General features: G+C 36.1%; 4 protein-coding genes across 14 annotated transcripts; 1 reads left to right on the top strand and 3 right to left on the bottom strand.

Annotated features, from left to right (window-relative positions):
- Positions 1–1,335: 1,335 nt before the first annotated feature.
- Positions 1,336–39,003, bottom strand: epb41l5 (erythrocyte membrane protein band 4.1 like 5). 7 transcript variants are annotated; one of them, XM_051904828.1, is made up of 26 exons: positions 38,859–39,003; positions 37,001–37,205; positions 30,010–30,114; positions 26,249–26,291; positions 25,675–25,753; positions 25,543–25,587; positions 25,191–25,243; positions 24,027–24,147; positions 23,633–23,720; positions 23,431–23,519; positions 21,475–21,565; positions 20,269–20,438; positions 19,170–19,276; positions 18,780–18,798; positions 17,579–17,618; positions 16,254–16,378; positions 11,776–11,921; positions 10,686–10,777; positions 10,207–10,335; positions 9,917–9,981; positions 9,489–9,611; positions 6,614–6,695; positions 4,799–4,900; positions 4,566–4,625; positions 3,933–4,057; positions 1,336–2,931 (listed from the first exon to the last, which is right to left on the bottom strand). In XM_051904828.1, exons 2-26 carry the CDS (start codon positions 37,178–37,180, stop codon positions 2,865–2,867), a joined length of 2,346 nt encoding a protein of 781 aa, XP_051760788.1. In that variant the 5' UTR covers positions 37,181–37,205; positions 38,859–39,003; the 3' UTR covers positions 1,336–2,864. The 7 variants fall into 7 exon arrangements, with proteins under 7 accessions (XP_051760788.1, XP_051760794.1, XP_051760793.1 ...); XM_051904834.1 differs by having other exon boundaries at positions 4,799–4,876; XM_051904833.1 differs by having other exon boundaries at positions 21,496–21,565.
- A 2-nt stretch (positions 39,004–39,005) lies between these two features.
- ptpn4a (protein tyrosine phosphatase non-receptor type 4a) lies at positions 39,006–98,392 on the bottom strand. Of its 4 annotated transcripts, XR_007931535.1 has the most exons (28): positions 85,873–85,890; positions 80,977–81,131; positions 71,142–71,249; positions 70,328–70,370; positions 70,137–70,215; positions 68,790–68,834; positions 68,437–68,489; positions 66,303–66,423; positions 65,784–65,883; positions 65,314–65,402; positions 61,928–61,991; positions 60,584–60,756; positions 59,919–59,987; positions 57,184–57,318; positions 54,933–55,094; positions 50,623–50,776; positions 48,217–48,300; positions 48,060–48,116; positions 47,587–47,743; positions 46,614–46,780; positions 44,696–44,786; positions 44,547–44,608; positions 44,295–44,441; positions 44,076–44,204; positions 43,455–43,603; positions 43,213–43,348; positions 39,345–41,914; positions 39,006–39,241 (listed from the first exon to the last, which is right to left on the bottom strand). XR_007931535.1 is itself a non-coding variant. In XM_051904827.1 (27 exons), exons 2-27 carry the CDS (start codon positions 81,112–81,114, stop codon positions 41,822–41,824), a joined length of 2,805 nt encoding a protein of 934 aa, XP_051760787.1. In that variant the 5' UTR covers positions 81,115–81,131; positions 98,001–98,392; the 3' UTR covers positions 39,006–41,821. The 4 variants fall into 4 exon arrangements, 3 of the variants coding, with proteins under 3 accessions (XP_051760787.1, XP_051760785.1, XP_051760786.1); XM_051904827.1 differs by lacking the exon at positions 85,873–85,890 and adding an exon at positions 98,001–98,392 and having other exon boundaries at positions 39,006–41,914; XM_051904825.1 differs by having other exon boundaries at positions 39,006–41,914.
- A 1,487-nt stretch (positions 98,393–99,879) lies between these two features.
- On the bottom strand, positions 99,880–101,418 carry tmem177 (transmembrane protein 177). Its single transcript, XM_051906108.1, has 2 exons — positions 101,285–101,418; positions 99,880–100,986 (listed from the first exon to the last, which is right to left on the bottom strand). Exon 2 carries the CDS (start codon positions 100,959–100,961, stop codon positions 100,029–100,031), a length of 933 nt encoding a protein of 310 aa, XP_051762068.1. The 5' UTR covers positions 100,962–100,986; positions 101,285–101,418; the 3' UTR covers positions 99,880–100,028.
- Positions 101,419–102,000: 582 nt separating this feature from the next.
- On the top strand, positions 102,001–110,663 carry mrasa (muscle RAS oncogene homolog a). Of its 2 annotated transcripts, XM_051906109.1 has the most exons (7): positions 102,001–102,217; positions 102,299–102,357; positions 105,060–105,266; positions 106,656–106,809; positions 106,913–107,012; positions 107,765–107,844; positions 108,052–110,663. In XM_051906109.1, exons 3-7 carry the CDS (start codon positions 105,074–105,076, stop codon positions 108,149–108,151), a joined length of 627 nt encoding a protein of 208 aa, XP_051762069.1. In that variant the 5' UTR covers positions 102,001–102,217; positions 102,299–102,357; positions 105,060–105,073; the 3' UTR covers positions 108,152–110,663. The 2 variants fall into 2 exon arrangements, with proteins under 2 accessions (XP_051762069.1, XP_051762070.1); XM_051906110.1 differs by lacking the exons at positions 102,001–102,217; positions 102,299–102,357 and adding an exon at positions 104,035–104,249.
- The last annotated feature ends 6,437 nt before the right edge of the window (positions 110,664–117,100 follow it).

Genomic DNA, 117,100 nt, shown 5'->3' with positions numbered 1-117,100 from the left:
CATGTCCAGATGAAATGTCATAATTTAGAAGAGCAGTCCCATTAAAAGTGAGATTTTGCGCCATCATAACGTGAATAGGGGGATTTGCCAAAACAATGATTAAAGGGATAGTTCACCCAAAAATGAAAATTCTGTCATCATTTACTCACCCTCAAGTTGTTCCAAATCTGTATAAATTTCTTTGTTCTGTTGAACATAAAGAAAGATATTTTGAAGAATGTGGGAAACTGAACAGTTCTGGGGCACCATTGACTTCCATAGTATTTTTTTCCCTACTATGGAAGTCAGTGGTGCCCCAAAGTGGCCTGGTTACAAACTTTCATCAAAATATCTTTGTTTGTGTTCAGCAGAACAAAGAAATTTATACAGGTTTGGAACAACTTGAGGGTGAGTAAATGATGACAGAATTTTCATTTTTGGGTGAACTATCCCTTTAACTGGACTGAGAAATTAAGCACCAGCAGCAGTTCTGCTTAAGAGAACAAATAGGTTATTTTTAGTTGGACTTCGTGTAGTATTTTACAAAAATAAAACCGGGCAGTTAAATTGATTTCCTCCTATTTTACATGGTTTTAAAGAAGTTCTTGATATATTTTATATGGTTGTCAACTATAATTAACTATAAATAAGCGCAGACTGCTTTGATTTCATGTGAACAACTTTACTTGGCTGCTGTAAGTAATCATGTGACATTTATTTGGTAGACTACTAAATGTTAAAATGATTTATTAATAATAATGTTTTAAGATTTCAATTTGGTCTTTCAGCTACTTTACGACTCTGTAGTTTTAAATTATGACCAGGAATCATTTCATTTTTTCTGTTTGAGCTAATGAACTGAGTAAAATAAATGTGCTGTAAATGTTATTTGGTTAGAAATCGCACGATGCATACGTTTTAAGTAGTAAGCTAATCTGCATTTGTTTCTGATGCTGTTTTGAGACAAATTTCCTTAAATATGAGGCGAAAAAAAAGTGCCTTGTATGGTCTGTTTCAGAGCTTGTATTGAAGCTAGAGGACTCAAATCCGAGCCTCACTCATGTAGGTGAGGAGCTCTGGCTCCACCTGCTGGTCCGCTGGAGACTTCAGCCCAACCGTGCAGTCTTTGTCCATCAAGTGTACAAGGGGGAAGTTCAGTGAATTTCCTACAAATATTAGTCTTCTTTTATTATGCCTAAAAAAGTTACAGTATAGTTTTACCCATAAGTACTGGATAAATATCAGCAACATGTATGAGACGAAATGATTAAATTAAAAAATATATATATTCTAGAAAATCATGGTTTGAATATGAGCTACTGTATGACACTGCATGCACATGAAAGCACTGGCCAATAACCGTTAAAATACTTTTACTTATGGAAAGTCTCACATCATACAAAATTTGACAAGGCTTACAGTCAGTGTATTCATATAAACAGATCATTTCTGTGACATCTATAGATCATTAATATATGTAAATAAGCCTACAGTGTGAGACTTAGAGAACAAAGGTAATTAGCATATCAATGGAATCCAGCTACAACTGACTTCTGTGATTGAGCACTTCCACTAAAGCAGGGAGTACAAAGCAAATCAGAAGATGTAGACCATATAAACAACCTTTGAGAAGTCTGACTTACAATTATTAACAAGAATTGATTTTATAAAAAGTTGATATTTGACCTCCAAACAATTCATCCCAGTGATTTCAGATCCAGTGATTATACCAATTATGTACTTTTCAGTGTGCTGAAAAATAGCAGCAAATGCTTGTGGAACGTACAGTGGAAGAAGAAAGGCCTCTCATTTGTGGCAACTGGTGGCACAGACAGCGAGCGGTAATTTTTTCCTCCCATTATCACATATTACAATCACAATAAAAATATTTTAGTTTGTTTACATTGTCCAAGTCTTCCGCAGTTTTGATACTGTATGAGCCATAGGCTGACAGAGGTCTCAGCTGCTCCTGTGTCTCACATAACATCTAATGCAGCATTTATAACCACAGTGAAGCACACTTAAAACTACACAGTGAAATACGTCAACTAAATACAGTAGATGACAAACTACATTGTAATACGTTATGCTGTAATATGTTCATGTACATTTAAAAATCTTATATGAACTATTAAAATAAGGCAGGTCATAACTACAGTGTTTGGATAAAAACAGCATTGATAAAAGTTTCAAACAGCAAATCTTGGCTCAATGACTTCATGACTGCATGTTTCCCAATGCTACACAATAGTGCGCTAACAACCTTGCAGTTTAGAGTACAGTACTTAAAAGCGTAAAAATGAATGCAGCTACTTCTCATAAGAACATAGAAAGCAGAGCAAAAGAAAGGCAAACATAAAAAATATAATTTCTGTAGGAAGAACTACTCCAGTTATAAAAATAACGAGTGTCCAAGTGTGTTCACAACTCTTTCGCCGTTATCCAATCAGTGAAGATCTCAACAGGAAGTGGAGAGCAGCTGGATCAAACTTTCTACATCGAACATCCAATCACAACAGGACTCGGTCTAACATGTGCTGCTGCTACGACAAAGGGCTGTATACTCAAAAGTCACTCAAAAGAGGTATAAAAGTTATCAAAGGAATGGTGGTCCCCAAACACTGGACTCTGCTGCTAACCCTTTGTGCAATCGAGTTGAATTGTTTTAATCTTAGTCATCAGCATTGAGATCTGGGCTTCTGGATGCCATCTGTCCAAGCCAGCGTTCTTGAAGATGGAACTGCAACACAATGCATGCCCAGAGACCAACTGTCTGTGCCTGCACTGTAAGGGCACTGGAATGTGTTTGACTGGAATGTAGTAATCAAGGGAAACCTTTTGATGGTCCAGTGACAGGTGTTGGGCATGTGCTCAAGGCGTCGCTCTCAGAGTTCAGTGGTCAGCAGACCTTTGGGCTTGTGGCTGTCGTCCTTGGTTGGGTGAGCCACAATACTGTCAAAGATCAATTCAGCAATTGGAGGTTACAATCAGAAGCTGAGTTAAAGGGATAGTTCACCCAAAAATGAAAATTCTGTCATCATTTAATCACCTTGAAGTTGTTCCAAACCTGTATGAATTTCTTTCTTCTGCTGAACTCAAAAGCAGATATTTTGAAGAAAGTCAGTAACCAAAAAGTTGATGGACCCCATTGACTTCCATAGTATTTTTTTTTTTTTCTACTGTGGAAGTCAATGGTGTCCACCAATATTCTTCAAAATATCTTCTTTTGTGTTCAGCAGGAGAAAGAAATTCATACAGGTTTGCATCATTTACTCAACTTCAGGGTGAGTACATGATGACAGAATTTTCATTTTTGGGTGAACTATCCCTTTAAGTACATACTTCAAACACTAAAGAATTCAATTAGATTAAGTTAAAGCAATTTCATTGTATAATGTTACAGAAAATGTCTATTCCAAATAAATGCTGTTCATTTGAACTATTCACCTAAAAATCCTGAAAATCATTTCCACAGAAATATTAGGCAGCACAACTCTTCTCAACATTGATAATAAGAAATGAGCACCAAATCAGTAAATTAGAATGATTTCTAAAGGATCATGTGACACTGAAGACTAGAGTAATGGCTGCTGATAATTCAGCTTTGCCATCACAAGAATAAATTACATTTTAAAATATGTTCAAATATGTTAAGTTGTAATATTTCACATAAATGCAGCCTTGGTGAGAAAAAGTGATTTCTTTGAAAAACATTTTTAAAAATTTACCGACCCCAAACTTTTGAACAGTTGTGTATTTAATGGAATACACAACTACTTTTGAATGGTTGTCAGTGAAAAAACACACCCACATAATGGTGTAGTTACAGCATGACTCCTCTTGTATTTATCATCCACCAAGTTGAAAATGGCAAATCTGATTGCTAAGGAAAATAATAGGACAACTGTCCTTAATAGAGCAGAGAAAGGTTATGGAGCAAGGATGAAACAAACCTGGTGGCAATCACATTATGAGTGTGAGAGAGATGGGGGAGTGGAGAAATAGCAGCTCCCTCAGGATGTTGAGATGACATCTTTGCTGTACAGTCAAGGAGGCCGTTAGTAAAGGTACCAGACAGCTAGAGGAGAAAGAGGAAGCAGGGGACAGTCAGTCACTAAATTAACTACTAGAAATGTGAGAAGTGAGAAAAAATGAAATGCACACTCCACTGAACATGTGGCTTGATAGGGAGTCATCTGAATCAACATCATCAGATGCAATATGAAAGCTTTTTGCTAAAATTCTAAATCTACAGAGTGCATATACAGAACTGCAGAGAAATAGGAAGAGACAAGTGCTTCGATAAAGTTGCTGCTCTTCTACAATAATGCACGGATCAGTGTCTGGAGTCCTCACCGGGAAAAAAAAAGAGACCGCTAAAACTCTGATTTCTGCATGTAGTGTTAAGGCTCACCAATGTTTCATATTCTGAGTATTCATCCTATTCATCAATCTGAGATTTCAATTTCATTCATGTAATATCTTTTAGTCAGGATTATTCAAAATGACACTAAACCTTTAGATAAAAGCTTTCATATAAAAGAAAATGGTCTTGATTTTAGAGTTTATTTTAGCAGTAAACTCACTGTAGGTGCTGAAGCTGGAATGATCCATCGAGGAGTGATTGTGGGTTTGGGGGCTGGAACCTGTGTCAATTCAAATATTTCCATAAAATATTAACACTTTAGCAAAGTGTAAAAATTTATAACAGGCATTATTGTGCCATACAGTCAATTACATAGTCAAACGATAAATGCTGGCTTACTATAAGCAGTACAAGCTTAATGTTTCAGTCTTAGAGTTGCAGTGCTGAACTTACTACAGGGATGGGGTCTGTGAAGTCTATCAGGTTATCAGTCAGAGGGGCTGTCAGCGGCTCAGGATCCTGAACTTTGACCTGCATTGTAAAAAGCCACATGCTCTAAAGGGAATGCCAAACAAAAGCACATTCAATGTCTAGATTTGCAATTCCTGCAGGAAAAAGACTGAAAGTTTTACAGATTTTGTAATCAGAAAACAAAACTTTAACCGATGCAGACAGACAGAGATTGATAGTAATATTCAATATAGATGGGTAAACAAAGGAGTAAATAGTAAATATAGCATTGCTAGGTGGTTTCTTAGCGGCACAAGTCCAAAACACCCTCCCCATGTGGTATTCTGGTCCCTAGATATGGCGCAGGTCCCCCCTGTAATAAGTCTTAAATTATTAATAAATGTATTTATTTTATTTTTTTGCAATGGATTCGTTAAGTTAATATTACAGTCACAATAGTTTTGTGTTGCATAGAGGAATATGTCAGAAATGAGTTTACTTCTGGTTCCATCGTCCTGAAGTCAATAGGTTTTTGGTTAAATGCCTGAAGGTCTGTGGTTAACACAAGCTCAAGATATATTCACATTTGAATCTACTACAACATTATATACACATCAGTAATACACACCACTCGTGATTTTTTTTTAAGCTTTTACATATCTTAAAAGGGTGTCAGCGACACCCTAGGGGAACTATTATGCCCCTTTTTACAAGTTGTAAATCAGGTGTCCCTAGAATATGTCTGTTTCAGCTCAAAATACCTCACAGATCATTTATTATGCCATGATGTAAAAACCCATTTTTGAGTACTAGCAAAAACATGCTCTTTTCGTGCATGTGTCTTTGAATGAAAATGAGCTGCTGCTCGCCACCATCAATCCAGAATAGCACTTCATTCACAGCTCCTGCATGCATCAGATATTCTGCCAAATACTAACAAGACATCTGCTTGGTTTTGATTATCATCTATATCACGGTCACGCTCAGGTTTATTATCTACATGCGTTCATATCAGATAATAGCAGTTTAAACTTGAAATTTATTGTTTTCTGAGCGCACACATTCGATTCAATTCAATTCACATTTATTTGTATAGCGCTTTTCACGATACATATCATAAAGTGCTTTGACAAGCACACATCTGAAGCACACGCACAGAAAGCTGGCTGTCAGATGGCACGTCTCATGAGTATTAAACTAACATCTACTCACTAGTCTGCTTTTACAGACTTGTTGTGTTTATACTCGTGATCTTACATATTCTAACTCAGAATTTCCAACATGAATACTTTAAATAAAGACTGAAAGAGTTCTCAAAAGCTGGTGACAGTAGTGACGTTGAAGTTGTGTGACCATAGCGGAGTTTGTTTATAGCCTAACTTTTGCTTTTTTACTTCTGGCAATTTTATTTAGGCATCAAAATTCATAAACTTTGTGATACTGGAATTTGTGAAGATTCATTTGTGTAAGTATCATAAACTTTTGTTGGTTGCAGAGATTTTCTGCAATAATCCAAAAGCCAACCTATTGGTTTTCCGCTGAGGGAAACAGGGTGATGTGAATTTCTGTGCTGGCCTACAATATGTAATCCCTGCAGCACTATTACCTGCTGAACCTGCTAAAACTTCAACAAGAATGTTTGACAGTCAAAGAAAAGGAAAATAAAAGTTTTTTTTTTTGTTGGCTGGATTCAATTTCCCTGTAAAGGAGAGCATGTGTTAGCCGGGAGTGAGTACATGATGGGGTATGATGACAGCTGCTGGGGACTCTCATTACAGCGTACCAGCAGCTGGAATGACATTAAGCCACTTTTGTTACCTTGGATGACTGGGTTTCATTCAGTGGATCTGATGAAAGAGGCGGCACAGAAGAAATGAAGTCATCTGCATTCTCTTCCAGGCTAAGGACAGACAATGAATAGATTTGTTTATGAAAATACCCAGTGATTGGTCTTTGTGAGAGAATCTAGAAGATGCTATATATGATAAAACAATGACAGTTGTTGATGAAGTTGTTCTTGTCCATTTTGTGACAATAAAACAAACAAAACAAACAAATAAACATTATAACAACAATATTTAGGTCTTTTCAATAGTGATGAAGCATGTCTGAGAAGAGCTCTGGACACAAAACCTTTTGAATTGAGCACTGGTAATGTGAACAAAAGACATAGAAAACCTTTGAGCATTTCAAAGCACTTCCCAAGCTATTCATTAGTGTTCATTCAAAAGACACAGGAAATCACAATGCTCACCCTTGAATGAAATGTATGAACACCTCTTATGAAGTGTTTGAGGAAATGACTCAGAGGTCACTTGTGATTACTCTTGATTATGGGTTTGTGTGTGCGCACATTTGGACAGCTTCCTACCAGAGCAGAGCAGCCTTGATAAAGTGGGTACTATTGTAAAGGTACAAATTATTTACATATTTGGCATACGATTCTGGCAGTGTGTGTGTTCCCTGAGAATCAAACCAATAATTTTGGTGTCTACAAACTGAGCATCTGATGTAGGCATCACTAGTGAATTGTAATTTAATCTCTTGTTCCTTTCCATAATAGCTGATTTTCATATGGTATATAATTTCAACAATTAGTCACATTTGATTAATTTGATATTTGTTTCTACAAATATCTAACTGTAAATAAAATCTGCAGCTGATGTGTACAGTGATGTTGAACAGAGAAAAAAAATCTTCCACATTAAGACACTTATTTTAAATATGTAGTGTATATTGGGTATATACATTTATATATTTGAATTAATCATCTCATTTATATAAAAGATTTAGAAAATATCCTTTTTAATATCTAAAGGCTTTTATGACAAAGAACTACTTGCTTTATATTTTACTTGGTTTTTATTTTGATTATTTTAACAGACCTGTATTTATATTCTGTACAGTTATGGCGATGTCACACTCTGCCTTTCCATTGTGTGAACCGATTAACCCAAGAGTGAATATGTTTTAATCCCCACACATGCAGATATGTTTCCATCTGTCTATCTGACCTCTCATTGTTTAGTGATGCTCACTGAATTCAGCACTGATTCAGAGCTGAATGGCTCCAAGTCAGTGTACACAGATAATTGTGCAGTCAATCTGTGGCACGAGTACATGTGTTTACATAAGAACATGTTTCCAGGCAGACCACGGCCATATGACCCATCGGTAACGACATATCAACAGTTGCCACTAGATGGCAACACCAAGCTACATTAAGGATATGTTAAGGCTAGATTAAGGAATGTTCTGGGTTCACTACAGGTCTTAGGACATCATCTGTAAAATTCTGTCAATTAGAAAAGAAAATAAGTTGTATTTTATTTTAAATAATCATAAATCAGTTATAGTACAATTGGTAAAAAGGAAGTATAACTTTCACTCTTCCTTTTCTTTTTCAATTGACAGTATTTTACAGATGATGTCCATTTTTCTGTGCAAACAGACAGCATGTCACAGACGTCCATAACTTTGTAATGAACATTTCATCAGCAAACTGCAGCATTTCAGTTTAGCTTTTAGGACACAGAATCACACAAATTTGTCCAAATCTGAACTACATCCTTACATACATTCTTGTCAGTTCTAGTTAACATATACAAAAGTTGGGGGTTGTTAAGATTATTACAAATTTTTGAAAAGAAGTCTCTTATGCTCACTAAGGCTGCATTTATTTGATCAAAAATACAATAAACAGTAATACTGTGAAATATTACCATTTTGGTAGCACTTTAAAATAAGGTTCATTAATTAACATTAGTTAACTACATTAGTTAACATGAACTAATAATGAACTGCACTTATTAATCTTTGTTAATGTTAATTTCAACATTTACTAATACATTATTAAAATCTTGCTAAAATTAGTTAATGCACTGTGAACTAACAAACAACGAACAACTGTATTTTCATTAACTAACGTTAACAAAGATTAGTAAATACAGTAACAAATGTATTGCTAATGGTTAGTTCATGTTAATTAATACATTAACGAATGTTTAACTAATGAACCTTATTGTAAAGTATTACCACAATTTTGAATACCTGTTATCTATTTTAATATATTTTAAAGTGTAATTTAATCCTGTGAAGGAAAGCTGAATTTTCAGCATCATTACTCCAGTTTTCACTCTTCAGTGTCACGTGATCCTTCAGAAATCATTCTAATATGTTGATTTGCTGCTCAAGAAACATTTCTTATCATTATCAGTGTTGAAACAGTTGGGCAGCTTAATATTTTTGTGGAAATTATGATCTATTTTTTCAAGATTCTTTTATAAATAGAAAGTTTAGATTAATTGAAATATAAATTTTTGTAACATCATAAATGTCTTTACTGTCACTTTTGGCCAATTTTATGAATTGGGAAAAAAAAAAAAAAAAAAAAAAAAAAAAACTTACTGACCCCAACCTCTAAATGGTAGTGTATGATCATATACAGTACAGAAGTAATAAAACAAGCCATGGCTTGCTGATGGGAGGACCAGGTGGCCCCTTTAATCTGGGTGTGCCCCAGTTTCTGCCTGCCTGCTTGTGCTCCACTGTCCCAGGAGGATTACAGTCCCACAGGCTCACTCACATGGCCCTACTATATCTTAATCCACACACTCAAACAACAAAGCAATGCTTCTTTGTAGTACAATCTTCTCACTGTACTTGGACTAGGTTTTGTGTGCTGTGATCTCACCTGCTAGTAGAGCAGGGCAGCAGGCTGGGCTGTTTGAACAGGTCCCAGGACTCTTGTCGCTCCGCTCTCCCACTCACTGGCAGAGAAGTCGTGCTTCCCAAACGCCCCCCTCGACATGTCAGTCTGACAAAGAGACACAGGCATCCACCATTCACATCTTTTATTTTAAAAAATGATTATTTTTAATAACAATCATGTAACAATTTAAATGTTTTTGTTCATGTTTGTCAACAGTTACAAAAAGAGATTATTACAAATGTATCAAAACCTTGAATTTCAGCTGCTACATTGTCAATTATAATGGTAGTGCATGAAGTAAATAATTCATGGCAACTGTCATTGAACCCAAAAACAGTCTAGCTATAAAGGCATTCTACACCTTTAGCACAGATGCACAACAGCGTTCTCTCCCCCAAAATACATCATACCTGGCTGCTGCCTCCTGTAGGTTACAGTTCTTGTCTGGAGTCAGTCCAAGTTCATCTCTAGAATCCTGAACAGAGATGAACATTTCTAAACATATACATGCACAAGACTTTATGCAACAGTATACCTGAAATTAACATATATAGTATCATGCCGATGTTGTAACCATGTATTTACACGTAAAATCAAAGACCCCCTCCCACCCACTTGAGAAAGACGAACAGCCAACTTTCCTAGAATAGGCTAATATGTTAATACTGCACATAAACACTAATACTTCCTGTGAGAATACCTTGAGTGCTGCCTCTGCCTGAGCTTTCAGGATGTTGCTCTTGAGTTCATCAGGAGCTTTGAGCTGGTTCAGCACAGGACTGTTGCCCTTACTATTTAAACTTTTCTCTGTCAGTTTCACCACTTCCTCCTGCACACAAATAAAAGATTGAATGTGTGATGATGACATTGTATCCACTGTGTATTTGTGTTCTGTTAATGTTCTCTTTGCTTAAATATACAGACCAGGCTTAAATAAATATTAAGTTGAAAAAAAACTTAAAATGGCATTGAGCTGGAAAAAATATAGATATTACTGATTGCAGTAACAACATGAGTAATCATCTTCCCTGATACATTTAATGTACATAGTACAATAAGTACATCCTTAGGTTAGAGTGTCCAACACAGTGTCTACTCCTTGTATTTAAAGTCTGTCAAGCTTTAATTAGAAAGCTTTGATCTCAGTGTGTGTGGGGACTTCTGGATGGCTGAACTGACCTGGTTGTTCATGTTGAGGTTGACGTTAGTTCTGGCAGGAGCAGACACTGGAGTGTTTTCGATCTCTAGTTGCTTGAGCCGAGCTGCAGCCTCTGTGGATGAGAACAGATTCAGTGAGCATCACTAAACAATGAGAGATCAGATAGACAGATGGAAACACATCTGCATGTGTGGGGATTAAAACATATTCACTCTTGGGTTAATCGGTTCACACAATGGAAAGGCAGAGTGCACATCACCATAACTGTACAGAATATAAATACAGGTCTGTTAAAATAATCAAAATAAAAACCAAGTAAAATATAAAGCAAGTAGTTCTTTGTCATAAATCAAACTAAATTAAAGTTTCAAACTAAATTAAAAAGGTTATTTTCTAAATCTTTTATATAAATGAGATGATTAATTCAAATATATAAATGTATATACCCAATATACACTACAGTTCAAAAGTTTACGGTTGGTACAATTTTGTTTACATCTCTTATGCATCAAAGCTGCATTTTTAAATCAAAATACAGAAAAAAAAAAAACAAGCTAGCTAGAACGCAAAATGCGCATGACAGAAGCGAACGTTTGGTCTTTACTTAAAGACTTAAGATTCCAACATCTATATTTGACCAATGTTTTACAATAAAAAAAAAGTTACAGTGACAGTAATTTGTTAATTAGTGTCAGGAGTGAACCTCAATCATGCTGAATCAAACTGGTATTTACCATTTCACATAAAAAGAGAACACATACAGTACCTATTCAGTTGCACCATAAATCTTTATTGTCACCTTTGATCTGTTTAATTTATCCTTGCAGAATAAATGTATTAATTTCTTTAAGAACGGTAATGTATGTGTAATTGGTACTGGTCAATATTACTGTTTTATTCATTATTCTGGTAGGTTACAAAAGCACTAAACATTTCTAATGTACATTATAAAACTGTTTTGATGTCTGATTTTGCTTTTGAAGCATTTAAAATGGTTAATTGTAAATGCACTGAACATTTTAAATGCATAAAAACATTATGTAAAAAATAAAAACATTGTCCAGAATTTCTGTCAGTGCATCCCACTGTATTTGTGATGTATTAACTGACCGGTCAGAGAGAGGGTCTCCTCAGTGACTGTGCTAGCTGTGGTATAAGCTGCACTTGGTCCCACTTCTTCTGCTGTCACCATGGAAACGGTGGCCCGAAGAACCTCATCTACACATGTCTCCAAGAGGTCAGTCACCAAGGGCATGCTGTGAAGGATGAAAGGGTTAATTACCTTTTGTCAGTTATAGGATGTAACCCCCTATGTGCTGCTCGTACATGGTTCACATCAATAGATATGACAAATGTCACTCACCTGGACAAAAGTCCTTGAAGCTGAGTCAACCTCAAGTTACAGCTATGTATGCAATAGCACAGTATCACATCCCAAATATGTGTCAAAATTAAAATTATATATATATATATTTTACACCCAGTGAAAGATGGTGTACTCACAACTACATGTGTTAGGGTTGGGCGCCAGATTTACGTATATATGCGATGTATTGCACAATCCTAATGGTATAATCAAACCTTTACAATCAAATTTCAGAACACACACACACACACACACACACACACACACATTTCTTAAGAGCCTCACACAAAAGGAATGGAACTGTTATCTAACAGAGTCATATGCCAACTGACCACGCACATTCCTGTAGATCTAGATTAAAAGACCACACACGCATACACACACACTTTGCACTATACAGTATTCAGTGCCTGTACGGACCAAGTAATTAACACTTCATATAAATAAATCATTCCAGATGGAGACATGAGAAGTTTGTCATTTACAGAAATGTCACATCACATGAGTTCTAACACAAAACGTATATAAATCTCCCACAGACCTAAAGAGAAACTGAAACAAACAATGGGGAGTTGCTTTTGTTTGTTAGTTTTAATCAAATGTCTTACAGCCATGTAAGATACAGCTGTCCTTTGGTAATAACTGTACTGCTGACAATCTAAAAACCATGTATACTGCCTTACACATTGTCAATTGGTTAAAATGTTTAATCACCCTAACAAGAACTTACGGCAAAGTTCAATAATCAGATCATTCTGATTACACAGAGATGTACTGAAATTAAACATATAATCTTAATGGCACTTTTTAACAAACAAGCTACAAATAGGTTTCCCTATTCCCTAAAAGGCACAAAACCAATGTTCTTAAGAGGAAAAAAATCATGAATTTCTCTTTAATTTAAAGGAAATATTTTTCCTATAAAATGATTTTCCTTTCAAAATAAACAGGTTGTAATTTAGGCAGCACTGTTACCCACTTTGGTGTTTTAATTTTATTTTATACATTTTTACATTTATTTAATCAAAAACTAAAAGGTTTTCAAAAATTGCAAACCTCAAATAAATATAACCATCTTGAGGTGGACAAAAACATTCTCATAAAGGTAAAGTACTTCCTTTAAGTGAAATTTTAATGCCCTATTTTGTACCCTATTTGTAAAAAAGCACCTAATAATGGTTTTAAATGTACAGTAGGTCTAAACAATCAATTATAACTAAGTATGTTGATCAAGGTATAACTTTTATGTCAAATAAATAGCTAAAATAAATGTCAACAAGATATTTCCCTGTGTGACAAAGCTGGTTGAATAATGACAAAGTCATTGTCATTACAAGCACAGCCACAGTAAGAATTTCAGGCTTCTCCCATGAAGGTTATCTCATCACTCTGGCTGGTTTCAGTCTAAGAGGAGAAGGGCATAGAACGCTTTCTGTGGTTAAAATGAGCGGAAGAGTCCAGGTAGTTTCGCTTGATCTCAGTCAGAGAATATGCCTTTCATCCTGGCGTTTCCTGGCGCACAGTTTGTATCCCAAGGAATGCGGGGGTGGAGGAGCTGTGACAGCATCCGTGCCTGAGAGGAGGTGCAGGTCGGTCACGCTGGAGTCAATGGTGGGATTGAGTGGGGGGGAGTGAAGCCTGGATGGGTCAGTGGAGGAGGGGGGAGTGTTAGCATGAGGGGACAGGAATACTGTAGAGTTTGATATGCAGAAATCAGAAAAGGGTAGGCAACATGAGAGAGGTAAAACAAAGACAACAAAACAAGGTAAAAATTTGAAGGAGCTAAGGCAGAGGATGATTTACAGAAGATATATTAAGAGCTATATAGTTCATAGATGAATTCACTAGTTCGAACGCACTATAGAGGCGATATTTCCTGGTAATGATATTTCACTCTTTCAAGATGCATTAACACACAATGTGTTCTACTAATTTAATGTAATTTAATATCATGCATTAAACATATCCCATTCATAGCCTGTTCTGATGCAATGATATTTGAATACCCTAATTTCTGAGTGGAAGGGAGTAAAATATCTTCATGTTTTAAATCCATTCTTAAATAATGGTACTGTTAAGCACTGGACTACTACCTTTTGCACCTTGAATAATAGAGTATGTAGTAGACTTCTCACTAGCCAACTGCCTGAGAGGATAGATTCAGACTACAAAAACAAATTGTCACAAAATACAAGATAATATAAATACATTTTTATATAAATAATATTATCTAGCAAAAAGGCACAAGTTAATTGCATCTTTTGAGTGCATGCAAATGCTTCCTGAATCACTATTCAACATATATCTTCTGTCCTTGTTGCATTCAACAAGGAACATCTGAGATGTCTGATTTTCAAATTATGTTCCTTTAAATGAATCAGGGTGCATCTCAATCAACTCCCTAGCTTCCTAGGTCGCGAACCTGTATATCGTGTACTGTACAACATCACTACTGGTATTTATGAACCACAGCAGAACTGATATATTTATTATATATTTCTTTAATGTTATCTAAAGTACATTATTATAAATACCTTGCTTGGTAATTTTTGTGCAACATTTCAGCCGTAAAAAAAAATTAAAAATGTTAGCTTATGTTCATCACCTGTCTAGCGATGTATGTTTATGCTGACACAAATAATGGTTTGATTTTAAAAAACATCTATCGCATGTCATTGTGTGTAGTGAATTGGCTCACATGATTTATGTTTTGTGCTTGAGACAGCCCTTAAAATGGCCGAGTCCCTGAAACAGGGAGCTGATTGATTTGAACAGATTCACAAATCAATCTTTAAACTCCTGAGTAAGTTATTAGTTTGAATCCATCTCACTCGTTCAGTGAATCTGATTCATTGTTTGAATAATTTAAACATTCATGAATTAATCACTGTGTTGAGAAGCAAAATGAGTATTTTTACTATTAAGTATTATTGAGACTAAATAATTAATAAATATTGAAAAAAATAATTGTTACTAATATTAATACTACAATATTATACTTTATTAAATATAATTTTATTATTGCACGAAGATGTGGCAATGAAAATGGATCAGTGGGAAAGCAGATGGTAAGACAGATGTAATGCGACAAAAGAGGGATGAATAACTTCAAAACATACTTGACTGAACAAAATCAAAGGCAAGAAAATATTTTTAGTCTATTTACTAGGTTAGGTAGAAGGGGGTTGTGTTTGGTTAGTGAGGAGTATTAATAGGACTTAAGAACCAATTCAGATAAGAAGAACAGAAGTGAGAAATTGTCATCAGAAAGGAATGGAGAAGGGATGTCCACTTGTCTGTGTTGATTCCATCTTTGACAAGCAAAGTTACTAGCAGTAGTTTCAGGTTTGACGAAGGAGAGGACAGGACAGTCACAAAGCCAAAAACAGAGAGCCCGCTGCTCATCTGGCAGTTACACCACACCATTCTATTGGCCCAGCTGAGATCAGAGGTACCCTACTGATTAGGTTGGTTGGTTTGGACAAGAATCAAGCAATAGCAGAACTGATGTAGATACTGATTTTCCCAGCCAGAGGAAAAAAAAACAACTGATACAAAGCCAATCACAAGGACTCCTTCAGAAATGCACTGATTGGTTGAAGTGAGCCTATGAAGGGTTAAAAACAGGAGTATACATACCTTGCCTTATGAAAAGGCCACTGGGGTTTCAGAACATCAGACTAGAACAAAGTTTAACAAAAAAAGAAAAAGAAAAAAAACTAGAACATTAAGGAACGAGGATCAAATTTTCATAAAACAGGACAACATATCCAACACTCACAATAATCCCACTGTCTGATTTAATTTATTTTCCATATTTCAATTTTAAAGCAAAGCTCTGCACAGCACAATAACCCTAAAGACAGCCTCGGGAGATAGAGCAAGATTGGGGGGGGGGGACAGGCCTTTCACGTCAAGAGAGAGTTTGTTGTTGTCAGCCCAGCAGGCGTTTTCTCCTGTGCTGAAGCAGCCATCTGCTCAACATCAAAGCTAATCAGCATGAAGCACCTTCAGCACCAGTCACCAACCAGCACTACAACCTCACACCAGCTCACCATCACACTACCAGCAGCAGCACCAAACAGCCCAAATGTATCATTTATACAAGTGTTGCACTCTGCCAAAATGATGTTAACTGGCTGTGCGGGAGCCTGGAGTAACAGCAGGGAATCAGATTAACCTGCTTAGAGTTCTTATTGCATTAAAATTGTGAGAAGCTCACCTCCTCTTGTCCGATTGGCTGCCACCGGGGCTTCTGGGGAGGGTTTCGATTTCCATAGGACCTGGTGCAGAGGGTGGGCTGTTGACCACAGGCATACCGGACCAGGGAGGCCGTGTTTGGGTGGGCTGAGGAAAGATGTGTGTGGGCTGCATTTAGGTACAAAAAAAACTCAAAGCAAAAAAGCCTTGCCGAACATGTGACATGTGAATGCATTATTAAAAAAAAAAAAAATCAAGTTCAAATCAAACTAGTTAGAGATATGCAGTATAAACTTGTTGACTCATTCATTGTTATAATTAATGGGTCAAGTTTCTTTTAATGGGTCGAATTTATATTTAACATTTATTTATATTACTCAAATTGTGATTGTCATTTTTTTTTTTCCCCAAATGTTTGGGGTTGGTAAGATATTTTAATATTTTTGGAAGAAGTCTCTTATGCTCACCAAAGCTGCATTTATTTGATCAAAAATACAGTAAAAACATTGCAATTTAAAATAACTTTTTGATTTTAATATATTTTAAAATGTAATTTATTCCTGTGATGGCAATGCTGAATTTTCAGCAGCCATTACGCCATTATTAAGCCAGCCATTATTGGTGCACGCTTTGTGCAGTAACATTTCTTATTATCAATGGTGAAAACAGTTCTGCTGCTTAATATTTTTGTAGAAACTGACAACTTTTTTCAGGATTCTTTGATGAAAAGAAAGTTTAAAAGAATAGCATTTATTTGAAATAGGAATCTTTTGTAAAATTATAAGTATGTTTACGGTGACACTATTGTATGGGGAACAATTCTCACTTTTAACTAGTTGTTTATTAGATATTGGCTGTTTATTAGTACTTATAGAGCACATATTAATGCCTTATTCTTCAAGACCATATTCTACATCCCTAATTCCTAAATTTAAATGCTACAACAACCACCTTACTAAATATTAATAAGCAGTAAATTAAGAGTTTATTGAGGCAAAAGTCGTAGTTAATAATGAATGTGTTCCCCATACCAAAGTGTTACTGTTCACTGTCACATTTTTAAAGCATCCTTGCTGAATAAAAGTATTAATTAAAAAAATCTTACTGACCCCAAACATTTGAAAAGTAGTGTATTTTACACAATTCGTTACTCTGAGATTTTTGAGATTTCTTTGGTTTACTCATATGCAATAATTTAAGTTTGGAGTGAAATGCGACTACATTTCTTTGTAAGATTAAACCAAACAATAACAAAAAACAACAACAACAAAAAAACATCTTAACTGTAACAACATAAACATTGGTTAGCAAGTATATTTTTGTACAAGAACTGCAAGGATGTACTACCTTTGTTTCTGAGCTTGGGCTCACTCCGTTATTGTGGTTACTGTGGAAAGAGAAGAGAAAATGTGAGGAAATGTTTATGAGCTACTGTTGACTGACTACAGTAGGCAGCACAAAGATGGTCCCTTTATAGAGGTGACCAGAAAACATGGCCATGTCAAACCAACACTGGATCAGCATGAGCTAAGACAATTTAGTTTAAAGAGGAACTGTCATGCACCTAGCACTCCTTACTGAATGAAAACATTAAAATGTATAGTGTGCCACAGCAAAGGTGTTCAAAAGCAGCGCATTCACTACAAATATTTCTAAATCTTTCTAAATTCATACAATTTTGTTTAACTTCTGGATAATGACTTTATATAATTTGAGTATTTAACTCCATTAATAAGACTAGAATATTTAATCCAAATGTGTTTATCAAAATGAAAACGGAGTTTAAAATCATTCTGTGTACTTCATTACTTTGCTCACTCCAGTAAAAGTGTGTGTACACAGTCTAGAGTGCACGGACAATGTGCACATATATATGCTGTTTATTTTTTTTTATAAATCCTGATTTGTGTGTGAAAAATTTTAATGCCCTTTTTGTGTATAAGCAATGTTTATACATCAGGCCCCAGATCTTTATAATACAATGAGTCAAACAAGCATATATAAGAAGCATTATTGTATTAGTCACAGCACCAGTCTTGAAAAGTCCCTACTAATGATCACGACAAAAGTGCCAGTACATGATGTTGCCCACATTTGCATCTTTAAATCCAGCTGAATCATAGTCTAAGTAGGGGTACTTATAAGACTTTCAGCCTGACAGCATGCCCTTAAGCTGACAGACTAGTGATGCATTTTTCCCCTGGAAAAAGAACGTAGTAGTACTTCATATCCTATATTACATTCAAATCATGTTTAATAAAAATAACTCAAAATACCCTAGTTATGGTTTGACAGCATCTTGGTATATCTGGACATTAAATCATTCATAGTTTTTAAACAGTTACTATACACACACACATAGTAAAAACTACATATTAGTATAGAAACATGATCGAGTCCACAGAAGCAGTGAACAGCTCTGAACAGTGTGTTGATGTGCTTTCAAATGACATACTTTATGACTGATGTTGAAACTTGAAGCCACCTCATCACTATACGAGAGAAATTTAAAATTCCATTACACAATGCAGCAATGTAAAATACTTACTCTAAGGATCTGTTAGGACCTGCAGGGAAACAAACAAAAGAATGAGCATGGTATTATGCAAGATCACACAAATCTGAAGTCACAACAGAATTATGTACATGTAGCTGAAACAGTGTTGGGGATGAGTCAACTATTTGAAAAAGAAGCTGCTAAAGAACAAAAGATGAGTACATAACTATTTATAGGAGGCAAAAATGGACATAAAATGCTGTACAAGGACATTTGGGGAAAAAAAACAAAACAAATGAATGGGGCTATTACTTGTTGGGACCAATAAATAAATAAATCAAGTACATCTTAAACTGAGAATGTCATGTTACCGAAAAGGTTTGCAGTGTTATTACATTTAGCCAGTTTTAATCCCCAACACTAAGCAGGTCATTTTCTCACCTCTGTTCTGCATGGTCCTTCTAGAATAACGGCGACTTGGTCGTCTTTCAAAGGATGCAGATCGTCTAGCTTTGTTGGCCTTAGTTGTCTGATATTCTGTCTTCCCACTTCCCACAAATAAAAGAAATATACACCAGTTACACACATCTGTAAAACCTTCATGATAAATCCCCGCTGACTTGATAAGACTGTAGACATTTACTTTTACTAGCTTAGAGTAATGAAAGTCTAATGGCATTGGAAAGAATAACTCCACTGTTCCTTGGAGGATAAGCAGACCAACCAGCATTAGTAAACAACTTAACAAAAAAACTAATTAAGACAATCAGACACACACAGGTAAAATCAAAGATAAGTGAACTCATTGACGTAAAAAATAGATTAATTCTGGAGCCAGGATAAGTGCAAAAATAAATGCAGGCAAAAAAAGCCTGGCCAATAAGGCGGCGAACTGGACAACGTCAAAGCTCCAGGCTGGCAGCTGGAGATAAGATGCAATTCCATAGTAAGTACAACTAACACACACACACACACACACACACACACACGTTTAGAGCAGACTATGCTACGATTTACAACTTAGCAGCAGATATTGTAAAGTGGACCTATAAAAAACAGGAAGTCTTGTCTAAATACAGGGAAAAAGACAATAACATTCAACTGACCATGATTATAATGGGTTTATACTAAATTCAAAAATAAAACCACAGGCATTACACGTTACCCAAAATGCACTACTTTAAAACGTGCCTCCTACTGAAGTCATTGTAATGGTTTTAAGAGCTTCAAATAAATTCAATCCCTTCACCAAATTTAAATTACACAAAATTAGTGGCTGCTTTCAACAAAACCATGTAACCAAGTAGTCTAAAATATATTTCGGTCGTGCTCGCCCATACAAAACTCATTGCTAAAATGCATATTGTGGGTCAGCACCAAGGCATTGCTATGCAGTTGATAAAGTTTGGTGTAAGAGATTTTAGTGTGTGCTAAGTGTCTAAGTAATTGTCATAAGTCTGTAGGATTTCTTTTCCCTGTTTTATTATCTCCCAGACACAAAAAAGAAAAAAAAAACAAAAAAACAAAAACAAATCATCACCTGTATCTGAAACGTGAGCCCATTCGGATAAACCCGGAGCGAGCTGAGCTCTTCTGGACGGGACCACGTAGGCGGAAAAAGGCATGGTGTTCTACGGCACACTTCCACAGATGCTTGCAGGCCTTTGGGTGGTCCATGCGGAAGACGAATGTGTGCTCCTGCTCTTTCCCCTATGGCAGAGTACACAATGTAAGAGCAATGTACTATTAATTTATCTATTGGTGTGACAAAATAAGCACAGAATGAATGGTTTAAGAATGAAGAAGGCATAAACAAATATAAACTCAAGAACATGCTGAGAATGACGTTGAGAACATATAACAAATACATTTTAAGTGGTCTACTGCAAAACGATATTTAATTAATTTGCTTCCTTTGCGAGTGGTAGCAAAGACAGAGGGGAAAAAAAACAATACATTCAGCAAAAACAAGATGCTCAATCTAATTTCGATCTGCTATATTTAGGCAAATAAAATTCTGTCTGAGGCTTTTATCAGTTGAACTGCTAAGGTGTAACTTCAAAGACCTGGGGAGTCTGGGGGCTCAGTGTACAATAATCAATGTTGAATCAACTTCCAGACTCAACAGAAACTGCAATGCACCAAATCCCAGCCCCCCTCAAAATACATCTTTGGTTTCTGTCTGACACCATCATGTGTCATGACTGACGTTGTTATTGTATATGTTCAAACTTAAGCGAGTGATGGGCAGTTCTGTCCTCACATTCACAGCTCGAGTGCTTTATAAAGTGTGAAGTGCTTCAGATGCCAGGCATGCCTGAAGGGAGTCCGTTGTTTATTAACTCATACTGGAGAGATGCCAACGGTCTCAGCAAGAACACAAATTTTCTCACACACAACAAACTGGTTTGTTTCTGGATGCACAAAGATACATGCTTCACATTGTATTATTGCATTTATTAAACATAAATAAACATAAATGGGTCCTAATATGCAACTTCAAAGAACCAACTACGCACCTACCAATTGGTTTTGCTTGCTTGCTAATTATGTATGAACAAAACAACCGTCTGATCACAAACAGTCAGAAGTGGTCATAGGAGATTTAAGATACATGTTAATACCATAAACCACACTCAGGTCAGGAGTGTGGAGAGTGTGCATACTATTTTCAATCACCCATCACAAGCAGATGTTGTGTCAGCTGTATGTGTTGCGTGTATGTGTGTGCGAGATGTTTCTTTACCTCTTCTGTCTCCTGCATTACCTGTTCATCATCCTCCACTACCACCAGGGTGAGTTTGCTCTTCTTAAAGTCCAAACGTGTGATCTTGGGCCTGTGCAGACAACCGGTTTGCTTTAGATAAAATGGCCTTTGTCACTACATTTACTGAAGTATGACAGAACAGCCAGAGGACATATATTTAAAGTGTTACTAAGCTTGTGGTTAAAGGTGAAGTGTGTGTTTTTCTTCAGGTTTTTAAATTCAGAATTAAGGCTTTTTATAACATTTTTTTAAGACCTGCACAAATAAAACACTGTAACCAATCAGCATTAGGGGGCGTATGACGGTCAAGGAGAGAACGAGCAAGTGGGAGATTTGAAAATAGGAAAAAAACAAAACAAAACAAAACAAAAAAAAAAAACTGCAGAAAGAGAGATGGGACACAATACAAACGAGCTCAAAAAAATATCACTGGAATGAAGGTTTATGACTGGGCAAGCGCTTTAGGACCGCATTTATATTAGAAAAGCTTTCCAGCGCTGGAGAGAGCTAAGCGGGAAGACCTGAAAACAGACGCGGAGGCTGCTTTGATTCCGCTTCTCATGTTAGTAACACTGGGTTTGATTGTCTAGAGCTGCTGTGCTGTTTGCGACTAACAACGGACACTTTGTATTTACTCGTGTACTGTACGTTCATTTTTTGTGCTTCCTTGTCGTTCGTTCATCAACTGCGCTTCATTTTTCGTGAAGCTTTTTTTTGCACGTCAGCTGTGATAAACAGACATCCACTCGCATTGCGTGTGTGACAGTGGCCAGAAAGTGAGAGTTTTGCAGGTAAACCACTGCACACAATGCGTCATTGTTAGTGCACTCGCCTCGCCTGCCAGTAGCGGACGGGCCGGGGTTCGAGACCGACTTAGAGCAGGGTAGTTAGGATTGGATTGTGAGTTTTGGAGGCGGAGAAATGAAGAGAGGGGTGGGTTTGTTTGGGTTGATTTCAAATAACAACAATGTCCAACAGCTTTTTTCAAAATCTACTGATCCCACCTTTAATTTAAAGCTGCAGTCTGTAAGACTGTAAGTTTCAAACAGATCTCTGTTTGAAACCTGCAATTGCAGTTATTTGCGAAATTATCATCTTTGCGTAGGTTGTAAATAAATTGCGCTGCCAATGGTGATTAAATCTAATGATCGCTTAGCTTGGATCACATCAAACCGTGCAAATTATTATTAATGTTATACTTTGTTCTCAAATTGTTAATGTTAACGACATCCACATTGCGTGACTGTATTTAGTGTGTATTAGCATTACCTTTAGATTTCAATTTCTGTAGCCACTCCGCAGTCCAAAGTCTTTTGCTTTTGACTACAGGTGAATCTTCAGTTGTCACTGATGATTGTCATTTGGACCTTTCTGGATTACAATCCGCCATCAAAATTATAAGTTTAATTATTCCAGCTGCTGTGAGAAAAGGCCATAAATGATCAGCCATCCTCACATGTGATTTAGCCTACTAGCTGGGAATCATTCTTTATGTAAACAGCCGTGACTTAATGACTCAAAGACGAACGGCCGCATGCTCGAATTTCCCACGGAAACCCACCAGTACCACCCGAATTACAAAGCATTATTACAAGCTTAACGTTGTGAATCGGGCTAAGGTAAGGAGATAGTTTTGAACACTGGCTGGTTATGTACTTGCTCAAAAATTGATTTTGGATCATTTTTTAACTAAAAAAAGTTACAGACTGCAGCTTTAAGACCTTTCTTATATCATGTAAGATATTTAAGATGTTTTATGGCATTAAATTTTATAAAACTGAATTTAAGACCCACAGGAATCCTGTTTTTTTTAATTGTTAAAACTACTCAACTATTACTGTTTTTTTGTGGGGGTTTATTAAATACCCTTTGGTGCTGCTAGTGGTGAAGAAATTACACACTGCAGCTATAAAGAGCTGGTGAGGGAGTGCTTACCAGAAGAAGAGGCCAATCTTAGTTTCCCCCTCAAACACGAGCACTCCAGTGGGGGTCAAACCCAGGCTGTATTCATTTCCGTCCCGTGCCTGGAGAAGGAGGTAACATAAAGAACAGATAAGTTTCTAGATATATCTGGATGGAAGAGAGTCCCCCTCAAGGTCCTGATTTTAACAAACTCTTACATGCTTTAAATGAATACCTTAACCATATGCATGTCCACCCCATACATCTCCAGCCATTTGGCCTTATTCAGATAGTTTATCTCAGCTTGTGCTGGTGTCTGGCCCCTGCAACACCAGCAAACAAACAGGGTAAAACAAAATGTACAGAAAAATGTAACAAGCCGAGCTGCTGCACATCTGCTGTTGATTATAGCTTGTCAAGGTTACAGTGATGGGTCATAAATCACATATGAAGTGTTCAGGGTCAACAGTAGAGCTTTGTAGACAGGAGAGATCCAGGAAGAGTCAGAGGTGATGACCTACACATTGACATTCATCCACCTGCTTTACATTTAGATTTCCTCTCTAAGCACCAACTTAAAAGGAGTCATCATGTGTATGTTTTTATAGAATGAGCTCTCTCATTTATACCTGCACTCCTTCCAGGCATTGTAGATATCTACTTCCATGTCTTCCGTCTGATTTGGGGTGAAGCGGAATTCTGACACCAGGTCAAGTCCATGCTCAGCAGGGTCACAATCGCCCAGTTCAGCTGAAAGGTAAAATGCTACAGATCAGCAACAAAGTCTGTAGCATTTAGGTGATTTTTTTTTTTTTTTGAATATAAAAATTAGTTATCAGGACTGAATGCTCCATCATGGCCTGATCTGTACCAGTTTTTGAAGAAAACTGCAACTAGTTGCGGCTTTTGTTGTCATGTTACAACTCAGTTCAAGTTGTTCCACAGCAGCTACAGTGGTGAAATTATGAAAATATCATGATTAGAGAGAACCAGGACAAATCATTCTCTCCAACAGATAAAACACATTATCCTCAAAACTTGAGATTACATAACCATGTTTCCAAAAAAAAAAAAAAAAAAGTTGCTAAATTCCAGCAGAATGCAGTGCATTTATGTAGAAGATCAGAGCACAGTAGGAGGAGGGGGATAAGGAGCCCTTTCTTTCAGACCCACACTAATGAGTCATCATTTACTTTTGAGAATGAAAGAAAATTTTTTCAAAACCATTGTCACACTCTCTCTCTTTCTCTGTGACCCAAAATGTTCAAAGTTCACAACAAGCTGGGAAATTGATCTCTCGTCAAATTACCCCCTGAAATGAAAAGAATGTGTAATATACTGTAATATACACTACTGTTCAGCAATGACACATTAAATTGATCAAGACATTTATAATTTTTATTTCAAATATCTATTTCAAATAAATGCTGTTCTTCAAACTTTATTAAAAAAAAAAATCCTTAAACATTTGTCATGGTTTTCACAGCTCAATTGTGATCGACATTGACAATAATAATAAGTAATTCTTGAGCACCAAATCAAGCATATTAGAATGCTTTCTGAAGGATCATGTGACACTGAAGATTGGAGTAATGATGCTGAAAATTCAGTTTTGCCATCACAGGAATAATTTACACTTCAACATATTTTAAAATAGAAAACACAATAATATTTCACAATATTACAGTTTACTGTATTTTTAATCAAATAAATGTAACCCCAAACTTCTGAACAGTAGTGTAAATCATAGTATTTCTAAACAAATTTAAAAAACATCCAATTCTGTCACTTACCCTGTAAAGCATACGCAGCCAACTCCACTGCCGTTTCAAACGGGCACTCTAACCTAGATTAAACAATATGATCACAGCATATTTACTAAAAGCCATAAAAAAATTCAGGTTTAAAAAAAGCATTTTTCAATGTGTTTCGTAACAATGAGAAATTTATCACGGATTCTATTAGATGTAAAAGGTTTTGCTGCAATGCCCTTAATAACACTGGCCGTATAGTGCAAGAATACAATTATAAATTCTAAAAATCAGTGGCAAAAAAGCATAATACAACTTTTAAATAATAGTAATAAGTAGACAAATGTCAAGATGCTTTGACATTTAGGACACAATTCAAAACAACTTCACTTACTTTCCACTGAGAATGTCCTGCTTTAACTGTAGTACAAAAAGGTATCTACAAGAGATAATGAAGACAAAGGAATTGAGTAAAACAACTGAGTAAATATTAGTAGTTTGTTAATTGTATAAACAGGTGATGAACCTTGTTAGCTCTTCGTGCAAGTTGTTGGGCTCTGAGGAGTAGAACTTTACTCTCATATGGAGGCAATATGGTGGTCCAACTGAAATAAGACATAATAGACACGTAAAACAAAGCAAAATGCTTGAGTCTGCAGTGCACAAGTATACAGCTTCTTGTGGTGTAAAATGTTAACGTTAAAAAATGTTAAGACTGCAGAATAGAAATGGAATTTCAGAAAGAATGTCATGCGTGATGAGATACAGAGTTTCAATTTCATGGTTCATTATTAACTGCCCTTCACATACACAGTTAAGCGTTAACCCTATACAAACAGTTATACCTGAGAGTACTCAGGAAAACTAACTAAAAATGTTGCTCTGTTCCAAAACCTTATGAGCTTCCTACCTAGATAGTGCAATGCTAGCCCACAAGGTTTGTAACTATGTATAATTCCCTCTGAAGGAGTGTTCGAGTGTGTCCGGCCACTATCATTTAAATCACCAAAACACCCTTCACAATGTTGCTTATATAATCAAAACATCAAAACATAATTTTACAAGTGAGTTTAGTAGTAAGAAAACAGCATTTTACTTACTTTTGACTTGTTTTTTGATGCTTTTGGTGACATCAAGCCAATGCTGTAAAATGTAAAAAGAAAAAAGAAAAATTATATTATATTACATTATATTATATTAGTATATATATATATATATATATATATATATATATATATAAGAAACGCGTCACTTGTTTGGGGATATGGAAAACCTTTCATTTTCTGAATATAAAAAGATCAGTCTTTTTGATGTGTTTATTCAAGATATTATTAACATTTAACAACATGTCTGATTTAAAAAAAATAAAATTCATCAGCCACTTTGGCTGGTGGGCAAAAAGTGTTTCATACTCCCGTCTGAACACACTAGAAAATTCTGTCCTGTCTATTGAGCTGGGCTGCTATAACAGGGTGATGCATGAACAATGCGGAGGGAGGGAAGGAGGGAGGGATGGATGAAGGGAGGAAGGGTGGAGGCACTCATGCTGATGGAAGAATATAATGTCTCAGTCTCTCCCACACATTCCTCACACACTCTTCCCTCCCTCTTTCCTTTCTATGCAAGACTCTGCACTAGCCTGAGCTCTGTCTGCTGCTCTTTAGCAAATTTAATATTTTATCACTCTTAAAGTTACAGAAGTGTCAATAATGAAAGTTTATTGCATCCTGGAGTTCTTTTTATTCAGCTGAACAGAAGTTAATAAATTATGACTACTTGTTCTGCAAAAGAAACCATCAGAATAGTTAAAGCAAATGAAACTGCATAAAATGACAATGTTTAACAAATGCAATTAAAGGGTTAGTTCACCCAAAAATGAAAATAATGTCATTTATTACTCACCCTCACGCCGTTCCACACCCGTAAGACCTTCGTTCATCTTCGAAACACAAATTAAGATATTTTTGTTGAAATCCGATGGCTCAGTGTGGCCTCCATAGCCAGCAATGACATTTCCTCTCTCAAGATCCATTAATATACTAAAAACATACTTAAATCAGTTCATGTGAGTACAGTGGTTCAATATTAATATTATAAAGTGACGAGAATATTTATTGTGCGCCAAAAAAAATAAAAAAAATAACGACTTATATAGTGATGGCCGATTTCAAAACACTGCTTCAGGAAGCTTTGGAGAGTTATGAATCAGCGTGTCGAATCAGTGGTTCGGAGCACCAAAGTCACGTGATTTCAGCAGTTTGGCGGTTTGACACGCGATCCGAATCATGATTCAATACGCTGATTCATAACGCTCCGAAGCCTCCTGAAGCAGTGTTTTGAATTCGGCCATCACTATAGAAGTCGTTATTTTGTTTTTTTGGTGCACCAAAAATATTCTCGTCACTTTATAATATTAATATTGAACCACTGTACTCACTTGAACTGATTTAAATATGTTTTTAGTATATTAATGGATCTTGAGAGAGGAAATGTCATTGCTGGCTATGCAGGCCTCACTGAGCCATCGGATTTCAACAAAAATATCTTAATTTGTGTTCCGAAGATTAACGAAGGTCTTACGGGTGTGGAACGCCACGAGGGTGAGTAATAAATGACATTATTTTCATTTTTGGGTGAACTAACCCTTTAAGGAAAAACTCCTGATTGTCAGTGATTGTGCAGTAACAACGCTTGCATCTACAATGCAAGCAGGGAATGCACCAAATCTAGAATGTTCCTGGTCAAATTTAGCTAGGTCTGGTAATAACAGCAGCATCCAAAGTTGTCAGGAATTTTGGGAGTTCTGTTTGACTCAAACCAAATCATGAAGACCACCCAGTCATGAGGACTGCCATACAACATCAGGCAACGTGTTTGGTCTTGATGATACTAGGAGTTGATGTTAAACTCTCTTTGTCTCTCTTCACTGGCTGCCAGTTGCTGCCCGCATCAAGTTTAATAAACAAACGTTTTAGTAACCCCCCTACCTCCAAATAACTCCCCTGCAAATTTAATGTGAAATGCTGTAGTATCCCTTTTTTGTAAGCAGCTTTGGATAAAAGTGTGCAATAAATTAATAAAAGGAAAATGGAAATCAACAAAGCCTTTTAGTAATTCTGCACCAAACTAAACTTCTCAAAATAAAAGTTTGACACGCCATCAAAATAAAAGTCGCTTCTAATTAGGGTTGCCAAATTCCGGGAATTTTCAAAGCTGGAAACTTTCCATGGGAATTAACGGGAATATATGGGAATTAACAGGAATAAACAGGGAATTTGCAAAATTGCAGGTTAGCCTATAACAGGGTACTTAAATGTAGTTGAAAAAAAAAAAACATCTTGCAGCATAACTTTGGTTAAAACAACTAGATTTAATGCAATTTCAGTTGAATTTTTACCCTGACATTCACAAAGCACACTACTTACTGCAGGGCTATTGAGGCCACACCCCCTGCATGCACTGTGCATTCCTCCAGTCCATAACATACACATTTGATCAAAAATACAGAAAAAACAGTAATATTGTGAAATATAACCAAAATTTAAAATAATGGGTTTCTATTTTAATAAACATTAAAATATAATTTATTTCTGTGACGCAAAGCTGAATTTTCAGCATCATTACTTCAGTCTTCAGTGTCACATGATCCTTCAGAAGTTATTCTAATATGTTAATTTGATACTCAATTATCAATGTTGGAAACAGTTGTGCTGATTAATATTTTTTATAACCTGTGATACTTTTTTTCAGGATTCTTTGATGAATAAAAATTTAAAGAACAGCATTTATTTAAAATAGAAATCTTTTGTAACAATATACACTACCGGTCAAAATTTTGGGGTCAGTAATTTTTTTTTTTTTTTGAAAGAAGTTAATACTTTTATTCAGCAAGGATGTGTGAAATTGATAAAAAGTGATATTAAAGTGATATTGTTAGGAAAAAAAATCTATTTTGAATAAATGCTATTCTTTTTAACTTTTTATTCATCAATGAATCCTGAAAAAAGTATTACAAAAAAAAAAATAAGCAGCACAACTGTTCCAACATTGACAATAACTGAGTATCAACTCAGCATATTAGAATGATTTCTGAAGGATCATGTGACACTTAAAATAAATAACACTTTGAATTAATTGAATGCGAAAGAGAAATTTCATGTTTTGACCAAACAAAATGTTTATATTTATGTTTGTATATGATACATTTTATATAAATATTATACATTTATATAAATTTCCCAAAATTTCCAATTATTTCCCATAAATTCTCATAAATTCCCATAAATTCCCGTAAATTCCTGTTAAGTTTCCAAATTGGAATATTTCCAAAATTCCCCAGGTTAAGTTCCCGTGGAAAGTTTCCGGAAATTTACCGGAAATTTTCCGCCCCTTTGCAACCCTACTTCTAACACATCAACCGATGCCGATATTTTAAAAATACCAAATATCAGCCAACATATCGGCCTTGGCGATATATAGCGGATGGCCACTAGAAATTAATCTAAATTTAAATGATCTCATGGATGTGGATATAGTGGTTCACAATCATAGTGACACTAGCTGGGTGCAGTAAATTTGGCACATTCAAGTGACTTTGACATAGTTCTTTTATATATACCACTTCAAATGCATACTGCCTAATGTGCACAGTTTCTCTAAAGCTTGGGCCCAATCATTACTGCTTCCAGCTATATTAAATATAGAGCTTTATAAAAAATAGATTGTTTCAAAGCAGCTTTATAGTAATAAACAGGAACGTAATGATCAAATAAACAGGAAAGTAATGATCAAATCAGATGACATATCAACACATATCAAAGCACATCTTGCATCCACTTTCTAGAAATCTTTTTGCTCTTACCGGTACTTGGGCTGAATCCATGAAGCGCAGGCCAAAGTAATCTTTCTCGACAACATCCAGGTGATACATGATCTGTTCAAACAGCTCTGCACCTTTGGCTTTTTTCTGGAGAGAGAGAGAACATGATTTAAATCCTAACAGTCAATAGTGGCTTTTAGGTGTAGCATTTAAACTAATATTATGTAATAAAGTACTTATGCAAACTTCATTTTTGTTTATAATTTAAATATGCATATTGGAACTGCAGTGGATAAGGTCTGGCCAAGCAGGCCACTGTAACTTGGCTGTAGTTTTAGTTCTACATAGTTTTGTTTCTATATCTGTAAAAAAAAAAAAAAAAAAAAAAAGTTTAGAATAAGTTTAAATGTTCCGTTTAAATCTAAACACTCGACTCCACTTATCTATGGGATATAAAGACCCTCAGCACTTTAGCGCACAAAATCCCAATTTCCTGTAAGAACTGTAAGAAGAGCTCTTCTGTCTTGACCACAATGACTCAGCAACAGCATAACTATTTGACTTCAAATGTGCCTGATTTCAAACCATTTCTAACCATTTGTTCTGCATCTTGACGAACCAATGAGCCACAGTCTGCCTTTACAACGAAGCAAGCCCCTGACCCATGACCACAAAAGACATAAACAAAAAGAGTAATAGTCAAACATTTCACATGGCTGGATTTAAGCAAGTGATAAATGTTACTACTAGAGACGATTAACAATGGGGCCACTTCATGAACGCTCTAGTGTAAATCAGCGAGTTTCTTGATTTCAGATAATCTAATCTAAACAAACACCTTTATCTTTACCTTTATCTTATGCTGGGTACACACTAAAAGATTTTTGAAAACTTATAAGATTTTCAAAATGTGAGAGACCACAAACATGAGGACAAAAAAATCCAAGATGTAACTGTTTTGCTCATATAGTGTGTGGTGTGCCATGATATGAAAAAGACAGCACACCACACGAACAGATTTTCAACCAGAGTCCTGACTGTGAACACAGGAAATCTCGCAAAATTTCTCGAGACTTGAATAAACATGACGCACGATAGGCAGGAAGACATTGCGTTGATAGTGTTTGGAATGATTTTGATATGTTTTACAGGACACATTGTATAAACACTCGTGCTGTTGCCACAAATCTACAAGCTGATCCTCCATCTCTGCTATCCAAATCCATTTAACTTTGTGCTGCGCCATGACTGCGTTTGTTATGCTTCTGTCAGCTCGCTTTCTGATTGGATATAGTTTCGTTTCACATGATAATCTCCAGAGCGTGCGCGTGTTTGTCCTTGGGGTTCCCGCCACACATCAGGATTTTTGATCGTAAATATTCAACATGTTGAATATTTACGATTCGCAATCGGGGCGCCTCCAATGTTCTTCCGAGCAGATTCAGTGACTCTTAACACACCTCACACCACAGGAAAATCTGATAAGACAATTTGTTGGAAGGGGAGAAATCGGCCCAAAATCAGCCTGATTATCTTGTGGTGTGTACCCAGCATTACAGTACACAAAGTAGTAGTTTATGGACAGCTACATACATGCTAGCATCTCCATGTATTACAAAGAGTGGTGGCACACAAGCATCTCACCCAACTGCTTTGCTCCAAGTTGGGAAGGCCGGTTTAGCCGTAGTCCGGGCGCTCAGCACCGGATGCTCACGCAGGCCCCAGTAAGTTGGCATAGTGTACAAAGCATCCCAGCGAGCTGCAAGAATGCAGACAAAGAGTCTATTGTGTGCTTGAGTGAACCCCAGGCTCAGGACTCACATTGTTCAGCTGAGGTTTTCCAGGCTGCTAGGCCAACATACAGCCTTTGGAGGCGCAGTTACATTCCTCAGTCTGCTTCCAGCAAGCAGGACAGAAAGTAACACTTGGTTTGATTGCTTGTTCTGAACCCAAATCCACCACCCTCTCTCAGTAGGTATTATTTGTCATTTGCAACTATTATTATTAGGTCAGTGGGTTGTTTGCACAGATAGTCTGTCTTAAAACAATGATAAAAAGTGGTGCTCTGATGCAAGTAGTAGTGGGGCTTAAAAGGTGATTTTTTTTTCCATAAATAAATTCACCATGCTGATGTGTTTCACAGTATAGTTAACTCTCTAAGAAGTTGTTCTTAAATTCATCCCCCTTACCACCACTTCAAATATCAGATCACCGCTTTTCTAATAAAAACAGCCCATTGTCAGCATTCTAAAACTATCTCTGAGAAGCACTACCAAACTCTACCACTAAAATATTAGAGCTTCAAAAACAGAGTCAATAAACTAGTCAACCTCACTAAACAAACAGGTTGACCAAGCCCTAAAGTGTACTTATGATTTGTGGCATTGGGCTTTGCTGTGTAGGGCTGGGCTTCACTCCTCAAGAGAGAACATACTTGTCAAGCCAGAAAATTAATTGAACTTGAATCATCCACCTCCATACTGGGCAGTGAAACATCGATTCAGCAATTATGGGTATCCAGGGTGACTGTTTGAAAGGCTTTTCCTTGGAGATGCAGCAGATGGTCATTGCATGTTTGTGCAGCTTGCGAACTGTAAAGATATTTATGTCTCTTCTTTCTCATCAGCAGAGTACTATAGAATAGGTTTGTTGTCTCTCTGTCTAGAGACGCAGTGGTTTGTCTTCTGTACTTTGGTGCTCAAACTGTGTGAAGAGACCAGAAAAAAAACAGTCTGTCTATAAAACAATTAAAATAAAAAAAAAATAAAAAAAATGCCGTTTTTTTTTTTACACTTATTCGTTGTGAAAAAGTTTAGCATTAATGTCCTACCAAAAAAATAAATAAATAACTCCTTTATTGCTCCACATATTAACGCAAGTCATATGCATTTGGAAAAGCATAAGTTGGAATAAATTGATAACTTTCACTATTCCTTAAAAGTTAGCTATTTAGACTGCCATCTGCTCATTTGATGGAATTGTTTACTCTTGGTTATGAAGTTTGGAACTCATTAAGATCCTCTAATTTATCAGTCACCACTAGTTCAGTTTATGCTCATCATTCCCTTGTGTATGACAGATCAGAGGGAATTTTTAAAACAACAACAAAATAGTTCCAGCTATCTAAAATAAGAACAAAGCAAAAATAAAGGCAGATTAAGATCTTAGCGTAAACTACTATGGCATGTGGATCCCGCTTGCAGTAACTATTTCCTTCCCAAGCCTCAAAGAGGCCACCATCAGTAATCTACAGTGACCAGCCCAGAGATCGCAGTGATCCTTATCAAACCAGATGAACAAAATCCAGTGCCTTCAGTAAACAGCTAACATCTAAAATCTATTAGACCTTCCTCACTGCATTAATAAGATGCTAGACAATTAAATAAAAATGTAACATTGAAATATCTGGGTGCAAGACCACAAGTGGCTGAAATTGATGCCCCCAAAACAAATATATTTAAGCCTTTAATTTAAGCTAACCTCAAACGTGAATGAGCTCCAAAACTCCACATGTATTGTAGAGTTCTATGTACTGTGATTTAAAAAAAAAAAAAAAAAAAAAAAAAGGTCTATATACACTATGTTGCATTCAGAAAGTGGAGCCAAAAAAGTTGCAAACCACTGATTGGTGCAAGTTAGTCACTATGATTAATTATTTTAAAATATGGATTAATTTCATGTAATTCATTTAAAATGACAACAGATGAAATCCCAAGGGAACCAACTAAATATGATATACTGTAATACAGGTAGCATATAAATGTGCACAAACAGAACAAAAATGGACTAATACATCAGTCAGTGGAAGTAGTGAACTTTAGTTAGGAATAGAGATGAGAAATGCAAAATACTCATGAGTTTAACAACACACTCAGTCATACATCATATCTAACACATTCAGGTGGAGGTCAGAGAAATTCCTGCCAGAGGCTCAACCACAGTGCAAACAGAGGCATTAAGAAGCTGAGGGGATCAAGTCATTCACTGTCCACACACTCCAATGACCACATGCTACAAGAGGGTTGATGACTAATCAGTAAACACTGACTCACATCTGGGTCAGATCTTTGAGACATGAGCTCGAGGAAACATCCTGAATCATAATATAGTTTTGCAAGTCAAACTCACGTCGTAATGGAAATAATATTTAAGTCAGGGACTAAACAAAATCAAAAGTACTTTAAGGGCTCATATCATGAGACTAAATTTTCCTTGATCTTGATAATTCTGGAACAAACAAGAAAAAAAAAAATAATTTAAACAGTTTTATAAATAATTTATCCACACAAAGCAGTTTAAACACTTCCCACTCTTGGAGTTTTGGGCTTTTCGTGTTTGCCATACACAACAGAAAAAAATGTTTTTTGCGCATTAGCGCAACCATTAACCCTGTAAAGCCTGATGTATGAAATAATAGTCTGAAAAATTTAATTGTTTTGAAACTGAACAGGTTATTAAACCTTGAGACAAAATATAAAAGTAAATCTAAAAAAGGCTTGCATATGTATGTTTTGTATCATATTTGATATCATCAGGCTTTTATGGTTCACATAGTATTATCAGGTCTCGACATTAACTCTTGTCCAGTCCAAGCGGATTTTTTGAAGGGGCAAGTGAAAGAGAATTTTACTTGCCTGACCAGACAAGTAGCCTGATTAAAACTTCAGAGACAAAAAAACTAGGGAAGCATCGAAACGCAAGAATGATTCTGATTTTATTACACTCAGTGTAAACAGCGATTGATATTTCTGATAACAAGGTCGCGCTGTTGAGGCTTGCACTGCCTGTCTCTTTGTGAGAGACTTGAGTGGAGAAATAAAAAAAAATAAATAAATAAAAAAAAAGAGCTTAACAGCATAAAGAAACTCACAGAAGAAACATACTGAGGTAAAAATTCAAAAAGTTTTTCAAAGAGTTTTTTTTATTTATAACACATAGGGATGCTAACGGTTAATCAACAATCAATTAATTGTCGATAATACATTTAATCGATAAAACTTATCGATTGTCGATTAAGCAGGTTCATGTGCGCGCGTGCATGCTGCTCAACCGCGAAACATGTAAGCAAGCGCGCCAGAGTTATGTTTGGGACCATTTTACAGCTAGAGTTACACCGTCATCATGACTATAAGTTTATGTGTGCATTCGCAGCCTTTTGTTTTGTGCAAATGTAAGTTATAATATTGTGTTTATTTTGTGTAGGCCAATCTATATCTGATTAATCTCATATAGGACGCATGTGGTTAAGAATTAACGCTGTAGTAAAGCATGTCGGTGATCATCTTTAGCTTCAGTGCATGCAGCTCAAACAGCAATGCACAACTAATAATGACTCTGATTGGGACTGTCATATTACATAAGTGAGCAATATTGTAACAAAACATTGTGAATTATTTGGGTTTAGGTACCATTTAGTTGTTTCATCGCGTCCTCAACATGACATTCTGAATAGCACGCAAGTTCAAGTTCACTTGTACATTCACGTCATTTTGTGCCGATATAATTTGTAATATTATGTTTATTTTGTATATCTGATTAATCTCATATAGAATGCATTTCTTTGAGTTAAATAATGCGCTAGCAAAGTGCTTCAGTTTACCAGTGTTCATTCAGCTCAGACAGCAATGCACGACTAATAGTAACTATGATTGGGACGGTCATATTACATAACATCAATGAGAACACTATTTTAATAATCGTTGTAAATTCATTGGGTTTAGTTGCCGTTTTCAGCGCGTTGTTCCAGGAAGAGTGTGTTCACAACAGGAGTAGGCTACACATTCCGACAAGCACCCATCTGAAGCGGCGTTTGTGACACGTTGTATTAGTCGTTATATTTGATTACTTATTTTACAATCCTACTAGCCCTGGATTAGATTTAGAACATGGCGTTTTGAGCAGCATTTGCACACCCTGTCATGCTGTTGACTATATGCCACTGCAGTAGACGCATATTGCAGTATTAAGGCTAACAAATAATCGATTAATTGATCATTAATTTAAACAACGATCGATCATAGGAATTTGTGTAAAGTGACATCCCTAATAACACATCATATATAGTTAAGCAACATAACATGACCAAAAAAGCCATTTTGCCTAATATTATCACAACTGTAAATGTCACATTGCTTTTATAGTTCAATAAACAAGTAGTTAATTTTTAAGTCACGACAAGGCCTAATGCCGAGCCCTGTATGATATAGTGATAGGGTGGCCACCTGGTCCTGACAGTCCTGAAATTGGAAGCTCTGTCCCATATCCTGCAAGTCATAAGCAGTGTCCCGTCCCGCATTTCAATTTTATCTGTATTACTTTCCCCTGTAATTACAATACCACAATAAAAACAGTTAATAAAGTAAATACATTAATAAAATTGTAAATTGGGATTATTGAGGTTTAATCTAATCACACAACCATAATGTTCTAGCAAGAGAGGGGAAAATAATCAAACAGTGTAAAGTCATAAAAGCACAACAGCAAAAACAGCCTGTTTAATGAGAAGCATCAGGATGAGAGTGGAAAATGGTACTGAAAACATAAATTATGAGTGTTTAGCACAAATAAAGTTATGTGGATGCTTGACTCCTAAATAAAAAAACTTTTTTGAAGGAATTCCTAATCTCATCAGTTCAAATCGAGGTAATTATATCTACAAAATTGAGAGTAAAGACTTTTATTTGTCAGGTTTTAAGTGCCAAGCACATGAGATGTCTAGTTTCACTCTCTCAGGTTTTCAGCCTCAAACAGCAATGAACAATGGAGAGCTTTCTCTCTGGCATACTGGAGTATCAATGTGACCCAATAGGCAAGGACAAGTTTCTGTCAGAGTACAGGCTGAAAACTGATACCAAGGATTCAACCTTGAGCTTCAATCAAGGTCACCTTTTAACTTGAGCAACTCAAGAAAAACACTTTACAACTCAACCAAACAAGAGTGTCAGAACACTGAAACTGACTAAACAAACAGATCTGTTTATGAAAACCATAGTCAACCAAACACTGTGCAACACTTGTGCTTTAGTCAACTCACCGGCAAGTCAACACTGACATCTGTGCCATCTAACAAGGAAACTCGGCAGGTGATGATGGACTTGGCATCTCCAGCAGCAGGGATGTGTGTTGTGGCTCGCTGGGCTTCCCGGAGTCGAGCTTTATCTGCATGTTTGCGGATGGACCGCCGGCCCAGAGTCCGGCGCAAGAAGCTCAGCATATTCAGGAAGATTTGTTAGACCAGTCTGAAAGAAAGAAAGACCATCTCTGTTACAATCAGGCCAGCCCTGTGAAAATTTGCTATTGTTCTTACCACAGTAAAACTATAGTTAAGAAATAGCTATAGTAAGACCGTAGTAACACCATAGATGGCACCTTATTTCCTAATGAAAATTCACCTCAGCTTTTGTGTATTATTGTATAGTAACTATTATTTAACTGAGTCATCATCTGTAATAACACCACAGTAATAAGAAAAAACATCACAAGTAAAACCATCAACATATTCTCAGCATGCTTACGTCAATGAGAATATAATTTGTATTATAAATAATATTAATAATAACGGTCTATGATATTTAAAGACTAACTACAGCTGCAGTTGTACTAACTTAACAGTTAACTGTACAAAACTTAAGATATTACCCTTAACTCTCCCGATTTTCCTTACAGCAAAATATAATCAGTTACTACAGTGTACTGTTTTATTCATAACAGACAGTGGTCGGTTCTTTCCTGTTACTACAAGTTATTAATTACTTTGTCTTCAAATTGCAGCAGCATTTCAACAACACTGACGCACCTTTTAAGAAAACAACGGCGAAGACATTTAAAATAACGGCGGTCAAAAAACGTCAAACGTTTAACGCTGCTCTCAGGCGTGCACGCGCAATATCCAAACTGTTTCATGTTCCGATCAAAAATTGCAGCGGGCTCACGATCACGCGCTGACTGACTGAACTACACTGACACCTGTTTGCGCAAGACAAACTGCGCCTAATTAACATTTAACGGCGGAACGATCAAAAAAATAGGTATTTGTTTAATTACACAAATAGCTAGTAATCACAATACGGCTAAACACCAGTGATTAATATAAATCTGTACCGATATATATCGCGTCTTCCTAAGGATGACCGTACTCGAGACACTCGCGCGCTAGCGGCGCGAATCCACTTGTTGATCCTCAGTCAGACCAGAGCAGACAAAAGCTATACTTACTACAGATTGATGAATATTCCGCCAATGAAAGAGTCCTCCAGCATCGGCTTTTATCAGTAAACTCTGTGCTTTGAAATATCCATCTTTTAAGCCGCAGTGTGGCACAGCCACTTTTTTTTCTTTTTTTCTTTTCTTAGATAAGTGTAACTGATATTCTCTCTGCTCCAAAAGATTGTGAGATGTGGGGTGGCTGTTTTCCCCTCAGGAAATGACGTCACGTAAATCCCTAAAAGTGGATTTACATTTAAAGGGCCGGTGTTGTGCCGAACTTTGTGTAATGGACCTGCATATCCCTTTATGAAAACGTACTGTAATGGTACATAGTACAGTGATCAGATAGTAAAAACATGGAACTAAATGATTACCAAATTAATGTACTATGATATTTACATTAATAATACCATTTTTTTTAGTGCAGTCAGGAAGTGATGTGATAAATTCAACAGTTCACCATCATTTACTGCAAAGTCGCTTTTTTTCCCATTTCATATGCTTAATTATAACAGCACGTTTAGACATTATTTATAGGTTTGAAAGAACGAGTTGTAATTCTCCTGGAAGCATCAGATTGAAAATGTATCATTTAAAATTTATAAATTGTATATATTTTAAAAATGTATAGAATGGATTGGAAATGTATAATTTGAAGATATTATTGCAAACTGTCAGGTGCTTACAGGTATTTTGTTTTTCCAACAGCACCACCCACTGGTTACTGAGGGCTTGAAACTGTTGTAACAGCTCTCCTCCCTGTCAAAATCAAAGGAATTAAAATGTACAAATATACATGTACAAAAAAAGAACATATTTAATGCAAAAGCGACCCAGATTAAACACCTTATTTTATTTTAAAGACTTTCTTTTTAATATACAACATTGTATGTACACTTTATAATATTTTCATAAAAACGGACAAGTGGCACAACTTGACCTTGCAGCAAATAAACGTTAACGCCAGTCTACAATAGTACATCTTTGTTGAAAAAGTGCTGCCTTTCCCACAAGACAGGAGGCGTGTAGTTTCTCCCAAATTGCATGTCGTATTCCTGTTTTAAATAACCTGTTGAGCATAGAAAGGAATTATTTGGTCCTAAAACCAAGGTTCTCCAGCAAGCATGACCACAAAGAAATGACAAATGATTGACTGTAAAAGTAGATAGTACCTTACAAAGAGTACAGGTATGGACAACTCTGCGGTCAACTAAAGACATCCTGCGAAACTGGGCAATGGGTCACACATTTAATTTGCAGACATCTCAAACAGCAACATTTTAGCATGAGAAGCCAATGCAATTTTGTCAAAATCAATGCCAACGTTGGATTTGATGGATTCTAAACATAAGACTGGTCATAACACTAGGGCTTAATTAAATAAACTAAATAAAATCATACAGTCTGAACCAGGCACCAGCTCTAATGTATTGAACCAGGCCTAGATCAAACCTGAACATGTGATTTGGGTTATTACATTCACACTATCAGTATTATAAAACACACTTACACACATAGAGACAGCAGAAACATACAGTAATAACCATAGGCACCGATTTAAGTTTTTGTTATGTTTTAAAAGCTTCTAAATCCAGGAAAGACGACCATTTTAGGGAAAGAGCAAGGACAGTTTGAATTTGAGCGCGCGCACGTATCTGAGTGAGAGCAGAGCCACTAGACCGTATATTTGAGAATGCGCGTCCAGTTTTGCGCGAGACTGAAGGAAATCCGCCTGCGAATTGAGAGATTTGTGCTCGCGCATCACTTGGATGCGCTCTCGACGTTTGTCTTTAAAATAACGCAATAGAAACGACCTTAAATAAACTATAAAAAAGTGAACATCGTGTCTGAAAGCTGAAATCTATTTTTTATTGGTTTAAATCAATGGAGAATATTTCGTATTTTTCCGTGGGTGCTCCAGCCCCCGAGCAGCCACGGGATCGGCGCCTATGGTAATAACAACACACATACTGGACACACTCTCAGCTTGCTAATGTTGGCGAGATATTCTGCATGAGCAGTCTGCAACAAGAAATAAACAGGTCAACCATAAACAAACTCCAATCTGATCCCCAACACAGTACTGCATTTGACACACTGTGGTGTGTAACGTTCAGATTTAGCAACAACAAAAAAAGCAGTTCTTATTCGCAACACATAGATATTACATTACCTACAAGGGATACTAAACCCTTTAATTGAATATCTGATTTTAAATGATAATGTAGTTCATTTTGAGGGAATGTTTGCTTCTAGACAGATCAAATTTCTGAATGGCATTCTTCTTACAACAAAACAACAGCATGAATTTAAAAAAAGAAAAGTAAAAAGAATCAATTTAATTTTCAAAAGAATCTTCCATAAGTGAATTCCTGGTTGGTTTGTGGTCCTAAATTTAATATTCAACAGTCTCGCTGGTTCTTGCATTTGGGAGGAATATTTTCAGTAATTAAAGTTAATTTTAGTCTTTTCCTCATACAAAGCTATTATTTGGCTTAAGAAGATTTGGAATATAGTCAATATTAAGGTCTGTACACACCGGGACGAATATCGCAGCGCGATTATATGCCATATATGTATTCTTATCTTCTTTAATTTTATTAGTATCATAAATATGTTTATTTGCACTACCATTCAGCACAAGCGCCATATACTGTCAGGGAGTGAATTTGCACGTTCACTCGGCGCATCGCCAGTGAAAATCGCTTGGGTATGAACACGAAAATCGTCTTGAAAAACGCTGGCGATAAGCACGTTGCGATATTCGTCCTGGTGTGTACAGGCCTTAATGGTGTTTTTTTTCTTTTTTCTTGTAGGCTTTCATTGTATGAAAATGAGCAGCATGAACATTTCTCAAAACATCTTCTTTGCATTCTGTTGACGAAAGAACATATGGGATTGGAAAGACACAAGGGTGAGTAAATAATTAAAATACTTTTGGATGAACTATTCCTTTAACATCTGCATTGAGAGACTGAACTGATATTTTGCATCACAGCTGTAATGCAAAGTGCTTTAAAGTCCTTGTTGACAGCATTTTAGTTTGACAGCAAAATAAATTAAACTATTTTCACCCTGTGCCAAAGAGGGAGAACAGCAAACAGAAAAAAAATATATAAGAAATATGAATTTTGATTTGTTAGTAGTTAGATAAGTTGCATAAGCAGGGCTGAAAAATTGAAAGTAAAACAATAAATATTTCTAATAAAAATACAAATGTTCATCTGCAGCACAAGACTGGATGTGAATTGATTTGTGGGTGTTGTTTGTCTCCAAATAATAGGTGACCACATATAAAAACATTCATTCACGGGCCTGCCCTTACACACTTACATATGGCACCAGCAATCTCTTTACTATATTCATTATTAACATATATATTTGTCAAAACCCTGAACACTCAAAGTCCCAACATGTACCTAATTCACCTTTGTTAGATTTTTTTGTCCTTTCTTTCTCTCCTCATTAAAGCCTGGCATATAGTCTCTTTGCCAGCATAAAGTGCAGCAGTGCTTTTTTTTTTTTTATGTCCTGTGTTCCTGGCTCGAGATGCTTCTCCATCGCTCTGTCATGAAGCTGCGATATCATCACGTGGAGAAGATCCTGTCAGTGAATTTCAGCATCATTTTCGGGAAAAGCTGGCATTGCATTAGTTGGATTCGTGCAGAATGGACTTGAGCGGTTTCACCAGGCCCTCCTCGTAAACCTTCAGTATGGCCTCGCACACAAACTTGAACTGGCTCTGAGAAGACAGAGAACAGAGGGGAAGTCATAGTGAATGGAAGATGCGTCAGTCTATCACGCAAGAGCGGCCAAGCGTGATGGCAGTATGTGAAACTGGGATGAGAGCATAATTCATGGACTGTGTCTGTGTGTGTGAGAGAGAGAGAGAGAAAGCAAGATGGGAGAATGCATATAGAACCACCGTTGAACAACCCAAAAGACATTTTTGTATGTTAAGCAGCAGAAAATAAGATGTGGACAGTCAAAAATATATTGCTCTCAGGTCCCTCCTTCAAAATAAGCCTTTAAATCAATTTTTTTTTGTCCACCAAGTGAAGGCAGAGAAGAAACAGCTGATCTCTCTTAAACATGTTTAAATAATGTTCAAAACTCCAACCTTATGTACACTATGTTTGGGGTCAATAAGGTTCTTTAAATGTCTCTTGCACAGCAAGACTGCATTCAATTGATCAAAAATAAATGTAGTAAAAATAGTAATATTGCCCTTATATTAATATTATTGCAACTTAAAAAAAAAAAAAAAACAGTTTTCTTTTTTAATATACTTTAAAATATAATGAATGCGATGACAAAGCTAAATTTTTCACATGATCCTTCAGAAATCATTATAATATGTTGATTTGTTGCTCAAGGAACATTTATTACATACATTTTTACATACATTTTTTTATTATTAATTAATTTTTTAATTTTATTATTAATTTATGGCTAGAAAGTTTAAAAGTATTTTTTTTGTAATAATGTAACTTTACACTCTCGCAATTTAATGTATCCTTGCTGAATAAAATTAATAATTAAAAAAAATCTTTCTGACCCCGAACGTTTAAAAGGTAGCGGTTGAGCGATAGAAATAGTAATGCCTTAGCAACACCACTAATGAAAAAGAAGAGTGGGCATTTAGTGCACAAATGTTTTCACTGAGCATCAGCCCTTTCTTCTTCCTGCTAATTAGTGTGGTTTCATGGTCAGCAGCCTCTGGGTGGACAGGCCTCATTAAAGCACAGCAGATCATGTTGAAATCATAGCTGCATCATTGTCTCAAGCTCTGAGAGTCCCAGCCTAGACAAGAAGACCCTCTGCTACAGCAACTCTTCTTCACGTTATATGTGAAAACATCATGGCCTGTAGCTACATTTTAAATGTGAGTGAAAACATCACTTCAAATGATTTTTTTATTTGTTTATTTAACATCTCATCATTGGCACAGTGCAGTATTCAGCCACTTCCCAATGATAAACTCCCAATGAATGACTGAGTGGGGATATGACATGACAAAAGGGGGTGGGCGGAACTTACAGGCGTCTGAATCATCATGGCCCTCTGATCCCGCATGGTCCTCACAATGTCTAACGGATACACTGGCTGACTGCACTCCATCAGACACATTGCCGTCTCCATGGTGATGAGAACTCCCGTCCGGCCAATCCCAGCGCTGGGACGCAGCAGAGGGAGGGAGAGAGGAAAAACTTGATTACACTGTAATTCTCTTTGGATAACTACATTTAGAAACTACTTTGTGATATAGATATTTGAATTACCTGCAGTGGACCACAACGGGCTCATCCTTCCCAGCTCGTTTATTGCGGACCAGAGCCACGAAATCCAGGAAGTCCGTTGAGTCATCTGGTACACCATGATCAGGCCATGCCAGGTACTGGATTTGGGTCAACTCCCTGCTCTCCCCACTCTAACAGCACAAACAACAGATCAGCAAACACAAAATGACATGCTTATACTGGCATCATGGCAAATGATACACTGTAAACAAGATCTCAGAGTCCAATATTAACATTTGCCAAGTGCCTAATGCAAGTAAACACTGGCCTAAAAACCAAAAATGAAAATTATGCCATCATTTACTCACCCTCATGTTGTTACTTTATTTCTTCTGTGGAACACAAAAGAAGACATTTTGTGAAATGTCTTCGTCCATACACTTGAAGTCAATGGGCACCAAAACTGGTTACAAACTTTCCTCAAAATATCTTCATTTGTGTTCCACAGAAGACAGAAAGCCAAACAGGTTCGGAATGACGAGTGAATGACGGTGATAGTGAGTGAATTATTAATATTATTTTTCTTTTTGGATAAACCATTCCTTTAAAAGCAAGTAAATCAAACACCAATTTGGTTGACAAGCAAATCTGTGATACACTCACCTCAATGTGATTAAGAGTCATATCTCTAACCAAGAAAGCAGAGTTTCCCTCCTCAGTCTGGCAGGAAACCTGAAAGCCGCCATATGTAGCGCTACCTGAGGGGTTCGGCCAGTACTGATGGCACTTTACCTGTGGTAGAAAGGTATTGGATGATGTTAGCTCAAAAAGTTTTAAGAAAAGACACATCAATTAATGTCAAACATAAAGAGGTATACATACACGTCCTCGTTCAACCTGAGTAGTAAGCATGACTACCATAGAGGAGCCCTGCTCCCATGTCATCTGCCAGAAATCCGGGCACGTGTTGGGCAGCGGCCCCTGGCAGGCGATATAGCGGTTTATGAGACGGGAGGCAGGGATTTCCATCTGCGAGCATGACAGAACCACATTATGAGAGACTATTAATCATAGCCCATCTTTCGCTGGGTGTTTTGAGTTTGCAGCGAGATAAAATAATTATGAGCTACTCACATTGATGTAATTTGCATTGATGTAGTCATCTGTGCCTTTCAAGATGACTCTAGTAGCATCATCTGACAATAAACAACAAAAAATTATTTTTTTTTTTTATCACTTCCACTGGTTATCAGTACAAAGGAACAGCATGCAGCATTACTCACATGGTGAGATGTCTCTGTAGCGGTTTTTGGAAATATTCTGAGGTAATTTGGCACATGACATTGTCATTCCAGATCTTTTCCGATACAGTTGCTTTAAAACAAAGCAAAAACAGTCAGTCTACAAAAATCCCAATGAATAAAAACTGTAATAAAAACAAAAATTAAAGTATGACCTTCAGTATTCATGCCTTCCTTTCAACTTTCAAGTATTAGACCAGAAATTTCATACATTCAATTTTTTGTGGGCAGTCACTACAGAAATCTGGCAGTACTATGTCTGATATTAGAGTTATAATTAAGGCATGTTCTGCACCGTTCACTCTATTGAGATGTTTTCAAATGTTGAACTTTAAACTTGAGCGTTGCCGTTTTTAGAACACTGTGTCTTGCATGAGAAGCTGTAAAAGATGCAAGCGTAATGGTCAAACACGTCCGTCTTGTGCATGTTTACATATAAAATCAACAGAAAGAAGTGCAGTGGAATGCAAAAACGCATACCTATGTGAATGACCCCTTACTCCTAAAATCCAAGCATTTCAATAATGTATCACTTTAAGGACACATTCCACCCGGTGCTTTCTGCGTAAATCCATGCATGGCCACATAAATGCACAATGAGCAAAGAAGCATGCATCTTTTTTCATTCATCCTTCTTTCTTTTTTTTTTTTTTTTAAACAGTAAATCTGGCAATAAGAGGCTATTTTATTTGTGGCGAGAAAGCATATGTATATTATGAATATAATAATATGTAAGGGATAACCCTTCACTTTGCGTCGGGCGGTTCTTTGCCTCCACGTCATGCATTAAAATAGTTTAATGCACAGCTAGCCGTGGATTACACTGCTTATACCATGGTCAATTTCCAGAATTGACAACTTAAAGCTGTTATTGATGTTTGCAGTGCAATATTTGACTAAAAGGGTAAAATTGACAGTTATTTTCGTCAGTTACGGCTCATTAGATCACAGAGATAGTAGTGCATAAGATTGCATTTGTTTAAATGAATGAATTATAGCATTTATATGAATTAATTATCGAGAGAGGGAGAGAGATGAGAGATGCGTACCTGCGTCTGTTAAGCGTCTCTCTCTATTAACAACAAAGCTGTAAGTTTAATTACAAAATAGCGATGTAACCCCCTTGTTGCTGAGAAATATAATGTAGCGATTCAGTAGCGAAGCTATTTTATTAGCTACTAAAAGTGGCAGGGCAGCGTTGATAAGTATCTGCATTCCTGAATGTCTCTGCGTGCGCAGTGCGAGTGACGTATGTATGTGCGCGCTTCAATAATAATAATAAAAAAAAACATTAATATAGAACAGTGATTCAACTGACTTGGAACTACCTGTGCATTAAACGGTTTTATTGCACATCTTTCAGCCAATCAGAACCGAGTATTCAGACAAGACCATGGTATAATCATAAATAATGTATGTTTTTGCACTGTAGCACTAATATCTTAAATCCTGCAGAGGTTTGATGACAGATGTTATATAGAAATATGTCTCCTTTAGTCATATACTGCACATTTTATCAACATATTCACACACACAAACTCCACACACGCTAACAGGAAGATATTAGAGCTGCCTGATGAAAGACAGGAAGTAATAGGAAGTTCTTTTGATATGACCACATCCTGAATAACCCTGATTGCTGTGGATTTCAGATCACTTTGTAAATTAGCAATTTAGATAAACAATAGCATATAAACTTGAACTGCTTTTTGCCTGTGGAGAATAGAAGACATACATTATCATGGAGCTTTTATAATCACCTATGGAGTAAAAAGCATTTGATCGTAAAGATCAAAATACTTGAAACCTGGATTTTCTGCTACTAAAAAAATGCAAGTAGAAACATGAACTTAATTAGAACTCAAAAGGATCAGTGACAATAATCAGTTTGTTAACTCACATCAAACTGGGCTAGTATAGTAGCATTGTTGAGACCCTCCTTTAACTGCAGCATTGAGTCCCTCCAGGCATCCTGGTCTAGGTGTGATGGGTCTGTGGGAGATTTCTCTGGGATGTACTGAAAATCCGGCTCCGTCTCCAGTTTCTCCTCAACTACATCATAGATAGCTACATAAGAGAAAACAGTTATTGTGATGGCAGGTGTACAAGGTGTAAAGAACTGGAAATAATTTTCCCCCAACAAAAGTGAATGAATCAAATCAAAGGCTGTCTGTGTCTCTATACTTCAGTTTTGAAATCGTAGTGATTTTGGTCAAAATAAATGGGCGTGTACAACTAATTCCATGATTTTTTAAATCAACGAGCCACAATTCAAAAAGGTTTCAATAAAAAATATCTAGTTATCCGTAGTATTTACATAATTGTAGTGGTGTTCATGTGCACAATTCAAAAGTTTGGGGTCAGAAAGACTCAGCAAGGATGAATTGATCAAAAGTGACAGTACATTGTTGCAAAAAAATCTATTTAAAAATTAATGCTGCTCTTTTGAACTTTCTATTCATCAAAGAATCATGTAAAAAATATTATCACAGTTTCCATAATTAAAATATTAAGCAAACCAAATCAGCATATTGGAATGATTTCTGAAGGATCTGAAGGATCAAGACTGGGGTAATGGCTGCTGAAAAAAAAATTAGCTTTGCCATCACAGGAATAAATTACACTTTATTAAAATATATTAACATAGTAAACAGTTATTTTCAATTATAAAAATATTTTACAATATTATTGTTTTTATTGTATTTAAGATCAAATAAATGCAGCCTTGGTGAGTATAAGAGACTTCTTTCAAAAACGTAAAAAAAAAAAAAAAAAAAATTATACAGACCCCAAACTTTTGAATGGTGGTGAAGTCATTTCAACATGACTTGAAGGCAGCAAGAGATTTGTTTATTAATCAGGCAAGTGCTCACCATTGGGCCGCACCAACAGGATGAGCTCCCCGGAATGGCTCTCACAGCTGGCCTTGATGAACATGACCACCTGATCATGCGTGTGCTCTGCAATATCTCGACCGTTGATCATCACAACCTGATCGCCCTCGTTCAGTCGAGGCACACACAAATCAGCCTGAAGACAGACAGACAGACAGAAAATTATGAAATTCAAAGCGTTAGATGACAAATCAGATCTTAATGCTTCATTTAGATTATTCTAAATCAGAAATATCAAGTAGGAAAACTCCATATGCAATTTTGAACAGAAAGCAGCATAAATCCTTCAAACACAGGCATTAACAAAACATTGACAAACAGGGCAGTTCCCTGCAAATCCTATAGAGGTCACTCTTCAATGAATCTGTCCTTGTTTTCAGCTTTAATCCCAGCTGCCCTATAAAAGGGTAATACTACAGTATTTATGACAATAAACAGCCTATTAAACATACCGATGTTCCAGGCGCTACTCGAGACACAATAATGGGCATTTTCTGATCAGAGCCACCCTAAAAAGGAGAGAAAGAGAGAGGTGATTTCTAAGAGGCAATGGAATCATTAAATCATCAACAATCAGTCACAGTAATTAACATATGCTGAGCATTTTACCTTCACATTAAACCCAAATCTCCCATTCTCATCCGGTTTCATTTTAATCAGGACAAGGTTGTCATGAGGAACGACTCCATTGGGCTAAACGTGAGAAAAAAATTACAATAATGTCAACATTTACATGTCATTTTCTATGTTCAAATTTTAAACAAATTTAAAAAAGCACATTGAATTTGTTTTATCTATTATTCCATTAAGTACAGGATTCTAACTGGTTTTTAAAACAATGTATGACTTGGCTCCTTCATACATTTCTGACTGTCTGTTTAAGCATGTTTCAAATCATTGTTTGACCTATTTTATTGGCAGACTGGCATATAAGCAGTCAGAGATCAGGTGAAGATGCTTTAAGCCATTATGCCCCCAAAATCTGGAAAATCTTAGCAACTGAAATTAAAAAAGTTCCAAGCGATCACAAGAGTTTCTAAAAACATCTTAAGTCCACAGGAACTTTCCCCAGGAACTAGGGACTTTGGGTGGTACTCTGTGTTTCGACTGCAGGAACCAGGGTCTAAATGAAGTTCTGGGTAAAACTTTCCCCTCAGAAAGTCCCTACTTGTGAGGTAGAAGTTTTTCAAAGTTCAGGAACTTTCAGGGGTATGACTTGGGTGCTGAACATGCTGATTGGTTGAGTGCATGCAGCATTTTGATTAGTTGACTCCACGCATCATTTTATTTTAAACCACCATTTTTAAAAGTCTGTTACGGTGCATGCAGTAAGAGTTGTTTGCTATTCAACAATGGAGCTTTAAAAAAATACAACCAATGGACCAACGACGAGGTTCAGGCTTTATTAAGCTTATATGTCACGCGCAGTCCTACGTCTGGACTAATTTGCCTAATCTTCACAGTACTTTAGACCAGGGCTCTGAACCGGTTCAAGAAACGAAAACGAACGTAATTTTGACTGGAACGTAACCAGAAACGGAAACAAAATCAAATTTAATCGTTCTGAACAGAAACGCTAATTTGAAATGGCCATTAACCGGTTAATAACGTTATTTTATCGTTCTGTTTAATATTTTGATTTGGCAGTCAACCAATCACTAATTCAAATAGTACAGCCTATGCAAATGTTACGCTGACGCATCCAACGTGAGTGAAATGCCCACGCTGACGCGCTCATGCTCAGCTGTCAAGTCATTATAGGTTAGGTAAGTCACAATGGCAATGCACTTGCATTAGTTTTTCCGATGATATATGTCACCAACCGCCAAGCATTAGGCCTACATTTAAGTGAAAATCAATGTCAAGTATATGCAGCTTGTTGTGCAATTTGAAACCAGCGAAAATTGCAGGATATGTAGAACATGAGTTCACACAACATCACATCACTCACATGCAGCGCTTCTGTGAACGGAGAAAACAGAATAAAACTATAGGTCTACATAACACATAAAATAAAAGGGAATAGGCCTATAGGCTACGCGAAATATTTCACTTAAATAATTAGGTCTATTAACAAAACTAAAATGGTTCATTGAGGTGCACTCCAAAGATCTAGGAAAGGAAACAGACATTCTGCTTGTTTTCGTTATTTGAGTGTCTTTTGTAAATGTATGAATTATGTCTTGCTTTTACCTGTATGACCATAAATTACGGAGTACAGCTTACTGTCTTAGAAGGAAAAAAAATTCCACTGGTCGCGCCGGCGCCTCACGCGCGCGAACACAAATTCTTGCATTGCTTAGGCTACTTGATTTCGCAGCTGTTAAATATTAAAATAAAATACAATCAACCAAACACATAAAACGTTACACTGCTCAATTCAATTCTGCAATAGGCCTACAATCTGCCGTTTACCACCCGTGACCACCGCCTGACTGCTGTTATGTGAAGGATGATGTCGATACTGCAAGTGAAGTATAAAGCTTACATAATAAATAATAGTTTAGCATTCGTCTCAAAAACGGAAACAGTGCCGAATGAGAAAGGTAGGCTTCAGATTCACTTTAAATTAATTCATTTTGCATCTTATTTAGTTTTATTTCTAATAAATAAACCTGTTTCTTGCCTTGAATAGCAATAGAAGCTGGAATGGCGTTAAAAAAGAAAGATTTTTTTTTTTTATTCAGCCTGCATTTTATGTATGAAAAATACTACATACATAAAATGCATTATTACTATTAGTTTTTCACAAACACTGCATCTTAATAGATATATAAATAAAAATAAAAACTTTTGAAATATTAACTCGCACTGAGGCAGTTAAAATTATTTATGTGCAAGGAACTGCGTACACTAAACCACCAAGTGTTTTATTACTTTTTGAGAGTACAACCACATCAGCGGTGTACCATAGCAGGGAGGGACGCTGGACTATTAATGCCAACTTTGGAAAAAAGAACAACAAAGCAGCGCACAGACAGTCTGGGTCGAGTGAGTCAGTGGACGTATTCTTACCATGGTCTTGTCTGTTGCTATGGGGACATCGTACATTTCGTTGATGTGGTTGTCCAAGTCCTGTTGGGAGTGGGACAGTATAAGCTGGCTCAGGTTCTTCCGGGACTGTTTGGGAGGGAGGGCAGGGGGCGGGCCTTCAACGCCTTCCGGAGACCTATTAAATTCATGGTGAATATAAATATATATAATAAATAAGAATAATACATTCATGTTTGCATTTCATTGAAAAGAGCATGAAAACATTCTTTAAAACATCTCCTTTCATTTTGCACAGATAAAAAGAAAACTATACATGTTTGGATCAACATGAGGGTGAGTAAATGATTTCAATTTTCATTTTGTTGTGAAATATCACTTTAATAAAAGGGTTTCGATACCATCATTTTTGTCCAACACATGAATGACGCTTCTTAAAAAGTTTAGCAGTCGCAACCAGCTAGAAGAGACTTCAAACAGGTTTAGTAGAATTCAGCTCAATATATTTTATTCAGTTAAACTGAACACATTATACTGTGACAATCCAGTGAACCACTGAATTATGCAACACATTGTTTTAGCTTTCACACTTGGGCACACACTTCCAAGGAACACCACACCATGGGGGTTACGAGTATCTGAGTGTGTGTTTGTATATGGGGCATACCAGTGTGCGCATCTCAATGTGTGCGTCGGCTCTCACTGACCCCTTTTGGCTTTTGTTTTCATTTATAGTCATGTTCTCACCCCAGCATGGTGTCAGAAAGTGACCGCTCTGACCCAAACTGAACACATCACACACATACAGAGCAGCTGAGCAGGCCAAAGGTCACAGAGCAAATGTCTGTTTATCTACAGACAGCAGGGACATTCAACAACCAGTGTAGTCCAATACTCAAACAAATGATTCTTATGAGCTGAATGGTTTAATGAATCGAGAATGATGGAAAAACTGAATTGTGTTCAGTTCTGCTGCTGGGTTCTACAGCAGGTGGTTATGTCATCATTTGGCAGGTGTACAGGAAGAGAAAGCGGAAGAGAAAGCATTTTATGCATTGTGGAGCATGAGCATACACATAAATCTGTATGTTAATAAATATATATTCTTATTCAGTTCCTTTAAATGATATATAAATAAACTAAGAAAGCAGAAATACAAATTAAATATACTATACCGGCCCAGTAAACATCTCCAACACTGATCCTAAGTTATGCCAAACTCTTACTTCCCTATTACAGTGAATTTTACACATAAGGTCTCTTTACTGGTAAATTTCCAGTAAATTACCATATAGATATCAGGGGAACAGGACCTTTTCAAAAATACAGTACGGTTTGAGATGTTGTAACATTACTAGTAAATTAATGGTATGATGCTATGAGGGAGAAGGGGGAAAAAAACAAACAAAACAAAAAAACAGGATTACCGGTATGAGCACGTATGAGATCAGAATGTGCTGACATTTCCAGTAAAAAGATGGAACGCAGATGCTTGTGTGAACAGCATGTTTGTCTATTTACCGGAAAAGTCAATCTGGTAATTTTACAGTAATTTACTAGGTTTAATGTATGAAAGGGGCTTATATTTTATTGTGAAGATAATTTAACTACCACCGTGTCCAAACACCTATTTGATGTGAAATACACATTTGGAACCAGATGTTGAACTAATGAGATTTCACTGTGGCCGGGGAAATTTACATTTATGAATTTAGCAGATGCTTGTATCTAAATCGACATACAATGGAGAAACATAAGCAATTGATCACAGAGCCAACAATACTCAAAATATACGAATATTGATAGGTCAGCAAAGCCATAAAAAAATAATTTACTGAATAAACTTTTGTCTAAATTAAAAAATAAATTGCAAGCATTGTAAGAATGCTCACCAATAAAAAATCTAACTCGTACTAAAAAATACTGTAGATTCTATCTTCCTGATGCCCCATTCTGACAACAGACCTTTTAAAAATTCACATAAATACACCTCAATCTTTCAATAAAAATCACCTTAAGAAATTGTGGCACTGCAGGCGCTATCAAATTTCTTCGGCCCGTTAGACTCATTTAAAGGGGTGGTTCATTGCGATTTCACTTTTTTAACTTTAGTTAGTGTGTAATGTTGCTGCTTGAGCATAAACAGTATTTGCAAAGTTACAGCGCTGAAAGTTCAATGCAAACAGAGATATTGTCTTTTAAAGTTATGGTAGTTTAATGCCTACAAAAACGACTGGTTTGGACTACAACAAGCTTCTTCCCGGGTTGGTGACATCATAAACCCTGCAAAACACGCCCCCGGGAACACGCAACAAAGTGGGCGAGGCCATGTCAGCATAATGGAAGCGGAAGAGTTGTCTACACCGGACGCGAGCGACGCATCAAAAGATAATAGAACCCATTATAATAATAATCAGTGATATTTTCTACACTGGATGCGCCGCTGAAGACAGCTTCCAGAATCTACATGAGTTTAATGCTGGATTTGCACAAAGGCTATTACTGAAAGATGGAGCAGTTCCCACTTTAAAAGCAGAAGCTGCTGTTTATGTGCCCCAAACTGTAAGTGCGTTTTATTGTTTGTACATGTCTTTTAAATGTATAGTTCTGTTGCTATTTTTTTGGTTGCATTGCTTTTTGGTAAACAAAGACCAACACGTTTTTGCTTCGCTAGCCAGTTAGCTAAATTCTGTTGCATACTTCTCCAACAAACGCCAACAAACACCAACAAACTTCTATGTTCATAGACAAACAGTTGTTCATGCTATAAATTAAACGCTACCTTTACAAAAATGCTACTACTCAGTCATGTATTCGGCTACAGTAAAGCTTTAATCAGGATAAAACTGTATATTGAAAGCTAACAAACAGCAGTGACAGCATATCTAAACACTTTGACACAAATACAAAATGAAATACCATTCATAAACGTCCTTTAAAAGCTGCGATTGCAGAGGTTCTGCTTGACCCTCTTCATTTGGGTCTGATTCAGGCTCAATTTAATACAGCAATATAGACGCCATTATTTACATTTCCACAGATGCACATGTAACAACTAATGGTAAGGGGCGTGGCGTTTCCGGACGCTTCAGCGAATCACAATACACTGGGCCTGCTAACCAATCTGAGCACATTGCGTATTTTGGAGGGAGTGGCTTCATAGAAGCAGGAAGTCAAACGAGCCGTTCAAATGACAATGGAAACAGCGGTGTAGAATAAAGGTAAAATATATGAAAAATACGGCTTTTTTAAAAAAGCGAAGCATTAAGACATGTTAAACTGCGCCCCAAAAACACAATCAGGCCTAGAAAAAAACCACTGAGCCACCCCTTTAAAAAGCAATCAACTATTAATGTTTTCTGCCACAGCACATCATCAGACCCCCAACCGTAAACAGGTCATTTCTAAAACGGTTCAAAGACTGAAACAAAGGAAAGGGGGTGGGGTGTTATATTTCAATTAAACTAGCTCAGAAAACAAAGTCAAAACAACCACATGTCATGTAAATGGCCTATCTGCCAATGGCAATGTCATTAGGCTTAAGTACACTGCAGACCTATTCAAGAGGATCACAAAGGGCTTGACATGTTTACCATGCGCCATTAAAATCCAAAGCTCTGCGCCCATCGCAAAGAGAGCGGTAAGCACGTTTTACAGCTGCGCAGTGTGCGTTTAGTTTCCATTCGGGGCCATTTAAGGGCGCAGACAGAGGGTGGTAGCCGTGATTGGAAGGCAGAGACAAAACAAACAGCCAATAAAAGATGGTTTTGGTGCAGTAAAACCACTTTTCCCATTTGAGAAACAGACTTGCGCTTCTGTTTTTTACACTAAATTATGTGGCTTCTGTAAATAGGATTTTATAATATCTGAAATGATTTAATGTTTCAATAAGTTAGAGTGGCACTGCGGTATGGATAAGCACATACTCAAGACATGAAATGCATTATAAAGCACATTAATAAAAAAAAGCAAGTATACCAAATCCGTCTGCTAAAAAAAATGGTTTTCGGGGGTATTCTATTTGGACTCTTTTTGGGACTTAAGATATTGAAAGATAGAAAATAAGAAAATAAAACATCACTGAAATTACTTTAAATAAAAATATCAGCATATCATACATCTGACTATGACATCTGGAGAGCCTTATCCTTAAAAAGGCATAATCCACATATTGCTATGTGGTTGCTGGGGTATTGTGGTCACTAGATTGTTACTAGTGAGTCCTGGGTGGTTGCTTAACCAAGTATGAACACAAGAGGAACCTTAGCAAAGCCAGTTCTTGACTGTTCTTGACTGACGGACTGTTTTCCTACTGAAGAAGAGGAGGTACTTACGGCGTAGACTCCAGGCTGATGCTGTTAGCTTGTGTAGAGGAAGCTGATTTGTGATTGGAGAAAACAGGAAGGCTGGGCGAGGCATGGATGACATGGTCCACCAGGTGACCCATAGAAGAGGGCCGTAGCCGGGGACCCTCTTGCACAAATAAGGAGTTCCTACTGTTGACAGAACATTTATAGATGCTGTAGTCATTTTCAGCTATTTGTTTTATGAGTAAATACAAATCCTCTGGCTGAAGGTAAACTAGGTGTTTCTACCAATTAAAACAAATATATTTTGCACAGTAGCATTCATAGTTACTGTAAAGAACATATGATGAAACGCATGATACTAAATGTTAACCCTAACCCTATTTTTAATTTTACTGCATTCATCCAGTCTCTCACTCTTCCTGAAAACACTGTCACTGTTAGTTTACTGATAATGCTGAAGTGTATCTCTGAATCTTTGACAGAGAGTGACAGTTTTCATTAGAGCTCCATGAACAGCTGTCCGACTCCCTGACTTACTGCATGGGTAAAACTCACAAAACCTGTCAAGAACATGTCTAGGTTATATTTCATCCCTAAATCAAAGGAAAAATTAGAAAATACATTGCTTTAAGAAACAAAGCCTTTTTAGGACCATTAAGGTTTTTGTATTCTCATTATGCATAATGCATGAAAACATGTAGATAGTAGTTAAATTGTATTTAAACATGTTGGCATTTGGTTATAGGAACACTCCACTATTTTTAAAAAATAGGCTCATTTTTCAACTCCCCTAGAGTTAAACAGTTGAGTTTTTTCGAATCCATTCAGCCAATCTCTATCATTGCGCCTGCTGCACCCATGGTACGGCAGCAAAGATCCTTGATCATTGTGCCGGAATAAGAGTATAGTTCCAAGCCATATCGGCCTAGAATATCACAACTTTTCATTTTCCGTCAGTCTTAGTACACAATGTAACTACAGAAGAGTCAAGTTTTAAATAGAAAAATATCGAAACTCTTTGGTCATTTCTGAGCGTATGCTAACGGTCTAATCAGATTCAATGAACTATGCTAAGCTGCAGCTAAAAGTGGTACTGCCAGACCCAGAGACCGGCTGATTGGATTCGAAAACGGTAAAACTCAGCTGTTTAACTCTAGGGGAGTTGGAAAATGAGCCTATTTTCAAAAATAGTGGTGTGTTCCTTTAAGTGCCTTTGTGCTGATTTAAATTAAAAAAAAAAAAAAAAAAAAAAAAAGTCGCATTATGGTATTTTTTTAAAATATTCTGTATTATAGTAATGAAATATGAGATTCATTGCTATGCATAATGGGAATAAAAAAAACCAACTTGTTAGGCTAATGTAAAAAGTGGGCAAACGTGCTCAATTGTCATGAAAATAATGCCATAATGAAAAAATAAAATAAAATATTCGTTTTTGATTCATTTTCTTTTTGCCAAGTATAGGGGCTTTTGCACCAAATAGTTCTAGGAACTTGCCACTAAGATAGTTCCCCGAGAACTAATTTCTCCCCCGGGCCATGTACCTGGTTGCATTCGCACCAGGAATAGGAACTGTGCAGCGACCGACAGCGGCGTCTTTAAGCACAACATTTACAAACTCTAAAAACCGGTGGTCGGAGCTGTGTTTGTTGTGTCGTGGGTTTCGTGATAACGTAAATGCATAATTTACGTGACTGAAAGAGTACAAAGTGGGGCTAAGAGACAAAATCTCCTATGACAACTTTCAGTATTACATATCATCAGGGCGGAGAAAAGAACACAACCCTGCAGACAACAGGTAAATGCCGTTATCGCCGTTTTCCATGTTCATGAAGTAAATATGTTTACACGGCTTTTTAAAAATGCCAGGTGCCGGTGTTTGACATGCGTTTGACCAATCAACATACATTTGCGTCACTGATAGTTCCTATAGTGCTGGTTTAGACCCTACTTTGAAGTAGGAGCTAATTTAGTTTCACCAAAAGGAGTTCCTAGAACTAAAATCGTTCCTAGTTCCTGTGGTGCGAACACGGCAAAATCCAGGTACTTCAGCCAATAGTTCTAGGAACTATGAAAAGGCTCCTCCGGTGCGAAAGCCCCTTACAATTTCTTTTTTGTTTTTTTTCCTATTTCTTTTTTTTTTTTGGATTGAAATGTGACAAGCATGCAATTGTGAGATTCACTTCCATACAGCTTACACACTTGTCTTTTCCCTATCACCCTACAGTCTTTGCTAATTAGGTTGGATGTTTCACTGAAACGGAGAGGCACTCACTGGTTGGGAGTCCCAGGGGGGGAGCGGGTAGGCAGGCTACGGGTCTCCAGCCTCTCTTCAGACAGTGAGTTCCTGCTCACTGCATCCCAGTCTGTCACACCCATCACCTTTCTGTCCAGGGGTTTGCTGGGAGATCTGAGAGATGAAACGTATTCTGTTAATCTCTGCAATACCCCAGTAGAGCCAAAGGCTAAGGTCACTTACAAGCTTATGTTAAATCTCTGAGGTATGACAGTTAGATATCATTTCACTGAGCAACTGTACATTGATTTCCAGTTGGCACTTTTAAGTGTGTTAAACCCCTTTAGTTTTTCTAAAACTTAGGGTTTCTGAATAAATAAAGTCAGATAATATCTTGCCAACTGTTTCTTTACATTTAATGTTTTAATATCGATTACACCTATTTTGACAGAGATCACATTCTTTTTAAACTGAATTCTAAGTTTATCATTATACCTTTATGTTCTCCTGAGACACTGTTCTACAATGTTCAATTTATATTTTGAATGTTTAACTGCAGACAGTCAGTACATTTTTACACAGTAACCACTAGTGAGATATCTCTTTTTAGCAAAAAACAAAAATACAAAAATATTAGTGCTGTCAACGTTAACGCATGCGATTAATTTTTTCCAGTTTAACGCATTAAAAATATTAACGCAATTAATGCAGCATTCATTTTGTTCGGTCATCCTTTGGTTAGCATTACAATATATGATCATGCTCTTATTCATGCAAATGCTTTTAAACCATTTAAACGCGGCAAAAGAGAAAAAGAGAACACACTGTCTGTGAATGTCCTGTCACACACACGATGCACAGAAAGACGCGCGGCATCGTGCACATGGACGCCACGCCAAAATTGAGTTCTCTGTCGCGCTTGAACGAACAATACCATGCACAATAATGCCAAAAATATACGTTTTGTCGAGTATCCTCATAAGAGCAGCCTTGAATGAGTTAAATAAAGTCTTAAACGAAAGTAAAGAGCGGTGAGAAAGTGGAACGCATGTGAGATCTGCGTCATGTGCGGCAGCGGCAGCTCTTAAAGTGACAGCAACCACTAATGCCGTCTGTCATTGAAGATAATGAAAGAACAAAGGTAACAGAAAATTAATCACTGCTGTTGACTAAAGAACAAAAAATACAGAAATTGAATGAAGTTACCAATCTGTTAGACAGGTAGGAAAGGCACAGGTAAATATGACATTTATTATGGGTTTATGTGAGGATTGTTCCAAGTTCACTTAAATTAAAAGTTGTTATATTTTTGAAGCCTAATATATGTAAAAAAATAACATAGCTTTCAATTACACTGTAATGTTGAATGGCTATAATTCATGTTTAAAATTGGGGAAAAAATCAATTTCATCGAGACATCAGTAGCTGTACACTATTAGTATCAGTGATACTGACCTTCATTCATAAAAAGATGCCATTAAACAAGTATTTAAAATATACTGTCTTCATGTTGTTTCTTTATGTTGTTTTAATTTGGAGATTAACTGTGAAATTATTACATTATAAAATATAAAAACGTATAAAAACTTAAGTGTTTTTAGTTGCGATTAATCACAGAAAAAAAGTGATTAAGAGAGTTAATTTTTTTTATCGATTGACAGCACTAATACATATATACGACATTCAAGAGTGCTGTCATATTTTGTTCTGTTATAACAGTATCCACTCTGAAAATCATACAGAATCTACTGTCAGTCTGCCAATGTCAATCATTATTTTGAGATAAAAAGAACAAACACAAGTTTGACTACACTCATCATTTTAGAGTTTCGCATTAGTTAACATTTCAAACAACTCAAACTTTTTGAAAAGTCGTGACTTTTTCATGAGCAGTGAAGTTCCAATGCAAGGTTTTTGGAAAGCAACAATCTTAGTATTGGTCAGCATTCTCATGAGAGATAGTAAAATATAAAAGACTGTTGAGAAGGGATATTATAGACTCTAAAAAGATGCATAACAAAAGTCATTGTCAACAATTTGGTAAAAGTAATAGATTACATTGGAAAATTGTATTTCTAATATGATTTGATTGAGCAGTAACTCATTCAAAAATTCACTACTGACAAACGTATTAACTGGTCTTTTTGCTTTATAATGCTCATGTACACTACAGTTCAAAAGATCAGGTTAATATATATGTATTTTTTAAAGAAATTAATAAATGTATTCAGCAATTAAAAATTGATAAAAAGTAACATTTATAATGTTACAAAAGATATCTATTTCTAATAAATGCTGTTAAATTAAAACTATTTTCAGAAGATAATTCTATATATAAAAAAAAAAAAAAGTACTTAACTTTTAAATTGTAGTCGATGTTAGCGTTATAATAGCCTGATTTGAGATAAAGAAAGTTCCATTACACTGTTTGTCAGTAGTGATTTGATATACATTACTGAAACATAATCTTGGCAAACAGTTTTGGAGATTTTTAGTAGATAAGAGCTGTACTTTAATGACTGGAAATATCTACCCGGGGGTGTTACTAAGACAGTGACCACTGAGTGAACTGATTTACTTAAAAAGGACTTTAATCCAAACATCTCAAAGCTGCTGCACCAAGTCACTCCTCCTCACCAGCTGGTAGTTTATTTTATAAGTTCACACTTCCACAATAATAAATACTCTTTCAGACCAAATAAGCTAATGATCATTAACTGAAGAATCATATCAGGTCACCAACACAAAATCCCTGAAGTACAAGCTTACATTACCTTGCAAACACTCTGTCCTTGATTCCCTTATCCTTGCCATACTGAACAGATTGTGCTTCCGTCCTCCCGCTGTGAAGAGATGTACAATGTTTGTCAGGATTCAAACCATATTTCACAACTTCACAACATATAATGTGACTTTCTTGCCTGAGATCTCCAATTCTGTGAATGGCCTCATTTATATGAGGCTCTTACTGCTCAAAGCTACAGAGTTCAAATATGTTTTAATATACTATAGACAGCACCAATAAACTTATAAATCTAAAAGGCTTTGCAAGATGAATTATTGATCAGCTCCTCATCCTAGTTTCCCTATATCTAAAATTGGCTAAAAGAGCATCATCTATTTTTCAAGAGTTTATCCCCATGATTTACTAGAGTATTTGTTCATGTCGACTAAGGTCAAGCTTTCCGGTGCACACAAATAACTACTGCAATAATAAGACTGAAAACAAAATCTATGAATTTCTGCTCAGAAAAAAATGAAATGAGCATGTCACACAAAATGAAAGGGATTTTGGGATTTGTATTAATAACTTTACTGTTGATACCTGATAGCAACTCATAAGTTGCACTTCCTCAAACTACATGCACTATTTTTTGCCCCGTTTAAAAAAAATTATGAAGTACTGTGGATGTATAAGAACACTGGAAGACTGTCTTACCAGTAACGGAACTTGGAGCCCAAACTGAAGTAGTGCGCAAAGAAGTTCTTCTGTGGAGGAACGGGCCGATCTAGCCGAAAGAAGGTGTGGTGTTCAACACAGGCCTTCCAGAGATTTTTACAGGCCCTATAGTTTACCATGTTGAAACCGAGCAACGTATCTCTTGTCTCGTGCTGTAGGCAAAAAAAAGAAAGAAGGATCTTAAGGCTGTTAAATCAAGCATACTGCAAGCTTAACCCAAAACACAGGAGATGTTGTTGACATTTACATTCCCTGCCCTGAACGTTACACACATTATCTCGTCTTGTTTTGCTCTGAACATGGGCTTCCATTTGAAACCTGGCCAAAGTACCCAAAAAGCTCTGCTCTGGAGAGACCTATTAGGATTGACACTCCAATCTTCAAGGCTCCATTGGTCACTGGGGACTCCAGAGGGGGGTAAATGCACTTCCTGGACTGTTTTTGGTTGTACAAATCGCAGGGGCTGCGACCCAGGGCCAGGGAAATTGGACCCACTCAGCCAAGCTCTGCCATCTGGGCATCAATTATGGATCACGACATCATTGAGTTCTGCTTTTAGTACAACTGCTTCTGAAAGGTCCCTGTGCATTATTCACACCACCGGGGTGTTTTGAGGTCTCCAGCAGAGGGTCTGTGAGGCCATGGAGAACCAGTTCAGGCACAGGTTCTTGTCGAGTCGGCACTGTTCTGATGTCAGGTCGCATCGCGCTCCCCCACATGCACAATGCATCATCTATTCTCCATAATTAATAAGCTGTAAAGAGTCTCTATCTCACTCTGCATCATCACTGACAGCAGAGCAGTAATTACAGAGGGATTTCAAATAAACAAAGATCAGTGGTGCTATGGGAGCCAATATGCTCTTCAATTTGATATAGCCTGAGCAAGATTGCTTATTAATAGAAACTGCGGCTCTCTGCAGTTTGGAAATGGGAGTGATGATGTCTATTGGAGTCATCTTATGATTTTACATATTGTTATCAGCAAAAAGTGAGAGGAAACGGCACAGATGAACAAAAATATTGTAGTTTAAATTGAATGTTCTCTTCACACATATAGAAATGTGCTGCCACACATCACACAAAAATAGTGATATTTTTAATATTATAAATGTATACTGTTTTAAAATAGTAATTTTAATACATTAACATTTATTTAATAATTTAATATTTAAATTATTTGTGCAGTCATATAATCCCCTACACTTTCAGTCAAAATCTACATGCGACATTGTGGCGCATTGTGAATCGTGACCTTTGTTTTGCGATGAGTATCATTGAGCTAGAATCACAGTATTAAAGAAAAAAAAAGTGTACTACTTACTGCCTCTTTTCTTATCTGGATGAAAAACTGTTTGCATTTAAAAGATATTTTCACAATCTTCAACCTAAAATAAAGGGGAAAAAATTATTTGTTGGTAAAACAAAAACACATTTTCAAGGGCAGTAAACACATTGTGAGCTGTTAAAATTCCCTGACCTATTTCATGGCCCTTTGTGTCTCTCTAAGCTTTACTCCTATTAAAATATGACTCAGAGGGAAGCTAAATATATTCAACACAACACACACACTCTCAAATGTCCGAATAAACACATGCTTGAGTGTCATTCACTTATGATACATTCTGTCACACACAAATAGTACAGCACAGTGCAACTCACAAACACACAGTCAATGATTCAAGGTGGTCAAACTGAACTTCATTTCTCTTTAGAGATCACTAGCGTCCACATATTTATGTGCATTCATAGTCAGTGTTGTATATATTTACTCTTTCTAACCATCACTATTGAAGTTTAAGAACTGCAGGGGTGAGCGATAAAATAATCAATAAGAGCAACCGTTTGCCCTGAGAGCTTAGTTGACATCTGTGGTAAACAGCCACTGTTCTCTTCTGGGCTAAACATAGTTTGCCTGGAAAGCATCTGTGCGTGTATTTCAAACGGGAGGTGCTTGGGCTACAGCTACAGTAGCAGCTGGGCTTGTGTGCCAGAAAAACTGTCTGGTGGTGGGGGGAGGGGGGAAGCTTTGCCTGATGAGGAGATTTGATTATTTAACAGAGGCTTTTATCCATTCCACATCAGCTATTCCACTGCTCACAATGTGAAATGAGTGCAACTAAAGACGGAGAATCTAAAAATGTCTGAAGATAAAATGTCTAAACACGTAAAATACACCCCCTCAGAATGGTATTTAGTTAGATTACATATAAAAAAAAAAAAAAAAAAAAAAAAAAAAAAATCAGTAGAAATTAAACTATATAGTTTGAATAAACTATGAATTAAATTTAAATTTATTCATAAATTTATGAAATTTCAGTGTAATGTTTTTGTAAAATTTTTGTCAATAATAATAATAATCAATATAATTAACAGCAATATTTAAATCAATGTTCAATAAATAACCATATAATTAATAATTCTTACAGTAATTAAAGGGTTAGTTCACCCAAAAATGAAAATTCTGCCATTTATTACTCACCCTCATGTCGTTCTACACCCGTAAGACCTTCGTTCATCTTTGAAACACAAATTAAGATATTTTTAATAAAATCTGATGGCTCAGTGAGGCCTCCATTGCCAGCAAGATAATTAACACTTTAAGATGCCCAGAAAGTTACTAAAGCTACAGTTTATGTGACTAAAGTTGTTTGACCTTATGAAGTGACGAGAATACTTTTTGTGCACCAAAAAAAAACTAAAACAAAAAAAAAAACCAATGATCTTATTCAACAATACGTAGTGATGGGCGATTTCAAAACACTGCTTCATGAAGCTTCGAAGCTTTGCGAATCTTTTGATTCAAATCAGTGGTTCGGAGCGCATATCAAAATGCCAAAGTCACGCCCCCTAGTGGTGTACCACTGAAATTTCGAAACACTTATGACATAACGAAGCCTTGTTTACTGAAATCACGTGACTTTGGCAGTTTGATACATGCTCCGAACCACTGATTCAAAACAAAAGATTCGTAAAGCTTCGAAGCTTCATGAAGCGGTGCTTTGAAATCTGTTCATCACTAGATATTTTGTTTTTCTGGCGCACAAAAAGTATTTTCGTCACTTCATAACATTAAGGTCGAACCACTGTAGTCACATGAACTGTTTTAAATATGTCTTTAGTAGTGATCGACCGATATTGATTTTTTAGAACTGATACCGATAATTTGAACTGAACTGAACAAATCATTTTATTTATATCAATCACTCCCTCCTTGCATAGAAAACAAATCTTATTTATACACCAATAAATAGAGGGGTCTGAAAGTGCAAAAAATAAAAAAAGTGCACTGTTACTAAAAATTAATTGTTGAAAATTAGTAGTCTTTCATGTTAATTTTAATCTTCATATTACAAAAATAATTTTATTTATAAAAAGCATCAGCAGCAACACTAATGTTAACAATAAGCTAAATAAATGTAGAATGTCTAATGTTTTCAAATGGAGAAAATAAATTAAAGAAAGGAGACATATCAACTTTGCAGAAATGTAATACTTCATTTTAAACTACAGTTTTAGTAGATTTATAAGCTGTTTAATAGGCTAAAGAAAAGAGTGAAGAATAATTCGCTGGATAATGTTAAATAACTGAATAATATTCTTTGGAATATTGGAATATAACAAACAAAACATCGTATTTTACTGCATTTCTCAACTGGTATGTTAGAATTATTAATAATGTTTTTGTCGTTCTAGATTATGAAATGTCTGCTGACAAAGTGCTGTTTATCTATGCATTTACATAGAACTATACTCAAACTGAGATCGCTTGCGGAGATAATAATTTCCATTGGGTAGCATTTACTTGGATGTTTATTAGTGAATTAATGGTTATATAGTAAATGTTTATATAATTACGGTGTTTTAAAGTAATGAATCTTGTTAAAAGTTACATGCAGTGGCCATGCTGGAGGAGCATTTCCTGAGCATCAACCCGCTGAGTGAACAGCAAAATGCAGACGACTTCACAAGAATAATGATGAGCATAGACAACAGAGAGAGAATTAAATTCAAAACCAATATCCGATTATGGTAAAATGCTTAAATATCGGGGAAAATATCGGTAAATCGATATATCGGTCGATCTCTAGTCTTTAGTAGCTTTCTGGGCATCTGAAAGTGTTAATTATCTTGCTGGCAATGGAGGCCTCACTGAGCCATCAGATTTTATCAAAAATATCTTAATTTGTGTTCTGAAGATGAACGAAGGTCTTACGGGTGTAGAACGACATGAGGGTGAGTAATAAATGACAGAATTTTCATTTTTGGGTGAACTAACCCTTTAATGTAAGCTATCACTTTCTCCAAGGCCATAACAATCGATAGGACATTGTCCATTGCTTGACTTTTATTTTCATCGCATCATGCTTGGTAGCCCCATCCACCACAAAATCTCATTGGTCCAATTCTGCTCCACATAACTTTATATTAAAATAGCATATATGTTCTTATTGGCTTATATTGTGCTCCATTGTGCATCATTTAAACATTCAGTGTTGACAAACCAATTCTCGTAGAAATCTGACGCCTAGTTAAAATAACAAAAAAAAAAAAACTGCATTTTAAACTGGAAATCTTCATTCAAGGATGCCTTGAGGCTAACAAGAATGCATAACATTCAAACTGGCTAAGTTTACAATCTCAGCCATAGTCATTACACTTCATGATTTGAATGAACCCAAATGACACCAATAAGGCAAGTTCACTTACCATGGAAAGTAGTTGATTCGTACCCTGTTCTTGTAGATGGCAATGCCAGTTGAAATCAGGCCCATGAAAATCTCTGTGTTGCTTTGATCCTGAAAGCAGGAACAGAGAGAGAGAGAGAGAAATTATTAATGAGGATCATTAAGCTTTTTTGAAACTGTCCTGTGTAATGTTTAAGTGTTAGCCCACACAAAAATGAAAACTCTGAAGAAACATTCATCTTATTTTGTTATTCATCTTATTTCGTTCCAAACCCATATAACTTTATTACTTTCATGGGACATAAAAGCTATGCAAATTGCTCTTCCCCATACAATGAAAGTACATACAGTGGCCAAAGTCTTCTAAAGCTATACAATAGCTTTGTGTGAGGAACAGACATGAAATGGGCTTTCCTGTTCGAATGATTATCTTTATATGTAACAAAGAGCCTTGTGTGTAGATACATAATGAAACAGCCCTGGCACACTTACCCTTGCATAGTGTAGTTCCACTCCATAGAGTTCCAACGTTCGTGCAGTGTTCAGATAATTGAATTCAGACTGTGCTGGGTTAAGTCCACTGTGTCCAGGCCAAAAAAGGAGAATAAAGGGTAAAAATTAAGACATGTGCTTCAGATTCACATCACAAGATAGTGTAATAGAAGTATGCTTGCACAAAACTCTTGTGTAAATTGCTTAAATTGCCATCTTTGAGAATCCACCGATTTGTCAGTATGGCTAAGATGTGGGATACAATGAGCTTCCTGTTCTCAGCAGAGCTCTACAGTGTGCATACTGAGCAATGAGTGCTGAGAAAGCACACGTGAGCATGTTCACTGACACAGTGTTCGTGAATATTCATCAAGCCATATGTGAAATCAACAAGACTCCTTCATTGTGGCAAATTTCTGACAGCAATGTAATGTGCTGAAAGGAATATTTGATTATAAAAGTACAGTGACAGAGTTGGTCAGAGTTCTGCCAGAGTAAGTTTAAAGCGATGATTCTTACTTGTGTTGCTGGTGATGTTTGGTGACATCTTTTTCAAAGCCCTGAGGCTGGTTGGGGATGAAGCAGAACTCAGACAGGTATCCTGGCAAATTCTCGGCCTCACTGTAATCACCCAGCTCAGCTGAATCACACAATACAACCACAGTGTTACGGATAACAGCCATGACTCATAACAGTACAACGTGCAGACAAAGTCACCTGATAATGTAAAGGGGCAGGATCATGGATGGATACATACTGGTACCCAAATCTCACTTTGTGTGTAAACCACATTATCACATTATTATGTGTCACTATTATTATGTGAAAAAAATGCCCCAAATGCCCTATTATTATAAGCAAAATGGCCTAAAAAATTATATGTACTGTATAACTTATTTAAAATAAACTGATACTTTAAGTGACAGTAAAGACTTTTACATTATCTATCTATCTATCAAATAAATCCTGTTATTTTGAAGTCCATATTCAAAGAATCCCCCCCCCCAAAAATAGCACAGTTTCAACAAAATCTTAAGCAACTATTAATGAAACTATTTTCAACACTAATTATAATCAGAAATATTTCTTGAGCACTAAATCAGCATATTAGAATGATTTCTGAAGGATCATGTGACACTGAAGACTTTAGTGATGATGCTGAAAATTCAGCTTTACCATCATAGGAATAAATTACATTTTAAAATAGAGTTATTTTAAACTGTAATAATATTTGACAATATTACTAATTTTACTTATTTTTGATCAAATAAATGCAGCTTTGGTGAAACATCTGCAGCATGAAAAACATTCTAACTCATTTTTCCAACTTTATTTGAAAAATGAATTGAAAATGATTAAGATGTGTCCAATCATGTTAATTGAAGGTGTAAGATAGAATATAATATTCTGTACATTTTATACATGTAAAAATATACCATTTTTACATTGGTGGTTATACCACATTACAGGTTTAGAGTCAAAACATTCTGATGAGATAATATATTCTTATTGAGTGCCAAATGTTGTCAGATCAAACATGTTGAGACAATGTATGACTGCATTGAATCAGAGACTGAATGAGATCAATTCACTTTCACTTAATTTTAGGGGAAGCATTGCATTATCATTACATTAATCCTCAGTTTAAAATAAAATGATAAAACGCACTAATGCTTAAAGCTATTCAAGGGTTTAGCATTATTGAACACCTGTTACAATATTTATTATCATGTAAAACACACAAGCACTCAGTAAGTCTCTTTGAAATCCGCTAAACCACTTCCACTGACTGAAAAAAAAAAAAAAAGAATCAAAATGCAGCATTTCGCATTAATTTTGCCACTTTGGCAGCTTGTCAGTAAACCTTAAAGCAAACAAAATGAGTTGCAATAGATAGCGCTGTCCTAGGCTACTGGGCTCAACAGAATCCCCTCTGACCTATATAGTGCCCAAACTGCATGCTAAAAGCCCCGGAGAGACCGGAGCAAATGTGCTCACTACAGCAATCTGTCAAGAGTCATTATTGCTGAGCTCAATCTGGCAAGCGGACCCCCTAGGGCCCAGGATATGCCATGTCACTCACTGCTCCATCTCGAATGGGCACTATTAGGTTAACTCAGATGTGCTGGGCTGTGTTTGTGCCTGCTGTACTTCAGAGAGATTTCTTGCTCACATGTACTCCTGTTTTACAAGCTAGTGCTTGTTAAGCGTTGAGGTTGTGCACAGATGGAATGTACCATGCTGAGCCTGCGCTGTTGTATTTCAGTGGTTTGCTGGGTAGCTCAGCACTAGATTTTAGTTTGCATGATACCATCTATGGTGAAATATATTGACGTGGAAAAAGAAATGTGGTGCATAACATAGGCGGAAAACAACTTTAATTATAATTCTGTTGCTATGCTAAATTGCTATCAATTCCACTCGCTCAAGAAATAGAGAATTACAGGCGCCACTTGTTTGACACCAAACATAACATTAAACAGGATTTAAAGTTGTAACATTAAAGATGGTGAGACCAAACCAGAATTAAAGCAAACCACATGTAATTGACCGTCACATACCGTTCTGCTTTAAAAAAAAATGATTTAGTTTTGTGGCTTCTTTGTCATTTAAATCCTACAACCGTTCATTCCAATGAAGAACTCATACTTACACTGAACAGCGTATGATGCCAGGAGTGCGGCAGTATTGTGCGGACAGGGCAGTCTGGGAAGGATATATATTATATTAAATTAACAGTATAACATGTTGGGAGATCAAAACAAATTGGTACCAAATTAATGTACTTAAGTAACCATAAAAGAACATTAAGCACATGCAAATTCAGAAGCGCAAACTGCAGTGGTATCACAAGATGAATATTGCATGAACAGTCTATATAGTACTAGTTACAGACATAATCATTTACAAATAAACTGAATGCCCCCTACTACTAAATGCACATACTATGCAACTGGACTTAAGAAGAGATTTTCAGTTAAAACAGTCATACATCATCCAGCTCACCTTCCACTCAGTATGTCCTGCTTAATCTGTAGAAAATACAGGTACCTACACAGATGGAAAAGAAGATGACAAATAATCTCTTTGAGTATGTATTATTCATGAGGTGAAGTCTTAAATATATAAAAAATAATAATAATAAATATTAAATCAAACTTCCTACAGGAAATGCTGTGCCATACTGTACTGCAGTGCAGTTTAGATAGAGAGTTTAAGTAACATTAAATGGCAATTTTGCATTATTATCTAACCAAGCAAAGCAAACAAATACTTATGTAAGGTTTTATAAGGTGTCTTAAGTTTGTGTAAAATGATTATAATATTAAGATACTTGCTGTTTAAGGCAGCAAAGCAGTTTACATTGCATTTAAGATATACATTTTAATTGTTTAATCATTCCCTGGGTATTGAACCCATGATGACCTTTGCCATACTCTACTGTTTGAACTACAAGAACACCACAAAGAGATATTGCAACAGTATCACCATGAATCACTATGAATCAACAAATATGAATTACAACATTATGCACATGTGATCCTGCTTTATTCATCCCTGTTCTAGTCTATGCTTCTCTGAACTATTTTTATCCTCCTTAGAAACAAGAATTACAACATGATTCAAGCATGCTACATGAATAAATGTATAATAAAGACCCCATGACATCAAATCTGTTTTTAGTTTAGCTTTGAAGACTTTTAAATGCTATAGTGTACATTTAAAAGTTGGCAAAATAAACTTTTATCATATATATTTTATAACAAATGTTACTTTTACATTTCAATTGTTTTTAAACAAACATTTAAAATGTTTAGTATTTCTCTTTTAGGAAAACAAATCAAAATTTGATGACTGAATTTGGTGACAAATTTTTGTCCAAAAAAAAAAAAAAAAAAAAAAAAGGGGGACTAGAATGTCCTTCCCACCTTACGGCCTTAACGTTTTTCCATTCTGACCCGCTACGTTTCCATTGTTTTTTTATGTAAACATGCGCTAGATGGACGTGTATGACCATTGTGCTCGCGTCTCACATCTTTTGCAGCATTTCGCACATGAGCACCTCGTTTTTAAGATGCCGTGTTAAAAGAATTTCAACTTTTACATACAGTGCCGCTCATCAATGTCAGTTCCATAACAGTGGACCAATCAGATGATCCCGGAGGCGGGGCTTTTTTTAAACCATTCTTGAGCACGGCGTCTCACATTTTAGGCGCAAAGACGCATTCTGTGTGAACGAGCCCGAACTCATTCCAAGAACCAGCATTCAAGGCACACAAATGAACAGAGCAATGTTTCTTTAATAAACACTTTTTAAGGTCTTTACATCAAAGCTGAAATCCACAAACTCACCGTGTGTATTCTTCCTGAAGTTTGTTGGGGTCACTCACAAAAAATTTCACCCGGAAGTTCAGATGATGTGGGGAGCCCCCTAGCATTTTATTCATTAGAACACGTGCAGATACAAAGGAAGAGAAACAATAAATCAATGGTGGGTGGTAAACAACAGTCTATAGTATAGTGCTTTGTATAAAATTACTTACTTTTTAATTGCTTCCTTATGGGTTTATTTGGATCCAGCCACCTCTATAAATAATTGATAGGGAGAAAGAAAGAGAGAGAGAGATAGAGGGGAAGAAAAACATTAATAACATGGCAACAGTCCAACACAACCTAATGCCACTCAATAATTCATTAGGCTTGTGTTTTCTGCTGTAGGGAGGTGGGAATGTACTTGTCTGCAGTTACACAAAGAGACAAAGTGAGTATGTTTGTTGAGTAAAAAGCTCTGATCCAGTTTCAACTGAATCAATGTAACTTTAAAGTCTTTTCAGCCACAGATCGACCGATTGGTAGATACCTACTGGTAGACTGATGCAGGTGTAACATGAATGCTAGATGACCAAGATGTCTTCCAATGTGTTTGGTTTCATCTGAATGATGTAATTTATTTTAGAGATTATGGAATATATACAGTAGTTAAAACATTTACTGTAAGATTTTAGGAGGAAATTTTCTTATGTTTTTGTGATGTTTAAGATGTGATTTACTCATTAAAATACTTTTTCCCTAAAGAAACTAATGGCACTTTTGAAACTCACATGAGATGAAGAATCCAGTCATATCAGTAGTCTAATATTCTGCTAATACTGAATATTGAGTTGGTCCACCCAAAAGGGAGAGATGCTTAACAGGATCTTTAAACCTGAATCATTGTGTGTCCTTCATTCCTAAATGTGAACCTATTTCAGGAATACCGGCCATTCACACACAAAGCTCCAAGCAAAACCTTTGTGAATCCCTGAGGGCAGACCGGCTCGGCTCTGGCACATCATTGAGCTTGACCTTTGAACTCACCGGGCTATCGGAGGAGTCGTCGGCCAGGTGCAAACCAAAATAGTCTCGCTCGGTCAGCTCCAGGTGCTTGAAGACAGTGTCCAGTAGGATCTGTCCTTGATCGTGCTTCTATAGAGTATGCACACACACAGAGATAGAGGGGGAAATGTAAGTTATAAGAATACATTTTAATCCAAGAATATTTTTTTTATTGTTATTTTATATTAAATATTTAACTGTAATAAATTCTTCAGAATTACACTGTCTTCAATATTATTACACAATGACATATTTCTATACTGATTTCTTCACTTTCATTTTGAAATAAAGGGAACCTAGAGCATAAAATAATAACTGAAGCAAATCCGGATGTGGACTAAAAGCAAAATGGGATCAGAGCATCATTAAACTTTGCATTTGTCACAACAATCAAGCGCATCTTTTTGGCTGACATCAGCAGCAAAATAAAATTGGAAGTATGTCCATATTTCCAGTAAAGGGCAAGTCACTCGAGAAGTTAAAAACAGTCAGACGTAATAAGCCATTTTTATTGGCCGTCAGATCCGTTAAAGCATCCTGATAGGAGAGGCATTAGCAGCACTTTTATTTCCTGTTTTACCCTTTTTAATGGTCCTGGAAACGCCAAGACAGCATATTCTGAACACATGCCTTCTGAGAAACACAGACAGACCGTTCAAACCACATACATGCTGTGTTGTTCAATAAACAGAATATGGCAACAGTCACATCAGCAGAATGAATGACAGGCCAGTCGAGAGAATATGAGTCTAACGCCTCTGCAGAGCTGCAAAACGTGCAAGAAAATACAGAAATATGGAGCACAAATACAATTTACATACGGATGTCACATGGAAAAATTAAAAATGAAACAAAATCATAGATAACATTAAAGTGCAAGTTCAGTTTGATTGTTTCAATTTTATTTGTGACACTATTGTCATGATAACGTTAGTGATTTTTTTTTTTTTTTTTTTAATGAAGGAGATGGAGGTTTGTGTCCTCCATACCTTAGAACAGGGCTCTTCAACTCCAGTCCTTGAGGGTCAGTGTCCTGCTGAGTTTAGCTCTAACCCTAACCAAACCAAACACAGCCGAACAAGATAATCATGGCGTCTAGAATTTCTTGCAAATTGGGGTTGGTACTAAAGTCTGCAGGACACTGGGGCTCTGTCCAAAAACTGAAAAATGCTGCCTTCGCAGTAGGGCTGCACCATATATTGTTATTGTAACTGCAATATTAAACAGTCATAGAGTGAAAGTTTATCATTTGCACATTTTTAAGTCCTGTTTAAACATTCAAGCAAGTTTAAAGCACTCCCCTACAAAATCACCACAATCATTCTAGAACGATTAATTCTTTCCAAATAAAGCTATTAAAGTCATCTGGTGAAATTGTTTTCATAAATCGCAATATGTATCAAGGAAAACAAAATAATTGCAAAGTCAGTTTTTTATTTTCTTCTTCCAATATCGTGCAGCGGGTGCAGCCCTACTTCGGAGGACACATTCCAGGGTAGGAAGACATCAAGGCATGTCCGAATACAATAGCTTTAATTCCTCTCTCCTCTCTTGAAGATGCCTTCATCTGATCAAGTATTGAGGGCAGCCTTTGCTATCCCCCCACAATCTTGTGCATTCCATTCCGTGAAAGTTGAGGTAAATAAATAAATAAATAAATAAATAAATAAATAAAGATGGCATCTGAAAGTTGTGGTTGGTGGTCAGTGTAAATGTACATTTTTGACTGTTTTTTACTTTTGAAATTACTATTATAGTAATTAAATATTTGCTTCGTTATCATCAAGGCTCGTTCTTTTTTTTTTGTAGATCATAAAACCGTTACCCTGCCTCAGAAGCCTGTCCTAAGTCAGTTTTGTGAGGTAATTTGTGCGCAAACGCTGCCTGCTAAGTCACTGCCTGATAAGGCAGTAAGGCAACAAGTCTGCCTAAGCTTTCGGACACAGTCCAACTCCAGGACTGAAGTTTAAGAGCCCTGCTTTATAAATTTAGAGATTTCTTCATTTTAAAAATCATATCCAATTAAAGGGGACCTATAATTCCTCTTTTACAAGATGTAATATAAGTCTCTGGTGTCCCAAGAATGTGCCAGTGAAGTTTCAGCTCAAAATACCCCACAGATCATTTATTATAGCTTTTCAAATTTGCCCCTATTTGGGTGTGAGCAAAAACATGCCATATTTGTATGTGTCCCTTTAAATACAAATGAGCTGCTGCTCCCGGACGCTTTCCAGAAGAGGGCGGAGCTTTAACAGCTCGCGCTTCGGTTGCTCAGCAACAACAAAGCTGGTGAATGTCACACACAGCCAAAATGACGATTGTCAGTAACAGCGTTCAGCCTTACATTGTTCAAATGGAGAGACTCAGGAAGAAGTCACAACTTATAGAATGCATCTGGACGTTTCTTAATGGTTAGTGAATAAATTTATGTAGTTGCTGTGATTCAACTAATCGACTAGGATGTGCCGTCATGTTAATCTTTTGTGCAAATCCAGCGTTGAATTGACCCTCGTTTGTGAAGCAGTCCTGCGTAAAATGACGGCACAGCAACAACACTCTACTACAACAACTCTTCCTCTTCTCTAAAGCAGCTCAACATGGCCTCGCCCCCTTTGTTGTGTATTCTCAGGGGCAGGGTTTATGTACATTTTAGAGTTAATGTTGTCACTAACCCGGGAAGAAGCTTGTTGTAGTCCCTACCAGTCATTTGTTGTAGTCCTTAAACAGAGAATTCTTCTCTTCTCAAAATATCTCTCTTTGCATTGAACTTTGAGCGCCTGTTGTTTATGCACTAACAGCAACATTACACACTAACTAAAGTTTAAAAAAAAAAAAAAAAAAATTAAATCAATCAACCACCCCTTTAAAATCAAATAGTATACAGTAAATATTAAAATAGCAAACATTTTGTACCTAAGTAGATTTATAACAAAAAGTGACAATGGCAAAGAAAACAATTCTTACATCTAGAATCACACTTTCTATATAAAAGATTTCCAAGTTAAAGATCATACATACTGTACACACTCCACAAAACACACCAGACAAATTCGTTGTTGTTATTTAGACATCATATAATTAAGTGACTCAAGCGCATTCATACATGTGATTTGCCTTTGTATCAGCATGATAGCCAACATATAGTCACACTACCTATATTTATATACTGCTTTAGACAATACAAATTGTTTCAAAGCAGCTTCACAGCAGGTAAAGTAACAAATAGGCCAAATAGGTCTTACAGCCACTACATAACTTAAAAAATACACCATGGGAAAATTCTAGGTATATCCAAAACAGGAAGTGTTTATATGGGCTTTGATTCTTCTAAACGTTTTTTTTAGTCCCTGGATTTTTGGAACCTTGCGTTTCCTTCCCCTGCCCTCAGCACTTTTGTGTAGATTTACACACTAATTAAAGTGTCTGAGAGGAGACTTGCTGGGGTCTCAGACCTTGTGGCTATTCGAGTGTGCGTTTTCAAGATTAGTCTGAAAGTAACAGTCAGAACTGGAAATGGGATCTCAATGTGGTATTTCTAATGAATGTGTGAAGTCGCAATGACACAGAAATAGAAACAGATATTTTCTTTTGAATTTTGATTTTTATTTTATTTTAAAAAAAAGGAAAAAAAAAAAATGTAGGGCAAGGACTTAGTTCACTCCATCAGTTGTTGATTGGGTGGAGACAGAACTGCTGAATGTGAGCTTGCAGTCAATTGTAAGAAAGTGTTGGGGTTCAAGCGGACTAAATGATTGGAGAAGTCCGGCATATGTCACCAGTGAGAAGTCTGTAGTTTTACCAGAAGATCAAGTTTTGACATTTTGATTAATCTTAACAAGAAAAAAAAAAAAAAGTAAAAAATGAAACATGCACAGATGAATTGTAGAAAATACTGTAAATTATATTTCATGCCGACTTTAAAGGCGAAAAGGAAAGGAATGCGGTATGACAGAAATGCAAGCAGACTTGCGCCAGCTTGTCCAGATATCAGAGGTCTGCAGGAAGCCTGTGAGTGTGAAGACAGTCAGTCATCTACACGCACGGCAACCAAAGAGCAACAAATAGAGTCTAGTTATGACGTCTGTGTTTTGATACTAAGGGAAGACTAGCACTGCACAGGAGGCCTACAAAGTATTTGGACTCTTTTATAGCCAGCAAGGAATTGCTTTCTCAATACACATTCCAGGGGTTATTGTGAAAAATTCATTAGAGCATGTTGTTTTGAAGTAATCTTCATAACGTTTTATCAAAATAGCTCAGCTTCTAAAACTAATTTCCTTAAAAGCTCACATCACTAAGGCCCACTTAAGTATGTTAAATGTGTCCAGAGCTAAACAACAAGGATGGCCTGCTGATCCAGAGCCAGCATGAGAGAGTTTTGGTCCATCTGATGGAACCATCATTGGCCCTATTGGGTTGCCACATTTTACATTCTGCGCACAAAAAGATGGCTCTCAGACGGCATGCGATCCCAAATTCAGTTCTCTTTCATGACTTATTGCACTTCAATGGTCAAATTCACACAAAATTGTCAAAATGCCCATTTTGGTGAGTATATTTTGGTCAACCCTAGTTATCATCTGACTGGGCAAGTGGAACGCTTATTGTTAATCCCCCGGTGTTGCTTCTCATTTGCATAAAGTTGCACAGGGCTAAATTGTATCGCTACTCTAGTGGTCTCTGTTGCCAGTCCTCAGTGAAAACAAATGAAATCCACACAATTTTTAGGTATCATTCATGTCTTGTGCCAAAGGTTAATCCTTAGGGTCAGGGATTTGAACAAACCCCTAACCCCAGTATGTGCAATATAATGTTACCTGCCTTCGCAAACACCACTGATAAGAAAAATCAAGATCAAAGTGACAAAATCTATTACAACCAAGACAGGCACATTAAGAGAGACGCTACAAGGCAGCAATAAAGTCTAATATTTATAAACTTTCGGCTTCTTCTCTGCATTCCAGATGTAACATGCCCCTCGAAAAACACACAGATGAGACATATTTATGATGGCCCCTCCGTAACATCAACATCATCAACTTCTGTAACACAAATAACAGCCTTCCTGTTTTCAACACCGTACCCCCTCCAGATTATTTGCCTCTGGTCCTCCCTCTCTCCTTCCATTATATCTTTGTGCTTCCGTTCTATATGTGCCTTATACTCATCAAGGGCCCGCTGTGCTGCCAGACTATCTAGGTCACCAAGAGGTCTGGCACAAAAAAGTACAAGACCAGAGAGGGAGTGGATAAATTTGATCAATGGGGCTGTTACATGAGGACTGGCTTTCCTTGGAAATGTTGGTTATGAATCAAAGAGCATCATGACAGACAAGAACAGACCGTAAGAACGCCTTAATTCATCTAACAGATCAGCAGCTGTTTAAAGTGAGTCATATGATGTTTATAGGTTTATTGAAATTCAAATATGGAAATACTTCCTGATTCACAGGAAATCCTTGGACAATGTAGCTGATGGGGAAACCACTGGGGAAAACCTGAGTAACCTTCTATAACCTGAGCAACCTTTAATTCAATTTTGGCACAAGCCCTTATTTCAAGTCAGGACATAACAGTTCTCAGTAAGGACCCTTTACACAACACTTTGCACAACATTGAGGACAAGGATGAACAAACACAAGGGTTTTGTAATAAGACCAAGCAAATGAAAGAGCTGAGGATTTGTGCCTTTGCTTGTCGCGTGTGTGGGGAGTGTCATGATAGCTTTATATTGCAGGTGCAAGTATATACATGAATCTCTGGAACCCTGAGGGCCACTTTTCATCCTGCTGGAATGTCAAGCATGCACCCCTTCTATAAGCAGAATTACACACTATCCTCTAGCACATGAGAACATGAGCATGAGGTAGATGATGCAGACCATTATGACTGGAAAAACTCACATTGATGACAAATTTCAAATAAATATGCGTATGATTTGGGGTTCATACAGATAAAAAGGTAACAAAAGAAAAAGTTCTATTAATAAGACCTTAACAAACACTGTATAATGTTCTGCAGATCAGTCATTCACATACAATTAAGATATGATTAATGAAGTTTGGCGGCAGTTCTATGCTATCAGCTAAATGGTTTAAATGGTAATTTAAGTCATTTCAAGATATTTTTAAAACGTTCACTGCATGGTTAAAAAATAGCTGGGCAATTCCATGCAAAGGTCATCCTTACCATGAAAAAAAAAAAAAAAAAGATTTTTACCAAAAGAACAAAACCCTTTTTAAGTTGTCCATTTAGGTCTGTAATATACTGTATTAATGTGCTCTAACAGAAATTAAGAAAATTGTCTCGTTTATCCAGAGCATATGAGGTAAGCAACAATGCTTAAATGAAATTTTCAAACAACCATATTTCATGCTTTCAAAAACAGGGCTCAAAGACCCCCTTTTTTAAACTGTAATTTAACATTAAGCATTGTGCAGAGAGATGGAGACATGCCTTTCTCATAAATACACTCATTTTGTCATAACAGTACTGCCTGTTGAATTTATAAGGGCTATAATTAAGAGGTCAGGACGCTTCAGTGCTCGGTCACGTCCGTAACGTTTTAAATATTAAGTTTATGTAATATAACAATTATGAATACAAATAACTTGAAACTTTATATACAAAGCTAAATTATGTTTATGCTTATTAGGATCAACAAATCATCTCACTAGGCTACTTTGCTCTGAACTAACCATAATAAGCGTTACGGACGTGACCGTTACGGACGCTTCTGTTGTGATCTGTTTCAGGCTTACTGTGTATCAGAGCATATCCAGTAATCGCAATAATCTTTGTGCTTTGTTTGTTTTAATCCGAAAAAAATGAAAAATCTGTCGATTTTATAACAAAATTCAAACAATAGATGCCGCTCTTTAATATGTCGCGTGACAGATTACTGCAGCGCCTCAGTGTAAGCAGCGGATCAAGCGCACATGAACCGATCTTCTCCTCCTCTTTACCAGTTACAGAACGAAATAATTAGGAACATCAGAAGGTAGGCCTGTATGATACAGTACAACTTACAGAAGAGCATTGTGTCGTAGGACACATCCCTCAGGATGTCGCGTTTTTACCTGTTGGTTGAAACATGAATAGCCTATTGATAATAATCCCGCGATCAAGCTGACAAAATAATAATAATAATAATAATAATAATAATAATAATAATATAGCAATAAATTTGACATGAAATAAAATGTGATCATTTTGACTCAAGACTTTGCTTTAAACTGCGCAAACTAGCCGAAAACCGTGCGATCGTTTAGACACAAAACATAAAGAGAGGTCACGTCCGTAACGTTGTTTTTTCCTCATAAATGCGAGCACGGAAAATAAAATAAAATGAATATTTTATGTTCTGTGGAGAGCCAACCCTTCTTCATTCGGTGGGCAGTATTACTTTTGGTTTGCGCAGTGTAATTCACAGAATTCATAAAAAATATGTTGACACCTAAAACTTGGTGATTTTTTTTGTCACGTCCTTAACGCATGTATATTTTCCTCATCTAAACTATAAAACGATTGTGACTGACATTTTTCCATGTCTGGACTCCTTTAATAAGGGACTATGAATATATAAACAGGCGGTTCAATATATTGGTATTAAATGCATTCTCTGAGAATTTATATTTCAAGTTTTGACTGCAAATGTCACGTCCATAACGCTGGAATTGCCCAGCTACACTACACAGTTTTTGAGACAATAAACAAATGTCACATTTTTATTTTCATTACATTCAGAAATAATGTAAAATACCGGTAAATAAATGTTTACAAATTTTATAAACACTATAAACATAGATATAGGCTATTTTAGTTTCATAACAGTGGAAACAACTTAAAATATTCCATAATTTATGGTCATTTATAAGAGTAATTTATAAGAGTAAGACAACATTCAAAACTGTAAAGGGTTTACTTTTATTTGTGTACACTCACAATAAAAACAAAACATTGTGCTTTTGTAAAATAAAGAAAACAATGAGGCTGCCACTTTCTGCCATATCGGTTTCCTTTCCGTGAACTTGTTTTTGGGGCAGGCCACAAGAATGAATCCCAACTTAGCATATACTACTTGTCACACAGTTTTTTCTTTCGTTTTGTTAATCTGTTAATTATTTAAGTGAAACATATTTTGAATATTTATTCCTTTTATACAAATATGATTTTATTCAGTTTTTCTCCTTTCACATAAGCGTTGCAGTGATGTGATGACGATGTGTGAATCCTCGTGTTCTGTTGTTTATGCTGCAATTTGAGCATGTAAAACTAAACCCCTGGAAAACAAATTTTTATTTTTAATGGGTCACAGACTCTTATCCATTCTTATTAAATTTAATTCTAATTTAACATAATCTTGTCAGTTAACGGTTAATGAGTTTTAGTTGTCGGTTAGGGAAAAAATGAAATGAACATCCCTAATTACTAGTGTTTGCTAAGGATATAATCGAGATTTGTGTTAGCTAAAGCAGGCATCACTATCATTTTTGCTCATATATATGATTAGCGATTTGAACAAAAACCTAAATGTATCAGTGTAAAACTGATCTTGCACCATGTTACAGACATGAATCATGCCTCAAATTAAACAGCTTGGTGTGGAGAGCTAAGCTATAACTTTTCCTAATTATCAGACTCATCTGAGGGATGATGAAACTGACTAACATTGCAAGAGGGACCCAAGCCATAAAAACCACAATATCATAGACACTTGGACATGCAAGTAAGCATCTATAAATGATGTATCAACTACCCAGAAGCCCCTAGGGTCACTATGATTTTGTTCCTGGATCAACATCTTTTGTTAATTTTAGAACAACATTCCTGCCCAAAAACATATTCCTTACCCTATTCCTTACCCTATCCCTTCCCCTAAACCTACCCATAACTTATCCCTAAAATCAGGTAAAAATGGTAAGCCTAAACTTGACATTAACTACAAACCTAATCTTCAAATTTAATCAGTTGATTGAAATGTTGTTACAGGATCAACAAGGATGTTGATCCAGGAACATGTTCTACTTGGTGAAATCACATTCATCCCTAGCAACCACATAGCAAAGCCACTCACATTTTCTTCAGAAAATGTAAAAATGCAGTTGCAACATATATTGCTTAAAGGGGTACTTCACCACTGGCAAAATGGGCTTTTAATAAAAAGGCTGCCTATACATTAAAAAGGCAGGGGGAAAAAAATGAAATGGGTGCTAGCTATAAACTACCTGCTACCTGTTGTTTTCGCTTTTGCCAAATAGGTAGGAGAACTCCAACACCCATAATGCACTGGGCATGTTGCCATCCAAGGTCACTCCCACCAATCTGCTATGGATACGCTTACCAGAGACAAATATTGCCTTGCTTTAATAGTAAATACTTCTTAGCAAACTTTTAGTCATAATGGTGTTGGCTTGTATTGTTCCCGGGTGCAAGAATTGGCTAAATGCTGCAAAGAACTGTAAATAGAGAACACTGCGACAGAAAATCTGGAAGAAAAAAAAAAAAAAAAAAAAAAAAAACTCTGGTTGTAAGCAACATTTCAAACTGGATGACTATGAATACAGTGTTTTATGACAAACGGAAACAAACCGAAAGAAACTGCCACTTTCAGTTTTCATGAAAGCCCAGGAGCTGTCAGACTGACGAATAAACGTGATTTCCCGGCCCAGGTAACACGGAGATTGAGTAAACATTGTTCATTTACATACTACCAACATTGTAAGAATACAAAGCGGGTTGAAAACAGCGAAGTTAAACTTAAACATCATTAGTTCATAATCTGATCATTAGTAAATTGAATTAATCACATTACTTACATTGACTTTAAAAGGCTGGACAGTGTTATCCAAAAGAAGAATGTTGCAGACCACCTCGGTGCGCTGCCTGTCGCGTGCCAGCTCCGTCGCCCGGACATTGTAGGATCTGCCTGCAGGCAACCGGAAGCGTGTGGTCATTACGGTCCAACCAGAGTCTGTAACACAAAGATATCTGCTTGAGGTTTTCGCAATTCCAGTATAACATTTGCATCAGGTTGAGTAAGTAATTAATTTTAAAACAGGAATAATTATTACTATAAATATTTAATTACAGCATAGGCAATTTTGTACCGGTTAAACTGGATCACAGAATTTACAAGGATGCTTCGGACTCCAAATTAAATGCACACATGACAAACTGATATTTTTATGTACAGCCTACATTGTGCCTAAATATATCCATTTCCTTAGGGGTTCTTACACAGCTTTCCTGCTAAAAGTAACAGTAAATGGGGACAGTGGATGGACTCAAAGAAGAGGTTCTCAGATTGCCTTATCTTGGGAGTTCTGTTGTGCTCTATTTAGGTGAATAGAGCAGTAGAGCAGTTTGTGTGTAAGATCAACCAAGTGGAAGTGCTTTTACTTCAGCATTCTGACATGTCCACGGTTCACAACCATCTGGCCATCCATAGATTCAAAGAAACTTCTGAACCCCTCTCATGTTCATTCATAGATCTACAGTCACGCAAAGGTCAAAGTGAAATATCTCTGACCTTTAAGGTACCTCACAGGGATTTCTGGGCATTCAAGCTCAAAGGTTTTTTGTTTGTTTTTTTGTGGGGGGGAAAAAGGGAAACACTATAATAATAATGCATATAGATTATATATAAGCATTAGCATTTGAAATGAAATACAACTCAATAGCAATGCCTAGTTTTAAAGGGCAATTTTGCAGTCACACCAGCAAGAGAGATCAGGTAAAATGAATGCTTATGAACTAACAGCAGATGACCATCATTTTGTGAAAATACTAGACAGTCTAGAACTGCATGAGGAGGAATACATTTTAGACCATTTTAGAATGAGCGCACCTTGCAGGACTGTCGAACACAGTTATAATGAAAAACATCTGAAATCACCTTGCTGATGATAAGGTACCTCACCTGCCTGCTGCCTCTACATTTAAAACAAATCTAGAGAGAAACTGCCCTTTGCAGACATTAAGTAATTTAGGATTCTGGTTCACTGGTTTATTAATGATTTAAGAATAAAGAATGGCATTTCAATAAAGCAGCTTGCATGTGCACTGCTGGAAGTCAATAATAAACAAACAAGAGAGTATAAAATATAAAAGGGCAAACTACTAAAGGCAGATACAGTTTACAAACTCAGGAAACAATGTTCTCATTGTTTCATAATGCCGAACTAGCAGCTGAGGGACTTATAAAGGTGTAAACAAAAAGGCAAACTTCACCTTAATGGTTTACTACGGTCTATTCCAAAAACATCAGCTTTAATGGATTCAAAGCACACAAACTGTGCGCAAAGGTCAGCAAGCATGGCAGCATCTACAAAGCCCAGGTGTCCTCAGTGTACTGTAGCTCGATCCGCCTATGCAGGCTAACCTTTATATGTCTGTTCCCTCAGGGGACGTCACCAAACCACATGAGCATGCTTGAATAGGCTTCCATTACATCCTCATACAACATAACTCGGCTCTGCAGAACAAGCATTTAACTCGCAAATTACAGAATATGAATGTGAAAACTCATTTGGCTGTACCGGTACAAGTTTCTGGCACACGAACAAACTAGTGGAAGTCTATAATATACCATCAGAATAATAATTCACTAAAACATAAAACCTTATATGCAAATTATTTATACTATGATTGGCTGTTTTAAATTCCATTTTTTCATTCTCTCTGCCCATTGTAAATTTTGGTGTTAAATTCTTTCAAGACCAATCTCTAAATAACTCTGTGTACTCACTGGACCTCTGCTTCTCGTAAATACTACCGTGCATTGTGACATTGATGTCGTGATATTCAAATGACATGGATTTGAAAACAGATGGATCGTAAGGTAATATTTAATATTTATTTAATTTTAATAGGTGACTATTTCTTAGCCAGCAAGTATTCAGTGAAGTGACTGATGCTCATGAGTGTGTAATGTTTATGTTTTTAGTTCTAATATTTCAACTGACAGCCAGTCTATCTTTTTGATGGACGCGATGACGTGCATGAGGAGTGAATTTGATTTTTGGGTAATTATAAAACCTGCTGGTGATGTTCTAAATGCTTTGTGCGTAGCTCATTATACTTATTTTACGGAATGAAGTTTATTTCATGGCTTAAATAAATTACATGTTACTATGAGACTGCAAATTCATTGACTTTTGAAAATCAAGTTCATTTTTTTAACCCGGAAAGGATTGGTTTTGATGCAGTTTTTATTGTCTCTAATAACAAAATATTTTATTTAAACCCATGAAAATGAAGATGCTGCTGTAAATAATAGTTAAAAATCACTTTTTTAAAATTGTTGTTCCATTATTACCCCTTGGCAGATTTTGACTCATATATTACTGTTCTAAAGTTTGGGGTCAGTTTTAAAGATTTTTAAAGTAATAAGGTAATTCATACTTTTATTCCATAAAGATGCAAGAAATGTTTATTGAGCACCAAACAGCCATTCAGGAGGGTCCATTCATGTAACTTAAAAATATCCATAATCCATGCCATTGTCATAGAAGCATTCATAAAGACATCTCAAAGTTAGGAAGTTTATGTTCACCTCATATACGATATATTAATATATCACTTTATGTAATCTTCTTTATTTAAATCAGGGATGCACCAAAATGAAAATTCTGGGCTGAAACCAAAAATTCAGGATGCACTTGGCCGAAAAACAAAACTGAAAATAAATAAGTTAATAATCAATTAATCAAACTTAGTTAATAATGAACACTCAAATAGCTAAAACTGAGTTGTACAAACAGGCAGTTTTTATATAAACTATTTTTATATTATTTTTATATAAAGTTTTTATATATTTTAATAACAATTGTTTCTACTCCAGTTTGTTGGTGAAATATAAACATTTAAACGGCAATAAACTTTAATAACTTTTTCATGACAGATTTATTCAAACATACATTAAATAATGAAGACCTCACTAACAGGTTAAGTAAAAATTTATTAAATATGTAAAACAGTGCATATATTTAGAAAAATACTCCTCTCTAGAGTTATTTTTCTAGCTAACTAATGAGTTTATGGACATTGAATAGCTTGCTTGAGGTAAATGTAACATTAAGTGACATTGTATAGCCTACAAGCTGTTTTATTGACATCTTTCCCCAGTTGAAACACTGATTGAGTGATTTCCTGATACATATAAGTTGTGTAGAAAGTTCATATCTTTCATCACATCTTCTGGTGTTCACCCATGTTTATTTCATGCTGTAACTAGTAGTAAAGAGATGAGATGATCAGTTCATGTGCGCTTGATCCATGCTGCTGCTGAAACTGTATTAAAGAGCGCTAAAACAACATGTATTGTTGGAACTTCGTAATAAAAATCGACAGAATTTTAAAGTTGAGACTTCATATTAAAAGTGACAAAACACAAAGCAGAATTTTCGGTGCATCCCTAATTTAAATAACTATAATATCATTAACAAACATACTGGGCCAGAAGTCGACAGAGCAATGTTTTTAAAGTGCCACACAGCAACAGTATACATTTTCTGGAAACCAACCTACAAATAGCTTATTTATAGTAGTCTCTGAACATTAAACTGAGACAGAACAATTATTTTAACATCAAAAAATGACAAACTTCAGCTTTAAATGTTGTTTTCATTGGATGATGTGAATAGTGGGCATATAACACAGAAAATGCAAATTATCAAAACCAGGTAAAATTACTGTCATTTTCACATTTATTAGCAGCTTGCACCAAAATGTTTCTGTGTGGCTTCTCAAGTACAAAATATTGCAAGGCATGGCAAAAGGCTACACTAACAAGCTTCTTGATTCCCCTGACCCAAGACTCAACATTGAAAAAAAACCATTTTTTGATTAAAGCTGCACATTCCAGCCAATTCTGCACTGCTTACAGTAGCAGGTTTAACTGCTGAGAGTTTGTCCGCTCTAATCATGCTGTGAGTTTCTGGACACACGGACCCTGCATGCTTCCACTCCTGTATCCGGCCTCTCCGCTGAGACACAACCACTCACCAGGAACATAGAGCTACTTGAATAAAAGGACGACTTCCAAAGTAATCAATATCCTGTAAACAAATCTGCCTCACTTCATTAGAGGGAAGAAAGCCTCCCCTGGGCTAGAGATGGTAGAAAAGGCTCAAGCACTTTAGTAATGGATACTACAGCTGAGATGTCGGCTAGCTCAAGTCAAATGCTTTGTATTCATTATACGTCCCCAGATAAGGGACACCCAGATCGATAGACGCTGAGTGTACTACACGGTCAACTTGGGCCTTGAGCCCTTTGCAGGGATCTATTGCATGCTGGAAATCCCCAACGTCACATCTCCATCCATTCATCTTGCTTAAGATACAGATGACTCGGGAGACTCACATGTTACTCTGTCCATTAGCCTGCAGCATCTCTACAGATGAAATTGTGACTCAAAGGCACAAATTGGATTAGTTCACTATAATAATGCCATTGCAAAAAAACATGTTGAATAAAGCAAGGAGTCATCAGAGGCTATGAAGAAAAAACAACTTTAAGTGATTGATTTATAAAACAATGGCAACATCAATATGATAATGAATTAAAAATGTAATGTATAATATATTATAATAATTATAATAATAAATCACAACTAGAAGAAGGATAAAGAAAATATGGAAGGTAAAGGTTTAGGCAAGCTTAAAGGAATAGTTCACTTTCAAATGAAAATTACTCCAAGCTTTACTCACCCTCAAGCCATCCTAGGTGTACATGACTTTCTTCTTTCTGATGAACACAATCAGAGAAATATTAATAAATATCCTGACGCATCCGAGCTTTATAATGGCAGTGAAGAAAGTGCCTCCATCCACATCCATCCATCATACACATGTACTCACTCTGAAGCGAAGCGATGCGTTTGTGTAAAAAAAAAAGTCCATATTTAAACAAGTTATGAAGTAAAATATCTAGCTTCCGCCATACCGCCTTATGTATTCTACTAACGAAGAAAGTGTAAAACTCTCACAGTTCAAAACGCTTACGCTACATTCTATGCCTTCCCTATTCAATTTATGGTAAAAACTTAATTGACAGTTTACACTTTCTCCGTAACTTGAATACGGAAGGCGGTCTGGCAGAAGCTTAACTTTCTTCAGCTCATACTCATTGATCCCGCTCATTGCCATTATAAAGCTTGGATGCGTCAGGATATTTATTAATATTTCTCTGATTGTGTTCATTAGAAAGAAGAAAGCCATATACACCTAGGATTACACCTAATTTTCATTTGAAAGTGAACTAATCCTTTAAGTTTTAAGCTCTTGGTTCTGGCGCACAAGAATCAATATGCAGCACATGCAGTCTTTGTAGTGTAAATGTAGCTTTTGGTAAAGTACGCAAGAAAGATCAAAATTCAGTACGCAAACATATGTTAACACTGTTATAGTTAACATATTTAACAGTATAACGCTCTAAGATAAGGTTTCATTTGTTTAAAATTAGTTAACTATGGCCTGGTTTCACAGACAGGGCTTAGACTAAGCTAGGATTAGGCTTATAAATTAGCTTTTATAACCATGCCTTAGAAAAAAAAAAAAAACATTACTGGTGTGCATCCTGAGACAAAACATTGGCACTGACATATTTTAAGATATGTTAGTGCACGCTGCTTTCAGTTAAAACAGCTCAAACATAGTCTAGGACTAGTTTAAGCCTTGTCTGTGAAACCTGAGGTATATTAGGTAACATGAACTAACAATGGAAAATAGTTAGTAAATTATTATTAAAATTAGTTAATGTTAATTTTAACATTTAAAAATACATTATTAACCAAAAGTTGTATCTGTTAATATTAATTAATGGACCAGAGCTGAACTAACCGAAGATGAACTAACAACTAACTTGTATACTTAAGTATACAAGTTGAACTAACAATTAATTTTTTATTATTTTTTTTTAATTATTAATAACGTTAAATACTGTATAAACTAGGGGTGGAAAGACGATATAGCAACAATATTGTATAAATTATTTTCAGGCAGAATCAAGATCCACGATCTTATCACGATTCTTTTTCAACTTGGTTTTTATTTTGTAAGTCATTGCGAAATACAGCCAAACTAATTTACATAATTAACAAAATTTTGCCTTGTCCATTTGGGCCAAAGTAGAGGTGGGCTATACGACCAAAATCTTATTTCACTTTATTCTATTTCATTATTTTATCTTCTTTGTTATTAAAAATAAGAACAAAGATGTAAATTACAAATAATAAGTCAAATACAATATAAGATACCAAAGAAGTAAACAGTGCTTATTTTTTTCAGCTACAGTAGGTGTATTTAACAGTAGCATTCAAGTAAAAAATTGAATAAACAAATGTAAAAATAAAACATATAGACTTCACTGTATGAATTAAAAATACACTGATCCCTATCAAAGCTCAAGTGAGTGAGTGATTTGTTGTTTGATTAACATTAATGACACAGGTTTATTAGGCTGCTGTCACTTTAAGACCTAATGCACAGATCAAATATAATGACACGCACCCAAACTTTTTATATCCACTAAAGATATATAAATGACTGTGTTCATGTAATCCTTGTATGTATTTGACAGTTTAAAGACAATAAAATGTGAAAAGCTTATGTCAAAACAGCGAGCAAATAAAAAATTAACTGGAAAAGCTTTAAAACACATGCAAATAATAAACTTTGCACTCGCCACTCAGGATCGGTCACTTGTCTGTTGCCTGGCTACTAGTTTCTCTGTAGCTGGCTAAGCGCTCTATTTGAGCGACGAAAAAACACAAATTAATAATAAAGAAATATCTGATCATCCTCCATAACGCGGTCGTTATTTACATCTCATATCATCAGTAAACCGTGGCGTTACCAAGGCAATGAGTGACGCTTTTAAGAGCGGCCATTATCAGCCCCATAGTGGAAAATGAAACCATAACTGTACCAGCTGGCCTGGTTATGCAATGAGAACCGTTCTGCCCAACGATGAAAAAGCGGCTAATGAGAGCTTTCCCAAACTTTCAAAATGTCAGTTAAGCAGTTTAAGCTAACTTTTTAAAGCAAGGGTTTTTTTTTATGTTTTTAAAACCATTTTGTAACCAGCATGAAACATTAAGCTGCCTTGAAAAAACTAAATAAATAAACACTTCTTCTGCCAATAATAGTTCATCAGCTTAACTGTAGCCTGATTACAGTTGCCTAGCAACATGCTGCATTAATACAGTATTCAACTGACTGTTACAGGTATACTTCAGCCTTTAGAACTTTATCTACTTATGATTAGTAATTCTGGTATAAATGTGGGCAGCCATAATGTTTTATGGATCCAAAGCTGTTTTTATAGCTTAATACTTAATAAATTGTTTTAAATCTATAAGTAACAGTAGGCTATAAAGTACATTAAAGTCTTATTTCACAGGGAAAATCAGCTTTCTCACAATATGACCCATTCAAATATGTAAAGGCTCTTATGAAGTGGTTGAATTGTATATTGCCTTGAGAATGTGGATCCAATAATTGTTACTTTTTATATTACAAAGTGTTAAAATGGGACCAGCACATCTAGATCAGTCAACAACCAGAAGTGAAACAGGATGAGGATGATCGCACAATTATGCACAGACATCATTCAGAATCACTGCTAGCAAAAAGACTCCCTTAGTCTAAGGCTTCAAGTTTAAGGTTAGCACTGCTGAACACGGCAAAACAAATGCAAACACTCTCTCTAGAAAACATTTGCAACAATGCAGCAAAATACCGCAGACACACATTACAGAGAAAGCTTAAAGCGAATAGTAAATAAGTTATAAAGGATAAAGTATTCAGTAAATTTGCCATGCATGTTAGCTTGCAGTTGGTTTGAATCCCATTTTGGGAGAACAAACACAGACCTTTCCTCTACAGTGAGCGGCCAATGGCAGCCCACATAAACAGCGCAATGTGCTGTGAGTGTGTTCTCTGGCATGTGGGGAGGGGAAGTGGGCGTACATCCTGACTCAGGTGAGTACACACTTTCAAACTAGGTCTACAGGAGTCAGTGTGTAACCAGATCTTACATGCACGACCCAGCCAATCTCTGAACTTGACATTTTTGCAGCCTCTGGCTACATTTGGCACAGCAACCACAAATGCAATGACTGGAGGAAGTAAAAAAGGAAAAGAGTGATTTTTCCAACCGCTCTGCTTCAAAAACAGTTTGAATGTGGATGAGGGAAACGAAAAACAGCTTGGACAGTATGGAATTTTAAGGCAAAGCACTTTAGGTAATGCACTGTGATTCTGAACAATTCTGCATCAATATACACAATCGATTCGATACACAAAAGAATTGATTTATTTTTTTAAAATGTAATTAAATAGGCCTGTCATACATATGCACTGTTTTACTGTAAATAAAGTACTTTTACTATATACTTTAATAAAAAGCATTTGGGTCTGATGTTTTGGGTTTCAAAAGAACATGTATGAATGAGAAAACGTGCTTGATGTTAAAAAAGGTTATTACTCAGAAATAGGGCTGGGCGATATGACCAAAATCTTATATCACAATATGAGTAATTTTATATCACGATAACGATATATATCACGATATAATTATTTTTGCTTTAAATAAGATTTTTATGATATTAACATTTTCCATATCATTGAAATTTCATAATTGTCATCAATTTCAATATAATTCAAAAAATTAATACTAGCCTAAAAAACTCTCAAGCTTACTGAAGACAAATAAACTGTGATAAACAATGAGCAAAGAAAACAAACTACAATAGAACAAAGACAGACGAAATAGGCCGACATGAAAACACTTCAAGCACTAGAAAATGTATAAAGTAATCAAAGGTGTAAAAAACAATGCATAGTCTTTACTGTGTAAATTAAATATACATTTATTCTTCTTAAAGTTACAAAAGCAAGCAGTGAGAGATTTTCTCACTTTTTTTTGTTGTTTGATTAGCATTAATAATGACAGCAGGTAAATTTGGATGCTGTCCCTTTAAGACTGACTGCACCGATCCATTAACTCGAGCCTTGTCTTTCTCAACTGTACCTTCACTTAAGACATAAATGGCTCTGTTTACTTGCAAATACATGGTCACTTTGGCACATAGGTATGTGTATTTAACCGTTCAAGCCCAATTAGGCGTCAAAAAGCACTCAGTTCAGTCCTCACGCGCTCTATGAGCAGCGGCTTCATGTCGCGCGCTTCTCTCAGGCGGCGCTGAGAAACTCTTTTAAAGGGTTAGTTCACCCAAAAATGAAAATAATGTCATTTATTACTCACCCTCATGTCGTTCCACACCCGTAAGACCTTTGTTAATCTTCGGAACACAAATTAAGATATTTTTGATTAAATCTGATGGCTCAATGTGGCCTCCATAGCCAGCAATGACATTTCCTCTCTCAAGATCCATTAATGTACTAAAAACATATTTAAATCAGTTCATGTGAGTACAGTGGTTCAATATTTATATTATAAAGCGACGAGAATATTTTTGGTGCGCCTAAAAAACAAAATAACGACTTATATAGTGATGGCCGATTTCAAAACACTGCTTCAGGAAGCTTCGGAGCATTATGAATCAGCGTGTCGAATCAGCGGTTCGGATCGCGTGTCAAACCGCCAAATTGCTGAAATCACGTGACTTTGGCGCTCCGAACCGCTGATTCGACACGCTGATTCATAACGCTCCGAAGCTTCCTGAAGCAGTGTTTTGAAATCCATCGGATTTCAACAAAAATATCTTAATTTGTGTTGCAAAGATTAAGGTCTTACGGGTGTGGAACGGCATGAGGGTGAGTAATAAATGACATTATTTTCATTTTTGGGTGAACTAACCCTTTAAGAGGGCGCGTGCATATGCTGCAATGAGTTGTCTTTCACTGCTAATTGCTCTTATACGGTTTAAAACCACTTGTTTTTAAACTGCAATGCTTAAAAATTATAATCTTTCGTGACCGCACAGCATAGCAACCTAACGTGAGCGTGACCTTGACAAAGACGACAGTCCAAAATCTCTGTCAGTTGACAAATTTCAACCGGCTAATCGTGTCTACCAGTATATCGCCCACCCCTACTTATTGTGCTTAATACACTTTAACATCGAGCACGTCTCTAATTCAAGATCGCCTTCTGAGAGAAGCAGGTTTCATGCGCGCACTTTGGAAGTGTGCCAGTCAGCACGAGTGCTGCACCGAGTTCCTTTTCAGGATAAATTGCGCTTGTAACTCTGTAACATCAAGCACGTCCCGCTCTTTATATTCTCATTCATGCATTTCATCACTCTGAAGTGTCAATAGTGCAATATATTCACATACTACGATATATACGATATTGCAAAATCTCTTAACGATAGACATTTTATTTTGTGGTAACGATATATATCGTCATATCGCACAGCCCTAGTCAGAAACAATGTGATCTAAAATTCACTTCTCTTAAAACTGCATAATGTGCTTGAACAGTCAGATACTCACAGAATAATTTCAAAATATCTGTCTCGAGTCGAGTATTCACATAAACATCGTCAGTTATGTCTTAAGTGAACATAAATCTGATGTGTAACATTATTTTAGATCTATGCATTAGGTCTTAATACTATAAACCTGAAGCTGTCTGTGTGATTAATGTTTATCAAAAAATAAAAGAGGAATCGAATCGCTAGCCTCTGAATCAAAATCGAATCAAATCACACATCAGTTAGATTACCTTTGCCATGATTTAATGATCACTTAAAAGTTAATGTTTAATAACACTTTTTAACAATTTTAAAAATAACAACATTAAATGTATAATCTTAAGCAAATCTCAAAATGAATATCCAATTTTTCATTCTGTACATTATAATGTTGTGATGGCTAAATTTACATTAGATTAAATACCTAACAACTACCTTAGATAAGGTATTTAAATTCATTTACATTTAAATTAAATGCATCACAATTAAAAAAAAGTATTGATTTTAGTTTTTAGTTATTGTTGTAAATTTATTTATACAAAATAGTACAGCATTTTAACATCAGCTTTAAATATTTATCGGTGCATCTCTAGTGGGAATACTTCAAAACATCCCATTGTATTTGCATGGTTCAACAAGAATACTATGGTATTAAAATGGTAATTTGTCAAAAAAGCCATGGTACTCACTATGTTCATTCAAGCATACCGCACAGAACAGAATCGAACCTCAGCTGATGTGGCCAAGCATGCAGTGTCTGTTTTCCGTGAGGTTAAAGGTCTGAAATACTTTCAATTCATGTTCCAGTTTAATATTCCAGTTTAATATGCAGAGACAGCTACAAGTAAAGCCATGAGTAGGTTGATATCCTCGCCAAAGCGTAAACACTGTGGGCTCTGTTTGTTTGAGTATCCCAATGCAGCAACACTGGAAAAATTTGAAATGTAAAGCTAAGAAGCAGTGGACCCATCAAAACAGGTTTACTCTGAACTGCAAAGCTGTTTCCTAAGAGTTTTAGCGTGTCTGGTAGTAGCATCTGAAATCAGTTTCCTACATTCAAATTAACTACAAGTAGTTAAATCAGTTCATAGTACTGTAATTAAAATTTGTTTCCACTCACTCCAGATTTGTAAAACACCACATTAAACATCCTATATGTAAAAGTCCAATAAACCAACACTTAACTAACTTTTAACATCTTACCCTTCCATTACCCTTCATACCAAAAACAGAGGGTCCAATAGTTATAGATAGATAGCTTATGGTTCTCATTTGAATAAATCCCTAATCTAAGGTATTTAATCTTTGGCATGTAACTTTTCATTTTGCAAAAGGCAGTCACTGAATACTGAAAATGATAATTCTGATTGTTGCATAAAATATCAGATATTATATAATAATAGTTATGTGCACAGTACACATCAAAAGCATACTGTGAATGTCTTGTGAAAATATTTCATGCGCAAGTGGTCCAAACACATGGAACAAGCTGTACAATTAAGGGAAACTACAGATGTACAGATATAGACACTCTCCCGTCCAGGGTGGTGGAATTTTTCCAAAGGACTCTTCCTCTTTCCGTCAAAACACAAGAACTTTACTCATTAATGCTTAAACATCTCATTGTCTCTTTGAGATGTGTCATGAGCCTTACATTAAAAATTGAGGGAAAAAAAGAGGTCGTCTATTTTTGTCTGTCTGAGTTTAGTTGCAGACAGGCAAGAGAAGCCAATAAGATGCAGTAGGGAATCTCTTTTATCATAAATCATATCTTCTGGGGCAGAAGGGACATTTTAACTTTTTCTGTTTTGTATCTCTCATTTCTTTTAAGGTCAGGTTCAACTTAGTGCTTTATTGTATGCCCGCATTACACCACCTTTCCCAAGTTTGGGGTCAGTAAAAAAATTTTTGGTAACACTTTACAATAAGGTTTCATTTGTTAACATTAGTTAAACTAACAATTAACAGCTTTTATTAACCTTAGTTAATGTTAATCTCAACATTTACTAAAACATTATTGAAATCAAACGTATCTGTTAACATTAGTTAATGCACTGTGAAATAAAATGAATATGAACTTTTTTTATTATAGTTAATCAATGCTGTAAACATATATTGCTCACTGTTAGTGTATGTATGTTAACAAATGAGACCTTATTGTAAAGTTACCAATTTTTTGTTTTTGAAAGAAGTGTATTATGCTCACCAATATTTATTTGATCAAAAATCTGTATTTTAATATATATTAAAATGTAATTTATTCCTGTGAACAGTGGAGTAATGGATGCTGAAAATTCAGCTTTGTCATCAGTGTCACATCACATGATCCTTCAGAAGTCATAATGCTGATTTGCTGCTCAAGAAACATTTCTTATTATCAATATTGAAAACAGTTGTGCAGCTTAATTTTTCTGTGAAAACTGTGATACATTTTTTTTTTTTTTCAGAATTTTTAGATGAATAGAAAGATCAAAAGAACAACATTTATTTGAAACAGAAAACTTTTGTAACATTATAAATGTCTTTACGGTCACTTTTGATCAAATTACTGCGCCCTTGCTGAATAAAAGTATTAATTTTTTTTTCCAAAAAAAAAAAAAAAAAAAAAAAAAAATTGTACCTAAACTTTTAAACGGTAATTAATTTTAGTTTCAAAATAAGATATTTTATTTCCTGTCCACACAGTGATTCAAATCTCCAAGTAAAAAGGAAGCTCATGACAGCTTTTCCTTTTGATTCTGAAGCCACAAAAATGTGACACACTCATTTCCTCAGGGCCGAGCGCGTGTTTGGTGACAGCATAAGGAAGCAACACTGAGCTTTATAATTAGCAAAATCTATGATGTGGATTTGAAAAAGTACGCCATTTCATCAGGAAAACTGGGAAATGGAAACTATTGAATGAATCCTCCCTCACAAAAACACTCTGCTAATAATAAAACGTACCTTTACACTTGTAAAACACCTTTGAGTCCGTGACAGATGGACTGTACACACAGCTGTGATTTGCTATTGTCATATCTGCTGAAACGCATGTGATGTGTGGCTGGTGATCCGTTTTGGAGAGCCACATGAGCAGTCACCGCAACAGTGCTGACAGAACACTCTCTATTCATGATACCGAGGCCAGTCATCCATCACGTACCTTCTCAGACAGGAAGTTTTTATTGGAAAGAACAAGCAGAGAAATCCTGTCAAAACGAGCCTGTATTTCCTTCAGACTCGTCTCTTCATGACTCAGATCTTAGATGAATATATTTGACCTGGCAGAAGAAGGTGCAGTGCCTAGATGAACTAATGATAATTCCTGACTGTCTGATGGGTGTTTCTGCATTGCAACTAAAATGACTTCTTCGGAAAAAAAAAAAAGAAAGTGCTTTAAATATTATCAAGAGAGTCAGACACTAAAATTCTCAGCTGGTGATGAAAAGAAGCCTGTTAACTATAACAGGCTTCTTTTGACCACCAACTGAGAATTTCAGTCTCACAGCTCAGCTGATCTGCCTTGCGTCATCTGGAGAGAACACTATGATTCAGAAATTAATACTTTGAATCAGTAAGAAATTGGAACACTTTGTTCAAAAGTGACTTTCTATTCATCAAAGAATCCTTGAATGTCACAAAATTGTCACAGTTTCTACAAAAATATTAAGGAGCACAAGTGTTTTCAGCGTTGATAGGAAGAAATGTTTTTTTGAGCACCAAATCATCATATTAGAATGATTTCTGAAGGATCGTGTGACACTGAAGACTGGAGTAATGATGCTGAAAATTCAGCTTTGCCATCACACGAATAAATTACACTTTAAAATATGTTAGAATGAAATTATAAATAGTTATTTGTATTTACTTTGAATCAAATAAATGCAGCTTTGGTGAGCATAAGAGACTTACAAATCAACTTTAAAGGTTGGGTGCATTCACACTCATTGGTTGGAAGTTTCTTTTTTTCTACAATAAAATCAAATTGGTCAAAATACCAAATTGTTACAACCAGCCTATGCTTCTACTACAGTAACCACGTGAAACAAAATCACGTGATATTTGGCAGCCCCGTCAAGGGTTGTGTGCTGAACGTGCTGTCATAGTGTGAAATTTAAATGTAGTCAGGGTTCTGAGAAAATCGCTTTGTTACTTTCGCCCACGTTTTCCCCAAAGATTTTGGTCATATCGCCCACCCCTAATTACCTAAATTTAAATGAATGAATGCTTCTCCCAGGTGGAAGCCAGTGATTAATATAACAAGAAAACTGTGGAAAGGAAGACCCTTCAGCTTGAAATGAAATAACAGCTCAGTGTGAGAGAGTACATGGTATTAAGATCCCATGAAACATCCCTATAATAAGGTGCTTAACTTGGCCATGGGTTGCTCTCAGGAGGTCAGAACTTACACGGCAATGTGCTCGGTCAGGCAATGTGGTTTCCCATACTGAGATGGGCAGGTGCTGCCAGTTCCAACTGTCTGAACACCTGCCTCCTGTTACCCCCTCTTCAAAGCCCCTCAATTCAGCTCCACATGGCCTTGGCTCAGGTGCACAGAAATGCCTGCCAGGGCCTTTGCTGCAGCCCTCGTGCCCCTAACAGCTGACACCCTGAAATCATTCGAACTGCTCCTGCATAACATCCACTCAGCTGTAATATTCATGACCATTCATAAAGTTACTTATACTTACTTACTACTTATATATATTTATTTATATTTATTTATTTATTTTATTTTTTTTGGCACATGGGGTTAGTATATATATATATATATATATATATATTTTTTTTTTTTTTAAGAAATGGCCACTTTTATTCAGAAAGGATACCTTAAATTGATCAAAAGTGACAGAAAAACCTTCACATTGTTACAAAAACTTTCTATTTCAAATAAATGCTATTCTTTTGAACTTTATATTCAAAGAATCCTGAATGGTTTCCACAAAAAAAAAAAAGAAGAAGAAGAAAAAAAAAAATTAAGTGGCTCAACTGTTTTCCAGATTGATAATAAAAAATGTTTCTTGAGAGCCAAATCAACATATTAGAATGATTTCTGAAGAATCATACACACTGAAGACTGGAGTAATGATGCTGAAAATTCAGCTTTGCATCACAGGAGTAAATTACACTTTGAAATATATTAAACAGAAAACTTAGCACAGAATAGCCTTCCCCAACTTGTAGACAGCTTTTTACAGGAAGAAGAGTCAATGTTAATGGCCTCAAACAGTTCATGAGTGTCTCCCAGTTGGTTTAAGTTTAATACGAGACTAAATATTCACTATAGGGTTCAAATTTGGACTCTGACCAGGCCAACCATATTTTCGAAGACACCACTGTGGAGCGCCACCATGCAACTTGTGTTTTAATGTGGATCATCACTTCACACACAACTTTCCATATTCTCCCAAAAACTTCATTCTGTCTTTGATGTTTTTTCTGAGACAGCAATGACTTTCTAAGTAGTACATTTGCTTAAATTTTGCTAATTTCCTGAACAATAATTTGTGGGTAAGACAATTAATAGCTTGCTGTTTAGCCATTTTAGGCTTGGCCCAATTTTTTTGCCCAGGAGTGCGTGCATGTGTGTGTGTGTGTGTGTGTGTGTGTGTGTGTGTGTGTATATATATATATAAAATATACATACATATACTGTACATATATACAGTGTATATATATATATATATATATATATACAGTGTATATATATATATATATATATATATATATATATATATATACACACACACACACGTGTATATATACACACGTGTGTACAGTGTATTTTATATAGACACACACACCTACATCCACCCATCTAATCGTGCCATCATGAGGGAAGAATTCTGAACAACTGGTTTTCACCTGTCCATATGACGCCGTAATGATCGAGTCACATGCGTCTAGTCATAAACCCTGTCAAAAACGATGACGTCATTGACATGTAGACAGCCAATGCAACATATAAAATAACTCAAATTTAGAGAGAGAGAGAGAGAGAGAGAGAGAGCACACAAACACGCCTTTGACTTCGAAATCACCGAATGTTTCACCAGTGACAGGAATTATCAGTGTTTGGCTCTTAATGAGAGAAGTTAAATTATTATAATCCTCTCAAATAGAATAAATGATCTTGTTCATCTACCATCAGAGCACTATTGTGTTGGTTAAATACAGCACAAGCTCCAGCAAAATCAAATCTGCTTTAAACGTCTTCAGCTAAAGAAAAAGCTTCTTGAAAAACTTTCTGGTAAAACATTTATTCCTTGTATGTACTTATTTTCTTGTCTAAAAGATAACATTATGATATAAGAAACACCTTGAAATTTGTTTTTAGTATATACAGGAAAGCAGGCAGCATTTTAGTACAGAAATTCCCCAGCAACATCATCAAAGTGACATTCCGATTCTTACCGTCATAAACTGCTCCAGGGGTGTCCAGTTTTATAAGTAAATGTTATTTCGATAGAGACCCAAAGGCAGAGGAGCGGAGAGCCCGCTCAGAGAAGCAGCAGCCTCATACTGACCCGCTCCAGCCCAGCACACACATTCAACTCAACGGGGCCTCCGGTTCCAATAATCCACATAAACTCAATCCTGTAAAGCCAGTCAGCGACGACACTTTACAATCCAGTCAACGGACCACTAGGGCGGTGGAAGGGATCTCGCAGGAGAATAAAAACGCATTTCCCACTCCGGAGGTCGACTCATCAGGATCGCTGACTTTTTTCAGTTGTGTCTCCGTTCACGGTGCTGTTACATTGTAAGAGCCACAGAAGCAGCAGCAGTGCTGAGTGTTACATTGTAACATGGCGCGACATCTCTCCGCAGCGCCACCAGCGGTCGGGGGTGGAGTCACAACCTGGAGATAGACAGATGCAGACAGACAGACAGACAGATAGATATAGATAGACAGATAGATAGATAGACAGACAGACAGACAGACAGACAGATAGATAGATAGATAGATAGATAGATAGATAGATAGATATTTAGACCAGTTTATTAAAATAATTATGCTGTTCACAGGCTTGTTTTATCCAGATATAGTGGGACTAACATTGATTGTGGACTTATTAACATCTCTTAACAAAAGTCTAGTGAAACAATTCTTTTGCCAAAGGCAAAAGATCGCATATTCAAGGCACAGAGTTTTTATGGACAATAGTGGCATCATGTGGTCAAATCGCGCTGATGCTCTTAAAGGGATAGTTCACCCAAAAATTAATATTCTATCATCATTTACTGACCCTCAAGTTCTTCCAAATCTGTATAAATTTCTTTGTTCTGCTGAACACAAAGGAAGATATTTGGAAGAATGAGTGTAACCAAGCAGATCTCGACCCCCATTGACTACCATAGTATTACTTTTTTCCTACTATGGTAGTCAATGGGGGGTGTGATCTGCTTGTTTACAAACATTCTTCCAAATATCTTTCTTCGTGTTCAGCAGAACAAAGAAATGTATACAGGTTTGGAACAGCTTGAGGGTGAGTAAATAATTACAGAATTTTCATTTTGGGTGAACTATCCCTTCAGTTACGTGTTTAAATACGTGTAGAGATTTGGTCTTGTTTTTGAGTCTTCTGTGTTTTTTCTCGATTTTTTAATTGTGTTAATATTGTTAACTGTTTTCAGCTGTCAATAATAATAATAATAATAAAAAATTGGTAGCTAGGAATTCTTTAACTATGTATCTAAAACTTAACTGTGCGCAGAATATATCACACTGTAACAAACGTTTAAAGACTAAGTTGTATATTAAAAAAAAGTATGCTTTTAGTTTGAAATTAGCAATTATCTGGAGGGAAAAAGTACAGTAAAACACTGTTCAGATGGCCACACAGGGCTGACACTGCAGCAAGCCAAACCTATTGGAAATATCATTGTAGAATGAGTGATCTAGTATGTAAACACTGGGAAGTGTCCACACCCAATGTGTGCTTCAGCAAGATTGCCTCTCAAACATCTTTTTGGCATCCATCCCTTGGCTGACTGTCGCTCACACTGTGTTTGTTATGTTGGCATGTGCCAGCAGCAAACATTATTTAAAAATGTGACCAAAAACTATTTCATGTTTTACTATGTTCCATGATCATTTAGTTTTTTTGTTTTTTTTTTTGTTTTTATCTCGATGATCTTATGTTATATGTCATTGCGATGACTTACAAAAATATGTATGGCATGTGGTTTACATAATATATTTAGCCAGTAGCCTAGTGTCTCTTACTAATACTGTAAACTAATCAGAAACATGACACTTTGACAGATGTAAACTACAAAATCATAAACATAAGTTGTAAATTGTTTATTCGTGAGAAAGAGAAGACACTGGTATCCAGTGGTGTGCTGTACCATTTCAAACGCATTGTATATACAACCTCATACAAACAAATTCCAAGAGCTAATCATTTACATTTATGCTTTTAAATTTTAGGCAGTTCATACTTTCTCATTTTTCAAAAGATTTAAAATCCCATCCCGTCTAGATGTGTATGTTGCATGTCTGAGTTGCAACAGGTGCCCAGGAAACAAGTTTCCACTGGGGGCGTACATCTTTTCCCCTTTAGGGCCCATCAGAGAGCGCAGGGTCTTGTTCCGTGTCAAGATTTTCTCATAGAACTCTAAACCACCCTTTGCATAATCGCTAGACAGACATGCTGCACGATGATCCGAGCTGTAGTCCAACCACTCGCTCAGAGCATCAGAAGCCAGGATATACGACACGACTCCTAAACCCAGTGCAACTACATTAACACCAGCCCTGAAGATGATGGACCCAGCCTGGAGCCCAAAGATCTGCTTGAGGGCTACGCTGTATATGCAAGCTCCGGCCAGACATGCTGGAGCCACTGAAGCGTGCAACACAGGACCCCCAGCCCTGAGTCGGGCAACTTCTCTGGCTATAGCAAACTTCTGCGCCTCTGGAGAGAACACCAGGGAGTTTTTGAGAGCAATGCCTGAGTCGCTGTCCCATTCCAGCTCTTTACCATTGATGAGAATAGTGCGGTTTGTGATGCCTGATGGATCATCAGTGGTGCTGTTGAAGTTGGCTGGGATGCCGATCTGCGCTCCAGAGGGAAGCCATGGAACACCTGCTCCTACCGGATGAAAGCCGAAAGAGGCAAATGCACTGAAGTTTTTAGGGGAGCTGACAGCAGAATCTTTCAGCACCTCCTGAAAGACGTTCTCAAGCTTCTCCGACAGGCTGGCTGGTTCTCCTTTGTGCCAGGCCTGGTACACTTTTCTGTATGTATGATCTGGGAAAACATGATAAAAAATGTTGGCAGAGAAGACCCCGCCACAACCAACAAGAAGCAGTGGTGTCCGATACTTCTGAATAAAGACAGATAATCTGAGAAAACGTGAAGCCATCTCTTCTTTTGCTCACCCGGCCAAGCTGTCAAGACAAATGACAAAATGATATATTATTAATCATAAATTATATAATTTTTGCATTTAATATCAATGTCATCATTAACAGACCATGTAGGCTACATATTAATAAAATACGTGTTTTTTTCGCCAAACTACATGAAAAGTTGCTTATGCATTATGCTTTAAATATCTGCTGCACATTTTCAAAGTATGTATTGCAAGCCCTTCTTTTCCGAATACATTTTCCGTACAGTTTCGAATATAGTCACAAACAAATCCTTGCCTATTAAAAGACCATAAAACCATTAGTATTCTCTTACTTGCTACTTTGTGTTCATTCTCGCAAGGACAGCACGTTGACTGTTATGGAAACACATCTGCCGTAAGAACTTTACGACACTTTTACGACAGCACGGATAATTTGCGGACTCCATAGAAATAGAATTGGGATTAGAATAGAATAGAAATAAGAATGTGTAATTTGTATTACTATAATGGGCATGGACAGGCACATATCTGAATACAATTTCACAAATTTTAACTCTGAACAACTGAATGGCTATCGGCGTTGTCTACGTATCACGGATGTCACGCATGAATATTTGTAATATATTTATCAAAGACAAATCATGTCCCAAAGGAGGACTCACAATCCTTTTCTTTCACTATGCATTGAACTTGATCAAACTTGAGCACGCGTTCACAACAGACACTAGTTATATTAATTTCACACGGATGTAAGTGAAACTTTTTTCTTTTGTTCAAACTCATCTTTCAAACTGTGAAAAATGACAACCCCATACATATATATAATTTTAAAAGTTACAATAACATCTGTGCCAAGCGTAAATATAAATATATTTTTTAATGTCCATTCATTCATTCATTCATTTTCCCCATTTCATCTATCATGTTATAAATCGTACTGTAATCATATAAACTTATCTGCCGCTTTAAAAGTGATGATGAGGCTTCAAACAGAGGAACAGTCCATTTGCGCTTGTGGGGAAGAGTCTTCCGTATATTCGACGATGTACATGTTTTGAAGAAGACGGCGTTTTAGGAAAAGATCTGGGTATATATTCACGGCTGTTTGTATAAGATGTCTAATGCTTCTAGTCAGATAAAACAGTGAATGAATGCTCCATAAGAGTTGGCAAAACAAACGCATCCACCCCATCGAAACCATGCTATTTATAGCATCAGCAGTTGCGATGTGAAGTTTGTTACACAGAAATTTCATAAGGGCGGAGGTAAATGTTTTAATATTTCATTTAATCTGAACAGCAGGCTTCACAAAGAGCCTGTTGATAATTCTGAACTTAAATATACAGGGATGTCGAGGAGGAGTCGGGATATTTGCACACTTGGTAAATCAACCAAACCAGCATTGGTAAGTTTCCTGCCAGAGTTTGATGATGGTTTTTGATGATCTGTCATTTGTCAGTGGTCAGAATCACACTCATGTGTAATGTCAGACATAAACGTTTGTCAGTGTATACCCCTCGCGTTCAGCTTTGCATTATCAATAATCATTATAGATGTTTAGTAAATGAGACTCTGAAATATGAATTGAGTGACTGATCTAACGGGATACGTCATTACGCCGCGTTAAAAGTGACGTCATCTCTGATGGAAGGGCGTATGAAACATCTGAGTAATAATAGACAATTTATAAAGCTAAAACTAAATATAGCTTTACATCTGGGTGGAAGTGATAGAATGATACATTTAGAAAATATATGATACAATTTGTAACAATATATTAAGGAAGTTCCATATGCATAGAATGAAATGATCTGGCTCCAACCCATTTTTTAAATAAAAGACTTAATACTATAAACAGCAGTGTTCTGTGTAAGTGTGAAAGGCAGTTATAGCATCTAAAATTATTAATAAATATGATAGACATGTACCCATTTCCATCACATAAGAAAAAAAAATCATGATTCGGTAAATCATAATTAGACATTTAAAAAGCCATAATTATGATATGAAAAGTCATAATGACATAAAAAAAAAGTAGAAATTATTAAATAAAAAGCCAAAATCTACATACTGAGTCATAATTACACAATAAAAAGTAAAAGTCATGCTATAGCAAGTCCTAATTATGAGTTTGAAGTACAAAATTATGGTAATTAGATTAGAAATAGAATTAGAATTAAAGTCTTAATTATGATTTTTTTTTTTTTTTTTTTTTTGTCAATTTGTCATAATTTCAGCAGTTTATGTCATTGTCCTCTATATATATATATAGTCCTATCATAATTCTGACTTTTTATAGGCCTACATTTCTCTGAATGTGAAGCGGTCTTAAAGGGATATTTCATACAAAAATAAAAATTTTGTCATCAACCCTCAAGTTGTTCCAAACCTGTAAGAGTTTCTTTTTTCTTGCTGTACACAAAAGAAGATATTTTAAAATGTGTTGGTAACCAGACGGAAGCCATTAACTTCCATGGTATTTTATTTCTTACTTTGGAAGTCAGTGGCTAACGTCAACTGTTTAATTACCAACATTCTTTAAAATATCTTCTTTTGTAATCAGCAGGAAAAAAAGAAACTCATACAGGTTTGGAACATCTCTAGGGTGCGTAAGTGATGACAAAATTTTCATTTTTGGGTGAACTATTCCTTTTAAAGGTAAAAAAGAAAAATAATTTTGAAGCAAATATGAATAGAACAGTTTATGTTAAGCTATATATATCATACATAATATTACTGTTTATATCTATTTATTTACTTATTTAAACTTGGTATAACCCTGTTATTAATTCTCAAATTGTTTTATTTAGTAAAGTTAAAACTCACAGTGATAAGTTCATTGCACTTTATTGACCACTTTAAATTGACGTCCTGATGAAGAAAATCAATTTGAAACACTGAAGAAGGAAAGTCATGCGGAATGACATGAGGGAGTAAATGAGAATTTTCATTTTTGGGTGAACTGTGCCAAAAGCCTACAACTACAGTACATGAAGTGTTAGCTCGTCATCTTAAGAGGTCAGTTTGGGGTCTCGCTCATGGGTGTGTCTGGTTGAGAGGTGTCTCATAGCTTCCTTATGAAAGAGAGATCACTCAAATATCCAGGCCTGGTGGAATTAGGAAGGAAGTTTACTCCTTCCTCACATTGTGGGCCGCAGGAAGGGGTGGCCGTCACCCACTGACAGACTTTTCCTCCTGAATAGCCCACAGTGCCCTGCTCACGGGCCAGACAAACGCTTCCTCATTAGCCTAGCTGAGTTCCTCAAAGTCTTCTTTCTGCTAGAGTTGTCTTTTTAGGTAAGAAAATGTGTTTTTACTTATTTTATTATTATTATTTATCATACAACCATTAGGTACAAATTGCTATTTCACTGTAACTCTGTTCATATTAAAATTTAGGGACTTGCTTAAGAATTGTGCTAATAGTTTTACACAGCCATTCCTTGTTTTCTTGTTATTTGCTAGATATTGATAAGTAAATGAATTATTAATTTATAATTTTTTTTATTGCCATAAAATAAAATATATTTAATGTGAGGTAGCTTAAGAGGGAGCATGAATGTGCAGAAATGTATATGTAGTGCGTTTGTACTTTATGGTACATTTTGTATATTTATTTATTTTCTGTCTCGATGCTAGGATTAAAGATACGTTTTGTATTTAAAGACATATTTGCAGGGCTAGAACTGATCTTTTATAAATAATATATGATATATTATGAATATATATCAACATTTTGACATCTTATTCTCACAAACAAAATTGATGGAGCTTTAATGAAGTGTTTTATGAATGTTTTTTGCTGTAAACAAAAATAAAAGAGACTTGGTCTTGGAAGATTCAAGGCTTGTGTTGTGCAGAAAATAACAGCAATTACAAAGTAGCACAATGTCTGTGTCTAGACCATATCCTTTGCAATGCATCCTTCTGTCCTAAATTAGCGCTCTCCAGAACTATTCCCAAACCACACAAAACCTCATTTGAACTTTTCTTCAGTACTTTGAGCTTCTTTATTTCACATAAAACACGAGACATGCTCATAACTGTCATCTACCTAATGCTTAGGCCTAAATCATGGGGTAACATTCTCCTCTCCTCTATCCTCAGGTGTAGCTGTTATCATGGCAACTAGCGCGGTCCCTAGCGACAACCTCCCGACGTACAAATTGGTGGTTGTTGGAGACGGAGGCGTGGGAAAGAGTGCTCTTACCATCCAGTTTTTCCAAAAGATTTTTGTGCCAGATTACGATCCTACTATTGAAGACTCCTACTTAAAACACACAGAGATCGATGGCCAGTGGGCTATTTTGGATGGTAAGTGCCAATACCTCATTATCTGTAGTATTTTTCTGTATTATTTATACGTAACATCCATGCTTTTATTGTTCTCATAGTGTTATGTGTATTTGCAGCCTTATCAGTATATCCAGCTTTTAGCCTCATTACGGCACAACAAAAGTCATGCCTAATGGAAAATCTATAAGTTGGTCAGTTATGGTCATTAGTTGGTCCAAGTTAGTTTAGGTAGGAGGGAAAAAATGAAAACATAATATAATACAAAAAACGTAAAACAGAATTTGACATTTTATTAATGTCTCATTCTTCTTTGTAAAAATACTCTGATGCTGGGTAGAAAAAATGTAGAGAATATTATAAATATATCAGGGCTGTCAATAGATTAACATTTTAATCACGATTAATCACAACCTTTTGTGCAATTAATCGTGATTAATCGCATACTTATCGTAACATTAAGCATACACAATTTAGTTTAATACACGTTCATTTGCTATATCCAACAAAGTAAATCATCAGATTGATTGTCATTCTAAAAAAGACACTTGAAGACTCCAAAAGGACACTCAATAATAAAATTATATAAGGAGTCCATATAATTAAACCAACCACCTTGACCTGACTGCACTTACCTACTACAGTACACGGATCCATTCAGAATGACTAAAAACGGCAGCATATACGTACATATAAATATGTATAGAGAGAGTGTAAACTTTACTGGTGACTTAATTTAAAAAACTGTTCTGTTGCACTTCTGATTTGGCAGTGAAATTCACCGATTTTGGGTGCGTAAGATGTGAAGGATTCCACGGTTCAGTTAGTATTTTCACCCCATAATGGCAGCCACGCTACCGGAGCGCCATCTAGTGGCTGTTACCCAAAAAGTATCAAAGTGTCGCCTCTTGGGTTCTAAGCTCTTTGTTAAAATTGCAATTTTCTCACGATTTACAAACAGTTGGAAACATTTGAGATATTGTAAGTACTCAAGTGAACAAAATATATAACACTGGCCTAGTGGTTTTTGGATATTTTACTGCAAAAATTTTACATATTGCACCTTTAATCGTGATTAATCGCATACTTCTCGTAACCTTAAGCATACACAATTTAGTTTAATAACGCGTTCATTTGCTATATCCAACAAAGTAAGTTATCAGATTGATTGTCTTTCTAAAAAAGGACACTTGAAGATTTCAAAAGGACACCCACTAATAAAATTATATAAGGAGTCCATATAATTAAACCAACCACCTTGACCTGACTGCACATACCTACTACAGTACACGGATCCATTCAGAATTACTAAACACGGCAACATATACATATATATATAAATATGTATAGATAGAGTGTAAACATTTTTTACAGGTAATATTTTACACATATTATCTTTGCTGCTTGCAGTTTTAGACACAGCCGGTCAAGAGGAATTTAGCGCCATGCGAGAGCAGTACATGAGGACTGGTGACGGATTCCTAATTGTGTTCTCTGTGACGGACAAGGCCAGCTTTGAACATATCGACCGGTTTCACCAGCTCATCCTACGTGTGAAAGACCGGTCAGAGATCATGTTTACTTCATGCAAAACTCAAGACCACAACACATATTTGACTATACTTCTCCTAACAAAAAATTTAAAGTTTCTTTCGTGTCTCCACCAGAGAGTCTTTCCCCATGGTTTTAGTGGCTAACAAAGTAGACCTGGTGCATCTGAGGAAAGTGACAAATGAACAGGGCTGTGAGATGGCCGCCAAACACAGCGTGAGTCCGTCAGATATCGGAGCACTAATTTATGTAGGACTAATAACTTTCAGTGAGCCCACAACTTACAATTTGTTTGTTTGTGTTGATTGACAGAGGTTAATGAGTTATTTCACCTAAGAAATAAACTTCTTTCATGATCTACTCCCCCTCATACAATTCCAAACCTGTATGACTTTCTTCTGTAGAAGAGGGGGAGAATTTCAGTAAATAAAAATCAGATTTCAGTCTGTAACTTTGGGTCAGTAAGATTTGTTAATGACTTCAAAAGAAATATCTTTAATATCTTCTGTCTCTTTAAGACTGTATTTAATTGATCAAAATACAGTAAATATATATATAATATGCTAATACTCTAATATGCTGATTTGGTTCTCAAGAAACATTTCTTATTATTGTCAATGTTGAAAAAGGTTGTGCTGCTTAATATTTTTGTAGAAACCATGATATTCTTTTCTAGGATTATTTGATGAATAAAAAGTTTAAAAGACAGCATTTATTTTAAAATAAAAACCTTTTGTTCATTAAAAATGTCTTTACTGTCACTTTTGATCAATTTAAAGCATCCTTGTTGAAATAAAAGTATTGATTTCTTTGGAAAAAAATAAGATCTTACTGACTCAAATTTCTTGTATACATCATTAACAAGCCATTAAATTTATTAAAAGTTAAAACTCAATGTTTATGGAACTCCTACTCCTAATGTGAGTGACTTAATTGCAGTAATTTGCATTTCTTAACTATTTCTTTAGATTACTTACATTGAAACAAGTGCCAAGGATCCCCCAATGAATGTGGACAGAGCTTTTCATGAACTAGTCAGAGTTATCAGGTGAATAAATCTCATTATCTCACATTTTTCAGGGGTTTGTCTTCTCATAATGATGTACTATGATGATATACAGTGAAAGATATAAAAACGTTATTTATTTTTGCCTACCCAGACAGCATTTTAGGCATTATAGGTGCAGTTAAAAGTTCGAATCAGTTATTATTTTTATATTAAAATTTCTCTTTCATTCATGCTTTGCCTTTTTAGACAGCAAGTTCCAGAGCGTAGTCTGAAAAACAAGAAAAAGACGAAGTGGCGTGGAGACAGAGCCATGAGTTCTCACAAGCTTCACTGTGTGATACTGTGATATTGTCTCTCTTCTGTTGGAATCATCAGTGTTTGGCAAAATAAAATGCCAGACAGGACTGACTAGAGATCTGCACTAATCAGAGGACCACAGACTTTATCAAAAGAACTGGCATGAAGCCATACTATCTCTTCCTGTCTCAGGGAAGCATATTAGGTGAGTGAAGGAATCACTGCCTCCAGACCAAGGAGGAACAATCAGTTCAACGTGTCCTAATTGAAGCACTGCCTGAAACAACAAAAATCAGAACATGTTTGATGTTTAATATACTATATGAAGCTAAATTTAGTCCATTTAAATTACGCTGTGGGTGGAGCTACCCAGAAAGATGCATCCAAACCGAAACCATGCACCGCAGTCATTCACGCACTTACATCAAAATTGTCTGCAGCTTCCAAACACTCAAATAATTATGTGGATGATTGTTTTGTAGAGCTGTCAAAACATTTTGTTTGCAGTAGTTACCACAATATGAAGGGATATTGTTGTTTAACTTTCAAGAACTAAAATCTTACCTTGCCTTACAAATGCATATTTATTTGCAAAGGAATATGTAGTTATAGTCTTCTTTAAGGAAACTTTTAGTGTCATAGATTGTTAGATGCGTCTTTAATATGGCCTTAACTGTAAAGCACAAAAAGTCGATTGATGGGCCCATTGCACTAGAAGACAAATGCAAGTCTTTTTGCACTTTCAGTATTTACTCATGGGCTTTTACTGTTTAACATGCTTGGGATGTTTTTGTTGCACACTTAACAAGTGCTCTAAGCCTTTTTTTATTTATTTTATTTTTTTATATAATACCACACAGAAAAATCCCTAATAAACAGATCCCACTGAAATAGGTCCTGAGAAATCACACGTCCCTGTGACAGCTATGTAAACAGTATAAAAAAAGAGTCAAAAACACTCTATGCTTTGAATCATTTGCACTTTTGGATTCACTGACATTCGTTGGCAGAGAGGGGTGTGTTGACAGAGAGATGTGATTAAAGTTAGCAGAATAGTTGAATGAATTTAATGAAGCAGCACTGTATAGCTGTTTTCCACACTGATAATAATAAGAAGAAATGTTTCTTAAGCACCAAATCAGCAGATCAGAATGATTTCTGAAGGATCATGTGACACTGAAGACTGGAATAATATGATGCTGAAAATTCAGCTTTGCCATCATAGGAATACATTATATTTTAAAATATATTAAAATAGAAAACGTTGTTTTAAACTGTAATAATATTGCTGTTTTTACTGTATTTTTTTATCAAATATATGCAGCCTTGGTGAGACTTCTTTCAAAACCATTAAAAAAAATGTGAACGGTGTGTACCTTTAATTTTGCATACGGTGTCACTGAATAATGATTCTGCTGGATAAATGGGTTAGATTTTATGCTTAATCAACCTTCAGTATTCAACAGTTTGCAAAACCTCCTGTGCCTCAGTTTTCTCTACTTTGGACCAATTAATGTGCCTGTGCCAGTGTGATAAATAATCAGTTTCTGATCATTCTAACTGTTTCCAAAGCACAGGCCTGATAAATGATATATGTTGTAATGTTCAATTCAGCTTTGCTCTGCCCACTCATTTTTATATTGACACATAAGTAAATCAGTAAGGCACAATATCAGACCTTGCTGTGAACTGTTGGATTGGGAGTTTTTGGTTTATTTCGTTACTGTTTGGACACATCAAGTCTAATAAGCTAGAGAGATCAAAATATCCAGAAGCTCTGTTAGAATTAGTTTAACATTGACAGGAGACATTGGTTTAGATTGACAGTAGGAGATGAATTTCCACAGGTGAATAGATGCCTTACAGTTACTCTTTAGTGTGATTTATGTAAGGTTTAATTAAAAGTAAAATCACAGTAATCTGGCAGTACATTCCATTTTGATTCCCTACAAATATTGTTACGTATTTTTGTTTTTTTAAAACACTTCATAATTAGAACACTGCTATCAGTGATGTCATAAACTGGTGTATTAACTCGTACATTAGATCAGAGTTCGTACCAATCCAATCCCATGTTATTGTATGACATGATAGATCCAGACAAGGTTTGCCAAGCATTAATCATTGTCTGCATGCAAACGATGAAGTGAGTTGTTTTGCATCCAGAGGTCATCGTGTGTCTAATGGGTTTTTCATTCTGTGATTAAATTTGTTTTTTATTTGTGAATGAATGGAAAGATTGTTTGTTGCATTAGTTGTCACTTGTTTTACAATTCTAATGTTTATTTAATAAGTTGTCATCTCTAAACGTCTCAAGCATAAAGAACAGAACCAACATTTGTTCAATCAGAGAAGCATGTCGGGTTTGATATTGCTGTGCAACAAATGCTTTGTTTGCTCTTTTTTTTTTTTCTCACTCAGATAAGATTGAAAGTGTTTCGATGTCATTATGAAAAAGCTGCTCAACAGAAAATTACATTTCAGTTTGCCTTGGGTGAGAAAGTAAACCAATTATGATGGATTGTTAGTGATGTGTTTTTAAATAAATAATTCTTTATACACAGTGTAGTCAAGCATGGGTTTTTACAGGAAGATGATTTGCTTTTGAATGTAAATATTTTCATTAGGTCAATACGCTATATCTTTAAATCTGTAGTAAATGCTTATGATTTTATTTTTTTTTTCTTTCTGGATATTAGGCACTGAATGTAAAATCTGAAACAAAAAGACACCAGGATACACTTGCATTTACCAGCAGGTGGCAGTAAAGTACAGCCATTTGTATTGATCTGACTTTAATGTAAAGTTTAAAGGGTTAGTTCACCCAAAAATGAAAATGTCATTTATTACTCACCCTCATGGCGTTCCACACCCGTAAGACATTCGTTCATCTTCGGAATACAAATTAAGATATTTTTGATGAAATCTGATGGCTCAGTGAGGTCTGCATAGCCAGCAATGACATTTCCTATCTCAAGATCCATTAATGTACTAAAAACACATTTAAATCAGTTCATGTGAGTACAGTGGTTCAATATTATTATTATTATTATTATTATTATTATTAAGCGACGAGAATATTTTTGGTGCGCCAAAAAAACAAAATAACGACTTATATATGATGGCCGATTTCAAAACACTGCTTCAGGAAGCTTCGGAGTGTTATGAATCTTTTGTGTCGAATCATGATTCAGATCGCATGTCAAACCCCCAAACTGCTGAAATCACATGACTTTGGCACTCCGAACCGCTGATTCGACACAAAAGATTCATAACGCTCCGAAGCTTCATGAAGCAGTGTTTTGAAATCGGCCATCACTATATAAGTCGTTATTTTGGTTTTTTGGCACACCAAAAATATTCTCGTCGCTTTATAATATTAATATTGAACCACTGTACTCACATGAACTGATTTAAATATGTTTTTAATACATTAATGGATCTTGAGAGAGGAAATGTTGCTGGCTATGGAGGCCACATTGAGCCATCGGATTTCAACAAAAATAACTTAATTTGCGTTCCGAAGATGAACGAAGGTCTTACGGGTGTGGAACGGCATTAGGGTGAGTAATAATGACATTATTTTCATTTTTGGGTGAACTAAACCCTTTAATTTGAATCCTACATGAACAGCGATCAAACTGATCCGTTCCTTTTTGAAAAACTAAAAAGCTGAGGTCTGTAAGAATAATAATAACGTCATAGTATATAACACAAACAAAATAATGTCTTTATTTTTTGTTGTTTAATGCTGAAATTATTTATTTGGCTTTTGCCATTTTTAGTGACAGACAGAACAGGAAATTATAGATATAAGAGGGGCAACAGGGTCGGAAGATGATGCAAATCAGACTTGTTTATTGTGTATATGTTAGCAGACTTGTTATATGTTAGTATTCGACTGTTTTGTATGCTCTGTTTCTTTTTCCTGTGGATTACAAATTTCATATTCAGTTCTGTTTAATATTAAATTTTGCCTATTCATTAAGAATAAGTATTTGAGTATTTTAAAGTTAAACAATGAATTAATTTAGTATCTTATCTGTTTCCCTTCCAAAAAAGCGAGGCTTCAAAGTAACTTTTCTAGTTCCTTTGAGGATTCGCTCTGTTTCTTGAGGATTGAGTCTGGCTCTAACATCCATCATTAAATGCTGAGTGTCAACAAAATATTATGCAATAAAATGTCAATTTTTAAAGAGCTCAGCATTTGATTTCTGCTTAAATGAAGCTTTTTCCCCCTCCCGCAAAGATCTCAAAATCCCACAACGGGACCGCGATTTCAACCGAGAGAACCAAAGTAAATTAACTTAGTAGGCTCTTACATTCTTGCTTACCAGTTTTTTTTTCAGAAAAATTATTTTGAGATCAGAGAATAATTGGAAGAGCGCCTTCAGTACAGCCATTCATGCTCCCTGAACAATCAGAGTTTATTAGCATCAATAGATTCCTGTATGCTTTAAGTTAGGGTTAAATGTAAAGATTATTAGAATAACAAAAAAGTAAACATTTAGAAGACCACCTGTAGGCCTACTTCTGAGAGATAAAGGTAGAGAGGCAGAGACCTAAGAAGAGCCATGTGATAGGAAACCAGCGGCTCAGAAAAAGGGGAAAAACACCAAAGAAATCTGAATCAAAGCTTAAAAAAAGCTAAAGAAAGCAGCATGCATTAATGTCTTTTATCCTTTTTTTTTAATCACATGGCTCATTAAAACTCCAGACATTTACACAGACTAACAGGAAGGTCACTATCACCTCCTACTGTTTTACAGATGCTGAGAGCAAACACAACCACTAACATGTCACAGGCTTCCAGAAGCAGCTCTGTATAATTCATGCTTTTGTTGCATTTTTTCCTCTATTTATATGAATCTTCAGAATTTACCTTGACGTCTGCTCAATTCAGAATTTTACATGCTGTGAATGGACACATAATGTCTCTTTGCTTGTAAAAGCCACAGCACACTTTTTTGCAGTTTTCTTACAGAGCTGCTGACAATCCAGAATCATAATCCATATAACAGGCAAAAGGCCAAACACACAGGAAAACAATCCAAATGAGCAACTGGGCATAAAACACAGGCAAAATTAATCAATTAATCAATTAATCAGACAGACAGACAGACAGAAATGCAGTGTAACAACATACAAGACTTAGCAAAGACTGACAGAAAACACAGGGCTTATATAGGCATGGTTAACAAGGATAATGAGACACATCTGAGTGTAATTAAGCATAATGAGTCTAGGCAAAGGGTTGTGGGAAATGCAGTTCATGATGAGATAACAAAGAATGGAAGGAGTGCCCCCTGCTGAAAATCAAAGGCAGTCCAGCTGGAGGATGTAACCCAGGTAGAGCAGTTCCTTAGTTAATCTGATTCAATTACAGAATTGCAAATCATTCATTTTTGTCATAGCCTTCATGAAAGTCTACTTAAGATTTGTTAGATCTAAATCAGTATAGTTACTTGGTTGTTCATACGACAATTTTAAAAATCCAAATTATGAATTTTGTCAGTGGTAGCCTATTAAAAATAATGATAATCATAATAATAATAATAGTAATGAAATGTTACTGTTGTTTTATGATTATTATTAAAAGTGATCCCAGCATTTGGCAAGAGAATTGCATTTCTGTTTTCCAAATATTTTTTTCATCAAATTCAAAAGCATTGTTAAGAGGAATCAAAACCATCAACATTAAATTCCTCATGATCCAACCTACTGTATGATGACATAGTAGTAGTGCCACCATGGCATCATATGATTTCTTTTTTATAGATAAAGTATAACTTAGCTCTATAGTGTGTAAGTGTGTGGGGGAAATCACTTTCATATTCTTTATAGACCCTCACAGACATTTCCCTGGAATAAAGCACCTATGTTGTCAATAAGCAGTTCCTTTATTAAAAACATAAAAGATTGAATAGTGAGGCGATGCGTGAATGAGCAATCACCATATGCACAATCAATGTCCTATACACTCTTGGCAGTGACTCCTAGCAGTGGCTCTCTGGTGATTCATATTTAAAAGCACTCGCAGCTGCTGTGCCATAACAACACTGACAAAAGCCATAATTGGCATGAGTAACAAAAGCTGTGCATGCCAGATAAAGACCATACAATAAAAAAAAAACACAATAAAAATTCATTTTAATCCATCATTTTATACAATGTTATTCCATATCCTGTCCAATGCTGTCCTCCAAACAATGTGTAACAAGCCTATGAAAAAAAAATATATATAGTGAATGTATCTATGCTGTACATTATAAGCAAAAAAGGGTTCAAATACAAACATTACATTTTAAAGTTAAACCAAAAAACAACTGATTGCGTACTACTTTTAAAGCAGAAAATAAAACGACTAAATTAAAAATTATATTAATAATAATAATTAAAAAAAAACACACACAAAATGTTAACTTGTACGAGGTACGAAGAACACACCCTTCTATGTCAAGTCATAGTTATTGAATAGTATTGCATCCTTCATATCTCCGAAGAGTCTTTAGTTTTATAGATTTACAAAAGACAGATACAGCTGTACCGCTTCTTTCCAAAAACAGTCGAGCCCCTGGGCGGAGCTAAAGAGTCACGAGCAATACATCATCGCATTATCCCTGAATAACTTTTGATTCAATATATGGTCGTGTTGTTTACATTATATGCACTTACGCGCCGATTGCCAACAAAACACAGACGTTTGATGCAGTTTTACTTACAGCCTGCAGTTCTAACTCATGACCGGGATCTTTTATCGCTAGGACTGCTCCATCTTTCAGTTTCAAATGATCTGCAAATGCAGCATCGAACTGGGCCTTGTTTATATAACATTGCCAGGAACAAACAAACACACTTGCACAACTCTGTTGCTGCCACGGAAAAATAAACTGCATCCACTGTTCCCTTAATACTGGATTCTTCGGGAAGCTGAACTAGGTTATCTTTCACTCACAACCAAAAACACACTTCTTTGGTGACATTGTTGATTTCGTGGTCTAAAAACAAAATGACAAATCTTTCTCGAGCAAGTCCTGTGCAGCGCTGCCGACAACTTCCGTAACCCGAACGGAGCACGTTGATAAGCATGCTCTTGCTCTCTATCTCTGGTTGATGTGTGAGCACGCGCTCTTCCGGGAGAAGTGCCCATACAAGGAATTCCACCCTTTGTGACGTCATACAGGTCCATACTCAAAAAAAGGTTCCAAAACTTATACGAACCCTGAAGGAGTGTATTTGGCACAGAAATACTCCTGTCATACGTCCAACTCATTTTTTGAAACTTTGGCCATGTTTAGCATGAGGATCCAACTCTTTAACAGTGTAAATAAGTCAGAATGCATGAAATAGCATTTTAGACATCCCCTTTAAGTGGAGCTGTTGATATTGCAGGTTAAACTGGATTGCCTCAACAGGGGACTGTATTACGGACAGAATCTGCTGAAGAACTTCATGCCTCCCAGCTGTGACTCTCTCATGTGACAATGTTGTACAAATGCTGATGAAGCTCTGAGATGCTCACTTGGGAATTCAGCTAGCTAGGTTTTGCTGAGGAGAGAGGTCTGAAAATGAACCACTAACTCGCCAGGCACAACTTAGTAGAAACACATTGTGCAATTTTCATGCATAATGCAGGATTTTTTCTGAAATAAAAAACATTTAACTGTTGAACTGGCAATTGAAGGGGTGGGGGTGTTGCTTTTCTCCTACTTGGCTTTCTGTGTGCATTGTCAAGCTCCCAAACTACATCATTACTATAACACTCTACTGCAAGCATTATTAATGAAGTGTCAGTTCAAACATGCTCCATGTGACTTTCATGTTCGTGTGAGACTTGATTTTCCTGCTAAGAAAAAGCTGAGATCAAGCACCCTGCAATAAGGCAATAACCAGGATAGGTCATACAGGAAGGCTCAATGAATGGAGTATGGGGCACATCATTTGAAACCTTTTTGATTTCTGTCTATCACTGACTTAGTAAGTTGCAGTTTTCGTAAATATACAAAACTATGCTTTTTGTTACGAGTGAGCAGAGCGCAACTGACTTAAAGGTAGATATTTACCCTGCATCCTCTGTCTAAGAATCAGATCTGGCGTGTTTGTGATCGTGGAAGTACATACAGTGGGTACGGAAAGTATTCAGACCCCCTTAAATTTTTCACTCTTTGTTATATTGCAGCCATTTGCTAAAATCATTTAAGTTCATTTTTTTTCCTCATTAATGTACACACAGCACCCCATATTGACAGAAAAACACGGAATTGTTGACATTTTTGCAGATTTATTAAAAAAGAAAAACTGAAATATCACATGGTCTTAAGTATGCTGTCCATTTCTTCTGATCATCCTTGAGATGGTTCTACACCTTCATTTGGGTCCAGCTGTGTTTGATTATACTGATTGGACTTGATTAGGAAAGCCACACATCTGTCTATATAAGACCTCACAGCTCACAGTGCATGTCAGAGCAAATGAGAATCATGAGGTCAAAGGAACTGCCTGAAGAGCTCAGAGACAGAATTGTGGCAAGGCACAGATCTGGCTAAGGTTACAAAAAAATTTCTGCTGCACTTAAGGCTCCTAAGAGCACAGTGGCCTCCATAATCCTTACATGAAAGACGTTTGGGACGACCAGAACCCTTCCTAGAGCTGGCCGTCCGGCCAAACTGAGCTATCGGGGGAGAAGGGCCTTGGTGAGAGAGGTAAAGAAGAACCCAAAGATCACTGTGGCTGAGCTCCAGAGATGCAGTCGGGAGATGGGAGAAAGTTGTAGAAAGTCAACCATCACTGCAGCCCTCCACCAGTCGGGGCTTTATGGCAGAGTGGCCCGACGGAAGCCTCTCCTCAGTGCAAGACACATGAAAGCCCGCATGGAGGACTCCAAGATGGTGAGAAATAAGATTCTCTGGTCTGATGAGACCAAGATAGAACTTTTTGGCCTTAATTCTAAGCGGTATGTGTGGAGAAAACCAGGCACTGCTCATCAGCTGTCCAATAC

The sequence above is a fragment of the Ctenopharyngodon idella genome, chromosome 9 (genome assembly GCF_019924925.1).
Source record: "Ctenopharyngodon idella isolate HZGC_01 chromosome 9, HZGC01, whole genome shotgun sequence".
Lineage (NCBI taxonomy): Eukaryota > Metazoa > Chordata > Actinopteri > Cypriniformes > Xenocyprididae > Ctenopharyngodon > Ctenopharyngodon idella.
The sequence above is the reverse complement of the archived record's forward strand: the minus strand, read 5'-3'. Positions and strand labels throughout refer to the sequence as shown.

Coding starts and splice junctions, on each gene's coding strand:
- ptpn4a (XM_051904827.1), bottom strand. CDS start 81,114: ATGACCACACGCTTCCGGTTGCCTGCAGGCAGATCCTACAATGTCCGG. Junction 65,884..66,302: donor AAACATCACCAGCAACACAA/GTAAGAATCATC, acceptor TCTCCTTTTTTG/GCCTGGACACAGTGGACTTA. Junction 41,915..43,212: donor CCATGATGATTCAGACGCCT/GTAAGTTCCGCC, acceptor CTGTCTTCTCAG/AGCCAGTTCAAGTTTGTGTG.
- tmem177 (XM_051906108.1), bottom strand. CDS start 100,961: ATGGCTTCACGTTTTCTCAGATTATCTGTCTTTATTCAGAAGTATCGG.
- epb41l5 (XM_051904828.1), bottom strand. CDS start 37,180: ATGCTGAGCTTCTTGCGCCGGACTCTGGGCCGGCGGTCCATCCGCAAA. Junction 9,612..9,916: donor CTACAGGAGGCAGCAGCCAG/GTATGATGTATT, acceptor TCTCTTTGTCAG/ACTGACATGTCGAGGGGGGC. Junction 2,932..3,932: donor CATAATGTGATTGCCACCAG/GTTTGTTTCATC, acceptor GATCTTTGACAG/TATTGTGGCTCACCCAACCA.
- mrasa (XM_051906109.1), top strand. CDS start 105,074: ATGGCAACTAGCGCGGTCCCTAGCGACAACCTCCCGACGTACAAATTG. Junction 105,267..106,655: donor CCAGTGGGCTATTTTGGATG/GTAAGTGCCAAT, acceptor TGCTGCTTGCAG/TTTTAGACACAGCCGGTCAA. Junction 107,013..107,764: donor AGATGGCCGCCAAACACAGC/GTGAGTCCGTCA, acceptor CTATTTCTTTAG/ATTACTTACATTGAAACAAG.